The sequence below is a fragment of the Triturus cristatus genome, chromosome 4_2 (assembly GCF_964204655.1).
Source record: "Triturus cristatus chromosome 4_2, aTriCri1.1, whole genome shotgun sequence".
Classification (NCBI taxonomy): Eukaryota; Metazoa; Chordata; class Amphibia; order Caudata; family Salamandridae; genus Triturus; species Triturus cristatus.
In genome coordinates, this window is record NC_140586.1 from 51,154,535 (window position 1) to 51,298,713 (window position 144,179).

The following is a 144,179-nucleotide window of genomic DNA, read 5'->3' on the forward strand; positions in this document are numbered from 1 at the left end:
AGCTGCCCTTAAACATGGGCTTATAACAGACAATTAAAACGCCGGCTCAGCTGGATTTCATGTATCTAGGTATCTCAGTAGGCAACACGATTTTTGGCAATCAACTAATTCAAGCACAGAAGACACACAACAGCCTCAACAGGATTTAATATGGACCACAATTTAGAATCAAAATACAGTATTGACAACAGGATATACAACCCACGACGTACACATACATGAATATGGACAAACAGAGAAAAATACTGCACAGTGTCCCAATGTGAGGAGCCAAGCATATATTAACATAGGTCTGACACGTCAGCCAAGCATATATTAACATAGGTCTACTTTGCAGGTAATGCCGAACTTTTGCGATAATAACCATAACAATATCTACTGTGTTTAAAGAGCTTCAGAAATGATGTTAATGTTCGTAGACTGGAACTGACGAAAGCCACTCGACCCTCAGTCCCACTCTTGAGTTGGACTCTGAAAGACATCTTGTTGTTGCGATGCTGACGCTGACCTCAGGAAACCTGTGGTCCTTCTGTGCGGCCTCCCCGAGCTGCCTTTCACCCCTTCCATCCAAATCTCACCGGCATCAGTGGACAACAATTCACCCCAGTATTATTTGAATGCCTCTAGTTCCATTTGAAGTTTAAATCCTATACACAAGAACGGAAACAGAAGAAACAAGGAGCCAATGTAAGCACTCAAAAAAGCAAGACAGAACTATGTCGGAACAGAGGCGCAACTAGAGCCAAATTTGGGGGGGGGCTAAGAAAAAATTTCGGGGGGGGCTGAATCTTCTAAGCCATAGACAGAGTGGAACTGCAGGGGCTCTTAGAAGGGGTGAAACAACAGCGAGACCTCATTAACATGCAAATGGTCTTTTAAAGACCGGTGAAGTGCTCGGGTGCGGCTGTGTTCGTGCCCTGAAGCTGTCTCAGCCCGAGCTGCCACACACGACGGGGGGAGGGGGGGGGGGGCTGAAGCCCTTTGAGTCCAATTTGAAAATCGTGGGCGCGAGTGGGGGTGCTAATCCCAAGTTGGTAGTGTCGCGCATCAGGACTGGTCTTATTAGGATCACTGTGCAAATGCACGATGCCTATGCCACATACCATCCGCGAAATGCAGACGAGTCCACCTTGTCTGGGCCTGCCGGTTTCCCCGCCTCTCCAGTAGTATGTGCTCCGCACTGCAAATCTCATTTCCCGTCTGCCAGCTCTCACCTTGACTCGGTTTGTCTCTGGGGTTCGAGTCCTGTCTCTGCGCATTCACACCGATGCTCAGCCTGCGGGAGACAGAGATCAGCCTCCAGCAGTCCCAATTCAGCCTAGGAGGGGACAGTATGGTGTGGTGCGGTGGGAACTTATGCCGGGCCAAATAAAGCAGCTGCTCACCTGGGGGGGGTACACCCCATGCCCCTCTCCCAAGGACAATGTCATGCGGCAGAGCAACCACGTGAAGAGGACAGATAACGAGTGCATTATTAGCCGCGCCCCTCCCCTGATCCATTCCTGGCTCGCACTTCAAAGCCAGGACGGCAGCCAGGTGTACTTACGCTGTATTCCAGCAGATGGCACAAGTTCGCAAATATGAAATCGGTGCGGCCGCAGTCAGACAGACGGCAGACCACAACAGCTCCTCTCCCCCGCCAGCTATGAAAATCAGTGACACTCGGTTTAAACCGAGCACGCTGATTTTCATTCGGTAGGGTAGTGTCGGTTAGATTCGGTTTAAACCGAATTCCAGACAGCCTACCTATAGGGAAGGAAAAGTAATTTACAAAATATACATTAACGCCCTTTCGCCTACAGATCCTTAATCCTAAAACATCAAGGCACTCCTCCCACTTCGGTCAATGGACCAAATTAGTCGGATTGGTTGATGGTGATTTAGAACCAGCTAAAACACATTTTAAGACCTCAGAATCTATCTCTTAAATGAAACTTATAACTCATGAATTCTCGTTAACCAATAATTGTTTATCTAAAATTTCATAATGATTTTAATTCGCATTTGTCTCGTCAAAGTTTTTGAAAGTTTTATATCAAATTTTTGGTAAATCGCAGAACATCATATTTACCTAATCTGGCTATTTGGAGTCCTCTAATTCATTGGCTCTGCGTAATCTTTGTCATAAATCGTCCGAAAGCAAGCCAAAGCTCAAAGTTCTTTGCTCAGCACGTTACAGTCCCAAAGGTCGGCAAAGGACCAGAGACGTGTCAGCATCTATCATTGCCCGTAGATTTAGGAAAAGTTTGCAGTCATCAGATGATCGGGCAGCATCTGGACCTTCAAGGATTCATGAAAACGTAGCGTAAAATAGGAAGCAAAAGGCGATGCGACAACGTGTTTTTTTCTCTATTCTACTACCCCCTTTTATAATACAAAGAAGTAAAGATGATATAATTTAATAATTTAGGACAGTCGTGATTGGCTGGTTGAGATCGTCCAATGTCAGTTTTTAAGTTTTTAGTTCAGTTCGAGGGGTGAGGTCATGAGTTAGTCTAAAGTCGGCTTGTTCCGGATTATTGTAAGGTTGATTGTTCTCTGGTTTTGGCTGACATGTCCCGTGTTACATCCTTGACCGGGGACATTCGGTACAGAGGTCGCTACGAGGTTTAGGAGATTTCTTTGTGCCTGCGCAGCTCACTCCGCGCGTCGTGGAACAGTGGCCACTTTGTCGTGTGGTGTCAGCGGCCATCTTGGAATAGGCCCAAATGCTAACTTAAGCGAAACAAACACAAAAGAGTAATTAATACATAGAAACAATAAATTTAATGTTAACCCCTTACTAATCCCTTTATGTGCTTGTATTTATCTAGCATATAGCAACATTTAAAGCCATTATATTCACCTTTTCGGTCCTCTTCTTGGGCAACATACAAAAGCAACATATATCATGCAGTATTCTAATTACCACAAGTACTGCTGTTAATATGCGTACAGATTTTAGTCATAAAGGTTATTTTAGCCATGCAAATGCAAATCCCACGTATAATTTTGATATTAATAATGTTGGTTAATAAACATGCAAACTCGTTTAATAATATTATAGTTAATAGATTATTTAATTAGTATTTTCATGCAGAATAGAGGAGGTATACAAAATTTTGCACTACCCACACCATCAATCCCCCCTTTGGTGGTTTTTATCACCACACTATTAAAATTCTTTATCAATTTGTCATAAAAGCTAAATGAATTCTTTAGTTTTGTTCACATTTCTGTTTCCCCAATTTCTTCTCTTCTTGCTGTTTTATACATATTATCTTTCCTTTCTTCTAATTCTACTTCTTCAAATTCCCTCTCTTGTCACTTATTCGGTCTTCTTTTCAAATTTTCTCTTTTTAACTTTTTCTGTATTTTCTTTCTTTTATAACATAAACATCCTAGTCTTAGAATTAATACTAGAAAAATCACACATGTTAATGGAAATAAGATCCTACCTATAAATGTACCACCTAAGTTTAATAAGACATCTTTAATGGAAGAAAGTTTCTTTCCAATCTTTTCCCAAACACTTTCGACCTCCAGTGGTGCAATTTCCTCATGCAATTCAGGTATATTTTTAATGTAGACCTTCAAATCTTTACTTTCGTCCGGAATGTAAGTACAACAATGTTGAACTTTCAGCATTCCACAGACTCCACCCTCTTTTGCCAATATTATAGCAAGGGCAAGTCGATTTTGCATTACCATGGCACGCATGGCAACCATTTCAGTATTTACCAATAAGAATCCTTCAGCGGTGCTTGTTGACAAGCGATCCACTACTGTTGATAGCTTTCTAATTTTGTGTGCATTCAGAGATATTCCCACTGCTGGTATCAATGCTCCAAAAATGTCTCCTACAATTTCTGACCAAGATTCTCTTTTTCTACGTGTTAGTAGACTTCCTAACTTATGTACACCATCTTCTCCTCTTCCCATGTGGAATATCTTTGGGAAAACCAGACCTACATAACATGTGCCATACCAATGATCTGGCAACCGATAATATGCCTTGTTCCCGCAGATAAAATATAACCCAGGAAAAACTGGATCATTTCCTCCTTTAAATCCCCATCCAGCCATGATTCGATATGTATCATGGCATTCACTGTTACCTACAAAGTAATTATCATATGCAGTTAGATTCCTTCTAATACACAACTTTCCTTTCTGAGGACAATCTAAAGCCATAGTTGGACTAGCTTCTCCCTTCAAATGTGATTCCATTTCAACATCCCACACTGTCTTTTCCTCTCTTCCCTCAGGTGCTTTCTTTTGCATTTTCAATTTCCTTTCTTCAACCATATCTAAGAAAGTCTTTTCCTCTTTCTTTAAACTGCAAGTCAAATTATTTCTAAATATATATTCTAATGGTAATTCTTTAGTTTCCAAGAAAAATTCACCTAACACCTTTGCAGGCTTTACTTTGTTCAATGTGTTAACTGCAGGTACTTGTGAAAATATGTTCTCTACATCTGAAAAATAATATTCTAATTTCCCTATTTTGTAAAACAGACTAGCTATCACACTACATGTTATTCCATAGGTTACTGGAAGGTGATGGTAAGTCACTCCCTCCGATACAGATGCAGGTAACTGCATACAGACGTAACAATCCCTCACATCCATTGTCTTTACATATTCATACAGTAGTTTTGAAAGTACATTGTTAGAGAAATCATTTATAGACTTGTCTTTATGAAGATAATTTCTATCTATTTTAGTCGGATATACTTTTTTGAATCTTTTCTATATTAGTTTTATTCTCACTATGTCCTTCTATTGTTTCTAGCGTAACTTTAAATGAGATCATCAACGCTAATACACTCCACAGAAGCATTAGTAATCCTGTACAACAACAACACATTTTAAACCACCTTCTAAGAAACGTACATCTAGCTTTTCTACTTTCTGTGTTTGCCATTTTCGTAAAATGATCAGTGTCTTTTGACTTAGCCTCTTCTACTTCACAACTAGTTTTGTCTAACCCAAGGCTCTAAGCACCTACTTGGTTCTATCAGTTATGTATTTTTCCGTATTTTATAGTCTTTCCATTAGCCGCATTTTTGTCTTACTCAGTTTTGCATTTGATTGTCTTTCACTTTTTTCTCGTAATCTTGATACAGAACTTCCTGAACATCCGTTTCTTCTCCAATATCGGACAAGATAACTCTCAGGATTTCCGATTCTTCGTCTTCCTCAACCACTTCTCGTACAGTCACCTCTGGGTTTTCTTGGCTATCCGCCTCTTCTTTAATTTCAGGCAGGGCCACATACGACCATTCCGGCGACTTATACTTCTGGTTAGGTTTTCTCGTTCTTTTGTTTTACTCTGCTGTAGTTATTTTCTAATTTTTTGAATTTTCTTGACTAGATACTTCATTCACTTGTTCTGCTCTTGGTGAATTCACTCGTGTCAGTCGGTATCTCAATCTCTATATTTTGTTTGGCCAAATTTAATCTTTTGCTGATCTTTTCAATTTATTTCCTTTATCATTCTTTTCAGCTCACCATGCCCTCTTTCTCAGGACTCGACCTTCTGGTACTTCTTCATCACTATCCTCTGATTCTGTTACAACTTGCTTTTTGCTGTCAACTGTTCCTCTTTCCACCACTTCTTTAATTTCCCCTACTTCTGTCCCTCCTCGTGGTTCTTGCACACAATCTTCCTGCTGACTAACTATCCCTTCTTCTAACTGGGTGTTCGAATTCCCTACAACTCCTCGGGGGTCTTCCGCAAGAATCTTTCCCTCATTTTCTGTATCTGGCACCTGTCCATCTACTTTTATTATTTCAGGTGGAATTTCTCTCTGTTTTCCATCAAGAACTTCCTTATCAACAATTTATTTGATTGTCTCTTCACTGCTTTTCTCTTTTCTCTTTTCTCCAATGTACCTGTGCTTGTTCAGTCTCTGAGTCTGAGCTGGTATCAGAAATCTGTAATTTCCTTCTCAAGGGAATATTTTCTGGGGCAATAGTCAAATCTGGTTCTGATTCCCCCCTTTCAGGATTTTCTCTTGTTCTTGTTTCCTCAGCATCCGATTCAGAACTAGGTCTGACTCTTCAAAATATTCTCCTTCCTTGTTATCCACTGGATTTGGAATTCTCAATGTGTGACTAGCATGTATCCAGTTCTTTATTCCAGCACACTTTACAGCTGTTGTTGTGGTCAAAATCACTTGTCGTGGTTTTCCCCAACGTGGGACCAGACAGTTCCTTCTTCTGTGTACTTTAATTCTCACCCAGTCTCCTGGGCTCAGATCATGAGCTTGCTTCTTTTCAATGGTGGTGGCATCCGATCCAACCTGATGAAACACAGAATGAACTGCGTCAGCCAGCCTCTTACAGTAATCCAACACCAAGTCATCAGTTATAGGCAACAGCTTGTTGACTGGTATGAAAACATGTCGCATTGCTCTTCCCATGACAATTTCATGGGGACTCAGACCTGTGTTCCTATCTGGAATATATTTAATAGTCATGAGTACTAGAGGCAAAACATCAGGCCATTTGAAACCTGTGGCTAAATACATTTTTCCCAATCGGTTTTTAATGGTGCCATTCATTTGTTCCACCACACCAGAAGCCTCTGGGCAATAAGCACAATGTAGTTTGTGTTGTACATTCAATGCTTCACAAATCTATTTCATGATCTCATTATGGAAATGTTTTCCTCTATCTGATTCAGTTGTGACTGGGAACCCGAATCTAGGGATGAATTCCCTCAAAAGCAATTTTGCTACTGTGCTTCCATCACTTCTTCTTGTGGGATATGCTTCTACCCATCTAGAAAACAAAGACTATCATTAGAACATACCTCAACCTGTTACAAGGAGGCATTTCAATGAAATCAATCTGCATTCTGGTGAAAGGCACTCCTTCTCGACCTATCGTTCCTAGACTTACCACTGTTTTCCTTCCAGGATTGAACGGCTGACATATAAGGCATCTTTGACAAAGGCTCTCAGCTACAAGTCTGAATTTTGCATTAGACCATGTTTGCTTAAATGACCTAATCATCGCGTCTCTCCCTATGTGTGCTTGTCCATGATACATCCGTGCCATGGCGGACACCATGCTATCAGGCATGACTGGTCTTCCATCTCGATAGACCCACACATGATCTGTTTCACATCCTGCTTTTACCCATTGTCTCATTTCCTCATCTCCTGCTTCTTCCTGCAATTGCCTCACTTCTTCCCAGGTACTCACAAGGTTAGTAAACAGTAGGGGACAAGAATTCATTTCCCTTTCTTTCGCCCTGTTGATCGAATTTTGATTACGAGCACAATATTGAGCCATATCATTGGCGTACTTATTACCAACTGCGACATAGTCTCCCGTCTGAACGTGAGCAGCACACTTCACAACGGCCAATTGCTTAGGCAGCTGTATCGCCTCAAGCAACTTCCCAACCACTTCATCATTCTTTATAGGAGTTCCACTTGAAGTCAGAAATCCTTTCTGCAGCCATTTCTGACCGAAATCATGCACAACACCGAAGCCATTCTGACTATCAGTTATCAGTCACTCTCACAACTTGTATGCTCTAGTTAAGGCTACAAGTTCAGCAACCTGGGCTGATTTTACTCCCTTCAGGTAAGATGCTTCCATTACTGCTGCAACTGTGCATACTGCATATGCTGCACTTAGAATTCCTTCGTCTGTTCTCAAGCATGACCCGTCCACAAACATCACAAAGTCACTTTCTGACAATGGTACATCTTTTATATCAGGACGTGATTTGGTACAGAAATCAAGTACATCCAAACAATCATGATCCACTTCGTCTCTGACTTCTACATTCTCAGCATCAGGCAGTAACGTTGAAGGATTTACATTCAAGCTCTCACAATGCTCACATTCGTTGCACCTAATATGACCTTCTCATATTTAGTCAGCTGACTATGTGTCATGAACTGAGTGTGGCTCCTTGTTAAAAGGATTGCCACATCATGAGGTACAAACACTCGCACAGGATATCCCATCACAATTCCTTCTCTCTGTTCCAGACTCTTACAAATAGCAGCTACTGCTTTCAAACAACCTGGCAACGCTACAGCTACAGGGCCTAGCATACCTGAAAAATATGCAATTGGTCTTCTCAATTTTCCATGTTTCTGTATTGGTACAGAGAGTGCACATCCATTCCTTTCACTGCAGTACAACTCAAATTCTTTATCATAATCAGGCATTCCCAATGCTGATGCTTCACACAAACTGTCTCTCAATTGTTTAAAAGCTGCTAGTTCTTCCCTATTTAAATCAATGGGGTCTTTTACATCACTTCTCGTCAAGCGTACCAAAGGTTTTGCAATCAGGGAAAAGTTACTTATCCACTGACGACAATATCCAACCATTCCAAGAAACATTCTCACTTCTCTTTGCGTCATTGGGGCTCTCATTCCTTTTATTATCTTGATTCAGTCTGTAGTTATTTTCCACAATCCTTTTTCAATTTTGTGGCCTAAATATTGTACTTCTTTCTGATAAAATTGTAAAGTCCTCCATCTGCTAAATGGTTTAGCAATAATATGGTGTCCATTACACAAGCTTCTCGAGTCTTTGACGCCACAAGTAGGTCATCAATATATTGAACTAGCACTGAATTCTCTGGCATTTCTAGGTCTTCTAAGGACTTTTTCAATATCTGATTAAATATCGAGGGGCTTTCTGTATACCCCTGTGGGATTCGGCACCATGCCAAAATACGTTCACAAAAACGGAACGCAAAAATTTGCTGACTATCATGATGTAATGGGATGGAAAAGAAAGCGTGACATAGATCAATCACTGTATACCATTCTGCATCATGTGGAATCTGATACAAAATCACAGATGGATTTGGTACAATAGGACAACATGACACACGATTTTGTTTATCAATCTCAAATCTTGCACTATTCTGAACTTTTCGTTAGGCTTTTTCAGTCCCATAATTGGTGAATTACATGGACTACTCATTATTTCTCTCAAAATACCTTGTTTAACCATTTTCTCAATTATAGGAGTAACTCCTTCAATTATCTCAGGTGTCAATTTATATTGAGGAACATTTGGGTAGCTTATTCCTTCCTTCACTGTTATTTTTACAGGATCCACATTTTTCATTAATCCTACATCTTCTCCTGTGAAATCCCAGACTTCTGCTTTTACTGTCTTTTTCAATTCTTTTGGTAGTTCGTCAGGGTTGAATACAGCAAAGGCTTCAGTAATCTCCGTTTCCATATTAGCCATAGTCATTTTATACAGTACGTCTTCATCAGGGGTCTCAAATGCTATACCATCAGGGGTACAAAATATGGTGCAATTCATCTTACACAGTAAGTCTCTCCCTAACAAATTTACAGGACTTGAATCACACAACAAAGCGGTGCATTTCGGAAAATTTCCCTATATTGACTTTTACTGGTTCTGTGAGATACGTTTTAATCTGTCTGTTGGATACTCCAACCACTTGGATTGTTTCGTCCGAGAGAGAGAAGATTCTTAACATCAGCTGACCTAACAGTTGATCGAGTAACACCAGTATCTACTAGGAAAGTAATATTTTCATCATTTACCTTTCCGTCCACAAAAGGGCCTGTCTGGTCTACTTCTAGAGTTGTGCCAAGTACGCACTCTTCTTCCTCCCTTCAGCACCGTCAATAACCTTCTTCTTACTCACTCTCATCGCGTTGTAGCCAATACTGCGAAACAGCGCTAGCGCGCGGCAGCTTAGTTACCTGTTCTTTGTTGTAGAATCCTGTCTCATTACTGTATTTCTGTGAATTTACGCTCTGTGGAAAAGGCGGTTTTGGCGCCTGATTCTATTGGGCAACAACCTGCTGCTGTTGCTGCGGTTGACAACTCACCTCTTTCTGCACCTGCGGATTCAATGATGCATTATCATTATTAGTATTCAGGGGAAATTTACACTCGGATTTCCAGTGCCCTATTCTTCCGCAATTATGACATGGCCATTTCTTCTTGGCTTCTTCTATATTGAATTGTCCCTTTCCTTTTCCAGCATTAAATTTAGGTTTTGGTCCTGCACTATTTGCTTGTTCAATCAACTGAGCTTCCGGTCTTTCTGCCACTTTTACCTGGGCCCACAGAGCCTTCTCTTTTAACTTTCGTTGCTTGGCTTCAATTTAATCACTAAAATATTGTGCATGTCTTAGCACTTCATCTATTTTCTTATTTTGCCAATCCACTGTATGCTGTTTAATCATTTCACTGATTTCCTGGACGTAGACCATATACAAATCTGTATACAAAATTACTTAAATCCTTCTCACTTAAATTTTCATCACCACTAAACTGCTTAAAGGCAAGGATCAACCTCTCATAGTATGCGTGTAATGACTCCTTAGTTTCCTGATGAGTTCGGTCAATTTTTACCCAATCAGTCTCTTTGGGAGGTACCTTGTTTTTCAGGAAAACAATTACTTGTTCATATTTTTTCATGACTTCCGGGTCAGGGGCTCGAGTCTACATCTCCCCATTTTCTCAACAATATGATTATGTCTTTAATCCGAGTTATTCTTCCTGTGGTGTTCAGATTTTCAATATCCTTTTCAGAAAAATCTACTCTGTAGGGTTTTTGTAAGGCTTTTACTCTTTCCATGTCTATACCCATTTCATTTGCCACTTCTTCTAGTCTTTCATGTAGACTCTTTGCTCTCCACGTTATGCTTTTGCATAGAAATAGTAATTCTTCATACTGATAATTTTTTTGCTTTTCTGTGGGGATAGTCCCTACTATTAATTCTTCCAAAACCATCTTTAGCTTGGCCACATCTATAGATTGGAATTCTCTGTGTTTTCTCTGTAAACTCCTCAACCATTCACTTAATTCTTCTGAAGTAGGACTTACTGGTTTCTCCTCATTACCTTGTTCTGGGTCTCCTGGAGATTCTGATACAGATTCTGTAGTCATTATCAGTCTTTCCACTAAACCTGGATTTGCTGTCAAATTTGTAGGCGTACTCTGTTCTGATGTACTTACTGTTTGTCTCCATGAGTTCTCGTCTGAACCTTTTCTTGGCCTCTCAATCTGTCTATTATTGTTATAAGGGAACGTTAGATAATGCTCATTATCTTTCTGTTTATCAAAAACAGGCATTACAGGGCCTATAGTTACGGGAACAGTCACAGCTTCTAAGTTTTTAGTCAATTCCCTAATCTTTTCAGTTAACTCTAAAGTGGTTTTCGCTAATTCTGCCGAATTTTCATTACTCATTTTACCATCCCATTTTCTCTCTATCTCTCTGAAAGAATTATTTCTCCCTATCTCTTGGGGTACTGATTCAACTTTTATGTTTCGCAAAGTCTCTCTCATTGGGGCACTCGGTGTCAACATGTCAGAATCTGGTTGATACGGGGGTGGATTTTTATAAAACATGTTGTCAAGAACATCATCCTCAGATTCATGCACTCCATACCCTCCCAATTCAATATTATGTCTCTGTTCTGTACATTTTCTTCCGCTAACTTCTTCAGCATGTCTCACAGGAAACAAACCATCAGTCATATTTGCACTTCGCCATCTCCTCATTCTGTCATCATGATTCTCCTGTCCATGTAATCTACCAAACATGTATCTATACCTTCTGCCACTCCTCTGTCCTCATCTGTCATGCATCTCATCTTCCCATTCAGTCAATGCTTTGAACTGTGTTGGTCTAGGTCTCGGTTCTAGATTCATCATTCTTTCTCTCAAATTCCTCAAAACTGCTAAATTAAATGAACCATGTTCTGGAAATGCCAAAACTCCATCATCTTTTGTATACTTTGCCCAATTGTCCAACCAAATACAAGTATGATATCCATATTTCGCAACCATAAAAGATGCGGGCGATTTCGGTGGAGGAAGCGACTGTCCCTCTCTAGTCTTAATCGGTTTGTCCTTTTTAAATAAACTTTTGATTTTTCCAAACCAGGACTTTTTCTCTTTTACTGGTGGATTGCAATACATCATTTTGTCTTCCGTGTATCGCTAGATTTTCCTTACGACTATTCTGTTGTCTTAGCCAATCGTAGCGCGACTCACACTAACGCACCAATCAGGAGCGTCTATGTCACTTCTGTAATTCTCTAATCCCAGCGCGACTTACACTAACGCACCAATCAGAAGCGTCTATGTCACCCTGTAATTCTCTACTCCTAGCGCGGCGTACACTAACGCACCAATCAGGAGCGTCTACGTTTCTTACTGACTAGCCAATCCCAGTGCAGTCTTTCTGACGTCAGCTTTTCTCGCTACTCCTGCTTCTGCTGACCCCTCCTTTACAAAATCTATCGGCAAACTTTCTTACGTTCTTCTGACTTACAGATCTGTTAGTAACGACATATAAAACGCCACCATTATCTGTTTCGCTAACAAAGAATAGTTATTGACCTTTCTTACAAGAATTCCGTCTTTCCCGAGAGCAACGCTTACCTCTGCCCTACTACGGAATCATTACTTCAGTTGATAAAGTAGTACATCCCTCTACCTTACCCTTCTAACAAGCATTAGCTAACCGTTTCTCTAGAATTAAGACACCTAGTTGGAGACGCTCTGCTCCTGAGAAATAAAACCAGAGTTTTACAATTATCCTGAATGCTATTTCATTTACACACATTCATACGGAAAATGTAGTTCATTCACACAGAATCCTGTCTTTCCCGAGAGCAGCGAACAGTCTGCCCTACTACAGAATTATGACACTCGTTATTAAAGTAGCACTTCCCTCTACTTTATCCTTCTAGCAAGCTTAGGGAACACCTATTACCTTTCCAGTGTAAGCGTACTCAGAGTGCCTTTTGGACTCCTGGTACCTAAGACCAAAATTTCACAAGTGACCTTCGCTACCATACATTTCTCTCATACAGAAAATGTCCCTAATGGCAACACACGACGATGTTACCGAATCGAACCCAGACAATGCGTCGTGCAACTCCAATCGTCACACGTTTTCCCCGTGTACCTACAGGGCAACAACAATTCCGTCTTTCCCGAGAGCAGCGAACAGTCTGCCCTACTACGGAACCGTTACAAACTTCCGACTTCCTACATCCCAGAAGCCGTCAAACAACATAGAACTCGACGCAACTCACCATAGAGTGTTAATACATAAACCAATTCTTATCCACAATCAATAAGCAATTTACAAGCAGTAATCACCAAACCAATACAATAATAACCATCATACTGCTACCAGAAAAACTGATCCAACGCAAAAACCCTAACAACAGGGAAACAACCTGTACCGATATCCTCCCTGCGTCACAGACCCGACGTCACACTAACTCATTCACACATGCAGTCATTGGTGGGGCCCATAACACCAACACTCACACATTACTTCCACACTGGTCTGTACACACAGGAGGGATGAGTGATTCAAGCGCCGGACATGTGGGGGGAAACACCTTATAACCTATAGGGAAGGAAAGGTCATTTACAAAATATACATTAACGCCCTTTCGCCTACAGATCCTTAATCCTAAAACATCAAGGCACTCCTCCCACTTCGGTCAATGGACCAAATTAGTTGGATTGGTTGATTGTGATTTAGAACCAGCTAAAACACATTTTAAGACCTCAGAATCTATCTCTTAAATGAAACTCACAACTCATGAATTCTCGTTAACCAATAATTGTTTATCTAAAATTTCATAATGATTTTAATTCCCATTTGTCTCGTCAAAGTTTTTGAAAGTTTTATATAAAATTTTTGGTAAATCGCAGAACATCATATTTACCTAATCTGGCTATTTGTAGTCCTCTAATTGATTGGCTCTGCGTAATCTTTGTCATAAATCGTCCGAAAGCAAGCCAAAGCTCAAAGTTCTTTGCTCGGCACGTTACAGTCCCAAAGATCGGCAAAGGACCAGAGACGTGTAAGCATCTATCATTGCCCGTAGATTTAGGAAAAGTTTGCAGCCATCAGATGATCGGGCAGCATCCGGACCTTCAAGGATTCATGAAAACGTAGCGTAAAATAGGAAGCAAAAGGTGATGCAACAACGTGGTTTTTTCTCTATTTTACTACCCCCTTTTATAATACAAAGAAGTAAAGATGATACAATTTAATAATTTAGGACAGTCGTGATTGGCTGGTTGAGATCGCCCGATGTCAGTTTTTAAGTTTTTAGTTCAGTTCGAGGGGTGAGGTCATGAGTTAGTCCAAAGTCGGCTTGTTCTGGTTTATTGTAAGGTTGATTGTTCTCTGGTTTTGGCTGACATGTCCCGTGTTACATCCTTGACCGGGGACATTCGGTACAGAGGTCGCTACGAGGTTTAGAAGATTTCTTTGCGCCTGCGCAGCTCACTCCGTGCCTCGTGGAACAGTGGCCACTTCGTCGTGTGGTGTCAGCGGCCATCTTGGATTTAGGCCCAAATGCTAACTTAAGCGAAACAAACACAAAAGAGTAATTAATACATAGAAACAATAAATCTAATGTTAACCCCTTACTAATCCCTTTATGTGCTTGTATTTATTTAGCATATAGCAACATTTAAAGCCATTAGATTCACCTTTTCGGTCCTCTTCTTGGGCAACATACAAAAGTAACATATATCATGCAGTATTCTAATTACCACATGTACTACTGTTAATATGCGTACAGATTTTAGTCATAAAGGTTATTTTAGCCATGCAAATGCAAATCCCACGTATTCTTTTGATATTAATAATGTTGGTTAATAAACATGCAAACTTGTTTAATAATATTATAGTTAATAGATTATTTAATTAGTATTTTCATGCAGAATAGAGGAGGTATACAAAATTTTGCAATACCCGCTCCATCATAACACAACGCCGCCAGCCTGCTTCCAGGTCCGACCTGTCTTCAGACTTGCATAGACACAGTCCGAGCCCTCCCTGCTGTTTCCGGTAGCCTGGAGTGAGTCACTTTTCAATTTTATTTCGTCAGGAAGTCAGCTTTGTCATTGAACGTGACGGAGTGAAATTCATTTCTGCCCTTTCGCTGTGCACGTGACAGGGAGGGAGGGAAAGTGAAAGCGCGCCATGCGCGCGTTGTGCTGAACGCGCTGTGAGCGTGCACATCTGCTGTCCGGGCGCAAGCTGAGATCGCCAGAGAAGACACGGCGTGAGCGTGCACATCGGCTGTCTGGGCAAGTGCACATCTCCTGTCCCCCTTCGGCAACCAAGTCGACGACAATAGATTTCGCCAAGGCGAGTAGTGTATGTGCTGCGTCGCTAGGCGAGACCTAAAAAAGATTGCCAAATGACTCCATTTCATCAAGGGGAACATTACACTGTAAACTGTAATCAGGGCCACTGGAATTATGCAACAGAGGAGGACCTTTTTTATGCGGCAAGAAAAGGGAAATTATGGGTAACAATACGGCCTGTTTTGTGTAAGCATTACCTCATTATATTGACATTATTACACGTTACGCTAAGATTCATGACAGGTATGCCTCGTGGCCAGGTGACACGAACAAGGGCGTGGCTGGATGCTCCGTCAATCGCCCTCTTTATCCTCACCCAACATGGCTATCAGATAACGTTCTAGACGCGCAGGCTTAGTATAGTCAGGCAGCCTTCTTGGAATGTTTAAAGTACGTGTCATCATATAACTGTCCATCGTGTAACACGTAGCTACTACATGTTGACACAGCACTAGAGGAACACTAACAGAAGCTTTCCGTTTTGTGATTGGCCGTTAGCGGAGGCCGTAAAAAAGAAAGAAACGTATAGAGTAACAGCGGCTGTCTCTAGGACAGACCAATTGGACATTATCCCAGTCAGTCAGGTTAAGGCCTCGCTCTCTGATTGGGAGAACTGTTTCCGGTAGGAGGGATTTCCTATGGGTTGTTGTGGTGACGCGAACCGAGAATGGATGCGCGAAGTGGCCGGTGGCTGCTGCTTGGCCCCGTCGGACTCCTCTTGCTGCTCTTTGGAGGTTGTACGGGGCGAATACACCTGCTGCAGCTTACGGTTAGTCTTGGAATTGCTCTTCATATCACAACCGGACCCATGCCACGAATGGTCCGTTTTAACTCTCACTTCCTGGTTTGAGGCGCTGTCTTCCGGACACTGTGGCTGTACTTCCGTTTGCGAAGTCTTACTTCCGGAATCCCAGGATTTAATTTTTTCACTATCTAGACCTGGTCCCACTCTCTAGGTGTTTGAAGTTATTTGCGTGTTTATCTCTCAAGGCATTATGTGATGTCACCTACCTCTGTATTCTGGCTAGCTGTCAGTGCATTTTCTTGACAGATGACTTCTGTGTGGTTTGGCCAAATGACTCCTGCTTCACCAGGCCATGTGTTTTCAGGGAACTTTAATCAGACTTGTAACATGCTTCTTTTTAATTGAATGAATTATGCTAACCCAACGTGATAGTTTAAAACCCTTGAGGGGAAGCATGATTTATTAGGGTTGTCGGATTGTTCAGTTATTTTGAGTTTTTAACACCATGTTGGCAGGACACCATGATTCGATTTGTATGAAGTGCTATATAAATGCAACTACTAAGTAATACTCAAAGATATTGTCTAAAGGGTTGGCAGTCCACGTTGTTCATTTTTAGCAAACTAGGATTAGAATTCTCAGAATGCACTTTTTTGGTAAATCAAACACCCAGAACTGGAAACAGTGTTTTGATATGGAAAGCCTAGCAACTGTGGTGCGCTGGGAATATCTTGAGCCTTTGAGTTTCCTACGCTTGGAAAGTGAGCAATTACATTTGCAAGTGCCTGTAATTGTACCTAGCAGTTAAGAATGCCATGACGCCTAACTAGTGGCTGTTGCACATCATACAAGTATCAGATAATATAAATTAGCACATGCACAGTCTGTACAAGTACCAGATAACATAAAGTAGCACATGCACAGTCTGAGCAGGTTTGGGGGATGGTTTAAATGTCAAGCTTCACCATGGTAACTCTCAATGCCATAAACATATGTTACGGTAAGTCACCAATGAGACTGTGCGCTCTTCCTTTAGTTTATTTTTAATAGCCTAATGCATTCTGGGCGATTTGTTCCCGTGCCACTTCAGTTGATCAAATTGAATTGACACCCTATAAAACAATAATTTGTATAAGAAAAAAACAAGGACTGTAAAGTTGTGTCGTTGGCGACATGGAGCCATCTGATAACAAATGTACTCTGTAGGTTGCACTTTTTAGAAGGCTTGCAAGCATCCATCGAATGAAGAAATTTGCCACTTTTTATGCAATTGGAGGCATTTCAGTTGACTCTAATTTAGTGATACCTTACTTGAAGTGCAAATTTTGCATCATTTATGTTTTCCATTGCACTGTGTGTATACATATTTCCTTGCTTCCACTTTGCAGGACCTAAATTACTACTTGTGTAACACTTGATAAGTCTTGGGTTAGCATGGAAACAATGTGGGTCAACGTCTCACATTGGGATAGCCAATTCTGGTTTTCTAGTTTCCTGTGTGTCGTTTTTAGGTCTCGCCATTGCAGCGCATGCGGTGCATAGGAGGACCTTTTAGCCGTCATTCTGCTCTTTACGAAAGCACACACTCGTGCTTGTGGCGGCATCCACAAGCACGAGTGTGTGCTTCCAAAAAGAGCAGACTGATCGCGCGCGCATCACTCGCGGGTGCACTCCTCCGCCTTTCTTTCCTGTTTGTGTCAGCGCCCGTTGAAATTCAGGTAATCTCCGTGTGGTGCAGTACCACCACCACCTTCCGACTGTCGTTCTATTAGGTATTTATATGTATGCGCTGTGATTGCCATTTTTAGCTATCGCGTGATTGCCATTTTTAGGTATCTCGCCTGCGTTACAGTGCGAGGCACTGCTCGCGTAGCGAGAGATCTCTTGTAGGGGGTTTCAAAACGGAGCCAGGAATCGCACACGCCCGTGCGTGTGCTTTTCCTTTTGTGCCCCGCTATTGGCCTTTGCGTGCGTGTTTTTTACCAAGAGAGCACTCAATAGGCCAAAGGCGGGCGCACTGCTCCTCCCCATGGCCTATTGGTGTCTATTACGCGCACCAAAGGCTATGTGGTTTCAATTATCGTGCCCAGGCACATGCGCGATAATTGAAACCACATGTTTCGCTGTGGCGCACGTGCACACCACTCGCGGGCGTGTTTTTTTTTTTTTTTTGCGATCGCTTTCACTGCCGCTTGTTGATAGATAAAGGAAACTGCATACAATGTTAGTATTATTGTTAACCTATATTCACACCATCTGATATGGTTTTGAATTAGGCTTGTACATCAAATACTGTGCTGGACAATACGAATTACTCCTTGTTGACATAGTGTGTAACAATAAAAATTATGCTGTTGGTTAGTTAAACGTTTATCCTTATTAACAATTGTGTTAAAATATGGATGGCCTGGCTGTTTTTATTTTTTAGAGTTGTATAAAATGTTTGTTTTACGTGATTTTATGTGCTTTTATAATGGCTTTTTATGACAGATTCAAGACTCATAGGATGATGATTCTTAGGTGGCCCTGAACACTTCTGGTCAAGTAGTGGACCCATACCTGGGGTTTGTCGACAGAGCCCCCTGTAATCATCACTTTTAGCTGCATTTTGTAATTGCGTTCTGTATTATGAAATACTTGCACACATAAGCACTGTATATGTAACTAATTTTATTCTGTGTTATTTTTATATTTTGCTTTTATGGCCAATTTTGGCCGAATATAGAATAATTGATTAGTTGGCACCTTTTCATTCAGGCATAGTCTGAACTCTAGAATTTGAGATTCTTTGAACATTTTTGCTCAGTTATGTTTCTGGCCCCATTGTTGATTATTTTGCACAGGTTCAGTTGGGGGTGATAGCTGAGCCTACATGACTTTGAGCCAGTGCTTCCTCTGGAAGGGATTCAGCAACTTTCTCAGCATCATGAGCTATTAGTGCACTTTGTGTCTTTTTGTTAGAAGGAGAGGTCCTGGTTTCTGTGCTGGCGATGGTTTTACTTATGTTGGTTCTCCTGTGAAACCGAAAGGCTCTGTATGATGCAGTAGAGGAAATGTGGATTTGATCATATCTGCTTCTGGGTTGGGCGACCTTTCTTTTGTTGCTGCTGATGGTGTTTCAGTGGGTTGAAGGGCTTTAGACATTGTTCTTGTAGGGCCAATTCAATTTTGAGTGTGAAATTGCAGAGTTCTTAAGTTTTTAAATTTCATATACAAGGAGCTGATCCGTATACTTTTTTTGTTGTAATTGTAGCTCTAAAATCAACACTTATGGCAACTTTCTGGGAAAAAAACATGGTCTTTGTCTTTGACGGGAATTTAGATGTGGCATGAAGTCAGCTTTTCCTACTTTGGAAAAGAGACATTCCTGCTATTCCAGATCCAACAATGGTGTAAGATGGTCGTCATCATTAGGGGTACACATACATAAATAGTTTGATTGCTGAGAACTGTAGAATTCAACGTCCAATTACATATTTTTGGGGTTAATAATAACAAGCCAACATGTCTGTTTCATACACTGTACATGTAGGCGGTAACCCTCTGCAGCTCATATTGATTCTTGCATAGTTAACTATGGATAGTTCAAAGTGAAATCATCTGCTACACCAAGCTTACTTGACACCTGCTATTAGTCATAAGATTTACCCCCACAGCCTCTTCCGAATGCCTGAGATGTTCCACCCTACGGGCTGATATCAAATGCATGTTCTGGGGTTGCCAGCCAGCACAGCATTTCTATACTGTATGTGCCACCCTGTGGGCCGCCACTAGTCAAGACACATTACACACTTTAGAAGACTGTATTCTGGGACTCTACAAGTGCCCAAAAGTTGGCAGCGTAGTGAACAAATTCATACACATGTCCCTCCTTGCAAAATGGTCCCTCACTCTGTGGTGGAAAGGCAAGTCTTTGCCTGGACTGACCCAATGCATACTACTGTGATCCACTGGGCTGAATTGAAGGCGATAGCACTCAGACGAGAAGAGGTGAGGGGTCTCCTCAGACACCTAATCGCGATGCACTCGGACGCGATATTGCTGTCCTTTAAAGATTGTCGGGGACAATGCCAGACCACCTTAGGCATATCCATACACATCTACACAGAAACTAATATAGACTGATCTCCACTGAGTGGACCTTTTTTTTTTTTTTTTTTTAAACACATTTTTATTAGTTGTTTACTTATATCAGTGTACAGGCAATATTATGGATATATTCATGACATGACCAAAATTTCAGTACATTCCAATCGGCGTACCTCGCATCTCTTCCTCATTTCCTATTTAACAATTTCTCACGTTGTCCTTATTCAGTTGTGATACAGTCAATATCTGCACATATACTTCCCTACTTTATCAGCTACTGGAATATAACGGCTGGGGTGTAATAAACTACTTTTGCCTGTTTTATGCCTAATGGCAACCTTTCACCTCCATCCAGAACCTTCCTATCTCTGGACCGCTCCAGAACATGTGAATAAACTCTGCCCCCTCCTCTCCACAGCGGGGGCAAGCCGCTGTTCTTGTGTTAAAATGCCTATTGATATGTCCTGGGGTGAGGTATACTCTGTTTTTCTAGTGACCTTACTGACGCGTTCTGCCAATTCCCCCCCATGCTTTCTCATCTACTGGTTCCCCCAGATCTTTTTTCCATCGCTGCTGTAGCACATTCAGGGCAGGGAGTGTTGCACGACTGAGCATGTTGTATAAGCAAGTGACTGCCTTGAATGTCCCCACTGCCGACACCACATACTGGCACCGCTCAGATAGTGGCAGTTCAGATAACCCACTCCCCCATTGTTTGCGTATTGCCACTGTTAAGGTAGTATGCAATAGAAAGTCCACCCTCGGTATCTCATATCTCTCCCTAAATGTATCAAAAGGCAGCAGGGCTCCTGCCTCGTAAAGCATTCCCACTGTGGTTACCCCTGCTGTCATCCAAGTCTCTAGTCCTCGCCAATCTGCTCTATGTGGTAGTGCCCTGCATAGCGCTAAAGGAATATCTGGAGCATACGGGCACTTAGTTTTGGACCTCTGTAAATTTCTAATCCAGCATTTGCGGGCTACTCTTACTTCTGTAGTCATTTCCTTTTCCTTAACGGGCCACCATAATATTACTCTTGAGAGGAGGTCCAGACTCGGGCTTCCATCCCCCTGTTATGCAGTCCCCCTGATCTGACTCGCAACCCATTTCATGAGCAACTGCAACTGGGCGGCTAGATAATAGTACTCAAAATCTGGTGCTGCTAGCCCCTCTTTGCTTTTGGTGTCATTAATGTCTTCAGGGCTACCCTGCGCCTCCCACCGCCCCAAAGACACTCCGTCACCATTGTCCAAAGATGTCAAAACCTTTCCTTTGGGATCCATACCGGCAGTACCCCGAAGAAATATAGGAGTCTCGGAAGTATCGCCATTTTTAGGAGCTATATCCTACCAGTCAGCGATAAGGAAGGGTTCCCCAAAAATCAAAGCTGGCCTTCGTCCCTCTGATAGCTTTTCCCACATTACCCTCTAGGAGATCTACTCGATCATGATAGATTTGGACCCCCAGGTACAGGAGGTATCTACCTTCCCATTCTACGCCAGCTACCGCCTGCGGCTTGTCTCGCCCCTGGAAATAGAGATGGCTACCCCCAATTGACTTTGAGGCCTGCTACTCTCTCTAGTGCCAGCAGCAATTCCCTGGCGCGTCCAGATCTTCTTCAGTATTTCTAAGGAATAGCAGTAAGTCATCTGCATATAATGCTATATGATGGGTGCAGCCCTCTACCTCTAGCCCCTGATATAACTTTCCTGACCTGGCTTTAGCAGCCAGGGGCTCCATAGCCAGAGCGAACAGAAGGGGTGACAAAGAACATCCCTACAGCGTTCCCCTCTCCACCCCATAGCTATCCGATATGAGCCTTCCTGTCCTGACTCGGGCCTTAGAATCTGTGTATAACAGGGCTGTCCATGCCACAAACTCGGATCCCAGTCCGAATGCTCGCATCACTCTGTACAAATACAGCCATTAAAGGCTATCAGATGCCTTCTCTATATCCACTGCAAAGATGGCAGCCTCCTCTCTGCAGTAGGTATCTGCTTCCAGTATTCGCAACAATCTCCGAACATTCATTGCCATGTTCCGAGCTAGTATGAATCCCGCTTGGTCCTTATGTATAAGCTCCGTCATATGTGGCAATAGACAAGTGGCTAGTATCTTTCTTAGGATTTTATAATCAAGATTAGGCATAGAGAGGGGCCTGTATGCTGTCTTGTTGGATGCTTGCGTCCCTGGTTTCAACAGCGGGATTATTAGAGCCTTCCTACTGGTCCCTGGTAGTTTCCCCATTTGTTTTGCTTGATTGTACATCTCCACCATTTGGGGTCCCAAAAGGTCAGTGTATGTGGCATAAAATTCGACGGGAAACCCATTTGTCCCTGGCATTTTATTCCTAGCCATGGCCTTAATGGCACTTTTCTCCTCCGACAGCTCTATCTCCCTCGCGTAAACGTCTAGTTCCTCAGCTGTGGGGGATACTCTACTTCTATACAACCCGGTGTAGTATTCACAGTATATTCTATTTATGTCTTTCTGACGATACCGGGCCTCCCCCTGTTCGTCCTTAATTTCTAGGATAACACCCTCTCTTGGCCAGATTGGCCAACAATGCCAGAAGGGCCCCTGGTTTATCTCGTTCTGCATGCGCTCATGTCTTGTAATTCTTGTAATCAAAACAGCGCAGCCTCTCCACCTGGTCCGCTGCCATTTCTTTGGCTGCCAGCAACACATCGAGCTTATCTACATTCTCTGGTCTTTCTCCCTCAATATCTCGTAAACGCTGCTCTTCTATTAAAGTGTCCCCCAGGAGAGTCCTCCTCACTTCCACCATTTCGGAGATGCACCTGCCCCTAAATATCGCCTTGAAGGTCTCCCACTCTGCTATAGGGCTTGAAGCAGTTCCCGCATTTTCATCAAAGTATTGCTCTATGGCTGTTTGGATCGTTGCTTGATATCCCTGATCTTCTAATGCTTCTGGTCTGAGGCACCACGTGGGGATGCATGACCTAACCCTGGAACAGCCAAGCCCAATCAGCAGTGGATTGTGGTCTGAGACCGTTCGTGTCAGGTATTCGCTAGTCTGCACACACATGAACACCTGGAGGGCATATTATGGTGTCCAGCCTAACATGTAGCTCATGTAAATGCGAAAAGAATGAATAGTCCCTATCTCCCGGGTGTTGTGCCCTCCAGGTGTCTTATCAGTCCCCATTGCAGTTGCCAGTTTCGTCTTGTTCTGCGAATTGGTCTAGAGTCACATCCTCAACACAATTATAGTCCCCGCCTAAGAGCACTGATCCAGTCAATGCCTGAGCTAGTGGTCTAGAGAGGGCTGCCAAAAAGGAGGCCTGATCCGCTTTTGGACCATAGATACTCCCCATTGTCGCGTTGCGTCTCGTCCATCAAGCCTACTCCATTAAGACCACATAATGTCCTTCCAAGTCTGTGAACTGTTTAGTACACTGTCAGTCAAAGTTACTTTATTCGGTTCATAGCAAAAACCATAAAAGTACGACGAACATAAAACAATACAGCCATTTAAAAACATTTGCCATAAAATTACAAACGTATTAAAACAAATAGTTTTTTAGTCAAAATTCAAGAATGATATACACTATAACCATGTGATCTTTTTCCTCAATCTCATTGATATTACTAAAAAAGTGGCTATGTTAAATATCTCCCAAGGAGAACCCAACATCTGAAGATACATGAGTGCTGGTTTTACCTGTCTGAAACCTTTATTTTTTAATAGCGGAATAATGTATTTTTTACGGATTAAAGACAGGTGGCCACAGAAGAAGATAAAGTGCGTAGTGTCTTTTATGGAGAATCTGTCGCACGAACAGATCCCCAAATCCTTCTCCTTAGTCCAACCAGGAGAGTCAGTAAGTAAAAGATGGAATTTGTTCATTCTGAACCTGGTTAATAAAAAACGATGGTTCATCTTGTTAACAATACCCAAGTAAGGCTCTAAACTGTTAGATGTAGTAATCAACTGGTGTGCCTTTACAGTGGGTTTGAGTAATTCCCTTTCTTCCCTTATTAACATAGCCCTCTGTTTATAGGTGACTTTAGCCCATTTTAAATCCCCCTTTACTATGATGCTTGGATTTTCAAATAACTCAGGTCGGCCCAGGTACCTGGCTAGATATTTAATATGGTTCAACCACGGTATAGTTTTACCATACTCTAAAGATAGGCAGTCTTTTAAAATTGCATGATTCAGTTCTAGTTCAGGATTTAGCCAAATTGAGATCCATTTCAAAAGTGGGGCAATAGCTATGCGATCAGTTAAGTAGTCAATCCCACACTCTTGGTGGACAATATAGCCCGATGTTGAACAGGGAAGGGATAATAATGATTTTAAGAATCTATTTTCTACAACCTGTAGATCAGAGATATTTTTAAATCCCCACAAGTCAGCACCATATAGTGCAATGGAGGTGCATTTGGCTACGTAAATGTTCAACATGGCTTGCATGGGCTTCACCCCCAATTTGCGTCCAAACTCCAAAACAGCAAGTGTGGCCCTAGCAAAAGCATTGCGTTTGGCAGCCAATTGTGAGGCCCAAGTGGACTTGTCATCAAAAATGACACCTAAATAAGGGAATCTTGTGACCCGTGATAAAACATGACCTTCACAAAACATAGTTTTAACTCTCTTTGAATTGGAACCCACAAACATCACATGGGATTTTAGTACACTGGAACGTGACTCCTGCTCTTACCCAAATTAGCACCCCTCTGGCAAATGCTTAACAGTTGTGCGGTATACCTGACCCCGCCAGCGACGCTGTAGCGCAGCCCCTTCTTTCGCATTTATATGTGTCGCCTGCAGCATTGCAATTTGCACCCCTCTGCGCACTAAGAATGCATGTACCTTATGGCGTTTGTCATGGAGTGCAACCCTCGTACGTTCCAGGAAATACACCTGAAGTCTATGGTGAATCCCATTGGGTTTCCGCAGAGTTCTCCATATCTAATTTCTGACCCCAGACACGCCTGGCCCCTATAGAAAACCCCCAAAACAAACAACTTCCCAACTCCCCTTCGCCAGGACATGTAGAAGTAGTCCCCCCTCCCATCCAAACACTTAAGCTGTTCTTCTGGCTATGCAGTTGTGGCTATCGCCAAGACCCAAGAGCCCCTCCACCCAATATCCCCTCATTGTTCCTCTGGTAGTCTTTGCCCCAGCCTCCCTCCTCCTTCCCCTCCGTCTATCAACTCCTCCTGAAGCCCCCCTCCCCTCTCATTTCGGTGACATCTTCAAAAAGGATATAGTCCAGCTGAGTCTGCTGTTCTTCTGACTTGTAATTTTCCGGTTAGCCACGTTCATCAGCTGTGATAGGCGTTACTTTTGGTAGTTCTGTCTCCGACTCCTCTGCTGCACTAGATGTTGAAGACTCCGACGACCGACCAACTTCTCTGTCGCTCCGAGTTGACCTAGGGCTGGACCCCGACTGGCTAAGCTCCACCACCGCTCTGAGGACCTTGCATCATTCCGCCTGGACTTCTATCGAGGTGCTCTTGCTTTGCCGTACCCTGCTTCTCTCCTCACCGCTGCTGATCCCGGTAAGCTTGCCCTCGGTCCACGCCCCGGTCCAGAGTCCAACCATTTCCAGGCTTCCTGCGTCATCTGAAAGAACTGTACTCCTGTTGAGCCAACCACCCGCAGCCACGCTGGGACAACATTGCAAATGGGAGCTGCAGTTGCCGCAGCTTCCTCTTAACCGCCAGAAACTTGGTTCTTTGCCTCTGAACCTCTCTGGTAAAATTGGGGAACACTAGAACTTTGCTATTTCCAATCTATAAGTAATTTTTCTGGCTGGCCTGCTTAAGAATGTGGTCTCTATCTCTGAAATGGAGCAGGCGTGCCACTATTGGCCTTGGTGGGGCCCCTGGCTTGGGCACTCTGGATGGGACTGTATGCGCCCTCTCTCTAGGGCATAGAATGGGGATAACTCCTCTGGAGCCACTTCCCTTTTGATCCAGTCCTCCAAAAATTGCACCATGTTGTTTCCTTCCTCCTTCTCCGGTACTCCAACTATGCACAAGTTATTTCTGCGCGATCTTCCTTCGCTGTCCTCTGCCCGCACCTCTAGTATCCGTAGTTTAGCTTCAGCGACTGCGTGGGATTTCCGCAGATCCGATACCTCCGTTGGAAGGTTCGCGAGCGTCCTCTCAGTGCTGGTTATTGTCTCCGCTAGGCGGCGGTGATTGTCTTTTAGGAGACTGAGTTCAGTGCCAATGGCATAAATTTCCGTTTCAAGTGCTTCCCGGGATGCTGTGAAAGCCTCCATGATGTCCGTCAGCTTGGGGCTTGTAACAGAGGCATCCCTCCCTGTTACTGGGTTGTCATCTTCTTCGTTCGTCTGGGTGTTCTCGCCGCCCGTAGCAAGGATACCGTGTCCTTTCTTCTTCGATACTTTCCCCATGCTTGTCCACAATCTCACCACTCTGGTAGTTGGGCGTCAAATAGCAGTCCCTTGCTAATTCCTATCAACAATCTACACCGGCCCTCCTTGAGGCGTTTGGCTCTAGGCGCCTGAGCTGATCTGGTCAAACCACCCCTCTTGGCGGTTCATGGACTGGTGCCCCTGGTTCCATTTGGACCTGCAGTGGCCCTGACGTCGGGCGTCTCCCAAATGGCCTAGGGCCTCAGTTCAGGGACAGGGATTGTTTTCCCGGTCAACTGTCTCCCTGCTCCATAGACCGTGCTCTTTTTGGCTCAGGCAGGCCTACTTCCCTCTGGTGCCTGGGGTTCAGTTGCCTCACTCAGCGGTATATTCAATATGTCTTCCCTGCTCTCAGCAGGGGCTGCCCTGCCCTGTCTGTTGCCCACAGCTGCTCTGATGGATGCAGATCCCCTAGTCACCATGCTGGCTGCTCGAGGACTCACTCGCTTTCCTCCACGTTCTTGGTCTTTTATATTGCTATGTAACTGCCATTATGGGTCTCAGAGCATTCTTTGGTGGGCCCTCTCCCAGATTAGTCCACACTCTCAATGCGGGTTTCCTCTCTGCTCGTGGGCCTGCCCCCGCGAAGTCGCCTCTTTCTTTGCATGCAGGCCGATCCTGTGTGTCTTTCCGCCATTCGCCGCTCTCCCATAATGCCTAGGCCTGGTGTCCAGGCCTCAAGTTTCTCAAGCCCGACTGGGGCCTCCAGCCAGACATGTGCTTCTTCCCCTGGTTCCTTCACTCCTCTGCCTTCTGCCACTCTCTGCTATTACCGGTCCTCCCCGTTGGGGCCTGCTGGGTACGGCTGCACAGCGCGTCACTCGCAACCTGCTGCTTCTTCCTTCTCGTCCCTGACTCCGATCCTCAGTGTGGCAGCCTTAACACTGTTGCGGTAAGCACTCACCGCACTCTGTTGACATCGGCGCTTGTCCACCCGATCAGCGGGTGCTCAATTCGGGCCGCCCGTATCTCCGTTGCTCCTTAGGGCCGATCCCACCTGAGCTTCCGTCCCCGACTTCAGCTCCTGTTTCACGCTGCGGCTCCCATTTTGCTTGCTGTTTCCTGGGGTCTTCCTGCCCATGGCTTCGTTCCCACGCTATTTGCCTCTCGATCTTGCATCTACTTGCTCCGGGGCACTTCAGCTCTCATTTCCCCTGCCTTAAAGGGGGGCTGGGGTTCAGGATTCTATCGGATAGGGGAACACTAGGCCGGAACTCCGAGGTCCACTCCCATTTACATCAGCGTCCGGCCATGCCCCCTCCACTCAGTGGACCTTGATGACAACTACTGCACAGCGCGGACTGTGCATGCCTGCCCTAGACCTGCCTCCCATACACACTCCTGATACATATAGATCAGGCCTGTCACAATTAGTTACCTTTTATGTTTGTTATTACAATTATTTTGTATTTCTTTACAGCCATTTCTCCTTTACACTGCAGATTTAATATATTCTAACATACTTGTAGAAATTACTACACCGCTGCTCTAAGATATGTCACTCAGATTGTTTTCTTTTTTCGCATTAGTGTGTGAAATTTGTTTCATTAATGTCCCGAACATCGGCTGTACCATGTAATTGCATAGTTTTGTATTTAAAAAAAAAAAAAATCAATAACAATAGTTAAAAAAAAATCCTTAAAAAAAACCAAAATCTAACATATTTTGTAAAGGACCACAAGGGCTTCCAGGAGCCATGTGGGACTGGGTAGGTGAGAGGGTAGATGGGGAAGCAACCCCAGCGGGGTCGGGGGGAGCGGGGGCTGGCATTATGACAGAGCATATTATTTGAATTTTGATATAACACAGACATAATTTAGCACCTCACTGCATGGCACCAAATGTGATAATGGATTTCTTTTTGTTCATAACCAATAGATTTCCTAAGCTTCTTATCTCCTGGATAACTAGATATTTTATAGAATTTCACATCCCTACATCTGGAGGATGGGATAGGCCTTGCCTGAAAATGTCACTCGTATTTCGCTGTCTTAATTTTCTCCATTGCCCTCTTTGGGTCACATGACAAACTCTGCATTGTTATGTCATGTAATGTTGTACATTGTCTTCTATGGATAAAGAACACCTTTACTATAAAATCGCAATCTCCACAGTTGTCTAACCCTATGACCTCATATGTCTCTTCATGGTCCCCTTTGTGTGACCTGACTGTTGAATGCTGCTCTACAGAACCATTAACCCTCACATGTCCCCCTAGCCCTGCACTTTGTTGTGAGTGTCCCTCATTTTGCCTGTGTGCCACATCACCCTTGACTAGTGCTCTATGTTGTCGTAATCATCCTGCATTTTCTGCTGTGGGTAAAATAACCCCTAAATCCTGCTCTATGATGTCTTACGAACCTTAGTCAAGTGGCTGTTCAATCATGAATCGCGTCATTATCTGCCTGGATTATCTACTGGGACATACAATGACAGATCCTGCTCTTTAATGTCATAAACCCCTTGAAGTTTCTCAAATGGGTCACTTTAGGATGTCATCATCCACTTGTGCACTCTGCCATGCGTCACACTATTTCAAATCCTGCTGTGTCATGTCCTAATTCACCTGCATTGTCTCCCCTGGTTCCAATGACTTACAAATCCTTTTGCACATGGTCACAAACCACCTGCATTGTGTCCCCTGGCTCATGTGACGAACCAAGCATGGTCTCCTTTGGATCACTTGAGTTTGGATTCCTGCTACATGATTTTGTAGTGTATCTGCATTATCTCCTATTTGTCATTGTACCATTTGAATTCTTCTCTGTTATGTCATGGTCCGCCTATACTGACTCTCTTGGGTCACATGGGCACCCAAATGTACTCTGACTTTATAACCCACCTGCACTATCTCCCATGATCCATTTTGTCATAATCCCCCTGCATGGTCTCCCGTAGTGTACACAACCTCTGACTTCTGATTTGTGATGTCATACTCCACCTGTATTGTTTCCTAGGAGTACACAACTTGAAATTTAATGATACCCAGCATGGTAAGGCCTGTTGATGCACTCATGTCTACTTTCATCTCTGCCATGTACTCGGCTCACTTGTTACCTCGTTTGCTCTGGCTCTCTGCTTCTTGTTTTCCCACCTAACAATGCTCTCTGTTACAGGATGAGAAACGCTCCAACATTCAGGTCAACAGCTTTGGCTTTTTTGCAAATGGAACCCTGGAAGTAATCATGAAACTCAGGCTTGTGCGGCCTCCCGACAACCAAAGCCGGGTAAGTAAGGAGGAGTAGGGATTTTGGGCCATCATTGACTGTCCTGCTTAGAATGTAATCAAGCCATAGTACTCTCATATGTAGCCTAATACCGGACACCCATGTAGGAGGTTTTTGCAGGCCCCACATGCCAAGAGAAGCCATTTTAAAGTTAGAAAACAAATTTCCTCAAGGAAAGAGAAAACAGCTGCTAGAGCATCTGGCACCATCTGGTAGTTTTATATCTTAGCTACTTCATCATTAATAAGAAGGCTTGCTTCAAAATCAGTAAATAGATTTTGTAGCACAAGTACACGTGCTGAAAAAGAATGGAGCCTGGGGAATAATGCCCCCTCTGTTCCTCCCCCAGAGAGAGCCATTGATACCAGAGGCTAAAGTATCAGCCAGTATTGAGAAGTCTACACTCCCAGTAGGATTTCTGTCCTCTTGCCATCTTCTTGCAGGATGCAATTTATTCCTGTTCGCCATTCAAAGACAGCTTGTGGCTCTGTGTGCTGTTAGCATCCACAGACATGTTAAGGTCCCCACTTCTCTACTATGGGGATCAAACCTATCCCAATCCTTGGGGTGCTATTCCTCGTCTCTCACTATCCCTAGACAGGTTTTCGTTCATCCATTCTCACTCGTCACAGATAAGGTGGGTTTCAGCCTCTTTCTCTGTTACAGACAGAATGAGCTTCATCCCCTCTTACTTTCCTCAAACAGGATCTTGTTTGCCTATCCTCCCTCAGGAAGGGGTCTGTCCCATTTCTCTATTCATAGGTAGGATGTGGGACATCCCCCTCTCTCTATTCACAGTCAGGAGAGGCTCTGCTTATTCCCACAGTTGGCAAACAGGAGTTTTAATGGACTAATTATTATATAGTTGTTTTTAAATCAACATACCGTTGAACCTCTGTGCACTGCATAGTTACTGTTGTTTGGTTGTGGTTTTCTCAAACAGGGGTCACTTTGCACTTATGCCTTTGAAATACCCCCTTGGGTATGTGTGCTTTGAATAAACCAATTCTTATAATTGGAACCTGCAGAATGCCTTTGTAGTAATTCATATGAAGTAAGTTTGCTGTTTTGTTTACGTTCTATTTAGAATGAATTCGGTGTGAATCACTGTCAGTTTACTTGTGTTTCTCACCCAGGTTTACACAGACATGTGGGTTGCTATTGTGACTGAAGAATATGATCCCTATCAGGGCAAGTGTATGATCACTGTGAATAATGTGAACTTTCACTGTGTCTAAGACAGTGTAGACATGCCTTTACTGAGTAGTGAATTAAACAATTCTTATATGCGAGGCTGCCCTGCTGCAAGTTCATAGCATGCAGTGACTAGATATGGTTTCTTAGGAATTCAATCATGTCAATAATTATGTTGACTGCCTCCTAGGCCAGCCTCAGCCTACCTGAGTCCTAATTATCTTTGGGTTTCTTCTGCAGATCGGTTTCAGCCTGTCCCACGCCAAGAGCGGCCAGTTCCTCTCCTCTCCGGTGAGCTCAGTGCGCCAAAACCAACCATGGGCTTAAGTGAAGGGTATGGAATGATTTGGCAGGAGTTTGTGACTCAATGTCATTCCATAAATAATGTGTGGGCACATAGTTTGTTTTACTGACATGACAGTAGTACTGTGAGTGTAAGTATTTTTTCTTGGGTATATGTAGGTATTTTTGTTCTGGTCATATGTATATATTCCAATTTTCAATTGTATGTGTAAGTATGGTTTTTAGGTGTGTGCATGCATATCTGTTCTTTATCTTCGTTGTGTATATCATTTATTTGCCTTCGTAAAGACATGTAGTACCTTGTCTTTATTTTATGTAGTAGTATTATATTTTGGTGCTGCTTGCCAGTGCTTAGTGTTGGTCACCAATCTGTGTTTATTTTCCATGTGAGTTTGCCTTAATGGGGTTTGTGTGTTTAAGTGCTTTTCTTGGTCAAGTGTCTAACCCCTTCGCTGTCAGACTCTTCTGGTTGCGAGGATATATAGGGCTTGTAGGTTCACCAAGAACCGGAGGTGCCCAGAGCCAATAACTGAGCTGCACCTTGCAATGGGTTTTCATTGTGTACCAGGTATACAGCAATTCATTTGGTAAAATATAAAGAGTGTAAAATAGGTATCAAGGAAACCAATGTATTTCTGAAATGGGAGCAAGATATGGAGTTTAGAAGCAGTGGTTATTTGTACATCTCTGAATTTATGGGTACCCATACTAGCATGTTATGTTATGTTATATGTTATGTTATAAAGGATTTTATAGTGCGCTCAATTACTCAAGAGTGTCCTGGCGCGAGCAGTTATTGGAGAACCTGAAAGACGGGAAGTTTGAATCGGCTAATTAAAAAGAAATGTTTTGAGTTGTTTCTTGAGCATGTGAATTAGAAGGCATTTTTCAAAATGACTAATTTGGTACACACTGCCTTACATTTGAAAGGCAGAAATGCATCGAATGACACATTGCAATAACACTTGTTCTACTATTCTATGTTCCCCTAAGTCCACACAAGTGAGGTAGAATTTTTATCAAGAGACCTGGGGGAATGCTGGGTGGTAGAAAATTTGTGCTCGCCCGGTAAGCCTACAATTTTCCCACACAGAAATGTGAGGAAAACATGATTTATTGAGTCACATTTGAGGTGTGCAGGGGATTCTGGGAAAGAAAAAGTTGGGTATCCATGCAAGCCACACCTCCCTTGACTCTCAGGTGTCTAGTTTTCAGACATGTCTGGGTTTGGTAGGTTTCCCTAAATGGCTGCCGAGCCCGGGACCATAAATGCAGGTGACCCACTTGCAAAACCAGCTTGTTTCGTGGTTGATAATTTTGATGCCTCAACAATTTGTTTTTGGCCCTTCCCTGTCGCAGGCACTTGGCCCACCCACACAAGTGAGGTAGCATTTTTTATCGGGAGACTAGGGGAACACTGGGTGGTAGGAAATTTGCACCAGCCTGGTAATCCCACAACTTTCTGAAACAGAAGTGTGAGGAAAACGTGTTTTTTTTTTTTAGCTAAATTTGAGGTTTGCAAGGGATTCTGGGTAAGAAAACATTGGGGAATCCACACAAGCCTCACCTCCCTGGACTCCTCCGTGTGACTTGTTTTCAGAGATGTCTGGGTTCAGTAGATTTCCCTAGATGGCTGCAGATTGCGGGACCAAAAGCGCAGGTGACCTCCTTGCAAACACCAGGTCATTTTGTGATCGATAATACAATTTACCAGGGCCTCTGGGTAAGTAAACCTTGTGCGATCCACACAAAACATACCACATATTACTCTTTTGGTGACCAGTTTCCAAAAATATGTGAGGGCAGAAGGTGGTCCCTCCAGAGAAAGTATGCACTGACGGTAAAAAGCAAAAAAAAAACACACCAAAACAGTACTGCACAAATATCCACTAGTCAATCACAGGCATTCTGGTTGGATTTGGCACAAGTATAAGTAAATGGTTCATAAAAAAACTTTATTCATCATTGACTTTACGAAATACAATCCGCAAAAGTAAAATAATTTCAACATTACATCAAAGAACCACTGACTTACAGCTTGTGAGCTGTAAAGCCACGTCAAGGCACCATCCCTTTTACAGTCCATTCACATGCCATTCATGCGCCAGACACAAAACAATTCACACTGCCAACTGCAGGATCAACACAATACAACACTTATATTTACAAACAGAACCATTCAAGGGACCATCACTCTCATACGCCAATAGGACTAACGCACCAATCTCTCCACCAAGCACCCAAACATCAGACAATTGACAACCACACCTCAAGCAAGTCCATACACATACTGGCTACTAGCCTCCAACACACAACCTGTCCACACGCACCCCCAGCCAAGCGCCAGTCTACATACACCGACTGCCGAGCAAGCACCAGTCCACATGCACCGCCAGGCAGGCGCCAGTCCACACGCATCGCCAGGCAGACACCAGTCCACACACACCGCCAGGCAGATGCCAGTCCGCACACACCGCCAGGCAGATGCCAGTCCGCACACACCGCCAGGCAGACGCCAGTCCACACGCACCGCCAGGCAAATGCCAGTCCACACGCACCGCCAGCCAAGCGCCAGTCCGCATGCACTGCCAGCCAAGTGCTAGTCCACCCACACCACTAGCAATGCGCCAGTGAACACACACCGCCAGCTCAACGCCAGTACACGCAAACTGTCTGCTGATCTCCACTTCACTAACACATAAACTTTCCCTGGTGTCTAGTGGTTTTCTGACCCCCCCTCACCCTTGGGTGCAGATGGATCTAAAAATATGGCTGATGTGGCCCAAGTGGGGGCGGCAGAAAACGGCACCAATATTGCCCCTATAATAGGGAGCAACCATGCCCAAGGGGGCCGCTTCCCGACATATAAAAAAAGAAAAACCCTGGTGTCTAATGGCTTTCTGCCCCCCCCCCCCCCCCCTGTGGCAGATAGGCCTAAAAATAAGGCCGATCTCCTATGCACGTCCCTGACCTGCTATGAGGACTATAACTTGTAGCCTAAAGTTACTTAATGGTACAACGAGAAAATGTCCCAATGGAGAACAATTAAAACAGATAAATCGATGCAAGAATTAATCAGTTGTATCTAAACAAAGTTAAGCACCACCATACAGTCTTTCTAAAAATGGATGTGGCTTTATTTCATCACCACATTGAAGTTAATCAATTTATAAAGTACAAAAAAAAATCCTAAATGAATATTTTTAGAAAAACAGCTGCACAGTGGGGTGAGGTGATGATATTGCATGGGGAAAAACCGTTTTGGGACCCCCCCCTTTTTCTCGACCCGTGCTTCACAAATCACCTCAAATTTTTCAGACAGCAGCTCAACTAACTTGCGTACTAGGCTTCAAAATTTCATTAGGATTCGTCAAACGGCGCCAGAGTTAGCAAAACAAAAAACCCTTCGCCTATGGGGAAAGTTGGTCCTAACTATAACTACATACTGGCTATGGCCAGTAGGAGATGTATATGTGTGTGTGCTAACATGCATTTTGATTGTCATTAAAATCAAAAATAATTTAATTGAAAGGGATTAGATTTAAATGAATAAATAATAAGTAATTCTTTTAGAAAATGGAATATTTAAATATGGGTTTATGATTTGTAATTTTTATGTATATGTAGGTATAGTAATTAGAGTTTTAAGGGTTCAGAAATGGCTATGGTATGGTGGTAGACGGAGTTTTTAAGGCTCAATGATCGGGAATATGTAGGAGCACTAAGAAGATTCTAGGGCTCAGGGATGAGTAGTGTATAGGGGTAATAAATGGTGTTTAGGTTTAAGTGAATAGCATTTTAAAATATTACATTAAAATTAATATATATTAGAACCAATCAAACTAATAAAAGATACAACTGCATCGATAATAAGTGTGTGTGCGTGTACACACCCATACACCCCCACCAAACATAAAGCCACTCCCAATGTAACATTTGATGGAAAGGTATTAGTAATGTAATGACCTTAGATGTGATGATCTGCAAAGTAACAACAGACATTCGATTTCAACCCTTCTGGTCCTGTGCTTTGTTTTCTCTATTATTGGCCATCAAATGCTTTGTCTACTTTTTAGCACAAAATTTATTGCAGTGGGGTTTGTGAGTTTTTTTTTCTTCATCAGCAAGTGTGTTGATTTGATTGGCATGTGAGTAGGTTCTTTTTGACTTTGCTATCATGGATTTATTACTATGTGATTTTCGGTATTGGTTAGGATTTATCTTTCTTCTAATCTTGAGCTTTCCTCTCACCTAAGGAGCAAGTCTCTCTTCGTTGCGTTTTGGATACAGAGCCTGTGGACAAAATGTTCCTCATCCTCAATTTCACACGCAGTTGGTAAGTGCCTGCAGCGGAGCAACTTAAGGAGAGCTGCTACTTGTGGTAGGATTTTTGGGGCACCCCTGGTGCACTTCAAAATGCATCTGTGTGGTTGGGAAACAAATCATTAGTGCTTATGTTGAATTCAGCAAGATTTGTACCTGTGTCAGTGACACATCTACGAGCCCAGGGAGATTTGTTCTGGTTTCAGTGAGCAACTCCTCAGTGCTGGTGTTACTGAGATAGCTGTACTCTTGGTAAATTCCTTGATTAGTATTTCTGAGTCCAGCGGTTAAGGTTAGCTTCTTTTCTTTGTTTTTCCCAATGGAATGATGTTATTGAGAGCACTGAAATCATCACACTTAAGTGAGCTGGTATTGAACTACATATACAATTTCTGTTAGCAAATGAACATCGACTTTGTTGCCTTTATACCATTGTGCTTCAAACATATTGTGAGGTTTGGATGGCCTTTGTAACAAAAGCTGACAGGTTTCATATTCCGAAACCACTCGTTCATCTCCAGGCGAAATCAGATATCTTTGCTACAAGCAAACTTTCCTTTCTAGTGCTCTCCGGTCTTAATATCTAGACTGTCAGTTCAAATATGGCAGACGTATTCACCTCCGGCCTGATGTTTGGACTCTGATCTCACCTTCAGGCCAAGGAGGGACGATTATAAAGGGGGAACCTGTGGCAGAACAGAAGGGGATTGCTTCATTGCTAATTTCTCTTCCTTTTGCTGTCACAGTGTCAATGTTAAGATGTCGGGAAACTTAAAAGACGTGAATGTTTCAGATGCCCTGGGCGATGAAGAAAAGGTGGAATCCCTGAAAACTACAACAGGACATACCAGTCCATCCCTCAGCACAAGTCCATCTAAAACAGGTATGGAATCCAAAAGCTGCTATGTGTGAGGGATCCAAAAACTGGGGGAGATGCTGAATGTGTACCTTGCGCAAGATGCTGAAAGGTATCTGTGTAAGAGAAAAACGTTAAGTGTTCAAAAAATGCTCTGTTTCTCACGGGAAAACTGGACTTAGTGAGATGTAAAGAGAACTGTGAAAGAAATCCCAAACTGTTGAGTTTCATGTAGGTACAGCCACATCTCTACTGGACACAAGCATTACTCTGTGTCTGAGTATCTGTTCTGGGAGACAGAGAAACTAAACAACTGTTCTGGGTGGGCCAGATACAGACAATAATTAGTATGTGTAAGATAAACACCTAGAAACCTTTCTGTATGAAGGATGCCATAAATTGTTCCCAGTACCACATAAGTTGGGTAACAATAAGCATCTTTTTATTGTGCCATGATAACCCTTGAAAGGAACAAGTACACATATTTCCTTATGGGGATGAGGGTATGTATGACAGAGACCAAGAAACAGGTCAGTGCATGAGGACCAATTTGACTCTATATGTGTAACATAGAAAGTGCTGTGTGAGAGAATTAGAAACATGTTGAGGGATAGAGAGACCCAAAATGGGTGTGCAGTGGTTGTTGTGCAAGTGAAAGAGACCTAGACACTGATCTCCTCATAAGATATAGAAAGCATTCCCAGTGAGAGACCCAATTCATCTCTGCAAGTGAGGCTCAGACACGGTTCTTTTTGTGAAACCTAGAGATATTGTGTATGTATGTATGTGCGTGTGTCTGTCTGTTTCCCAAAAAGATTGTGTGCGTGCATGTGCTCAGGTGTGCGTGTACTTGACATTAAGAGGCTGCTCTGTGTGTGAGACCCAGAAACGTCTGTGTGAGACTCTAGGAGCTGCTTTTGTGAGAAACATGCATTCTTTGCCATTGGTGAATGATCTAAAAAATCCTCTCTATGAATGACACCTGTAACACTGCTCTATGTACAAGAGCCAGATTCTGATCTGTGTCTGAGACCCATAAAGCTGATGTGCTTGAGAGAGACCAGATACTGCTTTCCCTGAAGGAAATCCATAACCAGCATCTGCAATGCAATAGGTCTCGCAATTGCGAGATTTTGAGCTGTTAGCATTGTAAATGACAATGCCTTTTATTTATGTGTTTAAAAAACAATACATAAATAAAAGGCATTGTTATTTACAATACCAATAGGTCAAAGTTTAAAAAATGCGAGACGTATTGTATTGCAGATGCTTGTTGTTTACAAGCGCCCCACGCTGCGCTTTCACGTTAAGAGGTCATACCCCTTTCTTTAGACGAGCCGTGTCTAAAGAAAGGTACGCGGCGCTATTAAAACGAAAGCGTGGTATGGGGTGCTTTTACCCAAAAAATCATTTGTTCGTCAAGTTGACAAACAAATGCTTTTTCTTTTTGTAAAAGCGCCCTGTGAAAGCATGCATGGCGTGCTGAATGTTGCAGGAAAGCATGTAGTGCCTGCAGTAGGAGAAACGCATTATAGAAAATAGTGCTTACAGACTAAATAGGATGCACCGTGTAACAACCGAAGTGAAAGTGCCAGTCCTCATGGGAGGTTACAAATGAAGACAAGCCGGTACTAAGGAGGGACTAACAAGCCTATTAACAAATCAGAAGCCTGCATATATGAAGGACAATGACACAAGCCAATGACCCATATGAGCGGAGAGTGGACGGGGCTTCAATTCCATACTCCAATACACCATGCCTCGGAGAGCAGCGCATGCTCTGCCCAGGCCGAACCTAAAAACTGCTGGTCTAACAGAGGCATAGAAGCTGCTTTGTATAAGACTCACAATACTCTGTTTTGGAAACCCAGAAATAAGTTTTGGTCTAAATACCTAATGTGTGTTCTGGCCATTGAGTGTAATGTGTTTTTGAGCTAGGGATGTTATGTGATTGTGAACGTACTGAGTCCCACTCATCCTTGCTCATGGGTCTCCCATCTGATTACGCTAGGCTCTTCTGTGGTAGGAGGCTTGGCAATTTCTTTTCTTGTTCATTGATGTGTTCACTGCTGGCGATTAGCTGTCTGACCTTCCTCCTTTCATCTGTTCATGCCTATTAACTGTTCCTCCTCAGCTAACATGCTTACAGCTGGTTTTGAGCCATTTTCACTCCCTGGTCTCTATATATGGGTACCGTTATTTGTGACCTGTTCCCTTTTCCTTGGTTTGTTCATGTATGCTTGTGGGCGGCTTCTCCTTCCTTGATATGTTTGCAGGTGGCTGTGAACTAGTCTCAGTGTGTTTATGGCTTACTGTGAGTCGTTTTTCAGACTTTTGCATGTTTAAAGTTGTCTGCAAGCTGTTTCTTCTTATCGTGTTTACTGCTACTTGCTGTTTGCCTTTTTCCTTTCTGTAAGTGTTACATTTTGGTAGAGTCGCGTTTCATCATTTGTTAGAAGTTGATTCGCCTTTCTTGAAATGTTAATACCTGCGAGCAGTTTCCCCTTCTTCATGTATTAACAACAGGCCTACTGTGAATATAAGTGCTGTTTCTTTTCTTGTGTTCAATGGTGACTGACATGTTTTTGTCTGTCCCTACACTTTTTTCTCTGGCACATCATAGAATCAGACAAGAAAAAGAAAGCACTATTGCAGAAGAGGGACACAGACATTGGACAGCCAGCACCTGGGGAGAAGACAAAGCAGGTGAGAGATTTATCATAAGCCATTAGGTTGTCATAAGTAGGAGAAATAACCTCTTGTGGTCTTAATTAATCTGAGCTAATGGCCCTTGTAGCCAACTAAGGTTCCCCTTAGTGGGGGTGGTGGGGCTGCCTTGTAGCCTAGACCCCCAGGAACAGCTTTTGGTGCATTTGGTTCTTCTTTTAAGGGTCTGACTGGTGGAGGCAGTGCCTGGGGGAGGCACTGGGGCCCACTGTGGTTGAGGGGCCATGCTCCAGATCATGGCTATTAATTTCTTTTAGTGGCTGCCACTTGTGGCCATGTGGACCTGCGTTGTAAAGCTCCGACACTGCTTGCGGTGTAAGCAGGGCAAGGGCAGGTGGGCAGTTATGCTGTCAATATGGTAAATTGTGATTCATGCTCTAAGGAACAGCTGGCTGTTCTAATGACTGGTTATTCTTACCTTTGCTGAGTTATATTAAAAGCAGTGATCTTGGGTGGTTGCAGGATTTTGACAGTGGGCAGCGAGGGTCTCTGTTTAAACTTTAGTCTCTGTAAAAGGTTCTTGACAAGTTTCTTGCTTTGTAGGTCTCAGCATCGTCCATAGCAGTTAAATCAGATGGGCCTACAAAGGATCTTTGCCTGCCCCTAGAGTCATCACCCCCAGAGTATCGCCTTGGTGTAAGTTCAGGGCTCTGCAACAGGAGGTTTTGTCCTTTTTTTCAACAGTATTGCTGTCTTCCCATTCGGACCTTTCTCTTTCTATTCTTCATTGTCTCTAGCTTAGGCTATTATGTTCTTCTAAAGTTTTCTGTTTTCTGCTTGCGTTCTTTTTGCCCTTTCTCCCTCTTTTCGGATGCTTTCATTTTTCTGCAACTGCTTTTATTTTCCTGGTTGTTTTCTCGTCCCTTCTGTTTTCCAAGGGATTTCCCTTCTCTGCTTTTCCTGTTTTTCAAATTATATTTGTCTTTTCTTTCCTTTTATTCTACAGTGTTAGTTTTCTGCTCTCACTTACTATGAACGCCTTCTTTCATCTGCTTTCTTTTTTTGATTATGATGGCATTGCGCCTCTCTTTCATAGTATTCTACAGAGACAAAGCAAACCACAAGGAGATGATGGATGGAGCACGGAAACATTTTAGACAGTCACCCCCAGACACAGATCTGGGTTGGATCCATCATCATTCTTTAGCTCACTTCACCACCTCAGTTCAGACCCAGCTGTATGCAAATCAGTCTTGACCCTGTGCCTCATGGGAATAGTCCAGCCCGAACTGCCAAGCCAGGTCTTCCTTGAACTGGACACAAGCATCCTGGGGACCGTTTTCTGGGTAACACCCTTCATCAGCCAGGCTAGCATGCATCCAGTGGCAAAGTGAGCAAGGGACCCACGTCTGGGTATACCCTGCCAACTTAGGGCGAACAAAGCAAACCACAAGGAGATGATGGACGGACCGCTGAAACTTTTCAGACACTCACCCCCAGTCACAGATCTGGGTTGAATCCATCATCATTCTTTAGCTCACTTCGCCACCTCAGTTCAGACCCAGCTGTATGCAAATCAGTCTTGACCCTGTGCCTCATGGGAACAGTCCAGCACGAACTGCCAAGCCAGGTCTTCCTTGAACCGGAAACAAGCATCCTGGGACCAGTTTCTGGGTAACACCCTTCATCAGCCAGGCCAGCTTGCATCCAGAGGCAAAGTGAGCAAGGGACCCACGTCTGGGCATACTCTGCCAACTTAGGGTGAACAAGGCAAACCACAAGGAGATGATGGACGGAGTGCTGAAACTTTTCAGACACTCACCCCCAGTCAAAGATCTGGGTTGAATCCATCGTCATTCTTTATCTCCCTTCACCACGTCAGTTCAGACCCAGCTATATACAAATCAGTCTTGACCCTGTGCCTCAAAGGAACAGTCCAGCCCGAACTGCCAAGCCAGGTCGTCCTTCAACCGGAAACAACCATGGGGAGTTGGCCTAATGGCTAGGGTGGGCAACCTCTAATCTGGGAAACTGGGTCCGAGTCTCGGCAATGACGCTGAACATCCTGTGATTCTGGGAAAATCACTTAATCTCCCTGTGCCTAACAAAAATGAATGTGTCCTCATGATATGCAACTGGTGCTATGTAAAGCGCTCTGATACCCGATTCGGGTCAAGTTCGCGCCATATAAAACTGTATAAAAAAAAAAGCATCCTGGGGACCAGTTTCTGGGTAACACCCTTCATCAGCCAGGCTAGCTTGCATCCAGTGGCAACGTGAGAAAGGGACCCACGTCTGGGCATACCCTGCCAACTTCGGGCGAACAAAGCAAATCACAAGTAGATGATGGACTGAGCGCTGAAACTTTTTAGACACTCACCCCCAGTCACAGATCTGGGTTGAATCCATCATCATTCTTTAGCTCACTTCGACCCCTCAGTTCAGACGCAGCTATATGCAAATCAGTCTTGACCCTGTGCCTCATGGGAACAGTCCACCATTAGGGAAGAGGTGTGGCGCAGCGGCCAGGGTGACTGACGCCAGACGCTGGGGATCACGGTTTGATCTCTGGCACCGGTGGCAGGTCAGGCCAGCACCATGTGACTCTGGGCAATAGCTCGCTTAATCTTCCCGACGGCCCCCAGCGCCGGGATGCCTACGGGTAGCTGTGCGCTTTACAAATACTTGATTTACATTTTTTATTTACATTCATTCTTAAGCTCACTTCGCCACCTCAGTTCAGACCCAGCTATATGCATATCAGTCTTGACCCTGTGCCTCATGGGAACAGTCCAGCCCGAACTGCCAAGCCAGTTCTTCCTTGAACCGTAAACAAGCATCCTGGGACCGGTTTCTGGGTAACACCCTTCATCAGCCAGGCTAGCTTGCATCCAGTGGCAAAGTGAGCAAGGGACCCACGTTTGGGCATACCCTGCCATCTTAGGGCAAGCAAAGCAAACCACAAGGAGATGATGTACGAAGTGCTGAAACTTTTCAGACACTCACCCCCAGTCACAGATCTGGGTTGAATTCATCATCATTCTTTAGCTCACTTCGCCACCTCAGTTCAGACTCAGCTATATGCAAATCAATCTTGACCCTGTGCCTCATAAGAACAGTCCAGCCCGAACTGCCAAGCCAGGTCTTCCTGGGACCGGTTTTTGGGTAACACCCTTCATCAGCCAGGCTAGCTTGCATTCACAGAGACATCCTGTCAGATACTGTGGTTAAACATCCGGGAAAAGTCAATTTGGCAATCTTCCCAGATTTGACAAAATCTGGGTTGATATTGAGTCTAGAACATAACCAGTAGGCATTTATGTAGGAGCCGATTACACATGAATTCTGCTCATTCATTCGTTTTGCAGAAATCTATTTACAAATATATATTGTTTACTGAAGTATGTTATAAATACCATTGGGTGAAAAGGAATGGTACCTGTTATGTGCAGCAGTTCCTGAATCGATATCTAAGAGGTATTGTCATGCAAATGTTATCATAATAGTTTGAGTTACTCATAATCGCATTTCCTCTTTAGTATCTGCATTCTGGTAACCAGTGATTAAAGAGCATAATGAATGTACTCCTCAATCAAAATAGAGTATTGCATACTATTTAGTGAGTGAGTGATGTCTATTTGGTGGTTAGTCACATAGAGAGGCAAATTAAGTTTGTGAACAAAGGTTCAGCACACTGGTTGAGGACAGCAATAAATCAATAATTGCCAGTGTCTGTCTGCACTTGGTTAAACTGTGCCGGCATTCTGCTGGCCTATGTGATCATAAGCAGATGATGACACGTTTGTTTCAGCCTATCTCAGGTGGGATCTGCCCTGTTGCCTATTATCAGGGCATGGAAAGGTGTGGTTCAAGCATTGTTTAGCAATTTGATCATGGAACCTTTAAACATTATGGAGTTTTATTTAGAGACGGCAAGCAAGTTGTTGCATCTTATCTTCCTTGCCACTTGTTTCATCCTCCCGCTCACATTTTGTCTTGTGTCTGTCTATTCCCTGGTCTTGTGCCTTACATTTTGCTCCTCCTTTCTCGTGTTTCTTTACTCTACAATGTTGATCTTTGTATCTTTGAATTATAGAGATTGACCTGTGAAGAGAGCTTTCCCGGAGATGTCATGCAGAAGTGCTCTCTTTCAATAAAGTGGCTTATCTCACATCATTGAACCTTTCCAATTGTCTTGGTTACCCAAATTGTCACTCAGAAAATAGGGTCTTCTTGTGTGTGCAAGAATGGAGACCCAGAAGCATGTGAGTATCCTGGCATACTCCTTATAGTAGGACTCCATCGCTTTTATTACCACCTTACTCTACGATGGTTCCGAAATTAGAGAGGGGTATGCCCTACATCTGTATACAGCAAAGGGACTTATAACATGTAAATCCTACACCACACATGCATACAGCTTCTTTGCATGTCTAACATGTGAGGAATGCAAGGGATGCCAGTTATGGGAATTTGACTGAACTTCATCCAGGGAGACTGAGTAGGCATTCCTCTCACAAGGTTCAAGTAAAAAGACCAGTGCCTGTGATTTAGTACTTGCGCTTCCGCCACCAGAGACCTCCAGCTTGGTCAGAGGGGGTAGTAGCGACATTCGCTCAGAACAGATGTACACTTTGGTAAGTGTGCCCCAGTCATTAGAGCTAAGCTTTGATGGCGGTCAGGAAAGTAAAAGTATAAGACCCTCAAGTAGACTCACAAGACTGTTTCGTTTACTGTAGGAATAACAGAGGACTTGTCTGCAAAACGGAACAGGCCAGGGTGGCACAGATTTTTCAAATCATGGAGAGACTTTCATTCCAACACCTTTTTCAGATGAATGAAGTTATTAATGAATTAAATATGTTTTCTGCAGTCGTTAAACATTTGAAATGTGGCAGAACAATAACGCACTCCATGTGATTGCTTTCAGTAATTGTTTTCCTCTCTCCCTCAGTTCCAAGTAGTGTTTGGCTCAAAGGGACAAGGTCTGTACAACTTATACTTCCACAACTGCAACAATCTGCAAATGTCGCCCACCGGGTACAATATCACTGTGAGTATGAACCAGAGTAGAGCATTGTCAGTGTGAGTCAATTTCGGAGATCTTAGATTAGGGTCCCTCTATTCTAAGGTCCTGAACCCTTTGTGGTGGGATGCAGTGGTTGTGGCTACATCTGCAGGACCACTTTCAGTGGTTAGTGAGTGGTATTTTATTGGCGCTCTGTATTTGATTTGAGTCCTGTTGGGGTATTGTCATCTGTTTTGCATATGATGTTTCTCATATGTGCATATAGTGAAGAGTTAATGCTGGGTTCGTGGAAGAAAGGGATTACACTGAATGCTTTGAAGGGTCTATGTTTCAAATAGGCACGGACATGAGCAGGTTGACTGGATCTTTCATTCCTTACCTGTCCTACATTTTGGCTGGGCATTCACCTCAACTAGGTGTGCAGATGATACCTTGGTGTGTACTACCCAGTCGGTGGCTCTATGTGCTTACCTAATTGACATTCTGACCTTCTTTTGGATGTATAGATAGATATCAAGGAAAAGAATCCCAGCGGCTATCTGTCTGCAGCAGAGATCCCCCTATTCAAGCTCTATCTCATCATGGCTGGGTGCTTCTTCACTGCTTCTGTCATCTGGGTCTATATGCTCCACAAGCACAGGTAAGTGAGTCACAAATAGCTTTTTGATATTTCGGTCCTTAGCAGTTGTAAACCAGTCTTCTCCAGTGCAGCCTCCCTTTAACCCAAACAGTGAAGGACCTCATAGATTCAACCAAAATGTGTCTACAGGTCCTGCTAAACTCAGCCATAATCCAACATAAATATGTTGCTTATTTTTAGAGTGCAAACCTAGTAATAAAGCACTGAACATGAATCCGAGAGGAGAGGAACAGTTTAGAAGATTACTGGGGTCAGTTGTGTTTTGGGCTGTGGAACATGTAAATGGCCATGGCTTTGTAATTCATAGTCTTGCATAGATGCATTCCATTTTTTAAATTCGGGCTCACTTAAGACTGCACACGCAGTGTCACTTGTGAGCTCTTTTGTTTTCTATACAGTCGGCTTAATGCCTCACCCTCCCTCTGTCTGTGCTGCATATTTGCCCATTCCCTCTTTCCCTCCTGCTGTCAGTATTGCCTTATCTCCACCCATCCTCATTCCCCCTTGTCCACGTCGATACGGACATGACTGTGCTTTTAGAAAGGTACCATTTGGTCTTCCCCAGACAATTTGATACCTATTATGTCTTTTTTGTTTTTTACCTTAAAAGGAACATCGTAAATATTGTAGCATTGTTATGCGTTGTTGCCTGAAGAATTATGCAGGTATTTCATGCCTTCCATGTAAATAATATTAACAGAAATGCTTTTAAATGTAGTGAAAAACAACCCTCGTAGTGTTTGTGCTGTACCAAACAGTAATAAAGTTAAAATGCAAATCAATAAAAAAAATCCCACAAAAATAAAGCACAATTTAATTAGCAAAATGACACCAACATAACAACAATCCGATAAGGGGAACCAGCTATATGAATTTTTGAAGTGTGAAGTAGGAATAGCACCAAGCACAATGTGCCAGGTGCCAGTGATAGTCAATGGTCACGGTAGACCAGGAGTTAAAGTGTGATTTGACACTTAACTTAATGAAGCGCAAGTCCAATACACAACCAGGTTTGCCTTGGTCAAAGATTTAACCTTCTAACTTTAGACCTTTAAGTCCCAATCCACCACTGGGGTACACTTCTAAAGCCCCTCAGTACCCCATGGGAGGCATTTAGAGATTCACAGGGTAGCAGACAGAGGCCAACACCAGGGTCCAGTTGGCACCAATCAGCTTGCCAGTTGCAGGTAAGTCCTCTTGTAGTTTGTTGTATACCTATAGCTTTAACAGAAAGTCAGCCTTATGACCATTGGATTCCACTTATTTTTTCTGAGTACAAGAGAGAGAGTAGGTTCAGTACTTTAGGGCTCTTCTCAGGTCGCAGACATCAGGCTCAGTCCTCGTCTGATCTTCATCTGGTCCAGTTGTGTTCTGAATTCGGTGCCTGGAAATGCCAAATTTATGCCTGGCACAAGCTAGTAGATGGGAATGACTCTTGGACATACCCTAACCAATGGGCTAAATGTTCCCGGGCCAACCCTACCCACTTTGGGGTTTTTTAAGTGGGCTAAAGTCCTCAAACACACTAAACATGGGCTCTGAAGGCTGGGTGTGTGTGCGCACGTGCAGTGTACTTTGGTAATCCTAGTGTCCTCCCACATCGAATGGTAAGATCAAGTTTGGGGCAGCTACTGTACCCCCATTAAACTCAAGTTTGCCCCCATTGTTATATGTAATCCCAGCAGACCTGTCTAGCAGGATGTGGTATTATTATGTAATCTGGACGCTCACAGGCCCCTCCCTGCATATTCTTTGAGGTTCAGAAGAGTCATCTCTGCTTATTCAGGTCAGCCTATTCCTTGCTCCTGGCAGTCATTTCACACCTATTCAAATGCTAATTACTGGCTGGCAGAAGTGGAAGAGCGAATGCAAATTTAGCCTCCAAGAACTTTAGGGAAGGAAAAAGATAACTTTCTTCAAGTTACTTTTCCTTAATATTTATAAAAATACAACTTCGCCATTTAATAGGATTTTTAATAACTATTAAATAGTTGTTTAATTATTTTTCTAGCTAGTCCTGTTCCTAAAATACAGTTTTAGGATTGTTTTACACTGATTTTCTAAATAAAACAGTTAGGCCTGCCACAGTGAAAAATAGCTTTTGGTTGCTAGTCACTGTAAGGGCAAGTTAACATTACGTTTCTACATGTCCTACTTTTAAATACCATACACCCTGCCTCATGGACGACCAGGCCTACATAGGGGTGCTTATTAATATTTGAATGAGAGGTTTTGACAGGATGAATTGCTGTTTTTACACTGCAAGGCCTGAAGCCAATGTTACTGTAGTGGATGGCACTATAGGTGCAGCAGTCCAATAATCACATTTAACTTACAGTAACATGCAAGTCTCTAGTTTATGATGCAGTAAGTTAAGTATACCAATTAGAAGGATACCAATGTCATCATGTTGAAAGAAGGAGCACAGGCACTATACCAGTGGTTAGCAGGGAAAAAGTGAACAAAGTTCTACAGACAGCAACAAAGTAGGGTTAAGCAAAAGGAAAAAAATAACGGATGACCAAGCAGAAAAGGCAGATTTCCTGCTGCCAGTGTGATAGTTTACAGGTCCGCACCTGACCAAAGAAATTAACACTTTTGGTGCAAAAGACCTAACAAGACATTACAAAAAGTGCATTTGCATACTTCACCATCCTAGCCTGTCTATGAAGGTATGTTTTTATAGAGATTTAAGTCCCTGGCACATAGAAAGAATGAAAATTACAATAGTGAATATTTGTGTATCTCTGACTATCACAGCTCATCTTGTAAACAACATAAAACAATGTTTGTCTTGTCAGTTAATCATTGCCACATGTGCTCCCAATGTCGAAGTTGCCTTTAGCCCTCCCTCCTACTGTAAGTGTTGCCCACTACTCCCCTCCACCCCAGCTGTCCACAGTGCCTTTTCTCCTTCCTTTCCTCCCACTGTCCGTGTTGCCTTGCCGCATCCTATCCTCCCTCCCACATGTCTCCATTGCACGCCACCCACCATTAAAAAAAATCTATGACATGGACACAGCTGGTTGCATCATGGTGCTTTTATAGAGGCTACAAAGTGAAAAGTTAATAAAGTTATACATGACGAGACAACTGTTGTTAAATTCAAACTAAGTAAAAGAATCCTATTGAGGCACACAAAGCTAAACCTTTCATGAGGTAACAGAATACTAGTAAACCACAGTTTAGTTGAATTGAACACTAGCATATAAAAGTGTTGTTGAATCCCAGCTGGGTTGGGACAAAGAGCACTGGCACAGCAAAACGGAGGTTGAGCTGTGGCTGCTCCATCAAGTATGAGAAGGTCACTGAAGATTGGGGGGGGGGGGGGGGGGGCGGCAACGTTTATGGTGTAGGGGCATTTCTATGAATACAAAAAAAACGACTGAACAATAGATCTGTTTAAGGATAATATAGACCTCTGGGCACCAATTGTTATTAATGTTTTGAGGGCGGCCGCCAATACTCATCTGCCCAGGTCATGGAAAGAGTGTGTAATAGTGCCAATTTTTTAAAATAGGTGATAAAACGGGCCTAACCAGTTCCAAGTGGCCCTTGGGTTGACCGACTTGTGGAGACGACATCACCGAGCACACGTGCCTATTCCTATTTCTCAGGGCTCACAGGGTGTTTTCGAGACAGGACTACTTCTTTGCTCCAGCGGGGGAGATCGAACATGTAGAGAAGTTGGAATACTTAGCTAGGGGCATCTCAGATCACTCACCGCTTCTACTAAAGGTTGAGGGGGGGGGGGGGAGTGGCAATCAGGGAGCAAATTGGAGACTGAGTGCATGGGCCTTGAAGGATAAAAGGGACGCTAAAGAACTCAGGGAGGACTCCGAGCTCGATTTTAAGGAAAACGATGGCTCAGTACAGTCGACAGTCACTTTATGGAAAGCATTCAAGGCGCTGATATGGGATAGAACACAAAATATAATTGCCCATAAAAATGGCGGGAAACCCAAGAGATGGAGGCCTTAGAACGCAAGCTGTTGAGTCTTGAAGGAAGTGAACCATCCGCATTGAGTGATCATACCCTTCGCCAAATTGAAATAACTAAAAGGGAGTACCAGGCGCTGGTCACTCAAGAGGCAAAGGCTCACCAACTGGCAGTCCAGCACCGGCTGTACGAGACAGGTTAGGGCGGGTAAAAAACTTGCATGGCTAGGCAGGAAGGAAATGGAGTCGAGATAGGTAATGTCCATTTAAGAACGCAGCCATACTCACACCACACCCCAAGATATAGCGGGGGCTTTTGCCCGGTACTATACAGAACTCTTTGCAGCTAGGCCACAGGTGAGCGAGGCACAAATAACTCACTACCTAGACACATTTGAGCTTCCTGTACTCTCCCAGGAGGAGAGGGACAGGCTTCAAGAAGACATAACGCTCGAAGAAGTAACAGAGGCCATCGGCTGCCAAAAGTCGGGGAAAACCCCGGGTCCAAATGGACTCCTGGCAGAATGTTTTAAACTAAATAGCAGTCTGCTGGCCTCGCATGTACTTAATATGTTTAGGACATGTTATCGGGCACAGCTCTCCTCACATCTCCGCTGATTGTCTTCTTCCTCCCCTGCCTCTCTTTGGAATCTCTGATGACCTGCGTTCGACGGAACCTATCTTAGCGTTGCTGATGCCTCGTTGATTTCTCCGGATGGCTGTCGAGGAGCTGGGCTGAGGTTCCCCCTCCTGACCGTCCCCCTGCCTCCGGGTTCGACTGCTGCTGCTTTCCCTACTGCCAGCCCTCCAGCTTCTCCTCCCATATGATGACTGGGAAACGTAATGTCTTGTTTATTTCTGATATTTGGGGGTGTAGCAGCTATGAGAATTAGGGCACTGCGATTCTTTGAGCTTTGTCATCTACTGTCCAAGCATGGGAGGTGCGCCCTCCGGGTCCACGCTGCTGCCTCCCTTTCACTGGATTGCTTCCCTGGTGCCCGAACAGTCTTCCCTTGTCCTGCGGCAAACGGATCGGTCACTGCTGCCCCCACTGCCCAGAACTTGTGTACGCGGACAGCCCTTTTGTGTTTAGGCATCTACCAGCCCTCCTCCCTCCTTTGATACTCTGGCTACCTCCCCTTCTAATCGGCTCTTTTGGTTTTTGGACTCTGCTCACTTGGTTTTTGGACTTGGTTTCATCTGTACCCGGCCATTTTGGGATTATCTTTTATCGTCACACACGACCTGGATCCGCCATCTTAGCGACCTTTGTCCGTTTCTCCTCCCCGCTGGTCTCCATCTGGGCGACCTCTGAAAGTCTCTCTTTTCCTCTTTTCCGCTGGACTGCTCTCATTTTCGCCCGATTGACCTTCACCTCTAACCCCCCCCCCCCCCTAAGTCTCTTACACCCCTCTCAACTACTATTGTCTCCAATCCCTATTATTGTTGCTGAAATTGCAGATCCCAACCCCGGTTTGTTTATCTCTCACTTTCCTGTCCTGATCTACTTTCCTAACCCTTTTTTACTTCTCCCCCTTACCTTCTTTGAACTTTAGGATGTCCTGTCTCTATTCGTCTTGTGCTAATAATGTCATACTATTGTGTAACGTTATTTAATTATGTGTCTTCATTTGCCTTTCTTTAGTAACTTGTGTTTGTATTGTGTAACACTGTGTGACTTATCCTAATTCCTTGTAACTTGCAACTCGCTGATCCTCTTGTAAAGTGCTCTGATACCTCTGGGTCTAGCCAGCGCTATAAAAAACTCATCAAATAAAGGACGTCAAAAGAGCACGGGACTCTCTCAAAAGACCTCCGAACGGCAGCGGTGGTGGTAATTTACAAAACAGGGAAACCCCGGGACGATTGTGGGTCCTATTGACCCATATCACTGCTAAATATAGAAACAAAGATTCTGGCCACTATCCACACGACGTGCCTCTTGACGGTTATCGCCCCCTACTACACAGAGACCAATCAGGATTTATGCCAAAGCGAGCCACACGCTTTAACCTACGACGACTGGCTACCTGGATGGACACTGTTCGGAACCGAGACAGTCCCCATCTGCTCCTTTCGTTGGATGCTGAGAAGGCGATCTGAAAGAGACACGTTAGTGATAGATTCCTTACCTTAGAATATTCCCCAGGCATCAGTCTGGATCCGGAAAGTTTTCTGCTTAGCAGTACCCCTACGTACCAGTAGGTGGCGCCGTGCGGCTCCGCGCCCGTCACTGGCGTCGTGCACGCCGAGATGACGTCACTGAGGCTACTTAGACGCCACCCATGCGTGCTGATGTCCGTTCTTTCTTTTTCCGCGCCGAAAGCGCAGATCCGGATTGAGCACGTACCCCGGTCAATTTTTGACCACTTTTTTTGAGACTTTTGTCTCCTTACCTTGTCTCCTTACCTTGTCTCCTGTTGCACATAGGGATGCCCGGCTTGAAGTCTTGTGGGTCGTGCCGCCGTAATATTTCGGTGGTGGACCCCCATGATGTCTGCCTCTACTGTCTGGAGACCGACCATGACTCCTGGGATTGTCGGGACTGCCGTGCCATGGCCCGAAGGCCTTGCGGGAGCGGCGCCGGAAGTTGCTGGAGGTCCGGCACTCACCGCCGCTCCGGGTCTAGGGGCCGTTCGCGGGACTGCTCGCAGGACCGGAGTCGTCGCTCCTCGGACTCTAAGTCTTCACCTTCAGATTCCGGTAAGCGACGCCATAAGAAGAAGTCGAAGAAGCGTGTTCGCTCTCCGACGTCCCCCCGTCGCTCCCCGGAGGCGGACGAGGGGGATAGGGGCTCTGCCCCTGCGGCTCCTCCGGAGCCTGGGAGTCCCGCGGCCTACCCGCTATTCCCGGGTCCGTTGGCGACTCCTGAACAGATGCAAGAGTTTCTTGCTGCCATGGACCGCCTGTTTAGGCCTCGGGCTCCCGCCGGCGCACCTGCGGGCCCCGTGGTCCTGTGTCCAGATACTGTTGACCTGGCGGCACCGCCTCCGGCGCCGGCCCCAGAGCCACTGGACCCAGCGCCCGCAGCTCTGGCCGCGGCGCCTCAAGGTGCAGCACCGCTGGCTCCGGCCCCGGCGCTGCCCTTGGCTCCAGCCCCAGCGCCGCCCCTGTCTCTGCCACAGGCGCCGCACTGGGTGCTGTTTATCCTGCCCCTGTCCCGGTTCTCGGACCATTTCGTTCCGACCTGGGATCCTGTTGGGATGCGGATCCGGGTCGGCCCCGGCCGGCACCGCTATCCCCCTCTCCGGCTCCGGCTCCGGTCCTGCCGCCGCGGCCGGCTCCTTCTACTCCAGAGCCGGATGAGGACTGGGACGGCTCCGAGGACCCCTTTGCGCGGCAGTGTGACTCCGAGCAGGATTGGTTGGATGACCTTCAAGATGTGGGTGAACTTGATGTGTCTTCTGACCCGGGGTTTGCCTCCCCTCAGCCTACTGTGGAGGAGGGCGCTTCCTACCCTATGGTGCTGCGTCGAGCTGCAGAGGCTCTCCATCTCGACCTCCCTATGGTGGCCCTTAAGACCAACCTCCTTCCGGAGGTGCTCCAGACAGCGTCTACATCGTTGGAGCCACTGCTCCCTTTCAATGAGGCCCTTACCGAATTCCTCTTGGGCACTTGGTTGCGGCCGGCCTCGGGGGCACCGGTGGATAAGAACGTCGCTAGGCGTCATCGCCCGGCACCTGGTGACCCTGCCTTCTTGACCACTCACCCCACGCCTGAGAGCCTGGTCATTCAGACCTCTACGTCGCAGAGTGCCTTTCCCACGGCTCCGCCGGATACGGACTCTAAGAAGCTGGACCAATATGGCAAGACGTTGTTCTCCTCGGCCAGCTTGGGGTTGCGGTCGGTTAATACCGCCTGCTTGTTGGGCCGTTACTCCCACTCTGAAGAGGTCCAGGCCATCCTTTCCCAAGCGATTGTGGAGGGCAAGGATGTGGCGAAGTTTGCTATCAGGTGTGGTCTGGACACGGCTGATTCCTTGGGCAGGGCGATTTCCACGACTGTGGCGTTGCGGCGTCATGCCTGGTTGTGGTCTACCGGGTTCTCGCTTGATGTCCAGAGCTCGCTCATGGACATGCCCTTTGATGGCTCTCGCCTATTTGGTGACAAGGCGGACAGTGCCCTGGAGCGCTTTAAGGACTCACGGGCCACGGCTAAGTCTTTGGGTCTTTCCGCTAAGAGCCCTGCCACGCCTGGGTTCCGTTCCTTTCGTGGCCAGGGTAAAGGCGCCCAGTTGCGCTCCTCCGCAAAGCCTGTGCAGAACCTGCCTCAGCGTGGCCGCGGACATGGCTTCCGCAAGGGCGTGTCTGGTAACCAGCGGGCGGGGCAGTCCACCTCAGCACCCGCTGCTTCCACCTCCAAGCCTTCCTAATCCGAGCTTCAGGGGGCACCCCACGCCGGGTGGAGGCAGGATCCGTCACCACCTCCACCACTGGCGCGGTATCACTTCGGACAAGTGGGTGCTGCAGCTAATCTGCCAAGGTTATTCGCTCCCTTTTCTGTCCTCCCCTCCAGCCATGCCACCTCGGTTCCACCGCATGTCGGGGGATCATTTGGCTCTTCTCCGTCAGGAAGTCACGGCCCTCCTGGCCAAGGGGGCCATCGAGTACGTTCCCGATCAGGAAGTAGGGAGTGGTTGTTGCTATTTCCACTTCTTTCTGGTCCCCAAGAAGGATAAGGGGGGCCTGTGCCCCATCTTGGACCTCCGGGACATCAATCGCTTCCTCCGGAAGGGGAAGTTCAAAATGGTGACTCCGGCTCAGGTCCTGTCTGCCCTGGACCCTGGAGACTGGATGGCAGCGTTGGACTTGCAGGACGCTTATTTTCACATTCCCGTACTGCCGGCCCACCGGCATTACCTGCGGTTCACGGTAGGCCAGGAGCATTTTCAGTTTGCCGTGCTCCTCTTCGGCCTTCCCAGCGCCCCTCGGGTGTTCACGAAAGTGATGGCGGTGGTCGCAGGTCATCTGCGCAGGTCAGGGGTGTCAGTCTTCCCCTACTTCGACGACTGGCTGTTGAAGGCGGGTTCGCCCCAGGCAGTTGTCTCCCACCTCCAGACTACGGCCAACCTCCTGGATCTGCTGGGGTTCTCCATCAATGTACCGAAGTCGCACCTGAGTCCCTCTCAGAAGCTCCCTTTCATCAGAGCGGTTCTGGATTCGACGCTGTTCCGGGTTTATCCTCCCGAACAGCGAGTCCGGGATAGTCAGGCTATGGTTCCGCTCTTTCAGCCTCTATCCTGGGTTTCAGTCAGGATGACCCTCCGGCTTCTGGGCCTGATGGCCTCCTGCATCCTGCTGGTGCTGCATGCCAGATGGCATATGCGGGCTCTGCAGTGAGACCTGAAGTTCCAGTGGGTGCAGCATCAGGGCAACCTGTCCGATTCTGTCCAGATCTCGGAGGGCACTGCACAGCAATTGCAGTGGTGGCTCACGAATCGCGATTGGGTCAATGGCAGATCCCTCTCCCTTCCCCAACCGGAGCACCCAGTAGTGACGGATGCGTCCTTCCTGGGTTGGGGAGTCCACATGGGAGAGGCGGAGATCAGAGGCCTCTGGTCTGATCTCCGGCGGAGTCCCGGCTCCATATCAACCTTCTGGAGCTGTGGGCGATCCGGCTTGCACTGAAGGCATTCCTTCCCTCTGTCCGGGGAAGTGTGGTGCAGGTGTTCACGGACAACACCACCACCATGTGGTATTGCAACAAACAGGGCGGGGTGGGGTCATGGACCCTATGTCAGGAGGCTCTGCGCCTCTGGACATGGCTGGAACATCAAGGCATTACCTTGGTGGTTCAACACCTGGCAGGTTCTCTGAACGCCAGGGCGGACGAACTCAGCCGCCGGTGCATGGTGGATCACGAGTGGCGTCTGAACTTGGACGTGGCGCAAGGTCTCTTTCTGCGATGGGGAGAGCCTTGGTTAGATCTATTTGCCACCGAAGAGAACGCGCAATGTCATCAGTTCTGCGCGTTGGAATTTCCAAGGCGGCACTCGCTCGGAGACGCTTTTCGTCCCGAGTGGAGCTGCGGTCTGTTGTACGTCTTTCCGCCTATACCACTTCTGCCCAGAGTGCTGAAGATCAGGCACAACCGGGCCCGAGTTACTCTTGTGGCTCCGGACTGTGCTCGAAGAGTCTGGTACCCCGAGCTACTCAGTATGAGCTTCGATCCCCCGATCCGTCTGCCTCTTCGGGTGGATATTCTGTCGCAGCAGCAGGGGACGGTCCTCTACCAGAACCTGTCCAGCCTCCACCTCCATGCGTGGAGATTAAGCGGCGACAGTTGACACTTTTCGATCTTCCTCCCGAAGTCTGTGATGTCATCCTGGTAGCCAGGCGTCCCTCCACTAAAACGGTGTACGACTGTAGGTGGAACAGATTTGTGGCATGGTGCACAGCTAAGACTGTGGATCCCATTTCTGCCCCTCTTTCTGAGGTTCTTCTGTTCCTTCTCTCTTTGGCCCAGCAGGGCTCTGCTCTGGGCACTGTTAAAGATTATCTTTCGGCCATCTCTGCCTTTCTACGGCTTCCAGATCAGCCTTCTCTTTTTAATTCCCCAGTTGTAACCCGTTTTCTTAAGGGCATTACGCATACGTTCCCACCTGTGCCCCTCATAATGCCTCAGTGGGACTTGAATCTTGTCTTGACTTTTCTGATGTGCGCTCCCTTTGAGCCCCTTCATAACTGTCCCTTACGTCTCCTTACTCTCAAGACGGCTTTCCTGGTAGCTATCACCTCTGCCAGGAAAGTGAGTGAGCTCCAGGCTCTTTCTTCCAAACCTCCTTTCCTTTCTGTTCATCCGGACAAGGTGGTTCTGAGGACACATCCTTCTTTCTTGCCAAAGGTTGTCACGCCCTTCCACATCGGGCAAACCATCACTTTGCCCACCTTTTTTCCGCCTCCGCATCCTTCAAGGGAAGAGGAGCGGCTCCACCGTCTGGACCCAAAACGTGCGCTCGCATTCTATCTGCAGCGTACCCAGCAGTTCCGGTTGGATGATCAGCTCTTTGTTGGCTACGTGGGCCAAAAGAGGTCTGGCGGTGCACAAACGGACCATCTCCCGGTGGGTCGTTCTGTGCATCAAAGCCTGTTACTCCTTGGCCAAAAAGGAGCCTCCTGTGGGACTGCGTGCCCATTCGACCAGGGCAACTGCAGCCACTACTGCCTTGGGACGCGGTGTCCCCTTGCAGGATATTTGTCAGGCAGCTACGTGGGCCTCGCTGCACACGTTTTCCAAGCACTACTGCCTTGACAGTCAGGTCCGGAGAGACGGCTTCTTTGGACGTTCTGTGCTCCGTGACTTTCTGGTGTAGTTTTGTTCGCAGACCCACCGCTGGGGTTGGTATTGCTGGGGTATCTATTCTAAGGTAAGGAATCTATCACTAACGTGTCTCTTTCAGATGCACAAGTTACTACTTGTGTAACGATATATCTGTGAGAGACATTAATTAGTGATAGATTCCTTACCGCCCCACCCATCCTCCCCGTTCTGCGAACCGATTACTAGGGTTAAGGTCATCCTCTTTTAGGACCCTAGTTTTATGCACCAAGGGTCAGTTTTTCGCATGGCTCTGCGTTTCGGCGCGGACAGTTGTGTACAGAACTGACGTGAGCTTGCATGGGTGGCGCCTAAGTAGCCTCCGTGACGGCATCTCGGCGCGCACGACGCCAGTGACGGGCGTGGAGCCGCACGGCGCCACCTACTGGCGCGCAGGGTTACTGCTAAGCAGAAAACTTTCCGGATCCAGACTACCGCCTGGGGAATATTCTAAGGTAAGGAATCAATCACTAACTAATGTCTCTTACAGATATATCGATACACAAGTAGTAACTTGTGCTTCGATACCATCCACTGGCCCTTTATGGTATGTACATTAGAGAAATTTGGATTTGGCCAAGTATTTCAAGACTGGTTGGCGCTTCAGTACAATGAGCCCGAGGCTAAAGTCCGGGTTAACGGGGCTACCTCAATGACCTGGCCGATTCAAAGGGGAACTAGGCAGGGCTGCCCCCTGTCTCCCTTACTGTTTGTCCTCATATTGGAGCCCTTGGCTTGTGTTGTTAGAACCTTCCTGGACTGGGGGGTTTCGTAGACAAGTCCTGACTTTTGGAGGAAAAACGCATATCTCTATATGTGGATGACATCTTACTGTACATTACGGACACAGCCGTGACACTCCCACAAAATTTTGCTAATCTTTGAAGAATATGGCCGTCATGCGGGGTATACGATCAACTGGAGTAAATCCACCTTATACCCGGTGGGAGGGGAGGTGGAGCCCCCGATGTACCTGAGCTGCTTACGATTGTCAACAGAGGGGTTTACTTACCTTGAACTCTATATCACCACAGAGGTAGCACCTAGCTTAGACCATAACAGGCAGGTCCTTTTAAACTTTCAAGAAAATGTCTAGATGTGGAGGAAACTCCCCCTGACGCTCATAGGAAGGGCTGCCATGTACAAAATGATCACACTCCCCCAGCTGCTCTATGTGTTGCAAAACACCTACTGCAAAATACCAGAGACCCTGTTCACAGACCTTAACAGCGAGCTACGCCTGCTCCTATGGGACGGGGCCCATCCACGCATAGCACTGCAAATGCTACAGAGGAACCCGTATAATGGGGGTTCGGCCTTACCAGACATCAGGGCACACTATAGAGCGGCCCATCTCATTGTTATTAACTAATGGAACCACGCTCCGAGAGACCATCCCACGTATATGTTGGAAAGACTGCAATTTAGAGAACATGCACAATTACACTATATCTATGGAGGTAAGGGTGGTAACCGGCTATTACAAGCCACCCAAAGGGTGCTAGAGGCGTGGAAAAGTGCTGAGAAGCAAATGAAATGGAACATGAAACCTACCAGGGAGATCCGTTTATGGGAGGGAACACGACTAGCTGAGATCGGATAACTGAGAGGCTTCAGGCAGTGGGATTTAATAGGGATCTCTAAAATAGGGGGTGTAAAGAGAAAGGTGCATTGGCTCCATTCAGTACGCTTCAAGCCACATATCAGCTCCACGACACTCAATCCTATGCCTATCTCTGACTGAATCATGCTTGGTTGGCTGAGGGTTAGATGCAGAGATGCTGCCGGAATATGCCCCGCTAGAAGGCAGACTCTTGCAAGAGGAGATTCCTGCCAAGGCCATCTCGTTTACATATAAAACACTAATCAACAACATGCCTGACAAACTGGGTCCACTTCGAGCTAAATGGAAACTTACCACTGGCCCACTGGAAGACATTGACTGGGAGGCCGCTCTTATGCACCCACGTGAGATGGCAATTAAACTGAGATTACGCCTTATCCAATATAAAATCCTACATAGGACTTACTTTGATAGAGCATGGCTTTATAATATGTGGAAGAGCAGACACCCCGGACTGCCTCGGATGCCTCACGGAGTGCGGTACATTTATACACACCCTCTGGGAGTGCAGCCAGATTCAAACATACTGGAATAAGATTGTGCGAGAGCTTAACAATATACTGGATGCCCAACTTGAGTTGGAAGCTAAGTTCCTCCTATTGGAAATCCCTTCCGATGTGGATCTGCCACGAGATAAACCTATGTTGGCTAACTTGGGGCTGGTGGTAACCAAGAGGGACATAGCTAGATACTGGGGTGCCCACCAACTCCCTACACTTAAAGAGTAGAGAACATGTCTCAATCTATACATGGTTGCGGAATAAGTGACATGCAAGGGGTTGTCCTTGAAAATTTCGGAAGATATGGGCTCCTTGGATAAAATATTATGGTTTGGAAATGGAGGGGGGAGGGAGTGAATTTGACACCGGGAAGATCGGGGGTAGAGCCTTGAAAATTGCGATGCCTGACCCACTGTCGATAAATGTGGATAATAAAGATGTGACCCTCTGCACTTCTACATATGTGGCGTTTGAGCCTAAATGCATGCTCTCTTTCGGAGGACATTATGCTAGATTATTAACCCTACAACAAAGGCTACGGCCTGACTTCCAATTTGTATCATGTATTCATGACATGTTTGATTGTATGTTTAAATCACAAAACATAAATAAAAATATTTAAAAAATAAAATAGAAAAACTGACCTAATCTATTATAGACCTATTTTGTCTCCTGGATTTGCTTGTTAAGGAGGTGAGGAGGATCATTTTAGCCAGGCTTGAATCTTGGGGCCCAAGATAATCATATCCTGTCTGAGGTACAATACAGCTTTTACAACAGCTTGGAAACCACAGGCTAATTTCTAGGTGACCTGTGGCAAAAGCTAGGACACAGCTTTTGCCACACAGCTAAGTTAGCTTTTATGAATTTGTCCTGTGCTTTCTATAGGGTAAACTGAAGAAACGTTTGGCATAAGATGTTGGATTTGGGTGCGGATCCTTCAATCGTCCATTCATTGGCCCAATTCCATTCGGACACTACAGCTTGTGTACAGTATAGCCCTTCTGCTGAACGTTCTTACGGATTTGGGATCAAAAGTGGTGTCAGGCAGGGTTGTGGTCTGGCCCTTTTTAGGTCTCGTGCCTAGCGTTGCAGTACGTAGCACTGCTCGCTCAGCGCTAAACCTCATGTAGGGTGTTCAGAAAGCTGACCACACGCTTGTGCGTGTGGTCAGCTTTCGCTGGCTGCAATTGGCTTTTGCGTGCTTTTTTAAAAAAAAAAAAAAGCCAGCACGCAATTGGGCAAAGGCGGGCGCATGTCCCGCCTTTGCTCTGCCCATTCCCACCGGTGTCTGTTACGTGCATCAGCACGGCACAGACAACAGGCTCCCTCGCCCCTGCTCCTCTGTGGTACACGCGCACTACTAGTTTCGATTTCCGCCCTCGTTTGCTTTCTTCGTGTTTAATGCGCAGTTTCAGCAATACACGTTCTAGGACCATTCACTTGCAAATGCACTTCCTTTCATCTCTGCGTTCTCGCCTGGATTTCAGGTTCTCAATCAGACTCGCACGGAAATACATTGTGTATTGTATTATATTTTATGTAGCGCTTCTCATACCCCGGGCAAGCCTTAAAGCACTGTATTTTATTAAGGCCTGGTTCCCTATGCAAGACTAATTTATCTCGTGAGTTGCTACATAATGGACGCGGATCTAAGCGTAGGAGTAAACTGGAAGAAGCAGTGGGTGAACGCAGATTGGAGTAAGTACCAGGGACATTTGACTTCTGAATGCAATAAACATTGAAGGCTCTGCATTTATTTTTGAGATGCAGCTTTAACTATAGCTTCTCCATCAGGCCTGTCATTCTCAGGGGCATCTAACATGTTTTTTTTCCTCCGGGAGTTTTATATAGCGCAAACTCGACCCCAAGAAGGTATCAGTGTGCTTTACATGAGCACCAGTTGCGTTACAGACTGCCATCATTTTGTTAGGCAAGGGAGAGTAAGTGATTTTCCAAGAATCACAAGATGCTGAGTGCCCCTGCCGGAACTCAAAGTCGGTTCCCCACCTTCGAGGTGGACCGCTCTAGCTATTAGGCTACACAGGATGACATATTTACATGGGCCAGCCCACAGGCATAGGACTCGCTAATCTCCATGAGACAGCTCACCTTGTGGTGTAACAACACAATGCGCAGTCCCAGCCTGTATTAGGAGCTAGTGAAAGGTGGCCTCAGAAGAGACAGTGGCCGGGTCTGGTAAGTGCCCAGCACGAGTTATTCTCCTGTTGATCTTCATGTTCCGCCTGGCGGTAGTGCGGCCCCCGGCCTGGTGAAGTTCTTTGTCCCAGGGTACAGTGCTGCCTCTCAACACTCCTGTTTGCACCCGGCAGCAGTTCCCGACCATGGTGCATACCTCCAAGGACTCGGAACTTTCCTTACCTCCAACTTCAGTGACAAGCACAGCAGCTGAAGTCCCCGGTCAAGCTCCGCCCTTTACTGGCAAGTAGACCACACCCTCTCAATGAGTGTAAACAAAAGCAATTTCCTACATTGGTGACAGGCAGTGACGACAGACTACGAACAAGCATTTGCAATGCAATAGTTCTTGCATTATTAAAGTTTGAGCTATTGGCATTGCTAAATAATGCAACACCAATAGCTCAAACTTTAATAATGCGAGACCTGTTGCATTGCAAATGCTTGTTTAATTTGCTCTTTATATCGATGATCTTGATTCACATCTTAGTTCATTAGGTCTGGATATGCTTTGGATTGACAACTGCTTGGTTCCAGTGCTTCTCTATGCTGACAACGCCATCCTTATAGCACGCTCCACAAACCGGCTTAAAAATTACTAGGCAACTTTGTTAGATTTATGAAGGAATTGGACAAAGACAAAGTCCTTTTTGTTTATTGATTTAGTACCAATTGATAAGGTTAACTCTTTTCAATATCTGGGATTCCCAATGAATTCCGGCGTTACTTGGCAACACCTTATCACCGTAACAATGCAGCAGTTTAAGAGGTGCACTGAAGCTATTTTTAGATTTACTGCGAAACTGGGTTAAAAACCTATAAAAGAAATCCTTGAGATTTCTGAGAGTAAATGCATCTTTGTTGCGTTATATGGGGCTGAACTTTGGGCATGCACTGACCATAAGAGGGTACAAATGATAGAGAATGCCTTTACCAATCAATCTATAAATCATTTATATAGCGCTGCAAATCACCCATGAAGGTCTTTATGTGAAGACTATTAGCCGTACCATCTAATAGTTCTGTTGTGGCCTCCACTCTGAGCTGGAAGTCATGTATATTACGGACTTCATTAAATTACGTCCCTTGGTCCTACGGCTCAATATTTGGGGTAAAACTGAGAAACTATTTAACCATACCATTATCTTAAATTGTCTCTCCTTCGCGAATGGCCTCCGAATCCCTTGGATTTTGTATGTTAGAGACGCATTTTCATTAATAGGTAAACCTGAAATACCCCCCTCTCCCATACCCCACTCCCGAAATATATGGTCTTGGAGATCAAGTGAAACCTCATTTTACAGATAAATGTCTGGAGAATCGATTTTTGGTTGAATCGTCTGTGTAGACCACTTACTCATTTCATCTGTTAATAGTATTGAACCATACCTTTTTGTTTACTTCTAATCTATAGCACAGATTTCTTTTAACTCTGTTTAGGTTTAATTTAGTTAACTTGTTTTTTTACTTTTCCCGAAAAGTTTGTGGTATAATTTACCTCCTTGCCCAAGCGATAATCACTCTTTGCATTCTTCCATTAATTTTACTTTTTCTGCTGCTTTTGTTTTACCGAACTTAGAAGGCGTTTCCTGGTTCTGATTTTGCCCCAGTTCAATATAAGGTCTTATAAGATGACATATACTTCTCTACAACAATTCAATTTGGCATATGTGCGTTTCTCCCTTTGTAAATCTATTACTCACTGAATGAAAATTAGGAGCTCTCTTCATTGATATGTGTTCTACTTCTGTGTTTTTAAGTTTTAAGCATTTTAGTCATGTGTGTTGTGATGAATGTTTTAAGCTTGCTGAGAGTAGTTTTTATTGAGTACTAGTATCGATTAACGCTTTGCGTGATTGTGCTCACGGCCACAATGAAATGTTTCTCTGTAATAATTTATTTATTAAACATAAAACATTAGTCATAAATTGCGCCAAATAAAGCTGATTGATTGATTGGCTGAAGAATACAATGCTGAGAACTCAGCAATGAGGACAGGGTAATGGTGTTTTCCACTAAAGCCTTTCAAGCCAACTGTCGACATGCCAATCTTTTCAGACGTTCTGAAATAATATAAGCATTCTTCAGGAATACCGGAATGCCATCCATTCTACACTTCCACAGTGCACCTGCACTACTGTAGATACTGTGTCCATATTAACTTTTATTCTCCTTCTTTCAGGTTCAGCGTGTTCAAGATCCACTGGCTAATGGCAGCTTTAGTTTTCACCAAAGGCATTGCACTTCTTTTTCACAGTGTAAGTAAAAACATTAAACATGTCGTCATCTTCCATTCTCCTTGAGCTTGTGGCAAAAAGCAATATTGCATTCCGCCATCCCTCACAGACACAGAAATCAATTTCTCTGATCATGAACCTTCATTAAGAAATAGCAATAATGGCTCCAGTGCCGTGCCCATGGGAAGGAGTTTAAGATTGAAATTATAGTTAAATATGGGGCAGAACTGGCTGCTACCTGAAATTAAGGCAGTGGAAGGAGGGAGGCAGTGATTATGTTTACACAAAACCGTAGTGACCTCTGTGTGAAGTAATCAGCACTAGATTCTCTGACTGACGATCAAGAGCCTCTAGGAGGGCAGAGGTTGGCCAATGCAGCTGGTCACGAAAACCCCAATAGATGCTGCAATTGGACCCCATGCCTCCCTTCCTGGTGTACAACCCGTCCTCTGTTATACTCACGCTAAGCATCTTCCTCCTCAGATCAACTACTACTTCATTAACAAAGAGGGACGTCCACTCGAAGGCCTGGCAGTTATGTATTACATCACCCACGTGTAAGTACCGACTACTATCGATAGTTACGGATAGTGCAGAAACGTTGGTTATTGGTGGATGTTGTTTTATGGGTTCATGAGGAATGGCTTTGTAACACTGGCTGTGGGGTGTGGTGCTGGATGTTATGATATGGAGGACTGCGCCAGAGACCTGCTCCAATGCTGTGTGTGGATGGCGCAAGGCTGAAGGTGCAATTAACGTTACAGGATTCGGTGATCATTTAATAACCTGAGAGCATTATTTTGCTGCATGAGATTGGTAACTCTCTAGAGGTCGGGATAGACACCTTGACCTCCTTGCTCTTGACCTCATGCCATCTGTACCTTCCTGTATCCTTCTCTCTAGGCTGAAAGGCGTGCTGCTCTTCATTACTATAGTCCTGATTGGTACCGGATGGGCGTTCGTGAAGTACATCCTGTCGGACAAAGATAAGAAGATTTTCATGATTGTTCTCCCTCTGCAGGTACTCAAGAATGATTATGATTGTAGCCCTGCTCATTCTAAAGCTTTAATGTAATTTCTTTTTCAATGATTACAAGCTGCCCTTTGTGGTGTCATTTTTCTCCCCTTAATTGCATGTTGCAACTCATGACTCCTTAAATGCATAACTAAAGCTGGTGATGTCATTTTCTGTTTCATATCACCTTTGGAATTTAAAGTTCGTGATTACACTTTTGCCTATCAGTTTTATTCCAACTCTTGTAATGTCATTGAATTTTTAAAAGCTGTGATGACATTCTTTGCGTAGTTTGTTTGATGCATTCTGCAGCTGTTTCATTTCTTGTTTGAGTGTTGCAACTTTCACATTGTGCTGCAGTTTCCTGTGTTCTATATTCTGCACTAGTTATATAATTTCCTGCTTGAAGATTGTCATCTGTTGCTTGCCTGGATCTACTTGTTGAATAATCTAGTCTTTCGTTTGAGTTTATAAATATTGTATTCTATATCTTTAGTATTCATTTTCAGTTTTTTTAACTGCTACGTGCTGAAGACTCTGGTGTCATTTTCTGTCTCTTGTGCAGGTGTTGGCAAATGTTGCTTATATCATCATGGAATCCTCTGAGACGGGAACAAGTGATTATGCCCTCTGGACACAGATCGTCTTCCTCGTGGACCTGATCTGTTGTGGAGCCATCCTCTTTCCAGTGATATGGTGATGAAAGGCCCTCTGTATCCTAGCTTTCTGTAAACCTGCTGGTGTCTTAACACACTTGAATGGGCAGTTTTCTGTTTTATGTGTTCTTGAGTGGGAAGTGGTCTATGATGATGTGTTGTGAGAGTCTCAGGGATATTGTAGTGTGGTTCCCTGTGGTGGTGATTTGGGTGGCCATTGGTGGCTTGCTGTAGCTTGTGATTCTTTGTTGTAGTCATAGGATATTCATATATGTTATGTGACTTGAGGTTTGATGTAGTCAGGGTGGTCTCCAATGATTCACTGTTTTTGTTAAGGGGCTGTGCTGTTGCATTGGTCTTTTGTTTGGGCTGATGCCTAGTGATTCGTGGTGATCATAGAGCTGTGCTTCTCTGTAGCATGGAACATTCTCTCTTGGATTGCGTCTGTTCACTGTTTGGTCTGCAGCACTTAGTGGTTGATATAGAATTGATCTCCTGCTATTCACTGTTTGCAATGGAGTGGTCTCTTGTGGTTTACTGTGCGTTAAGATTTGACCTCCTGTGCTCTCCTTCGGTTATTGCTCTTAAATAGTTTTAAGTGATCATTGTATTGTTAGGATCTGTATGTTATCTTCTGAGGGCACACCACTTTCTACACTGGTCCCGTCTCATTTTGTTCATTGTGGTTATCTGAGTCATCACTAGAGGCTGGCTGTGAGTGTTTGTGAGTGGATGCCTGAATTCTACAGAGAGTTGGTCGGCAGAGCCCTAAATAAATGAAAAATGTTGAATTTTGTAGCAAATCACCAGACATCTTGAACATAGATCTCAATGTATTTCCTTAGGTCTATTCGACATCTCCAGGAGGCATCCAGCACTGACGGGAAAGGTAAAAGTGCAGACCACATCTGCACAGACCAACATTGGCACCTCCTCCTGTCCTGACCATACACAGCACTCTTTCCTTTTCTCCTCTTTAGAAAATGCAGCCTTTAGACCTAATATCTTGGCATCTATGTTATCCCTTCTGTTGTTTATAACTCTTTTTTTAACTTCCCTTTCTCTCCTGTTTTTTTTCCCATTGTGCTGTTTAGTCTGACAGTGTCTAGGAGCCTTTACCTTTGCAACTTGCCAAATGGTCAAGCTTGCAGCCAAATTGACTTCTCTGTCTTTCTTTACAGCTGCCATGAATTTGGCAAAGCTAAAGCTCTTCCGGCATTATTACATTATGGTACGTTTGGAATTTCCCCATTGCTTAAGTTCTTTCTGTGTCTTTGTAGTTTTAAATTCACCACAATATTTGTCAAATTTATATCATCCACACAAAGTCAACCCGGTTTGGGGCCACTGTATATTTCCTCACTCCACATACATATGCCATCTGCCATGCTGATTTTAAGAAGTCTTTTTTTACTGAGTATATCAGTTTATCTGCTCAAGGCAGATCTTATGGCGTCCCTTATTAGCATGTTGTATGTCCCCAAGCTCGTTATTCCATGTTCCTTCTAGTGGCGATACAACTGCGACACCTCCCATAGGTCTCACCATGTTCCTACTTTGCAGGCCTTGTGTCTCCCCCAGAAAGGTCTCATTGCATCTTCCCGTGGTGTCCTCTCTTGAAAGTTCTCATATTACCTCCTCGGGGTAATGTGGCTTTTCCTTTGTAGTAGGTTTTGTTTCTTTTGACACTTTGCATTGGGTTTCTATGCAGCTATCTTCATTGATCTCTTGTTGTTAACAGATTGTTTGCTACATCTACTTCACCAGAATTATTGCCATCCTGCTAAAGGTCACAGTCTCCTTCCAGCTACAGTGGCTTCATGAGGTAAGGGAGGATATCAGTCAGTGGTGGGTGATCGTGGGAACAAGAGGGGCCAGTTACAGTGAATTCAATTGGTATGTGGTGGTGGATGATTCATTTGGGCAGTTTACCACAGATACAAGTGGAGGTGGTAGGTGGAAGCTGTGCCAATTGAGGGTGGTGTGTGGTTTCATTGGGAACAAAGGGATGATTATGGTTTTGTCAGTAGGATCTGGTTGGTGTTTGCCATCGATGTAAGTAGAGTGCGTGAGTAATTGTAATTGTAAGGCTTCCCGGTGCTAAAAGAGGTTCTGCTAATGATGTGCAGAGTGTTCACATATTTAGCGGGGAAACAGCCAGGTCTTTAATTTTTTCCTGAAAGAGGTTTTGTTAGATACGGTTCAGATTTTAAGAGGGAGGTCTTCCACAACTTGGGTACCAGATAGGCCAATGATCTGCTGCCCCATCTAGCCCTTTTAACTCTGGTTGTCCTGAGGAGCTGTTGTTGGGAGGATCTGAGGTGTCTAGTCGGGGTGTACCTAGATATTAATTTCCTCAGCTTTATAGGCCCTTTATTATTGATGGCTCTGTGCGCTATGCAGAGGGTTTTAAACTTAAGTCTGGCATCGACAGGCAACCAATGCAACTGTTTTAAGAGGTTTTATGGCAGAGACGCGGTTAGTGATTTTCAGCAGTAGTCCAGCCGCCGCGCTCTGTACCACTTGGAGTCTCCTTATTACATACTTGGGCAATCTCAGATACAGCGAATTGCCATGGTCCAGTAGTGAGATTAGGAGGGATTGAACCACAGTTTTCTTCAGGTGCTCTGCAATCACTTCAATGATTTTCCTTAACATTTTAAGAAGCGAGAAGCACATTCCTGATTGCTTCCTGGATTGGCAGTCTAACATAAGTATATCCTCCAGCCAGACTCCCAGGTTTTTTATTGCTGGTTTGGGGATGGGTGGATCTCCCATACAATTGGGCCACTGTGTAAGGGGTGCATGGATGGCCAGATTTCCTAGCAGCATAAGCTGTGATTTCCCACCTTTCAGCTTCAAACATCTGTTTGACATCCAGTTTACCACTTTCTATAAACAGAGGGACAGCTAATAATTTCTTGGGTTGGAGCCGTTTGTAAAGAACACTACCAGCTGGGTGTCATCAGCATATGACACCACTGATATGCCAAATTCCTTTACTACCTCGGCAAGATGGCATACGTAGATTTTAAATAAAATGGGGCTAAGGGATGAGCCCTGCGGAACACCACATGTGATTGGGAGGTGTTCTGAGACACAGTCCCTTTCCATCACCTGGAAGGTTCTGTTCTCCAGGAAGGAGGCAAGCCAATCCACAGCTTTGTCCTGAATTCCAATTTCCCCTAATCTCCTTTTTTGGATATTATGATCTATGGTGTCAAATGCAGCGCTGAGGTCCAGCAGGAGCATGGCGGCTGATCCTCCCTCCTCTAGTATCGCCTTTAGCTCCTCTGTGGCCGTCAGTAGTGTTGGCTCAGTACTATGTGCGGCTCGAAAGCCCATTTGGGTGGGATGAAGGATATCATTGGTCTCTAAGAAATTGGTCAGGGAATAAGGAACATGCTTCTCCAAAAGTTTACCAAGATGTGGTAGGAGGGAGATGGGGCGCAGATCATTATATATGGTGGGGTTGAGATTGGCTTTTTTTTGTAGTGGCTTAATGATTGCGTGCTTCTACGGTTTGGGAACTAGAGCCGAATCTAGAGATAGGTTGAGTGGTTTAGCTACCGATGGTAAAATTATCTCTAGTGCCTCCCCTAGGGTACTCGGAGGTGCCGGGTCAATTGGAGAGCCAGATTTGGTAGTTGCAACGGACATTTTCTTCTCCAATCTAGGAAATTGAGCTAATGGTGAAGATGCAATTGTCTTACTTATTTTAACTGCAACAGGTTCTCTATTTTTCGGGAACTGATCATATATTTCTGTCACCTTATTAGAGAAAAAGGCTGCTAAATCGTTGCATCTCTTGACCGATGTAGGGGGCATTGGCATTTTCATGAGGGTCGGTCAAAGTTTTGACCACTTTAAATAGCTCTTTAGGGGAATTTGCTGACCGCGAGATTTTTCCTTCATAGTATTTAGCTTGGGCTCTTGTCATTTCATTGTGATAAGTTCTGATCAGCAGCTTGTAATCAGACATTAAGTTCCGGGGCACAGTTTTTCCTCTAGAGTCTCTCTAATTTCTTGCATTGTTTTTTCAATGCGTAGAGCTGTTCATTGTACCATGGAGTAGGTTTGGGCTGAGATTTCCTGTTTAAAGTTCTCTTAGGAGCACAAATGTCAGCTGATTGGATGATCCAGTTTTCCCATTGCTGGTATTTCTCTTCTAATTTGCCAGAAAAAATGGGAATATTATCCTTCAAGACTGACTGCCACGTTTTAGGATCCAGTTTGGTCCAGCTTCTAGTAGTGACAGTTTGGACTGTGGCTTTTTTCTGTTGCAAGGGTTTTGGTAGGCTGAAAGTGATTAGAAAGTGGTCTGACCAAGGTACTCGGATAGGTTTAGAGACTATGATCTGCGGATCGTTAGAGAAAATAAGGCCCAGTATATGCCCTTTATCATGCATAGGTGATGTTACGAGTTTGGTTAATTGCAAGTCTTCCACGTCACCTTGCAACCGTTTGATATAGGGGGTTTCTTGTGCGTCAAAGTGCAAGTTAAAGTCGCCAAGAATTGTCAATTGGGCCTTTTCCATCGTAAGACTGGATATGGAGTCGGGTAGTGCCTCTAAAAATCTGCTACTTGTGCCTGGGGGCCTGTAGATGAGTACTCCTGAGAATGTGAGGGTAGGGGATAGCGCAATACGACACTGTGCACTTTCACATTCAGGGATAGGGAATTGAGTTATGGTACATTTTAATTCATCTTTTAAGATAATAGCTATGCCACCCCTGATTCTGTCTGGCTGGTCTAGACTATGTATCTGGTAGCCCAGGAGGAGGGCGAGATGAATATCTGGGCCTGAGCTATCATTAAGCCATGTTCTGTCACAAACAATATGTCTAGGGGCTCTCCCTCTAGCAAGGTTCTAATATCTAAAGTGTGTCTTGGGATTGAGCGGGCGTTAATCAGTCCCAGCTTTCGAGTATCTTCTTTAGAGGTATTTGACCTAGTCTGTTTAATCAAGTTTGTGTGTGGCTCATAACCACATTGATGACAGGTTATCCTGGAGATGGATATGTCATCAACTCCTGGTTGTAATGACAGACAGGGTGTGTCGGTGGTCTAATGGCTAGTAACTGCTTTCTGGACTAACTATGTTTACCTGGGTTGCAGCGACCAGGGGTGCGGGCTCCGGGACACGTTTGGGCGTGATCGGGCGCAGACGGGCTTGCCTTAGGCGCTCCAGTGGCGCGCCCGGCCCGTAGCGGTCATTTAAAGTAGAGGTGGAGTCAGCAACTAGACTGCTGACCTCCCGCCTCTGCTAGAGCTCTCTGGTGCTTTTGGCTAGACCGCTCTCTATGGTCCCTACGTGTCACTCTACACAGGACACAATAGGGAAGTACTGATTGCCCCCGTTTTTGGCTGCTCAAAACGTGGAAATTCATACAATTCAATACGTTTCCCCGTTTATCAGGATCAATGCAGTGATAAAAACAGATTAAAACAGATTTAAAACAAATACAAGATTAAAGCATGTAGCGTGTATGCGAGGCAGATCTTCACTAGCAATGCTCTGGGTGGTTGATAGCACAAAGGTGGGGCTGGTGGGTGTTATTTTCTGTCTTAAATTGGGTTTGTGAAATGTGTCTGATAGTATGTAAGTGTTTTTGATGTTGGTATTTATTGCTGTTGCATCTGTACCGGATGGAGATTATTGGTGCTTTTCCTATATTCACTTGATTTTGCAGCATATATACCTGGTGGTTGGTTTGTATCAATTGTACACTTCTGTGTGAACAAAAAGGTGGGTGGGTATTGTTGGTCTGTTTTCCTGGTGCCCTTAGAAGTGTATTTGATAGTAGATGACCGTGTTCGCTGCTGCATGTTTGCATGCGCACCTGATATACTAATTGGATACAGTTGGTGTCGTTATATTTGCTTTTACATTTGCATAATTAATATCATTATTAGTATGATACTGAATGTTATATCTGTAAGATTGGTGTGTGTGTGTGTGTCTCTGTCTGTCTGTCTGTCTCTCTCTCTCTCTCTCTCTCTCTCTCTCTGATGGTAGATGGCTATCATTGGTGCTCTTGCATGTGCCCTTGATGATAGATAGTTATAGTTGTGTATTGTTCTTGCCTGTGATTAAAAATAAAATACTCCTACTTTCCAAGCTTTTCGATGTCATGATTGATGGGTATTGTTTTTGCCAACATTAGGTTTATATTGGTGCAAATTATGGGTGGCCTTGGGGAGGTCTGACTCTTTCACCGCTCCAATTCTTTGCTGTCCTAAAGTAAATGCTCATCAAATCTTTCTTTTTGTCTTGCAGATGCTATTGTGTATGTGTTGTTGCATGTGTATGTTTGGTGACATTCTAACTGGGAGTGGTCCCCCAATAACATTTCTGAAGAGCTTAGGGTGAGAGATTTGCTAGTTTCCTAAAAATTAGATCTAAATCAACCACATTCTTTGCACTTGCGTTTTTATTAGGCACTGTGCCGTCAGCACTATAAGCATATTTAAATACCTAGATATAGGGTTATTTGGTGTTTATAACTACACAAGTCTTTTACAGAACATCTATGAACCTGAAGTGGTTCTAAGATGCCTACATCGTTATATAATACTTTCATTCATCTCCACAGATGAAATATAAATTAATACTTGTGATATTATGAATACTCTGGATCAATTCTTCTTTTATTTACACTAATTTAGTTGAAGGATTTATTGAATTAATCCTTGGTAACCAGTATTTCCTTTTCATGTTGTGTTTGTATTGTTGGTGGCTGCTTTGTTTGTGGCTTTTGCACTCTCTACTGTTATCAGCTTTTATTTCATACCAATCCAAGGTACCACCCTATTAAATTCTTCCTTCTGCCTTACAGATTCTGTTGTGTATGCTGTTGATGATTCTTTTTATATTGTGTATGCCTGTTATACGTGTGGCTTTAAAAAGAAATTCTTTCTTCATCTCCGGCTTCATTCTTTCCTGAGGGGACTTCTAATGGAATCCTATATTCTGTCTTGCTAATACAATTGTTTCTTAGTCATCACTGCTGTTGTGTGTCCTGCTACAGGTGTATTGTTTAGTCTTTATTATGAGTCTGTTTTTTAAGGCTTTCTCTGCTCCGATTTCCTATTATCCTGTGGGGAGACTCCTAGAATCCTCATTCTTTCTTGCAGATGCTTGTGGAAGTTTCCACTCTTGTGTTCTTCGTTCTGACTGGATACAAGTTTCGACCGGCCTCCAATAACCCATACCTACAGCTCCCACAGGATGACGAAGACATACAGATGGATGAAGTGTAAGCTTCTCTCCTGTTTTAACATGTTATTTCTTCCTTCTCTCTGCACATCATGGTACTTTATTTTTTTAGCTGTGCAGCTATGCAGCTTATTTTAGACTTGTCTCTGCAAGGAATATGGTTTAAAGAATTCCCTGTACCTATGAGAAGCACTAGAAAGGTCCTTACAGGGATTTCTGACGTTCACTACTGGGAGTCTGTCTTGCCATTCCTTTGAGTTGGCCGTCCCTTTCTGTTAATTCTTCAATCCCAGAGAACATTTTCTCTTTCTGCAGGAATTTTAAAATCACGTAAGCACTAACACACTAATTAAGATCACTCACTCATCGACTCATGCATCACTCACGTGGCCTTATACGTTTTAGGTTCTGGCATTCAGTCCCACTTCCCTCTGTTTGCGTTTTAGAACATGCAGTGCTCCACAGACTTTTTAATTAGTGCACTGACTTATTCAAATCACCCATCCTGCTTGACATGTTAGATCACAGCAGGCTTTCTATCCAGACTTGGCTGCTCTAAGAATTCATCGGTCAACCCCTCAAATAATCTGATCTGAAGCCACAAAGACGATTTGGAACTTGGTCTCCAAATAACTGTTTTCGGTCTTTAATTTGACTTCGAAGTCCACAGAGCAAATGGCTGAGAGCTTATTTATTTATTTGAAGAGTTTCATAAAGTGCGGACATGACCTCATCCGGGTATCAGGGCGCTGAACAAATAGCAGACGAGTTATACATATAACGTAAGAAGCCATCAGTTATAAGTAAGAACAGAAAAAACTGCAGACCAGCCATCAGGAAGGTAGATTCATGATCCAATATTATCAACATGAGTCATTCAGAAGCATTCTTCGGGTTGTTAATGGGGATATTTGTTCATCAGAAACCTTTTAATTTCTTTTTTTTAAAGCGGTCATCGAGGGGTTGGCTCTGATTATGGGTGGCAGTGAGTTCCATATTCTAGGGGCTAAGCCAGAGAATGAATGGTTGTATGTTTTCTTTTTGTTGAGCTTCTGCGGTTTCAGCAATAAGGAATTGCCACATCTTAAGGAACAACTGCCCCTGACCATTCTAGTTTATTGGCCAGGTAAATGGGAGTGTTGTTGGTGAAGGGCCTTATGAGCCATGCAAGCTATTTTCAGCTGGATCCTTGCTTCAAACGGGAGCCAATTTAATAGTTTTAGGTCTGGACTGATATGATCACATTTTCTGCATCCCGTGACTAGTCTAGCTGCTGAGTTAAGCTTAGCTCTTAATGGTGCTAGCCTTGTTTTTGGAAGGCCTGCAAAAGTAGCAATCCCGTAGTCTAATCTGGAAATGACAAGGGATTGTACTGCCAGATGAAGGTCATCCGGAGGCAAGAAAGGTTTGATTTTCTTCAGAATGCTCAGTTGTTAATTGGCTCCCATGGTTGTTGTGCTGATATGATCTTGCATATTCAGATATTTGTCCAAAGTTATACCAAGTGATCTCGTGGAGTCAATTATGTTAGGGGCACAATTGAGAGCTGTAAGTTGTTTGAGCCATTCCTATATTGGGGCTGAGCAATTGTGGGGGGTGATCAAGAGGAACTCAGTTTTGAGGGCGTTGAGGTGATTGCGGGTTAGCCATTGCTGGGTTTTCAGCAGGTTGTGGTTTAGAGTCTTAACGTCCTCGGGTTGAGATTTTCAAGTATAATTGTGTGTCGTCACCATATATGTTATAATTAATATTTTAGTACCTTAGAATTTCAGTGAGGGGTTCCATGAACAGATGGAAATGCGTAGGAGAGAGTGTGGATCCTTGAGGTACTTCAATAGAGACCAGAGTAGAGTCGGAGAGGGTATGATTAACTTTTATTCTTTGTGATCTGTTATCTAGGAATGACGCAAACCATTTTGCAACAGATTAGTAACTGTCTCTCTGCACCTACGGTTCATTCGTAATGTCATGATTTTGGTGTCTAAATGTGAAACTACAACTTCAATCAAAGCTTTGACATCCATAGACCCAAGGGAGTAGATATTTCTGCCACCCATTATTTATTAGAAAGACCTTTGAACTGTAGGGGAAAACAACAGGCGGCAGTGCTTCCTCTCTCTTTGGTTGATGTCCTCGTTGCGTGCATGAATGGCCTTAAATGTGATTTAGGCTTCTTGAGAGGTGTACACCTGTGTTTGCCTATGTCAAGGTTATTGAGCATACTGGGTTGCTGGAGTTTGTTTTAGTAAGCGATTGTCTGCAGTTATTGGATTGGACCTTTCAGTTGACCTGATATGTCTGCTGTTGAGAATCTTGAATGAGGCCAAGTTGCTACTAGTGCCAATTGTCTCTGCTATTTTAGGTGGTGCATCAGGCTGTAGTGTGTTTTGCAATTGACGAAGAATTAAAAATAACGAATAATAACTAAGTCATAATAACCATAAATAATCCATATGTAGTATAACACGTAACATATACTAAACAAACCTATCTCGTATTAGCACTACAGGAAAGCATGACTGTAAAAGAGGCAATGCACCTGTTAACAATATAATAGATACACTGAAAGCATATAATTCCCAGGCAACTATGACAGTCTATTGAGAATACGCCAACCAAAGCATATTGCAGTTTATCAATGTCCATTATCTGTTGTGTTTTGCTGATATGCCCTAAGAATTCTATAAAACAGTTTCCAGGTGTCTTTAGGCTTAATTGTTGTAGCATCATTGTGGCATATGCTTCGGCATTAGCTTTTCACCAAAGAGCACCAAAACCTTCACCCTCTGTGACAGTCCTAACCACCAGCTCAGTGCCACCAATCGCTTTGCAAAAAGGGTAGTAAGCGTGCTTAGCTTACAGTCCTGGGGACATCTGTCGCATAACTAAGCAACTCTACCAAAGGTATAACAGATATTACAGGTGCCATCATTTCGTGAAGTTCGTCTCCAACGGCATGCTAGAAAACAGAATTTCGGGGCATAGCCATGTCAAATGCATAAAACCAGTGCGTGGCGTCTCAAACCTTTTAGATGCATGATCTTTACTGGGGTCTATGCAATCACATGAGAGTCATATATATTCTATAATGAAACATGAAATGTATTAGTCTATGTCTATAGTTAGCTGATGCGAACACGGTGTGTGCTCAGCATAATGACATCAACTACTATTACATCTGTTGTGTTTCCAGCAAACCCACTGTATAATCTGGTGACCCATCCTCTCATGCCCTCCAGCGTTATCCCTGTAGTGAGTGGGTCCAGGTCCTTAGGTTCCTTGAGAAAGGACAGGTATTTTGCTTTCGCAGCATTTTTCAACTAGTAGTATATAAAGGCTGTTTTATATTTAACAAGGTTTCTCTGGAGACTTTAAGATGGCAACTTCTCATTTAAAGTAGTTGTTATATGTTTAGTTTTGGGTGGGGCAAACATAAGGCTCGAATCCTTCTGGGTGTGGGAGAATGGCCCTGCCACCCCCTTGGATTTGTTAGCTGTTTGGCTCATCTTGGTTTCTCAGCATGTTTTAGAATTGAGTTGATCTAGGGGCATCTTCCTTTGGTGGCATGCCCTTTGTCAACTGTACAGTAGTGTCCGATTTGGGTGGTAGTAAGAGTGTGCTTGATATCTTTCTCCTGATTATGTTTGTGAATTTTAAGTCCATTAACTAGGTTGTCGAACTTGGCCAACTTCCCTTCACTGTATCAAAATGATTTTTTATAGCTTTTAATAGTGACAAGACTTGCAGGTTTTTTCTATTTGTAGAACATAATTGTTTTTAAAGTATATGTTTTTAAAGTATATCTTGCATTACAGCCTGTGACAGGAATTTAATATTGCAACTGATTGATTGAGAAGCAATTATCTAACCCACACCTTGGCCAATGAAGTGGAGAAACAGTGATCCTTTACCCTCCCCTGAGGCTCCAACTGATAGATTTACCCAGTGGATAATGTGTTACATACATGAATAAGCCTCCCAAATTTCGCGAGGAGGGTGGGTTGCATGTAAATCTATGAAAGAAACCAACATTGAAGAACTATAGTTGCAGGTACGTAACTGTTTTAGGTCGAGCCTGGGCAGCACATGAGCTGCTCTGCAAGACATGCTGTATTCAGGTAGGGACTTGAAGCACCGCTCACTCTCCTCCCATATTTTTCATTGGCTTGTCATTGTCCACTGTAAACTACAGCTGTTAATTGGTCAATAGGCTTAGAAGTCCCTCCTTAGTACTGCCTTGTCTTTTTTTTGTAACCTCCCATGGCGACACCCCCTCTTACGTGTGTTGTTACACGGTAGGCTTTAATTACAGCCTCCGAGCACTATTTTTTCAAATAGCTTTGTCCTGCCTGCTGTTGCAGGTAGGACATGCTCTCTCCTAATGCTTTTTTAAAACAATTATAGCACGAACGCATTTGCAATGCAATAGGTCTCGCATTTGCGAGAGTTTAAGCTATTGACGTTGTAAATGACAATACCTTTTACTTATCTGTTTTAAAAACAACACATAAATGAAAGGCATTGTCAATTACAATGCCAATAGCTCAAACCCTCGTAAATGCGAGACCTATTGCATCGCAAATGCTTGTCTTGTCCAGCATTGGATCTTTCATTAAGTCACAAGCTTAATGCAGATTATCAAAGGAGTTCAATACTTTAGTGGTAGGTGAGAGTGATGCTTACCGTAAGCAAAAAAGGTTTCTCAGCATTGCTTGCTCTATCACTGTCTCAGCTTTTGAGTGTGAATCCAAGCAGTAGTGTTTAGAGAAAAAACAGTAAGTGTTATTCCAAGTTACGACCTGCAAATGCCTTTAACATCTACTCCTGCAAACGGGGCTGCGTGGCCGCTATTACTATGGTGGACTAAACTCCAACGCAGCCTTGTAATTTCTTTCCTCCTTAAGCATAAGCAGTTTAAATGAAAGACACAGCCCATTTGGAAGTCCCTTGTTTTGAGACCTTTCTTTTGTGAAATAACCGAAACCTACAAAAGTTGATCTGAGTGACACAATTTTTTTGTTCTGTCTATTTTGAACTTAAAACATTGTTTGAAACCTAGGAAATGCAATGTTATTTCTGCTTTCGTTTATGAATATGGAAAATAAGTAGGTACGTTGTTGCTCATTTAAAAGAAGAGGACCGTGTTTTAGTCCCAAATCTTAGTTTATTTTTTAGGACAACTTTACCCTTAATGAACAATAGGTAGGGTTCGCTTATAAACACATTAAAAAAACCTTGAATTTTAGTTACTCTCCTGGCTGATGTTATTGCCAACAAAAGGGCAGTCTTCCATAACAAATGTAGATTTGTAGATCTGTGGACAAGTTTGAACAAATACTTCGTCAAGCAGCCAAAACTGTATTTAATTTTGCAGATTGGTACTGGTTTATTCATGGGCGGGATTGTACTAAATAAACCTCTCAAACTCGTTAATGATTCTGGTTTAGAATAAACATGAAGTTCTGGGCTTGCTCAACTACCTTGATATCGCTGATAAATGTACTCTGATGGACGATTATTTAAGGCCTGATTTAGCAAGGAGCAGTAAATACAGAGGAAATTGGTAAGATGCCACAGACAATAGATTTAGGTTGTTGGCTTTTGCCCAATTATAAAATTGAATCCATTTGCAAGCATACATTTAGAGTGTACATGCCACTTGGGCTGCTTTCAAGATTCTTCTTTAATCATATCACCAAACCTGAGGTCCTTAGCCTCTAAGTTTTCAGATGTAGTGAACTTGGATCCAGATGAAGGACTTGTCCTCGATTTCTGGACAGCAATGACTCATCCATCCTGAATTGATTAGTACTGTCCACTGATCTGTTCCATAGATCTGACATCCAGTGTTGCCTGGGCCCTGCTGGAGGCATTTGTATCATAAGACCGTTTTTTCTTCATTACGCAAGGTTGCCTGGATGTTACTGGAATCGGCAGAAAGGCCTTGAGGAATTTTACAATTCAGCTTGTCCAAAAAGCTTGTCCTTGAGTGCTTGGACCCAGCCACCTGCTTAATAACAATGGCCATTTCCCATTCATTCACAATAGCCACTCCACCCCAACCATACAAAAATCGACGGGGATAAGAGAGGGGCAGCATGCTCTCTCTCATTAGGTTCTTTTGTTCTGAGCCTTTGAGTGGCCCTTCTTCTCATTTGCGCTGATGTGCCTTGCCCTTGTTGTTATCTTGACGATTGATAGACATTCTGTAGTGTGTAACTCTTGAGTAACTTGTCTGTGTGTACAAAAAATGTAACCCCTTTATTGGGTTTGTCACTTATAGTTAAATGAACTTTGCCTTCTCTGGCATGATACAAAAAATCTAGCAGTCTTTGCCCATTTTTGTTGCCTTCAGTATACGACTTGTTTACCAAGAAGTTGTCGCCATCAAACAGAATATTTAGGATTCTCACTTCAGGCCTGAATGATACGCTCTTCAGCCAACCATATATAGGCATCACAGCTGCTTTGCCCATGTGTTGGAAACTTACGGTAGCAGAGTCTATAGCAGAATCAATGCGTGAGGACTTCTTTACTTCTTTCAGTATCACCATACCTTATGTGCTATCTTCATCCATTAGCTTTTGTAAACATGGAGCTATATCATTCCATAGCTGCCTTTCATACCTCACAGTTATTGCATAAGCATTAGTTACTTTGACAGTAGCTGCGAAAACATAGATTCTTTTTTTCCATAGTGTCCCATTTGTGACCCTCTTTGTCCAGAGGTGCTGTGCAGTGAGCTGAAGGACTTCCCTGGACGATGGAATCTGTCTTAGTCTGATTCAATAGACATGCTATTTTGTATGTCTTTTCCAACTACAAAATGTTCACTGAGGAAAATGGAGGATTGGTTATAATTTGATACCCCCCTTCTCATATTTGATCTAACATGGTGTGGCTCGGCCTACCTGCCCTGACTTTTCGTTAAAGTCATACAAGAAACAAGACTTCTCAACTGCAGATGTTGGAGGAAAACTTTTCTGACTCTCACTAGATGGATGCATCATTCTGGGCAATAGGCGTGATGGATCTCTCTTCATGGCCATCATCCTTGACGCCATAAACAACGAAGTGATCTATATTGTCATTATAATCATTCATGGAATCATCTTGTTTTTTAAAAGCCTTAAATTCTACTGTGTTCCACTCTTGCTTTCTGGGTACACTAATTGTGCTTCCTGAATTTGTGGAAACCACTGATGGGGCCATTTATTGTATCCTGCAATTTTGCTGGTCTTGATTTTGATAAGAGCATCATTTTGTTTTGCAGCTATTATAATCAAAACCCGCAACTCTCTGGTACTCTTCCATTCTATTACTGACCAATCCTTTCTAAAGTCCTCATCTTCTAGAAAGATCCTTGCTTCGTTCAATGCAATTAATCTACATGGAGCTGCATTTACCCTTAAATATTCTGTCATCGCAGCTCCATAGAGAAGGATCTTCACAATGTCAATATGTGTCAGCCCAATAAATGATCAAGGGCTTTCGGGGGCGGAGCTTGCTTGCAACTAAGATGGCTGCTTAAACCGTTAGCTCTGCGTAGCCATCTCGCTATCCTGAACGAATCCTGCATCTGCGGGGTCAATCTGACCAGATTTGTGCTGCAATCGACTCCGAGGCGACTGTGGAATGTGATGAGCCTTCTCTGAGCCCTTAACCCTCAAAACTGAGCCAGCGGACTGCTGCTGACGAATGCGCTATTACACTAGGCCGTAATCCCTGAGCTGTCGTAGTGGGGGGGCGGCGGCTTGACACTCTGCCACTGCGTGGTCCACAGCCGCTTAGGACACTGAAGCGAGCACAGCATACCTTACCGGAAGTGGTGGCTGTTGCGGCGTGTTCTGTGGCCAGTTCGTTGGTGTCATTGTGAGACTTTATGGCAGCGACAAAGTGAAGATGGCTCCAGTGATCTGAGGAGTGAAGGCGCCGTTGGTGTGGAGCTCGGTGCCATTTCCTAGTGGACGCACCCTCCTACTGTGCGTGGGAGCTAGCCAGGTACGGTGAGGTGCCCCGCCGCGACCTGCGACGGAGTCCCACAGTCGAGAGAGGTACCCAGATTGCGGACTGCGGGGCAGAGGGAGCTGTGGACTTGGTTGGGCTGCAGCCGTTGGGGTCGGCCATTTTGAAACTTGCTGGCGCTGCGGCCTTTCAGATGAGCGGCATGGTGCCTGTGGCGGCCTAGAGGAGTAGACAGAAGCGGCGCTCGAGTGGCAGGGTGCATTGTGTGTACCACGACTCCGGCTGACACAAGAGGCGAGACGCTGGGAGGAAGCATCCAGTGTGATACGGCTGTCGCCACTGCCCTGATGTTCGATTCACAATGACGAAGGCGCTATCTGGCATGCCACGCTAAGTGACTCATATTCCCTATGCAGACTGCGATGGAGGGTTAGATCTGTGTTGAGCAAGCTAGGAGAAGCTAGGTGTTACATTCCAATGATTGCATGCCCTTCGGCGTGAGCCCGCAAAGGACGCTGCGGAAGGAGGGGGAGCCCTGCTCTCAGGGCAAGGAGTGGCGCTGCGGACACCGGTGGAGCACAAGGAGCGCAACTTGCAGTTCGGGTGCAACTAGTGGTACGCCTTGGTTTGCCTGAGTCGTCCTTCAAAGAGTGGCGCTTGGCTGGCGCCTGTGCCGTAGCGCTGAGCGGCGGTTGATTTGCAGTGGGGTGCATCTGAGCGGCTGTTACGCTCCTGGCTTAAATTTGGCAGTGCACTGAACTGTAAAAGCTTGCGGCGAGGAGGTTGTCTCCCCTTAGAAGGAACTGCCTGGTGGTGACTACTCGCCTGGAACGACTGCTGAAAGCGGGTCATAGACGCTTGTTGTGGGCTAGTCGCAATGAGCAGAGTGGACAAGACACAGCCTAAACTAACATTTGACCAAAGGAAAGCTAAAGGGAGGGAAAATGCCTCGGACGACGGGGATAATGCGGGGATAACGCGTAGAAACAGGTCCCAGAAGACGCCGACGGAGACATCCGCACCATGCTTGTCGCAATGGAAAAAGGCCTGCAGAGCAGTCTCTCTACTCTGGGGACTAAACTGGACTCCCTTCCATACCGAATGGATAGAATGATAGAATGTCAGAACGACTGGATAAACATGCAGAACGGCTAGATATGTCGGAATGCCGGATCACGGAGGTGGAGGAAGCACGGACGTCAATTGACACTGAAAACAAGCAAATGGGGAGAGTGATGCAGATCCTGCAGGACAAGACCGAGATCACGCCGGAACAACTTTAGAATCGCGGGCCTTCCGGAGTCGACCTGGACCGGCAACATGGAAAACTTTGTGGAGCAGTTAGTTGCTGGTAACACTACTAGGTAGTAAAACATTTTACCCCATATTCGTAGTAGAGAGAGCGCATCGCTCATTGGGCCCTCGCCCTGTCCCTGGTGCTCCCCCGAGGCCGATAATAGCGAAGCTGCTGAACTATCGTGACAGTGACTTGGCTCTAAAGGTAGCACGAGAAAAACAGTTGTTGCAGTATGAGGGGTCCAGTATATCTTTATAACCGGAAACGATTCGGGTGCAGGAGGCGCGCAAACAGTTCGTGCCACTGAAACGCCAGCTACGGGATCTTAATTTGGACTACTCCATGCTGTACCCAGCAAAACTCAGAGTCAATCGGCAGGGCCAGTCCCGAATTTTTACAGATCCAAAAGCTCTACAGAAAGCCTTGAAGGAGTGCTCTAAAGAGAAGCGTTGCAGCCCGAAGCGGAGTTCCTTGGAGGGCACGACAGGTGGCCATATGGACGATCAGGACTGATCACTGGACTGCCTGTATTGCAGATAAAAGGCCACAAATATTTGGGGGAGGCAGGTTGGGGTGGGGTGCGGGGGGGTAATGGGACTACACAGGAGTGGACTATATTGTCTGAGTGACAGTTAATTGGAAGGGCACCACCGTAGAGGTTGTGCTGTAGAATTACCTGCAGGGTGATCGGCCCTAGAGGGGAGAGGCGCCATGCTACTTTTGGTGTGACAAAATGTGGTGAAGAAGGGGCGGGAGATTTTTGTTGCAGATGCTTCAGACTGGCTGGATGGCAAGCAGGGGTGGAACTAGGTCTGGTTTGGTTATACTACCTAGCCGGACGGGCAACATTCGCCCACGAGTGTATCACACACCCTAGGAGTTGTACAGAGGTGGGTGGGTTTCTTTGTTACGGTTTCACCTTTTTCAGCTTGTTGGATGTCCCGATGACCCACTGGGAAGTTTTCTGGTTACTCGTCAAGGCACAGATGGGGTATGCCCGACGTGGGTGGGGGGAGGGAGGGGTTTGAGACTGAGGAAATATGGCACTTATCATGCAGTCAGTATGTTTCTGTTTGGTGTACACATATACTATGTATCTAAGTGGTAGGTTGAGCGTTGCAGACACTACATACCCCCATGACAGCCCTTACTGAGTCCAGTACTAACACAACTGCGAGTATAGTCCGGGCATTTACTTGGAATGTTCGCGGCCTTAACGACCACAGGAAACTCAGAAAGGTCCTAGCCTACTTGGTGATACATAAGATCGATGTTGCGCTATTGCAGGAGACACACCTACCCCTTGACAGTCCTATGCTGCGTAGTAAGGGGCTGCAGGGCAGCATACACGCTTCAGGTTTCACCACACATGCGCACGGAGTGCTCACATGGGTTCATCCTAGGGCTACTTTAAAACTAAAGCCATTGAACACAGACCGAGACGGGCGGTTTGTGATCTCCAGATGTAAGGGAAAGGGAATGGAAATACTCCTAGTTAATGTATATGGACCGAATTTTGACAATCCCGACTTTTACACCACACTGGCGAAGACTGTGCGTTTGTGCGGGGAGGGGGCCCAGCTCTGGGGTGGAGGTTTCAATTTAGTTATGAACCCGCAGAGGGATAGGTCGGGGTGCCGGATAGACGCGTCAGGTTGGCAGCGCGCACACTAGCAGATATACTTGGTACAGTTTGACTTGGGAGACGTGTGGCGTCAGATACCCGGAGAAGGGAGGATATACCCATTACTCCGCGTTCCATGATCTGCATACCTCAATTGACTACTGGCTGCCAGCCAGACAGCTACAAGAGCGAGTCTGGGCCTGCGAGGTGTTTCCCCGTACGCTCTCAGACCATTCCCCGATACTGCTTGTAATTAAGGCTCCCTGTTTTCTGTTTTTACTGATTTTTACAGATAAATACAGACAGAAAACATTTATTTTCTTGTATGTATTTATTTTAAATTTAGGATAAAAACGGAAATTGGGTTGCTTTTTGAGTAATTCTAAATACTGTTTGCCATGACTACCAGGCCAATAGATGGGTGGATTGATAGATAAGGGGGCTAAAAAGGAAAAGTAAAGAGGCTTTAACAGCAGTAGATATGCACTAGGCTGATACTGAAATTTGCATATTTCCTTATAAGTACGTTGTTTTATCTTCTACCGGTGTTTACAGCATTGAAACTTAGTAGGCATTCAAGCATAAGTGCATATTTACAGGTCAAATAAATGTGGAAATAAACTAATTTCAGCTTCATTTTTCCACAAAACCCAAAATAAATATGGATAAATACAGATAAAATGTGCAAAAAATAAATATGAATAAATACAGACGGAATTGTCAAAAAAATAAATACCATAAAACCGGGAGCCCTACTTGTAATAGACACCCCGCAAAAAAGTATCCCACCCTTCACATGGCGGTTTCCACCTTACTCTCTGTTGGACGCTGTTTTTAAGGAGGAACTGTCGGAAGCGATAGAAACGTTTTTTGATACTAACGTAGGGTCGGTGGAGAGTTTCCAAGTGGTCTGGGAAACGTTTAAAGCGTATATCCGCGGTGTCACAATGTCCAAACACTCTGGAGTCCTCAGAGCGATATGTAAAAGACTTGCCGACTTGGAGGGTTCATTGGCGACTCCTGGTCACGCCTATCTGAAAGAGACACGTTAGTGATAGATTCCATTCCTTAGAATATCCCCAGGCGTCAGACTGGATCTGGAAAGTTTTCGTCAGCAGTACCCCTGCGCCTCGGTAGGCGTCGTTGTGCGGCTCCACGTACGTCGCTGGCGTCATAGCCGGCGAGATGACATAGTCCGAGCTACTTAGCGCGCCCACGCGCGCTGACGTCAGTTCTTTCTTTTTCCGCGCCAGCAAGCACAGATCCGAGAGAGAGCGGTACTCCTAGTTATTACTTTACCTTGGTTTTTGAGGACTTGTTTCTCTTTTTTTGTCGATTACTCAACTCCTGGTGCAGTAGGGATGCCCGGCTTTAATTCCTGTAGGGCCTGCTGTCGGAACATGTCGGTGGCGGACCCACACGACGTGTGTCTCTTCTGCTGGAGCACGCCCATGACCCCGAGGCGTGCCCCGATTGTCAGGCCATGGTGCCGAAAGCTTTGCGGGAGCGTTCCCGAAAGTTGTTGGAGATCCGGCAATCGGTTCCTTGCCGATTGAGGTCCCACTCCTGTGGGAGGTTGAGGGACCGGTTGCGGAGCCGACACCATCGCTCGTCGGACTCGGGGACAGGTAAGTCAAGGTGCCATAAAAAGTCGACGAAGCGATGCCGCTCTTCGTCTACCCCTCACCGGTCGCGGGACCCGGTGGAGGGGGCGGGTGGTCACACCCTGCGGCTCTGGTGGAGCCTCCGTCGTTGCCTGTGGCCTACCCACCTTTTCTGGGTCCGCATGCGATGCAGGAAGAAATACAGGTATTCCTGTCGGCCATGCGCCGTTTGTTTCCCACGTTGGATCTCTCCGGAGTGCCTTCGGGCCTTGTGGACCCGTGGGGTGGTTCTGCCCCATGCCACCGCCTTTGACCTGGATTGGTCTATTACCCCCCTCCCCCCCCCCCCCCCGATTCCCATTCCAGGTGGGGAGTTTATCCCATTTCCCCGGGCACCTCGTCCTTACCGGCCTCTTCAACAGCCGGTGGACGAAGGGGAGTACTGGGAGGGGTCTGAGGACCCTCTCGCAGCTCAATGCGAGGATGAGCCGGAGTGGGAGGGTGATATGGAAGGTCCAGGCAATCTGGATTTCTCTCCACACCCTGGTACACTGTCCCCTTCTTCTGTGGCTATGGAGGAGGTTGCGACTTTTTCAGTGGTGTTGCGTAGGGCAGCTGAGGCTCTTAACCTCGAGCTCCCTTCTGTGCCTATCAGGTCCAATCTCCTGACCGAGGTGCTGCAGCCAGTGTCCTCCTCCGTGGAGCCGCTGCTGCCCTTCAACAACGCACTTACTGGCATCCTGTTGAGCACCTGGAACAAACCTAACACAGGGGTTCCTGTAGATACGGGTATGGCACGCCGCCATCGCCCGGCGACTCCAGCTTTCTCACACAACACCCGACGCCTCAGAGTCCGGTTGTCCAGGCTTCTGCCTCGCCTAGCGCATTCCCTTCTGCTCCTCCGGCCAAGGAATCTAAGAAACTGGAGCAGTTTGGGAAAAAGATTTTCCCTTCTGCCAGTTCCGGGTTGCGGGCGGTGAATACTGCATGCCCGTTGGGCCGCTTTTCACGTTCTTGTGTGGGACACCGTGGCGCAGGTGCTGCCTCAGTGCCCTGTGGAAGTTCGGGCGGTGCTCTCCCAGGCCATTACCGAAGGGAGAGATGCTGCTAAATTCACTATCCATTGTGAACTTGACACAGCTGATTCCCTCGGCAGGGCACTTTCCACAACGGTGGCACTCCGCCGTTACGCTTGGCTCAGAACTGCTGGCTTCTCCGGGGATGTCCTGAACACTTTGTTGGACATGCCCTTTGATGGCACACGCCTCTTTGGTGACCAGGCGGACACCACCCTGGGACACTTTAAGGACTCTCGGGCTAGGGCCCAGTCCTTAGGTCTCGCCACCACGCGCACCCCCTCGGGATCTGCTTTTCGCTCCTTTCGAGATCAGGGTCGAGGCGCCCCAGCGCGTTCCTTTCAGAACCGCCGGCCAGCGCAGTCTCAGCGCAGCCGCGGTCGTGGCGCCCGCCGTGGTGGGTCCTGAGGCCAGCGGGCGGGTCAATCCACCACCGCCCCTGCCACCACCGCCTCAAAACCTTCCTAGTCCGGTGTTTCAGACCCACCAGATGCCAGTGGGCGGCAGGATTCGCCATCACCTCCCCCACTGGCGCACCATCACTTCGGACAGGTGGGTTCTGCAGATAGTCCGAAGGGGCTACTCTCTCCCCTTCGAGTCTACCCCTCCAGCCATGCCACCTCAGTACCACTGCATGTCAGGGGATCACTTGGCACTTCTCCAGCAGGAAGTTGCGGCCCTCTTGGCCAAGGGGGCCATCGAGCCAGAAGTAGGTCGTGGTTGTTACTCCCACTACTTCTTGGTTCCGAAAAAGGACAAAGGTCTACGCCCTATCTTAGACCTCCGGAACGTCAATCGCTTCCTCCGGAAAGAGAAGTTCAAGATGCTCACACTTGCTCAGGTCTTGTCTGCCCTAGACCCGCAAGACTGGCTGGTAGCGCTGGACTTGCAGGATGCTCATTTTCATATCCCCATCCTGCCAGCCCACCGACGTTACCTACGCTTCACGGTGGGCCACGAGCACTTTCAGTTCACCATGCTCCCTTTTGGCCTTACCAGCGCCCCTCAAGTGTTCACCAAAGTGATGGCAGTGGTCGCAGCTCATCTGCGCAAATCAGGGTTTTCCGTCTTCCCCTATCTTGACGACTGGCTGTTGAAGGCGGGCTCACCCCAGGCAGTCGTCTCCCACCTCCATACTACGGCTGACCTCCTGCATTTGCTGGGGTTTTCCATAAACGTGCCGAAGTCGCACCTGATTCCCTCTCAGAATCTCCTCTTCATCGTAGCTGTTCTGGATACGGCGCAGTTTCGGGTTTATCCTCCCGAACAGCGAGTCCGGGACATTCGGGCTATGATTCCGATCTTTCGGCCCAGGTCCTGGGTTTCGGCCAGGAAGACCCTGAGCATGATGGGCCTCATGGCCTCCTGCATCCTGCTGATCTATCATGCCAGATGGCATATGCGGGCTCTGCAGTGGGACCTGAAGTTCCAGTGGACGCAGCATCGGGGAAACCTGTCCGACTTTGTCCAGATCCCGGAGGGCACTGCACAGGACTTGCAGTGGTTGCTCACGGACCAGCATTGGGTCAGCGGCAGATCCCTCTCCCTTCCCCAACCAGAACACACAGTGGTGATGGATGCGTCCCTCCTGGGATGGGGCGGCCACATGGGAGAGGCGGAGATCAGAGGCCTCTGGTCTCCGGCGGAGTCCAATCTCCATATCAACTTTTTGGAGCTCAGGGCGATCCTACTTGCACTGAAAGCATTCCTTCCCTCTATCAAGGGGAGAGTAGTGCAGGTGTTCACAGACAACACCACCGCCATGTGGTACTGCAAGAAGCAGGGCGGGGTGGGGTCGTGGACCCTATGTCAGGAGGCTCTACGTCTCTGGACGTGGCTGGAACGTCGAGGCATTTCCTTGGTGGTTCAACACCTGGCAGGTACCCTGAACGCCAGGGCGGACAAACTCAACCACAGGTGCATGTTGGATCACGAATGGCGTCTTCACTCCGAGGTGGCACAAGGTCTCTTTCAGCAGTGGGGAGAACCTTAATTAGATCTATTTGCCACTGAAGAGAACGCGCAATGTCAGCAGTTCTGCGCGTTGGAGTTTCCAAGGCGGCACTCGCTCGGAGACGCGTTTCGTCGTGAGTGGAGTTGTGGTCTATTGTACGCCTTTCCGCCTATACCACTTCTGCCCAGAGTGCTGAAGAAGATCCGACGCGACCGGGCCCAAGTCATTCTTGTGGCAACAGACTGGGCTCGAAGAGTTTGATATCCCGAGCTACTCAGTATGAGCATGGTTCCCCGATCCGACTGCCTCTTCGGGAGGATCTCCTGTCACACGAACAGGGGATGGTCCTCCACCCTAACCTGTCCAGCCTCCACCTCCTTGCGTGGAGATTGAGCGGCGACAGCTGATTCCCTTTGACTTGCCTCCTGAAGTCTTTAATGTGATTCTGGCAGCCAGGCATTCCTCCAGTAAAACGGTATACGCCTGTCGGTGGAAAGAATTTGTGGCATGGTGCACAGCGAAAGGTGTAGATCCTCTTGCTGCCCCTCTCTCTGAGGTTCTATTGTTCCTTCTCTCTTTGGCCCAGCAGGGCTCTGCTCTGGGCACTATCAAGGGCTACCTTTCTGCTCGTTCAGCCTTTCTTAGGCTGCCTGATCAGCCCTCTCTTTTCAAGTCCCCAGTTGTCAATAGATTTCTCAAAGGCATTACTCACCTTTTCCCTCCTATTCCTTTTGTGATGCCTCAATGGGACTTGAACCTGGTTCTCACATACTTGATGTGCGCTCCCTTTGAGCCTCTTCATAACTGTCCTTTGCGGTTATTAACTTTGAAAACTATCTTCCTGGTGGCTATCACCTCTGCTCGGCGGGTGAGTGAGCTCCAAGCTCTTTCCTGTAAACCTCCTTTCCTGTCGATTCATCCGGACAAGGTTGTGCTTCGACTGCGTCCCTCCTTTCTACCAGAAGTAGTCTCTGCCTTTCATCTCGGGCAAACTGTCACTCTGCCCACTTTCTTTCCGCACCCTTCAAGAGAAGAGGAGAGGCTCCACCGTCTGGACCCAAAACGTGCGCTTTCGTTCTATCTCAACCGCACACAACAGTTCCGGGTGGATGACCAGCTCTTTGTTGGCTACGTGGGCGCCAAGAAAGGCCGGGCTGTGCACAAGCGCACTATATAACACTGGGTTGTCTTGTGCATTAAAGCCTGTTACTCTCTGGCTAAAAGGATCCTCCGGTTGGGCTGCGCGCCCATTCTACTAGGGTGACAGCAGCTAGTACAGCAATGGGACGCGGTGTCCCCCTGCAAGACATCTGTCAGGCAGCCACTTGGGCCTAGTTGTATACACTAAGCACTATTGCCTTGACAGTCAGGTCCAGAGAGACTGCTTCTTTGGCCGTTCGGTTCTCCGTGACTTTCTGGTGTAATCTCACTTTGCAGACCCACCAACGGGGTTGGTATTGCTTGGGTATGTATTCTAAGGTAAGGAATCTATCACTAACGTGTCTCTTTCAGATGCACAAGTTACTTACTTGTGTAACGATATATCTGTAAGAGACATTAGTTAGTGATAGATTCCTTACCGCCGCCCATCCTCCCCGTTCTGCGAACTGTTCTCTAGGGTTCAGGTCATCCCTTTTAGGGCCCTAGTTCTATTGCACCAGTAGTCGGTCTCTGGCATGGCTCTGCGCTCCTGGCGCGGAAAAGTTGTGTACAGAACTGACGTCAGCACGCGTGGGTGCGTCTGAGTAGCTCCGACAATGTCATCTCGGCGGCTACGACGCCAGCGACGTACGCGGAGCCGCACGACGACGCCTACCAACGTGTAAGGGGTACTGCTGACAAAAACTTTCCAGATCCAGTCTGACGCCTGTGGATATTCTAAGGTAAGGAATCTATCACTAATGTCTCTTTCCGATATATCGTTACACAAGTAAGTAACTTGTGCAATGAGGTTGTCATGCAGGAGTTCAAAACGCAATTAGGAGAATATCATGACGCTGCTGAATTAAAACACCTAGGTAAATATGCCACGGCTCGCTTGTACGGTGAGGGTGAACGGCTCAGCTTCTCAAAAGGAGGCGAGAGAAAACTATATTTGCGGAGGTCAAGGCGGCGGAGGGGGACATCCTAACGGAAGAGGCTGCCATAGCGGACAGGTTTAGACAATACTATTCAGAGCTTTATTCCTCACGTAGTAGCGGCACGGAGGCGGAAATATTGGATTATCTAACGCATATAAAACCTCCATGGTTGACACACACACATCGTGAATTCCTTATGCCTCCTCTGGAGAGAAACAAAATTGTACTGGCCTTATTGGGTATGAAGTCGGGGAGTGCGCCAGGGGTAGATGGCCTGACAGTAGCTTTCCACAAAGCGTTTGCGGACTTACTGATCCCGCACTTAACTACACTCTTTGACGATATGTGTGTGACAGGAGATATGCCAGCTTCGATGAGGGTGCCAATTATTGTCGCTATTTTGAAGCCGGGCAAACCACCGGATGAGTGCGCTTCCTATCTTCCGCCTTCATTGATTAACGTAGATACAAGATTTTTGGCGAAAATCTTAGCTAACCGGCTGGTTCCACTAATCCCCCTATTAGTCGCGCCGCAACAAGCGGGTTTTGTGCCAAGCCGGAACCTAACTTACAATTTGCGAACGGTGTTCGGAGAGATACAACACACTAAGCCGGAGATACAGGCGGTAGGTGTATTTCTCGACATGGAGAAAGCTTTCGACTCTGTTGAATAGCCCTTCATGAGGCAGGTCCTGACGAGGATGGGGTTGGGGGCTGTGTTTTTACAGCTGATAGGGGTATTATAGAGCGCGCCCATCGCTAGAATCAAAATTGGCAACCTAGTGATGGACGCTATACACGTAACTAGGGGCACGCGACAATGCTGCCCACTGTCTCCGATTTTATATGCATTAGTAGCTGAGCCCTTGGCCTGTGCGCTCAGAGAATACCACAGGTTTAAGGGTATAAGATTCCCAGGTTATGAGTTGATAGTTTCCATCAATACGGACGACATGCTATTATATGTTTGAGAACCCGGACGTCACCTCTCCTCTGTACTATGTGAAGTGGTACAATTCGGAGCGGTGTCTGGACTCCGTGTTAATTGGCCGAAATCTATAATATTTCCCCTTACGCAGGCCACAACCCCATTCGAACCCGGCTACCCATTGCAGTGGTCAACGGATTCGGTGAGATATCTTGGGATCAAGATACACACTGACTCGGAGACAGTGTTCAGGGAAAACTATGGGGTGGCAATAAGTAAATTGGAAGACGATGTAGAAGGATGGATCCGATTGCCACTGTCCTGGTTGGGCAGAGTTTCCATTATGAAAATGGTGATACTTCCCCGATTTTTGTTCCTTTTCACTAATATCCCTTTGGTTCTCCCTTGCTCTTTTTTTCGGCGGCTTACAACTTTAATGATCAGGCTGGCCTGGGCCGGCAAGCAGGCGTGGGTTCAGTGGGACATACTTACATTACCTTACCATATGGGAGAGCTGGGTGCCCAGACCTGGATATATATTATAGGGAAAAGCACAGAGTGCACATGCCGGACACCCCTCACTTACGTATAGAGAAAGTGGTGGCCTCCCCTCTCCCAATGCAAGTTCTGATGTTTGCCCCTGCCAATCGTAGGACCGGCATCCTAGACTCAGTGAATGCTACAACACATGCTTGGCACCACCTCCTGAAGCTGCAGGTAGGTGCCCTTCTGTACTCCCCGCATACAGCGCTGAATTGGTGTCACTGGCTGCCACCGTGCAGGGAAAAGGGGGTCACAAGAGCGCTTAATTCTATAGGGGTGCGGACGATCAGAAACTTGTTCGTGGGAGGTACGGTGAAATGCTGGGAGGAGCTGGAGACCAGAGATTCAGTAGCAACCCCCTAATCAAATTTCAGTTCCACAGAACACGGCAAGCACTGTTGCATATCTTGGGTAGCGATTTGTCGGAACCACCGTAAAGGTTCTCCTTATCCTATGTTATTGTGGCGGGGTGATAGGGACGGAGTCGACAACCAGGTTAGGGCGGTGTAAAGATGGCTTTATTTTAGACAAAGTTCTCTTTTGGCGCAATGTCCTTCTGCTAGCTATAGACAACGGAGAGTCTGATGGTCTTTGCCCCGACGCCTCCAGGCTTCTGGTAGGGGAACGCTTCTCCTGTTTTCCCTTGTCTTGATCCGCACCCCCTGGATGGATCCGGTGATCTCGCAGCAGTGATATCGGCAACCGAAAACAAACAACAAGGAAAACCACGGATTAGGACAACGTCCTGCTCAGCTTGTATTAAGGGCCGGGAGTGAGGGACACCGAGTGCTCTAGTGCTCTTTTTATCCGCCGGCAAGTGAAATGGACAGGGTGTCGAGTGAAGGGAGGGGGTTGTGACTGAACTATACGGGCACATTAGAGTAACGGTGGCGGCTTCCGTCCCACCCAGCCCGCTACTTTCCCCCGTACCTGCTCAAGCCACGCTCCTCCCGTGGGAACGTGGCGGGGCGACTCGAGGGGTCGGTGGCCTCCTGGCTTGCAGCGGTCTTCTCTGCTCGGCTCCGTGCTCCGGTCGTCACGTCCTTCGCTTCCTCGATCTCTCTCCTGTCTCCTCGTACTCCTTGGCTCGGTCTCTCCTTCTTCCTCCTGGGAAACGCCGTCCGTCGTCTTCCGGGTATCCGCAGCCTTTATCCGCCCCTCTACGACGACGTCCTCGGTGGGCGGGGTTTCGTCCAATTGGAAGGCCGCATTAAAGGAGCCCTGTCCCTGTTCCAGAGTCCAGTCTTGTGTAGGAAAGGAATACCACTCTGAAGCGCTGGGGTCCGCTGGTGGCTGTAGGGGAAGAGAATGGGATGAGTCCCACGGGTACCCGACTGTTGGGGCGTAACTCTCTTCCCCGTCACACACCTCCCCCCCTGGATTCTCCCGTTCGGGGAGAGGAAAGACCCTGGACAGATAGTCCGCATTCCCATTGTCCTTCCCCTTCCGGTGCATCACTGAAAAGGCATAAGGCTGGAGGGAGAGGAACCATCGGAGAATTCTAGGGTTCTGGCTCCGGTTCTGATACATCCATCTAAGAAGGGCGTGATCTGTGAAAAGAATGAACGGTTTGCCCTCCAGATAGTAATGCAATTTCTCGATGGCCCATTTGATGGCTAGGCATTCCCTCTCTATCGTGGGGTACTTGGATTCCCTAGGAAACAACTTACGACTTATGAACAACACCGGGTGTTCTAGCCCCCCCTGGTCGACTTGTGACAATACTGCCCCTATACCTATGTCTGAGGCATCCGTGGCCAGGACAAATGGTTTATTGAAATCTGGGGACACCAGTACCGGATGGGTGGTTATGACTGTTTTAAGGTCTTTGAATGCTCTCAGTGCCTCCGGATTGGGTGTCTGTAGCTCTCGGGGTCTGGTCCCTTTCCGTAGAAGGTCAGTGAGGGGAGCCGCTAAATCGGCGAATCTGGGGATAAACCTGCGGTAGTACCCTATAAGACCGAGAAACGCCCTTAAGTCTCTTTTGGAAGTAGGAAAGGGGGTACCCTCAATAGCCCTCACTTTGTTGATTTGTGGAGTGATGGTCCCGTCCCCCAATACGAAACCCAAGTAATTCACTCGGTGATATGCGGCTCGGGACTTCTTTGCGTTAATATGTAAACCTGCCCGTTGTAACGCTGAGAGGATGGTACGCAGATGAGTCAAGTGATCGGACCAAGTTTTGCTATAGATGACTATGTCATCCAGGTAGGCTGAACTAAACTGGTGGTAGGGTTGTAGTATGGTGTTCATCAGGCGTTGAAACGTTGCTGGAGCCCCATGGAGTCCGAAAGGCAGCACAGTAAATTCGAACAGGCCTTCATCCGTTATGAAGGCCGTGTTCTTCCTGTCCTCCTCTCGGAGGGGTACCTGCCAGTACCCCTTTGTTAGGTCCAATGTGGTTATGTACACAGCTTCCCCCAGTTTCTCGATCAGCTCGTCCACCCTTGGAATAGGATAGGCGTCGAAAGATGAGATAGCGTTCAGGGCCCGAAAGTCCATACAGAACCGTCTTGACCCATCCGGCTTGGGGACCATTACAATGGGCGATGCCCAATCGCTTTTGGAAGGCCGGATGACTCCTAGCCGCAGCATGTCGTCTACTTCCTTTTTGATGGCTTCTCTACGGGCTGCTGGTATTCGGTAAGGTTTTTGTTTTACCCGTTTTCCTGGGTGGGTCTCGATGCTGTGTTCCACCAGCGTTGTTTTTCCGGGTAGATCCGAAAATATATCATCGTAGGGTACTAGCGTTTTCTCTAGCTCCTCTTTCTGTTGTAGCGTGAGCTCTTCGTTGATAACCAACTTCTTCAATGTTGACGTCTCTTTGTTTGAGGTGGGAATGAGTAAGTTCACTCTCTTTGGTGGGGGCCCAATCCATTTTTTTAATAAGTTGATGTGGTACGACTGTACTTTGGTGGATGTCATCTTCAAGCGGTAAGTCGTGTCTCCTATGACATCCACCACCTCATACGGTCCCTTCCATTCAGTTTTTCCTTTACAGGCAATGGGCGGGAGCAGTAGAAGGGCCCAGTCTCCTATTTTCAATCTACGGAGTCTTGTCCCTCTATCGTAGTATTTCTTTTGCTTTTCTCTTGTTTGTTCCAGATTGGAACACGCCAGATTTTGCAATTTTCCCAGTTTGGACTGGAGCTGCTGGGTGTAGTCTAGCATGGACAGCTGTTCTTGCTCTTCTTCTTTCTCCCACGCCTCTTTCGTGATTTCCAGTAATGACCTTGGGTGTCTCCCGTATAACAGCTCGAACGCCGAACATCCTAAACTGCTCTGTTTCTGGGACCGTAGGACGTAGAGAGCTAGGGGCAACAGCCGATCCCAATCACCTCCTTCAGTCGAGAGCATCTTTTTCAGAGTGGTTTTCAACGTCTGATTGTACCTCTCCACCAAACCATCGGTTTGGGGGTGGTACACTGATGTACGCAGGTGATGGATGTTCAGTGTTTTGCAGACCTCCCTCATCAATTTAGACGTGAAGGGTGTCCCCTGGTCGGTTAGAACCTCTTTTGGAAAACCAACTCTGGAACAGAGCTCGACAAATTTTTCTGCGATATGTGCCGTTGTCGGTGTTCTTAGTGGAAAAGCCTCTACAAACCGTGTTGCGTAGTCCACGATGACAAGAGCGTAGAGGTGGCCTCTCGATGACTTGGGTAATGGTCCAATCAGATCCATACCGACCCTCTCAAAAGGCCGTCCGATGGTTGGTAAAGGTTGCAGTGGCGCCGCAGGGGGCCGGTGTACGTTCTGTCTTTGACATATGTCACATTTTCTGCAGTACTCTTGAACGTCTCTGTAGATGCCTGGCCAGTAGAAATGCCGTAGAATACTATCGGTGGTTTTTTCCTTCCCACTATGTCCTGCTGTGAGGTGTGTATGTGCAAAGAAGAGCACTTGCTCCCGGAATGATACTGGCACTAACAACTGAGAGTCTCCCCCCTCCACTCCTTCCCTATATAGGAGATTGTTGTAGATCCGAAACCTAGGGTATCTCAGGGTTTCCTGATCCTGGGTGACATGGGCACTTTCCCAAGCGTTACCCAGTGTAGGATCACTAGATTGTGCAAAGCGGAAACTGCGGTCTAATACCCACGGTTCCGCAGAGGTGAGCGCTGCTACAGGCTCGGACTTGCATGAAGGGGGAAGGGACAACGACCGTTTAAACAGAGCTAGGAACTCCGGATTATCCACCCCTAGTATCACATCCTCTGGCAGGGAATCCACCACCCCCAGTCTTACGGTGCAGGGTTCTTTACCAAGGGGGGGTCAGGGTCACTTGGGCGAGGGGGTAGGGCTTTATATCCCCGTGTACACATCTTATGTGGACCTTTGCCCCTACTACGTACTGTTTTGGCAGTACAAGTCTCCTACGTATCACTGATTGTCTGCACCCTGAATCTAATAGGGCCTGTACCGTCAAACCGTTCATCCTTAAACTCACATAATAAGACGCTCCCATTTCTGCTGAGTAGAGTACAGTCCTGGGTAGATACCCGACCTCCATGGGCTCGTCTGCTGGTCTTTTCCGGGGACAGAGTCTTGCAATATGGCCCCATTCACCACAGTCGAAGCACTGGGGCCCACGTATTGGTGGTCCCTCCATCCTCGTAGGTCTGAGTCGGGTAGGTTCGGGAGTAGGCTTCCCTCTTCGTTCTGGTTTTACAGACGGTTGGCCCTTCGTGTTTTTCTCTGTGTCCCACCCTAGGGTTTTCGGTTGGGCTCGGGCATAATTGGCCGCCATTTCGATGGCTTGTTCTGGGGTAAGGCCGGGATGCTGTTTCAGCCATCGCTGTGTAGCATATGGTAGCGCTTCCATGAACTGTTCCAAATATATTCTGTTCATGACTTCCTCCTTTGTACTGGAGGCCGGTCGTAGCCATTTATCTGCTGCCATCTTCAAGCGAAAGAAGAGGGTCTTGGGATTTTCACCTGGTATGCCCCGTTCCCTCCTGAACCTTAGCCGATATGCCTCCCCATCTAGACCCAGGTGATCCAAAATAACCTCCTTGATCGCCGGGTACGGTGTGATTCCCATGGGGTTGGCCACCTGGTAGGCGAATTGCGCCTCGCCTGATAACAGTGGGGCCAGAAAGAAAGGCCATTTTTCCTCGGGCCAGCCCAAAGCCCTAGCAGCCCTCTCAAAGTTCATGAGGAAGACGTCAGGATCCTTCCCCGCTGCATATTTCTGCAAAGCGATCCCTGATGGGTTTTGAACGTTCAGTGGTCTGTTCTCCAAAGGAGTAGGGGTCGCCGTGAGGGTGCCGGATTTCTGCAGGCTCTCGATTTGTGCCGTAATGGTGTTTTGGAATGGATTCCCGATCTGCTTGGGCCGACGTCATCTGCCTCTGCACCGCCCATTCTAACTTCTCTTGTCCCTTGATGAGATGTTGAATAAGTGCGTCCATCTCAGTACTACAGACGGACTTTGTTGGAGATCCCACTTCTGACACCAGTTGTGGCGGGGTGATAGGGACGGAGTCGACAACCAGGTTAGGGCGGTGTAAAGATGGCTTTATTTTAGACAAAGTTCTCTTTTGGCGCAATGTCCTTCTGCTAGCTATAGACAACGGAGAGTCTGATGGTCTTTGCCGCGACGCCTCCAGGCTTCTGGTAGGGGAACGCTTCTCCTGTTTTCCCTTGTCTTGATCCGCACCCCCTGGATGGATCCGGTGACCTCGCAGCAGTGATATCGGCAACCGAAAACAAACAACAAGGAAAACCACGGATTAGGACAACGTCCTGCTCAGCTTGCATTAAGGGCCGGGAGTGAGGGACACCGAGTGCTCTAGTGCTCTTTTTATCCGCCGGCAAGTGAAATGGACAGGGTGTCGAGTGAAGGGAGGGGGTTGTGACTGAACTATACGGGCACTTTAGAGTAACGGTGGCGGCTTCCGTCCCACCCAGCCCGCTACTTTCCCCCGTACCTGCTCAAGCCACGCTCCTCCCGTGGGAACGTGGCGGGGCGACTCGAGGGGTCGGTGGCCTCCTGGCTTGCAGCGGTCTTCTCTGCTCGGCTCCGTGCTCCGGTCGTCACGTCCTTCGCTTCCTCGATCTCTCTCCTGTCTCCTCGTACTCCTTGGCTCGGTCTTTCCTTCTTCCTCCTGGGAAACGCCGTCCGTCGTCTTCCGGGTATCCGCAGCCTTTATCCGCCCCTCTATGACGACGTCCTCGGTGGGCGGGGTTTCGTCCAATTGGAAGGCCGCATTAAAGGAGCCCTGTCCCTGTTCCAGAGTCCAGTCCTGTGTAGGAAAGGAATACCACTCTGAAGCGCTGGGGTCCGCTGGTGGCTGTAGGGGAAGAGAAGGGGATGAGTCCCACGGGTACCCGACTGTTGGGGCGTAACTCTCTTCCCCGTCACAGTTATCAAAACTAAATTGCCGACCCGAATAGTGTCTAAGATCTACCGATTGTCCATGGCCTATAGGGAAAACCACTACACTAAAGCTCATCTGGCTTGGCAGAGGGATTTGGGAAGGGACATAGACGATGCTATGTGGAAATATTGCTGTGAAAGTACGAACCGCATTTCTTTAAACGGTAGACACAGATTGGTCCACTTTAAATATCTAAATAGAGTTTACTACAACCCGAAGAGATTGAGTAGGTATGGCTTAAGGGATAGGGCTAATTTCAAACGCTGCAGCGAACAGAAGGCTGATTTTTTCCACTTAGCCTGGCTTTGTCCTGGGAGTGCCAAATTTTGGAACTTCGCTTTTAAGGAACTGGGACAGGTGACGGATCTGGTGCTCCCTCCGGAGCCTGCACTGGCACTTTAGGGCTATTCTAAATTAATACCAAAAGGGGCCCGTAGGCTAGTCGATATGGGGTTGCTGCTAGCTAAGCGTAGGGTTGCGATGTGTTGGTTGTGAGGCCCGACCCCTACGACAGCGCAGTGGTCGAGCGATATGTTGTATTGTAGCTTACAAACGAAGACATTCAGTGACCTTCTCCCGCCACGCGGTAGGCCTAAGAATCTTTGGGTGTTGTACCATACGTATAGACGCTGAAAACCTGGGAGCTGACTGTGAGCAATCTTGCTGAATAGCGGTGTGAGGTTGTACATGTTTTACACAAAATGTCAGGAGTGCTCCATGACGACGCTGTGCGGGGACTGTTTGTTGGCCGGCCCCATGAGGTAACAGCAAGTGAGTGCAGAGCTGGGAGGTTTGCAAAGGGGCAGTGGGAGGTGTGGTTTGATAATGGAATGCCATCTGATATGACCTGCCTGATTATTTTCAGAATTGTACCAAACGTTATTTGATTGATATGTGTCACTATAATTGCCATAACAATTGAACAAGTCTCATGTCTGTTTTGAACAAAAACCAATAAAGAGTTTAATAAAAAAAAAAAAAGAAAAAATAATCAAGGGCTTTCATCAGGACCAAAGGGAAACCTGCTAATCGTGCTTTTGAAAACATACATGCGTACCTCTTATCTCCACAATACAGTATAGTAAATCTAGGCTATACAAGTGCAATGCTTATCAATGCATATTATGTACAAAATATTGAACATGCACAGGGCACTAACTTGTCATAAACTAGTAGTAATAGTGGCACACTTGTGACACAGCACCCCAAGCAAAAAGACGACATGTGTGCCTGGTGAAATATGGTGTGAAGACATTCACACATTGCTTTCACTTACCCTAGCTAAGGGTTGCTATATCCCCCTTGTCTAGGTGTAGACTCTCTATAGTCACGCACTTAAAAAAAAAAAGAATGAATAAATGGAGGAAAGGTGAAAAGAATAGCAGAGAGATCAGCATATATAAATGAATATATTAAAAATTAGTATAACTAGTTTCCAATCATTGCCTGTAAATGTCATGGGAATGGAAGGCTATTAAATATATAACCAACCCAATCTGGGAGCTCATACATGAGCCAAAATGTATAAAGGGTAGTCAGTCATTGGTGGCAGTGGGGTGGATGCACCCGGGTTCATACGAGTGAGCACATACCACACCCCCCACACGATACAGTACAAGTGGGAAGGCGACTTATGGGGTGCAGCCAAGTAGCAAAAAGAGAGTGGGACAGGACCTTCTGAGTAGTGTCTCTGACTGAATAAATGAGGGGCAAGGGCAGTGGACCTAATTTGAGTTTACTCTGGACTTTCGACTACTTAAAATGGGGAGACTATTCCTCTAGTGTGTGCTTAACTGTTGCATAAAACTCAAAATTCTTCTGCAGACTATTATATATAAACAGTCGTCTTTTTTACTTTGCCCTTAAAGAAATGATGGATCTTTGACAAATCACTTTTCTTTAATTACATCTTTGGTTTTGTGTGAACACCATGAATGAGTTTGATTATTGAAGTAACTGAGTTCTTTATGAACTGTGGTGTTAAAAAGCCTTGAAAAAGTCCAGGGGGTTCGAACACATGTTGACTGACAAGAAATAAAGGATGCTTCTGCTTATTGACCAAAATAAAAAGCCTTTTCCGGCTTTATATAAGTCAAAGTGAAAACAATGGGTTTGACTGTCTGCTTTGGGACATAGCTCAGTGGGGTGTGCAGCTCGTCAGTTTAAAATCAATCAGGTCACATGATTGTTCTTTAATTTTACACCCTTTTATTCAGTCAGTCAATTATTCTTTATTCGGTTAAAAAATAACCATGAAAGATATACATACGTGAAAAGTTTTAAAATGCATAAAACAGTACATGAATTTACTATGGAGTAAATACAAATGTACAATTCATAAATTGTCAGTTTTAAAGAAGACCCACTGTGCAAAAAAAGAGAAAGTACAATCGCAGGGTAAAACATATCAACATAATAAATATGTGTACAAACAAAAGCACAAAAATACAAACATTCCCTTCAAGAAGTGCTCATATATTTAACCGTGCTGAGTATAATTAACACCAAACAGATGTAAATAAAATGTGGATCTAGTATATCCAACACTGGAGGTCTGCACTGTCTAAGATTAACCTATCTTAAAACAGGAAATATTTTCTGAAAGGAATATAAAATTTACAAAGAAAAGCATAAAGTGTATCATAGACTGGACCGAGCAAGAATCAAACGGGTACAAACAGAGCTTAGAAAAATTAGGTCCAAGCTCGGGAAATTCCACCAGGCAATGAAAGGTCTTTAACCTAAAACATGTAAGGAAATATCAGTTCTTGTAATTAGTAACCCACTTGAGGTATGGTTCCATACCTGGCAAGTAAATGGGTAAATAGTCCACCCCGTAAATTTTAAAAATTCATTACACTCTCTGCGGCTGTGACACATGGAATTAAATTTGGCCTTAATAGTATCCTTACTAGAAATAGAAATAGTATCAGATTGGCTATATGTTTCTGGCAAATCTACACAAGAAAACATTTTCTTTAGATAGGCTAACCACAGGACCTTTGCTACCATATTTAATTTCACATAATCTGACAAGACTAGCCACTTAAAGCTGGTTTCCTGCTTGGTTCAGATTGAGATCCGCAACTTGAGGGCACGCAATTTAAAATAACGATCAACCATTATTCATAAAAATGTGTATTTTGTAGTTACTTATCTTGGTAGTTTGGGGTGCGGCTCATTTGTTCCACTGTGGCCATTTCGTTTTCTAAGATTGATTATATAAATTTCTCTTATTGATCTTCCTACAGGATTCCTCAGGCTGTTTGTGACAGATTTTATTAGGGGTTCGTTGCATGATTCACCATGGTTCGTTCTTCTACTTTGCTTGCTTCACTTCTTCATTGGGTTCTTCATGACTGCTTTGCACTCCATGCCCTTATCGGAAATTAAGGATGCTTCTCTCCTTTACTTCTAGCAGCCTGCTCTCTATCAGCTGTGAGCCTCAATTGAGGCTTTCACGGGCCATTCTTCCACCTTGCCACCCAACCTCAAATATGTTGCCTTTCTACATCGCTTGCCTCTGTTCCAGTGTGCCACCTGTATGGTTGACTGGTCTCTGGGGATTCATTTGTCTGTTTGCCGGCATCATGGCTGCCATGTTTGGTACTTGGCCATACCCTTCACAATTGAAAATGTAAATTCTGTTAACAAAACAGATTATTTATGAGTCATGAACCATTTGTGCCTCTGACAGGCGTGACCGGGAGGTATGCCACCAGATTGGTTCCTTGTTCTGTAGAATAGTAGGCTGATTTTATTTGAACCCAATTGGGAAAAAAGGAGGGATTCTGCTAAAACTTTGTTTTCTACTAAAATGATGACCTTCATATTATGTTTCTAATTCATTAAAAATGAAAAGGGCTCGTGTTGTAAATTTAAAAGCAATCAGGTCCTGTTCTCCACATTGTACAGGCAGTATATTCTGTCATGTGGCATGTCAGGCGGGTTGCCTTGCAGTGTGCTTCTCTTTTGGTTCTAGCACTAAGACCAAAGTACATAGGGCAAACTTGGTGTTGGGCTGGATCTCACTTACCCTAGCACTAGGGGCGTAGTAAATCACTCCCTCCTTCTACCCCTACGCCCACTGCCTCCCCCAGCTAAGCAGCAGGGACAAAAAAAAGCATTAGAGAAATGTAAGAAAGAAAAAGCAAGTTGAAATTCTAAAGATGGTTAGATAGAAAGAACGACCGGGAAGAGAAAGGAAGTTTGGAAGGAAAGAAATATGAAAGGAAATCAGCAACAGATGTTGAAAGGAAGGGTAGAAGTGTGAAAGGAAGGGTGAAATAATGAACAGATGGGAGGGTGAAAGGATAGATAAATGCAAGGAGTGAAAGGATTGACAAGTCAAAGTGCATGGAAGGATGAAGAATAGACGATTGGGCAGAGTGGATGGATGAATGAATACAAAATGGATACAAATAGGATACAAATATATATCGATGGGTGAAAGGTTGATGTATATATGAAAGGGCGAAAGATTAATGACTGGATGGACATATGAATAGCTAGAAGCATAATGGGATTGATGGAAGGAGGATGAATGGGTCTCTCATGAGGAGGACCGGCTTTCCTTGCTTGGGGTGATAGGAGGTATGATTGACGAGGTAGGTATTTTAATTTTCTGGCTGCTCTCTTGCCAAGTATTCCCTACTTGTGTAATCTGGAGCCTTCTGCGCTGTGTGCTTAGAGATTAGGAGATCCAGATGCAAGTTGCAGTGATGTTGCCAGCCTCTGTAATAGATGCTTGGGTTTCGAAAGGGCAAGTGTAGGTTGCCCTTGGACAGGTTTGCTCTTACCTGGGTGTGACTGGAAATTTTCACTGTTAGCGTGGCCTCGTCTCTGTTTTACTGCTCACTGTATAATGCAAAGATGACTCACTTTCCACCTCAGACAAAGTAGAGATTACAGTTCGCTGTGGATACAGCAGGAATACAAGGAGGAAAGCAGGCGATGATACAGGGGCAATGCCCCACTAATCCGAGTGATATGTTCTCTAGATTTTTCTAGAAACACAAAGGTCGGTTTTGTAGACCATCTGTCATGTGACTACCTGAATCTGCAAACCAGTTGTACTGCAACCATTCCACAACCCACTGAGCAACATGTGAGCGAGATGTGTTTCAGATAACGATCAATCCCTCAAGACAGTTAGTGGAAACCCAAACCCTCTTTCAAAATTGCACACTTCAGAACACTAGAACAAGAGGAATGCATTTTAAATATGTATTCTAAATCCGAATCCTAGTCTTTTACACACAGTATAAAATGTAACCACAATGACGAGAAATAAAATGGCAGTAGCAAGGTTTACTAACAGTTTAAATAAAAGGAACCAGTCCAACATGATTGATGTTATAAATGTATATCAAACCTACCTTCATTTTATTACTTCTAAGCTCTAATCCAGAGGTCTTCAAACTGTGGGGCGTGCCCCCCTGGGGGGCGTGGATGGGTTCCCAGGGGGGCGCAAATGCCTCTGCAATTGCATGTTAATGAAGATGGCCTGAAAGTGCAGCGATGTTTATTTGCTGCATTTCCAGGCTGTCTTCATTTACTTCGAGCCCTTGTGTGGGGGCGGGGGTCAGGAAGTGTGCTGGCAGGGTCAAAAAGGTTGCTAAGTAAACACAATCATTTGCAATACAATAGGTCTGGCATTTGTGAGAGAGCAATTGCATTGTAAATGATGTTTCTTGACAAAGTGCTGAAAACAAAAGACATTTATGTATTTTTATTTTTGCCCCATTTCAATTCCTGACCTATGTGAGGATGGCTCTAGAATGTATTTAACTAACAACCTGCTAACAGCAAGAGTACCAAAATAAGTGCTTCAAAACCCATTGAATATCATTGAGTTAACAACTGGCTGTATTTATTGGGATGCATAAACATCATTAGTTAGGTCTTTGTTACAGAAATTTCCATAGTCCCGAATCTTGTGGAAGCTGTTTTTTTCTGCTTGAATCATGATTATAACAGATGTGGTAATTACAGAACCACACAGTTGGTTTTATGTACCTGAGCTCAAGCGGCCTTATGACAACAGCAACAAGGTGTCAGTGGTGATCCTATCCCAAAGTAGGTTTGGGATACTAAATGGCTGCTGAATCCACGCTCAACATATTTTAAAAACATGGCAGAAGACCACAAATTAATTGTGCGGCAAAATAAACCACAACATACAGAGAACTAGGTTCACTTAAAAACATAAGTGTGCCACAAGAACGCATTTGTCTTCCTGTACTGCACAATAAAGCAGAATTATCGAAAATACATATATCTGTCCTCCAGAATAGAATGTTTGTAAGTACTAGTTTACAGCACTGAAGAATTTGATATGCATTACTATGCAGCAGATGATGGATTATGTAGCAAATGCGGTAATATAAGTGGCCTTTTTCCCCCCTTTTTTTAGTTTAAAAAAGGCCACTCAGTGACGCAGTTACTGCTGCCAGGTGTGTAAGTGGCCAATTCTGGTTATCAATAATTAAGCAGATGCAGCAGGACTGGGGCCCATCGGTTTGAGGGGCCCACTGCATCACAGTTATCGCTGTCTACCTATAAAAAAGGGGCATGCAAGCTTATTTTCCTTTTTAGCATTAGTACCGAGGGCACCTTTGCAGAAAAACGGGAGACAACATGTGGGAGCTTTATTTTTTTCTGAAAGGGACAGAGAACCTGATTCAAAATCAAAATGATGGTCAAGCATGGTGGGGAAGAGGTGAAAGATGCAGAGGAGATAGCCTGCTACTCAGGACTGCTGTTATCAATAATACAGCAGGTGTGGTTGCTTTGGGGTCCAAGAGTGTGAGACGCTCACAACACCCTAATTATGGGGAGCAGTATTTTTGAGACCATACATGTTTCTGTTTGATGCATTTGCTGTTTTATAATTAGCTTACTTAGTGTGGTTTATGAGCTATAGAGAAAGTACTCCTGAAATCATCACATAAGCCCCGTCCCTTGCACACAGCCATGTCCCTCCCGCTCCCCCAATCATTGCCTTAAAGTTTTGTAGGGGGGCCTGACCTCAAAACATTTTGCTTAGGGGGGGCTCAGAGCAAAAATGTTTGAAGACCTCTGCTCTAATCTGATACTAGCACATCAGAAAATAAAACCTGTTTCGAGTTTCGGAGATGATACACACCCAATTTGAACAATAGAGCTTATGTTCAGTGCAATCTCCAGGTCTGCTATTCTCATCTCTTGAGGCCAGCTGCTTTGATCAGTGAGCAAGCGAAAGCTAAATGCCCCCTGTCTTAGTATCCGTCACTCGGAACAGGGGATATGATTCTGTACATCCTGTCCCAGTGTCACCTGGTGTAAGTATTCCCTGCTACGCATCACTCTCAGTGCTCAGTTTTTGAACCTTATTTAATTGTTAAAAAATTTCAACGTAAACTATTAACAGAAAGTGGCCTGTTGCCTTTTAATTTATTTCCATTCCGTACGACTGTTCTTTTGAATAACATTAAAGATGACACAGTTGTCAACCTTCTAGAAACTCTTAGAAATCATGCATTCAGCATTTTATATTTAATATTGCGAAATATATTCACGTAAAGTTTAATTATCATATTGCAGAATATAATAATATAAACTCAGTGTGTGTCATATTAATCACACATTTTTATTTGTTATTTATTGACTGGCACATACACCTCAAGCAGAGGCATACCCATAGTAGAGAAAATATACTATTCATAAGAAGAGGGTGAATACTTGTTGGGTGAGGTGGGTTTCTCTGTGTCTATATTCTCTTTATTTTATTGTGTCTGTCATCAGGACTGTACCTTACTCCCCAAGTGGATTTCTCTGGGATGACCCTTTTACACAAGGGGTGATATGAAAGAGCATAATTGAACAGTACACATTTGTCTTGCTAAAATGTACCTTTTCAAGGAGCTTTCTAAGAGTTTTTTTTCTAAAAAGTACACATTTTCTCCCTCTTTCAGGCTCACAGAATCAGGGGTTCTTGGGGGCGTGACCAGGGTGAATAAAACCTTCAGTGAACCGGAGACGCTGTGAGAGTCTACATTGCTGGAGCTGTCCCTCTTCGGCTCGTGGACACCGGTGCCATGGACCTTCCATCTATGCAGCCTTGTCCTGACCAAAGATTTCTTGGGAAACCCAACGGCCTTTGAGAAGCAACGGCTAGATTCTGGGGAATCCGAAGAACTGTGGAAAGCAACATCACACTTTTTGGTGATCTGCGGACCTGTGAGAAGGGACTGGTAGATTTTTGTGGAACCAGAGTACACTTGGGTATCTGACAGAGTGCTCCTAAGAGAGCAGGAGAAAAGGAACATATTGAAATTCAGGGAAATGTGTGCAATTTTTGCTGCTTCTTTGCCTAGAGCCCTTCTTTTCTCTCCAGTGTACAACTGCTGGGACCTGCCTGGATATCCTACATGACCGTCTATTGAATCCATTTCAGTTTTTTCCTGGTTACAACCCCGTTTTCTCATGTGGACACCCGGTGCATCACTACATGTTGTCTTCCTTGTTAAAACGTGGCAGACATGAGAAGTCGTCAAACCCTTGCAACACCATTACTTCTTTGACATGCTCAACTCAGGTTGCACTTGGACTAGCTTCCAAGAAGAACAGACACAGCGTGCAGCCTGGTTTACCTTCCCTTGTGGCACATGTTACAAAATGTTCCTTTCAGTGTGACAAGCAAGTTCCAAAGTGTTACAACCCCCTTTGCACAGGAGCCCCAACATGTTACAAACTTCATGTTGAATTAGCCACAAATTGCAAACTTAAGGTGACGTGGGCCTCAACTGGTTACTATCGCAGGGGCTCAGTAGTCCCAATGTGTTACAGTCTCCATGGCACAAAGATCCTAATATGTTACTTTCACTATGAAATATGGGGTCTAACAGGCTACGTTTTCTATGACAATTAGACCCATCATGTTACTTTCACGACCGGTTATCAATATATTGCAATCTCCGTCTTTCATTGGCGTGCCCTCCAAGATACAGACTTCAATAATATATTGCATTTGACACACAGCATTCCACACTTTCAGTGCACAGATCCTATTGTACATTCCTTCTTAGCACACCATCCTGTGTGAAGATTAATTGGTACATTCCTCATGGTCCAGTGGTACAATCGTAATTGAACATTTTATTTAATAGTGCATTCCTGTGGTGCATGCAGTATTCACTCTCTGGGAGTGTGGCCTTCTTACTGCCCCCTGATGTCGGCAGTCCCTTCAAGCCTTTATACTGGGAGTAGCTCAGGTGTGGGGTAGGGTTTTGGCGTGTGCATCTTTCAGGAGCAGAGCATTCTGGGACCCTCGTACTATGATGCTTCTTCGGCCCTGCTCACTGGGTCAGCACATTTCATTTCATTTCTTGATTTAATTTATTTGGACTTGGTTGCTTAACTCTTGTGTTCTGCACACAGTACCGATCTGTGTGGGGCTGCACTGGTAGCAGTGTTCCCATATCCTATTCTGGACACTGGTTTGACTCTGCGTACTGATTGAGAAACATGTACTTACAAAAATTGAATGCAATAGAATCACCTTTGCTAGAGACCAGTCTCTTGTGCATTATTTAGCAAAGAGTTCCTGTGAGTGCTTGTCAGTTACTGTCCACCAACTCGTGAATCACACCCCTTCCCCGAGTAGGCTTCCGAAACAGCAGCATGTTAGACCCACTATGACCAGCTTTTGTACAGCATATGTTACTCATGTGCTTTGCATACTCTAGCCATTTGAGGGTTGCCTCTGGAATAGGTTAAAACTTTCATTAAACAACTTCAGAGGCATAGACTCCACTTTTATAATCCCTCTTTTGGACAAAATCTTCAGATTTCTTTATTCTGTCACTACGTTTAAGATAGAAGAAAACTGCTCTCAAGGGTAATGTTTGACCAAACTGCATAGTTCCATGTCCAGTGCATTCTCAATCCAAAATACAGACAATCCGTATCACCATTAAAGCGTATGCCTGTACATGAACTAGTTGTGTGGCTAGGTTTGGTGGTATGGTCATACCTATTTAGTGACTGCTTCACTTTGTTAGTTATTCACTTAGGTAGGCTCTAGGAAAACATGTTTGGTTTTGTGTGGACTGTTGGTATAACATGCAGTTGGTGATGCCACACTTTTGTTTTGCTGACCATCTATCTATGCTGAGTAATATTGGATAGGTTGTGTGTAAAAATGGTATATTGAGATACTACGTTCAAGTAAATTGCAGTGCTGACTTTCAGGACTAAGAAGCAATGTCTGCAAAGAAAAGGAATGCCAGCAGTTGTAAAGGGTGTGTCAAGGATTTGTGAAAAGGGAGACAAAGGGAAGAGAATATTAGTGACCAAGCTGATCAATATCATGCAGAGAGTCAGAGGGATGCCACGAGTTAGCCCTGCACAAGATGTCAAAGAAAGTAAAGCTCAAAAAAGGCAAGTCACTAGGAGGCAGTTCAGCATTCAGGAAAACTAACATCCTGGGCAAGAGTTCTAGGGCACTTTAGGCAGAATGGTTTGGCAGCAAATTGCTCATTAGAAGTGGGTTGCAGAGGAACCTGCCCCATGAATGTTAACTAGGCAGGTCGCAATTTGTGGCTCCCTGTAATTGGCTGCAAATGCAGGGGTGCATGTTCGCAAGGCACAGCAGACCCCCGTCCCAACATTTCCATTTCCATAATGGCAACCTTTTTTTATTATTATTTTTAAAGCATATCATGTCAAATAAACAAACAGGCACAGCTTTGAAAACATGTTTCTCATTCAAGAAAATAACTGGGGAAGGAGGCAGTGGTCCTCTAGACTGTTCCTCCTGAGACTGCCACAATGTTTTCCAAATGGGAACCTGTCGCACGGGGAGACCTTTCACTTTGCGAATCAGTCACTATACCAAATCATGGGATATTAACTGATCAATGGTTTGCCGCCGCAACTGAAGTTGACATTGATACATCCCTTTCCAAACCCCCCGCCTATTTGTAATTCAGAAAGGGTTGCAAAAGCCCTTTACCAGTTGTAAAGAATTTTCCAACCCATAAAAGGGCATTTGGGTATTGTAAAAAGCCGTTTTGCTCGTGGCAACCCTGTGACTTTGTGAATCGCAGGGTTTGCAACCGTATATTTTTACTTCTGGCCCCAAGTTTAAAATGGGTCTTTTATTCTCACCAAGCACCTCCCATATAGGTGAAACCACCCAACCATGCACTTCTAAAGGACGGCCTGGAACTCTATGCAAATTGAAAAGCCTCACTATTTTGTCATGGTCGGAAGTACTACATGAATATTACAATACAAGACAAAGCTATAAATTAGGCGTTCTAGTTTGTCAGTTCAGGGATTACCATCAACTGTAGATTCTAAGTGTTTTCAGTTTGCTACGTAACATTTTCACTTGAACTCTACACAAAACCCAGTTCCCAACAGAAGTAACACTTGGTAAATCATCTGTTCTTTACATTAGACTCTCTTACAAGTCATCCATGTGCTTGGACTTAGTCAAGAAGATCATGCTCCCAAGACCTGTTCCTGTGGAATTTTCAAAACCACAGGTTTTTAACATTGCCACAGGCCTAATCGAGACCCATTCACCATTTCAACATCCTGAGGAGTCCTCTGATTTGCTAAAGCTTGAGGACTGCTATATTCCAGACCAGATATGGACACAGTTCACTGTCAGCTTGATCACTGTATTCACTTATCTCCTCCCTCAGGGCTACAAGTCCCTGTGAAAGATAACCCCTAAAGAGTACACAAGGTTTACAGCTACAAGGCTGTATGCAAAGCCAGACTTGTGCAACATAAATAGCCTATCACACAGCGTAGTAAAATATTAAGAGTTGGTATGCGTTGAGCTAGTGAGCGAGTTGCTTGTTGATCGCTTTCTCCATGACCTTGCCTGGGTAGGGAAGAAGGACGATTGGGCAGTAGTTTAGTAGTTGAGTGGGATTTGCTGTGCGTTTTTTTAGCAGTGCGTTGACGATCGTGTGGTTCCAGTCATCTAGAAACATCTCAGTGGTGATGGAGTTGTTCAGGATTCGGGTGAGGACTTTGCTGTTAGGGGTGGCATCTGTATTGAAGATGTGATTGGGCAGGGGTCCATTGGTGCCCAAACTGTATGGCCCTCATGATGTTGGCTGTTTCTTCCCCAGTGAGTGTTTTCCAGGAAGTTGGGGTATTTCTGTGGTTGTTTGTGAGTAGGCTAGGGGTGAGGATGCCCGAGTATGGTTGAAGGTTAAAGTCATATATTGTTTCGATTTTGTTCCTGAAGAATTCTGAGAGGTTGTCACAAAGCTCCTGCCAGGGGGTGATGCTGTTCGTAGTTGAGGCTGGTGAACTGAAGTCTTAAATGGTTGTGAAGATTTCTTTGCTGCTATTGGAGCCGTTGTCTATGCACTCTGCAAGAGCCGCCTTCTTAGTTCCTTTGATTTACTGGTGGTATTGTCTCAGGGCTGCTTGATATGTCTCTTTGTCGTTTTCAAGGTGATTCGTTCTCCATCTTCATACTGATTGTTTGCAGTGCCAGTTTGCTGTGCCGAGTTCCTTGGTGTACCAGCTGGCCTGCTTATGTGTTCTCCTCTGTGTGATGTGGGGTGCCAGCGAGTCAGCTCATGTTGTGATACACTTATGTTTGATGTTACTGTTGAGGTCATTGGTGGGGTTTGGATGATTCTGGAGCAGGGTGTGGATCTAGTTGGATTCCAAGATGCTGCTCCAACTCTGTCTGGCCAGGCATGTGGTGGCGGGTTTTGTGTGGCATGCGATGCTGATTTTGAATTGGATAATGGCGTGGTTGGTCCAGGTCAGAGGCGTGGTTGAAGTGATTTCAATGCCGTAAAAAGTGGTGAAGACTGGGTTAAGGGTATGTCCAGTGGCGTGAGTAAGTCCTATGACGTGTTGTGTCAGTCCCTGGTTCCCTAGGCTCTCTAGGAGTGCAGTGGTGTTGCCGTTGTTCCACTCTTCCTGCTGGAAATGGAAGTCTCCTAGTCGGATGTAGTTGTTGAAGTCGATGGTGTGGGGGGTGACGAATTCAGCAGTGTTGGAGAAAGTGACTCGTTGTCCCGGAGGTCGGTAGACGAGGGCTCCTCTCAGGATGGAAGATGCTGAGATTTGTAGTTGAAGTGTAGGTGCTCAATGTAGGTGGTTGTATTCTCTATTGTGTTGTGGTTGAAAGAGCCTTTGAATATTATTGCAATTCCTCATCCTGGTCTGTGTTGGCGGTCTTGATGTGTAAGCTTGCATCCTACCAGGATAGCTGTAGCAATTCCGGGTGCCGATTTGGAGGTCAGCAAGTTTTCCGTAAGGAGGAGGAAGTCCGGGACATCGTTGTCCAGTATGTCCCAGATTTCTGTGGCTTGTTTGCTGAGTCATTGAGTGCATGTTTGTTGTCGGGTGCAGGAGGTGTTCTGAGTGGAGTAGGCGTGGTGAGTGTGGTGTTACACATGAAGCAGCAGTGGGCACAGGTGAAGGCTTCCTCTGCCTAAAGTGCTGCGGTTCGGCAGCAGCTTGTGGAAGGGCTCCCCGGGTGCAGTGACTAGAGGAACGCCTCAGCGTACCCCAGAAGGGGTGTGGGGCTGGAATGACCAGGGTTCATGATGCTGGGCATAGACGGTCTTGCCTATGGTGTGCCAGGGGGAGGAGCACAGGGAGCGATAGGTGGGGCTCAGTGGAAGCACTGGAAAAGAGTGGCAGCACAGGAAAGCAGGGAAGGAGCATGGGACGTGGGAGGCGGGAAAACAGATACCACAAGATGGTGGAGCAGGAGGGCAAAAGGCACAAGGCAGAAGAAGCTAAAGAAGGGGAAAAGGAAATTAAAGTAGAGCAAGGGAAAAAGAGTAAAAGTACAGAAACTAACGCAGAGTATAAAACTAACAAAGAGTGAGCGAAAGATCGCAGAGAGTGAAAAACATGGCAAAAAGATCAGAAACCTGCATTGTGTGAGCGAGAGAGCACAGAGTGAGAAAACATTAAAAAGTGCAAAACAAGCAAAGAGTGAAAGAGATCACAGAGAGCGAAGCAGGTCAGTAGGAGCAGAAACATGCAAAGTGTGAAAGAGAGAGGTCAGGGTAAGCGAGAAAGTGAGTGAAAAGTTGAAAAACCGAGCAACCGTGAAAGATCAGATAGCAAGAACTGGGCAGATAGCAGAATAACATAATAAGCAAAGTGTGAAAGAAGACAGCACAAACCGAGGGAGAAAACCAGGTAAAAGAGTACCCAGAAGAGCTGAAAAGGGAGAGTCCAGCTGGAGAGGCTGAAGCACAGGAGGGAGCCTCAGGCACAAGAGCCGGGTCTGCAAGGGCCCCGACCGGTACAAGGACTGGTCCAGGTAAATCGAAGGAGGGCAGGGCCTGAGCACCTGCTTAATGCACCTGGAACCTACTACAACAAACACTTTTACGCAGAAGGACACCTGAGGAGGACTTGCACCAGCCACGCAAGCGGAAGCAACAAGCCCAGGTGAACCTAAAGCAGTAGCCTAAATATGAAAAGAGGCAGGGCAACTGCTGGGAGGTACACCAGAGAGGGCTTGAAAGCTGATTGTATGACAGCCACAGATGAGACACCTATGCCCGGAACATCTTTTCCAACTGTTCTAAATTTGGATAGAAGCTGGTCATCCAGTCTTCCTATTTCCATTTTATAATCTGGATCATTCAACCACTATACCATGGCCCCTGACTTGACAAATAGTCTCATGATGAGAGACACCTAGGATAATATGACCCTAGTGTTTTTAAAATGAAACCATCTTGGTTCTCAAATTTTCTGCTCCCTATTTTGGTTTATAAAGTTCTACTTCTAGAGACAATTTTAGAGGTAACAACAGACCAGGATGCATGTTGATATTCTTTGCCGGAATTCAGAAAAGCTTAGCTTCAGTCATTTGGACTCATTAATTCAGTTCAGGAACATAAAGATCTAAGAGTATCCAGAAAGACCACCTAAGTGCTCATTGCAATGCAAACAGATTTTATACTATAACGTTAAGCATCTTATTTACTTCAATTATGATCTAATTTCACAGTTTCCTTTTTTTCCAGTGGGGAGGATAACTGTAGTACAAGATGCTGCTGTATCTGCAGATCTGTGTTTTCACCTGAAAACTGCACCCCTTCCTTTGGAGACAAACACCGGGGGGAAACTGAGGCATCTAAAGCATATGGTAATTGGGTATCACCTAGTGTTGTTTTACTGCCTACAGAAAGTGACAGAGAAAACTTATTTTTTATTCAGACTGCACATACCTTTCTAGAAGATAGAAGGAGAACATTTCTTCTAAGGTGATAACCAGCTCCATCTTGGAAGCTACTTGTGTTGGTGTCAAAGCTTATGAGTACCTTCTGGGGAGCTCCTATTATCCTGGTGAAGCATTATCCAAGGGCATTATTTGAAAATATCTACTAGAGAGGGAGAAGGAATGGATCAGATGTGACTTACATAGACCCAACAAAATAAAAGAATCAATGCAGACAGGAATAATAATATTATGGTAATGGTTTCTTCTACTAGCTATAGCGCTTACTAGCCTTATGTGGGGTGCTTAAATGCTTGTCTGCACGGGTAGTAACTACACTGTGTAGGTTGTGTGGCAGGAAATGAGTTGTCTTTGTTTTGATCCTAAGTGGAAAGTGTTCCTAGGTCAAACGGGATGACCACCAAGGTCTGGTTATTGTGTTGAGAGGCAGTGCTTAGCGGCATGATGGAAGTGTGAGATCAGAAATGTACTTTATGGTTAGCAGTATGCTGACCGCTTTGATCAGCCCTGCAGTTTCTTTGTGGTATTCTTAGTGTTCACAGCACACTATGCTGGTAACCATACATGGTCATCAATTCTGAGATTTCATGGTCCTGAGCAGGCATAGCTGGGAGGAAGAGATGTTGGAGATCTGCCAGGATTGACTGTTACAGTCATCTTTTATATGATTATTGTTACAAGATGTCAAAATCTGCCATAGTATATATTTGGTTGAGACCTGCAGTGGTGTACTATGTTATGTTCCTACAGTGGCGAGTAGCTGATCTCTTAAGTCATTCTATGCCTGTCTGACTGGTAATAAGCGGTTAATTGCCATGGGTTGGTAAGGTTAATGGATGACAGACATGACCTGTGTTTGTTTTATGTAAGCATAGGAAGGTCAAGCAGTGGAAGGGAAATATTATGTAGCCTTGAATTAACTCAGTGTTAGGACCGCTGAGTGCTAGAGTGTTAGTTGGGATCAGAAGTGATAGATATCCAGGAGCAACTAAACTCGTCTCTGAATGGGAGGCAGACATACTTTGTTATTGCTCTGTAGGTAGATACTTGGGTTTAGAGCCTTCATCCTACCAGTCGCAACATCTGTTTCAAGTGGTGAGCCCAGTAAGTGGGATATACCCAGTGGTGATGGTTACATAGGGCCCAGTAGGTGGGCTGCACCTAGGAACGGTGATCCCATAGGGGCCCAGTAAGTGGACTGTACCCACGAGTAGTAATACCTTTAGCACAGTAACCGCTGCCCCCTGGGGTGCTGATTGGCTCCTTACATGGTGGCCTGGAGGTTGAGTGGCAGAATTTCAAGCCCTAAGCACCTTCAAGCCCCAACAGGCAATGTACTTTACCTGGATGCCAGGGATGATCACACATAGGGCCATGTTTGAGTAGAACTGGAAGCCCTAGTGGCCAGGAGACTAACCATCAATTGACCTAGGTCCAACAGGAGCCCTAGGTCTAATAATCAAGTTACCCAGGTCCAGTGGAAGCCGTAAGAGTTAGATGACCCAAGTCCATTGGGATCGCTATATGTCACAGAGTGGACAGGCTGATGCAAGGTCACATCTAAGTTCTAATTCACAAGCTTTTGCCATGGAAAACCTACTTGATTTGGGAGGGGTAACAGCCAAGAGGGTAATTTGATCAGGTTTGACTGGGCTGGACATCCTGAGGAATTGCTTTTAGTAGTTAAAGGGAGGGGAGAGAAACCCTGGTGAAAGAACCTATTTCAAAGGGCCTCGGAACAAACCCCGTGCTCTTGGGCAGGAGGAAAAGAGGGGCAGCCCAGTCCACTTGAGACAGAAATAACCTTAAGTGCCAGAGCTCAGCCACACATCAGTCCAGGAAGGTAATACAACGGTATATCTGAATACATAGAAACAACTAGGAAGGTGCTGAACAATATGCCAGGGTTCTTCTTCTATGCAGGTGTAAGGGCTTTGCCTCCTTGTCCTGCACCTTTGAAATGTAGGAAGTTCTCACTGATGCAGACCTGATTCTCTGACCCTGCTCATCAGATAGGAAGAGTTATGATTGACAAGACTGCAGTCAATGGAAGCACACATTTGCTGTTTGTGGCATTATCCTCTCAAAATAGAAATTACCTTACATCAATGTCAAGAATATGTGCTCAAGTATTCTGGTATATTGTGTATATTTTTTTAGGTTGAAACCAACCAGACAGTGCAGCTGTACGGTTTGCTTATGACTTATTGGGGACATTCTGAAAGTTTTCCTGGGAATGCATTTCACCCATTACTTACCATTGGATTTGTGTTTTGTAACTCACATTCCCTTGCTTTCATTAATTTATTTTAGGCTGTCCAGCTTGAGTTTGTCCCTCCTGTGGCGCATAGTCTGTTAACTGTATTCTTCCACAAGTACTCGCCCCCTGCAAACAGGCCTTTAAATCTTGCTCTTATGTTGTCATATTTTCTGTGCATTCAAAGAAGAGGTCAAATGTAAGGCTCTGCCATCCGAGGGAGCTTGGTGTTTACTTTTTTTTCTTTCTCAGACTTCAAAGTGAGAGGATTTATGTGACAATCTTGCTATGAAAGGTAAGGCATTTTTCTAGCACACAACGAAATTTAAATTTCTGATATTGAACTGCACAGATATATCAGAATATACCACAATTAGGAAAGCACAAATGAAACAAAACATTTTTGCAATTCTGAAGTATGGAGGAAACATATTTTAATATAATTAAAACAAATCAGTACATTAGGTGATGACATTTCCACACATTATCATGTATACTCTATACTTAAATCTGTATATGCAAATGTAATAGTCATTTCAATTGAGACGGTGTTGTCTGTAATGCCAATGCGCTACTACACCATGCACACTCCACACTTCTCCTTTCCACTCAATGCCCCTCTCCACTCTATGCCCCTCCACACCACTGTACGACACTCCATTCTACAACACTCCACTCCTCTCTACAACATGCCACTCCATTCTGACACTCTATGCCACTCCAGTACAATCTGCGACACACCACTCCACGACATGCCACTCCACGCTATGCAACTCCGCTCTATGCCACTGTGCGACATGCCACTCAACTCCCTTTTTCTCTACGCCCCTTCACTCTGACATGACACTGTACGCCACTCCGTGACACAACACTTAGACACGACACTCCATGAAACTCCAAACTACACCACTCCGACACTTTACTCCACTATACACTATGTCACGTCACTCCACTCTGCAACACTTTACTTCCCTCAACAACACTTTACTTCCCTCAACAACACTTTACTCCACTCGACGGCACTCCACTCAATGCCTCTTCACTCTACGACACTCTACGCAATTCCCTCCACGCCACTGTACTCTACACTACTCTGATGCACTACTCCACTCAACTATGCCACTCCACAGCACTTTACGCCACTCCCCTCTACTCTATGACACTTCACTCTGTGACACTCTACTCCACTCTGCTCTACGACATTCCAGGCCACTTCCCTTAATTGAAATTGTTATTTGTAAAGTGCATTATCACCGTATGGTCTCTAAGCGCTCCACTCCACTGTACGACAAGCTACTCCACTCTACACCCTCCACTCTACGCCCTTCCATTCCACTCTACTCCACTCTATGCGACTTCGCTACACTATACTCCGCTCCCACTCCACCTTACTGTACTCTACGCAACTCCAAGACACTATATGCCACTTCCATTCTATGACACTGTGCTCCACTGTACGCAACTCCCTCTACGTCACTCCTCGTCACTGTACTTCACTCTCTACGCCACTCCACGACATTCTATGCCAATCCACTCTACTGTACAACACTTCTCCACTCTACGCCCCTCCACTAAATGCCCTCACACTTTACTCCACTCCATGATACTCTACGCAACTACACTCCACATCAATCCATGATACTCTGTGCCACTTTACGACACTCCAGTCTACGCTGCTCCACTCCATGCCACTCTCCTCTACACCAGTAACTTTTAGCCATGCTCAACAGCAGCCACTCTTGCGTACAACATAACTATAACACATTGGCAAAGCTAAAAGCTCTTGCATAGGTGTGACCTATTTGACTTTGCTAATGCTTGTTCCCATGTGTAATCCATCAGCTGTTTGCGGTCTTTCCACACTCTCTCCTGCCCTGTTGTTGCAAGAAAAGTTCTAGAAGGGCTTTGCAACTAGTGAAACTTACCTCACCATTACACTAATAAACCATTTAGAATCTTAACACTGTAAAATCTCTACCAATAACACACAATCAAACACCAACATAGCAGACACTATCAAATTAGTGAAGTCCCTTAGCAAGGCCAAGGGGACAGGTTAGACTAAAGCACCAAACTGTGTGTAGCATTTTGATTGGTCGTATGCTAATAGTTTTTGGTAGGATCCACACGATCAGTGCTCATGGATCCTGTCACGTGACATTTTTCAGAAATCTGGCTGCACAACAGGCACCGAGGAACAGGGTAAGCATTAATACTTGTTATTGAATTCAAAAGAGGACATGAGGGAAAAGTAGAACAAGACCTCATATATTGAACTCATTTAATTGCAAATTTCTACTGTGTTAAATGAACTTTAAAAAAACCTCAAAAGTAAAAACAGCACTTTGAAATCTGTATATATGTTATGTATATAATAACCTTTCCTAAAAAAATCATTTTGTGAGCTAAGTTTCTGATTAAATTGTACTTACAAAGTTCGTGCGGGTCCATGGTGCCTTCTTGCAAGCACACTTGCCTTTGCAGCCAGCTGCAGCTTTGCAGCCACACTTGACAAGTACACCACATGCCTTAGATGCCACTGGTAGTGCTGTCAACAATAGGGTCTAGTACTGACTCTGTCCATTTTCCACCCCCATCCCTCCAGACTAGGTAGCTCCTGCGGAGGTACGTCACATGTGGATCAGATCCCTGCTTGGTAAACAGCGCGCTTTGTATGTTCAAGAAGAGCAGACTGTGTTGGTGGGATGGTTCCCATTGTCTTGTTTTGTTGACAAATCATTTCTCTGCGGGCTTCATTCACTGACCACAGTTGACTTATTCTCTAATACATGATTATGGTAAAGCGTTCAAGAATTCAGAAACTGTCACTCTGAATGCCCACTGCTATGAATGGGTTCCTGGCAATGTTGACAAAGGCTGCTGTAAATTCCGGATAAGATTATCAGGCTGTCCATCCTGATTTATTTCAGTTTCCAAGGAATGCTAAGACAGTGTCACAGCCAATGAAGCTGTAAGGTAAGGTAATCTTTATTGTATTTAGTTATTTGAAACCATTACAACAATACATAATCACTATCATAAAATTCTTTAAAACTTTTCAAAAACTTGATTTGATTTATATACACAATTTATTTTTCTTAATTATCATTCACAGACACAATTATAATATAGGATAACACTAAAAACAACACGTTTAAATATCTTTACTAATTCATTTCTCCCGGAAATTATTATAGAGCAGATTATAACCAATATTCTTAGTCCAGTAGCCCCATATTTGAAATTTTCTGAAATAAAGGGATTATAAACTTTACTCCCCTACAAGCAAGAACGGCTGAACATTCACTTACCCAGGTGATGACTGCTTGCCGGCATGTACGTTTTCCAAATTTATAAATAATGATTTCAAAAGACTTTTCCTTTGCGCCGAGGAAACAGGACAAACACATAATAGATTAATGTTTTGCTCTTATACCCACATAGTCTACAAAAAAGAAGCTGAGGCTGTTTTTTTCCAGAATAGAACAAAGTCTTTAGTTTCAATAATACCAAACGAGAATATTGTAAATTGATGTTTTACTCTTAATGTAAACATTTCTGCCAGGTAGCCTTGGGAGCCTATGTTGGAGTACAAATGTTTTACTGTCCAGGCATGTCTCCTTGGTACAAAAGCATTTTTATCTGTTAGATTTGATGATATTTGAGTTGCAGATCTCAACACTTGCTTGAAAGATTCCTTTCCCAGTGTTGCTCCCCAAGCTTCTTGTATACCTAAATCCTTGATAGATAAGGTTAAATAACTTGCCCAGGATCCTTTTGTGGTACTTTTCAGTTGTTCTTCTATTGCCTTCCAACATTAATTGCTAATAGACCCTTCTTCTGCTACTCCTAGCCTCCAACACAGTTTTCACACTAATGTTTCTGATTTTTTAATCCAAACTCTAAACGTATTTGAGTGGGTGAAGATGGTTTTGGAATATTAAATACGGATCTATAGACTTTTATTTGACTTCTATTCAATGTGTCTATTTCGGACACCCGCATAATTTCTGTACCATATGATAATGAAGGTAGTAGCCGGACCTCCATAACCTTAAGTAAGTATGTGAGTTAACGATTGACAATTCAATTTTTGTTTTAGTATTTTGAATCCATATGTTAATGATTGTGCCTTAGTCTGAACAGTGTAGTTGTGAAACAGCAGCAAGGCTGTGTAATTCTCCTTTCCCAAGGTCTGAGCAATGACTCAAATGTGGATGTAGGAAAAGTTCCACCCTGCACCGAATGCAACCCAGATATTGACCTTGGGACACAAGTCTTGTAGCTGGTGAAACTTTCCTGTCAGAATCACTACAACATCAGTGTCCACTGTGTGGGCCACACAAGGCACATTGCTTTGTTGCAAGACATGTGGTACCTGTAAGACCAGTCTTGTATCTGCCGCTTCATGGTTACAAGCTGGCACAGATAGGCTACTGCCTCTGACCAGAATGGTGTCTTAATAATTTGTCACTACTTCCTTGCTAGGGAGGAATTTACTGCTCTCGTTCTTCTCAGCCAGAAACGTAAGCAACTCCGGTTTGTTGTCTGCATCACACAAGAAGTTTTGCCACTGTCCTGGAATCTTATTTTTACTTGCAACCTTTCTCCGCTTCCCTTTTCCTCTTTTCTCTCTGACAGAGTATTTGATGCTGCCGTTGACATACCTGTCCCAGACAATGTACACCCTTCTCGAGCTATCAAGCTGCTGTACTATGTAAAGTATGAAAACATCAATGACATAGGCTTCAAAAGTCCTGACACTTGCAGTTGGCAAGAGGAGGAGCACCACGATCTAACACCTTCACATCAAATAAAGTTAGCACATCTGTCTCAGCTGTTTCTTCCAAAGACACCAGCACAGGCGCAAGATTCCAAACGTTCACCTCTGTTGATAGCTCTTCTTCATCCAATTCTTCCAAGTTGGCCAACAATACAGTTGCATAATCATTGTCATAGAATTCAAGTAGGTTTGGCACTTTTTTTTCGGATGTCTTTACCAAATGTCATTAGATCAGACTTGTTCCCAAAAGGAAGCTTTTCTTTATCAGACAGGGACTGGGAAATAGGTGTTTTTAATTGCTGAAGAGGGTATTCATAGCACACTCCCGGTGTTGTGCGATGTTGTACAGTCTTGAAAAAAGGTTGACATCTGTCTTCAGACTTGCAATCTTGTATGCTTGTTTGCAGCTGATTGTCGGAGCAGGAGACTTGAGCAGTCAGAGGAGTTAGTCTCAGTTGGTTTGTGAATAGACCTTTCACAGTCAATGATGACTGACTTGCAGTAGTCCTTGCACTATAGTTCGCCAACCTCTTCGATCATATTCACTGCTGTCTGGTTGAAGACATCATGAGCATCCAAAGTCAGCAGTTCTCCAATTACATTTAGAAAGGGATTGCCTATTTCCCTTATAGTCTCTATAAGGCTCAGCACCTGTTGCTTGAAGCTTTCTTGTGTTGCAAGGCCTTCTTCATGGTGGCAATGCTTTGCATTTCCCAGACTGCAACAGTTTTCAAACTCTGTGAGCAGACGTGCTTGTTCAGGACCTGCTAGCACCCACTTTATGAACGCAGACAGATGTTCAGTGAGTCCAACTGCCCCACCAGAAACCTTGACGAGCTCATTGTCTGTTCATGAACTGGATCAATAGGCATGGCTGAGAACTTGTTAGTTATCTTACGAACAACCCAGTGGCCAAATTTCACAAATTCTTCCAAGATGGATGGTGGCAGGTCCTCCTTATTGCGTGTCTATGGATAGGGATCCAGTGGGCATACTTCTGATGGTCCAAGGCAAAGAACCATGGGACCAAGGCTTTCAGTGACTCTACATACAAAACAAAGTCAGCTTCTCAATGAGCTCTGACAAGGAGGAGACCAAGGAGATCAAGCCTGAAGATTGTATCCCAGTACTGTAATGTTGGGCTCTTTCTGACCATTTCCTGTCTTCATGCTCCTTCTGATTCCTCAGTGTTTGGGGACTGTGATGTAAGAATTGCATCCCTCTGAAGTTTCTTCAGAACAGCAGCACTTAACTGGTGTGCATGTCTCGTCCTGTCGATATGTGAGCAACTGAGAAAAGAATCTGCTGTTCCTGACGAAGCAAGTCCTGCTTTTGTCGAAGCGTTTGTCCACTCGGAGCCTTCCAAGTAGTCATCCATGGTTTTCCATACAGCTAACTCTATGTTGAGGCCACCAAACATCACCACAAACCTGTCTTCTTCGTGCATCTTAGGCCATTTCCTCTGTATGTATGTATGTACTTTGGCAAGGCGAACAGTGGAACATCCATTGCAACTACTGGGATCTGCATCAGATTTAGTAACTCTGTTGACTGATCAACAACACCCATGCCATGATTGATTTGGCTGCTGAAGCTGCCTTCTCATAGAAGTTAGACATAAGCTATGACAGAGCAGGCCCTTTATTCAAAGATGGCTCTGTTCGGTGGGAATCATGGTAGGCTGACCATGCCAGACTGTCTCCATTTTCTAGCTTTTTCTTCTCAATCGGTTGGAGAGATGATTCAATCCACAGGTCCTCATGCTTCATTGCTTCCACCATATCTTCCACAGCTACCTTTGTCATGTTGCTTTTTTCCACTTCAACTATAGAAAAGAACCCTTGGCAGTGGTGCTTGAAAGGTTGTGATCAAGATTGTCTATTGCACCAACTGTGAATAGCCCAGTTCAAAGCTTAGATGAGCACACAACTCCTTCTCTCTGGGGTTTCCGGGAAACAGCAGTTGCTAGCTGATTCTCCACCTGAAGAACGCGGTGGTAACTGGAGCTTATTCCGAAATGGTGCAAGTAAGTTATCAATTTTCTTGACAATGTCAGGGTGTGCACATTCAGCCCTATGTACAACAGAAGTGGTGGTTCAAATGACAAAGAATGGCGAGATTGTCCCAAAGATTTTGATGCCTTCTTGCAGTTGAACAGGATTGTTTGGGAGATAGTAAGAGTTTCCTTAGTTTCGTGCGTCTGTTGATATCAGAACTATTCAACAACATTGATACAAGCATTTTTCTATGTCGTTGGTACGGATTTATTTTGACAGTTTGGTGGGAAGGTGGCATTGAAATTAAATCCATCAGATACTAAGATGTCTTCTCGGATGATGTTGGCAGCCTTTGCCAATATGGCTGCATCTCCTTCATAATCTGTAAAAGCATTTTCCAGGATTTGCTTCATGCCTTGGCCGAAAATAAGCACAACATGCTTTCCATCATTCTGCACTTGGCACTGTGGAAAGTAGTCAAAAACCTTTTCCTTAAAGCTAACTTAGTTGACCTCCTTCTGAAATCCAAGTGCCACAAGACGGTCTGCATACTTGTGACCCAACACAGACAGCTTGAAGCAGAACACATCTTCTTCTACTGAGTTTTCTATGAAGTTGCTAAGTTCTAATACAGTCGGCGCCTCTGTCTTATTTTCTTCCATCTCATCTCCATCAGCGTTTTTTCTTTTTGTCATGAGTGATCGATGACGATTCCGGAATTCAGTGAGTCAATTCAGATGGCACATGCCACCTATTGCTACAACATCTCCAGCAGCTATTCTCGCAACAATAGCAGTATCCTGTAGGTCAGTGGCCATGTGTCTGATATTTTTATCAGCATCAAGAAACATGAACTCATGAAGGCCACCCTCACTTGCTGTGCCGAAGACGCAGATCTTCTCTGTCTGTGACAGGCAATCCCTTTGTCGCTTTCCTTCTGCCTCTTCGTTGGATGGTCCTGCTTCTTCCAAGTCTCTTTTTTCTGAGCTCTTACCAACTTGCACTTGTTGAATTTTCCGTGACAGGATATATGCCAACTGGCTTGATGCTTGATTAAATCGTCAACAGTTGTAGCTTCTTGGAAGTAGAGTAACAGGGAGTGACTCTTTAGAAAGTTCTTATTTGACTTAGATTTATCTCCAGGTCCTAATGCATTCAAGGGACACTTCAGCTCTTCAGTAGTTCTTTGCTGGCAAATAACGCAGGCTTGCCAGTCCATGTCTTCATCTGTAGCAGGCCAAACCTGAAACATACAGAATGTAAAGGCAATGTTAGTTTTTCCGAAAACTGAAATTAAATGAGAAGCAGAAGCAACAGTGACACATATATATGTACCCAATTGACCCCCCTATTATGCACTTTAATTAAATAACATAAGAGTAGCCTGTGGTGAGGCAGGTATTGTTATTTGTAATATGGCACTTTCCTACAGCTGTACCCTCTGTTGGCCGACACGTGCACATGGGATATAATTCATAACCAGTGATCCATTGTCTTGATCACGTGGATCCTACAAAAAATCTAAAGTGTTAGCAATACATTCCACATGAAAAAATATGGTACTTTTACCCAACCTGTCCCCTTCCTATTAAATTACCAGTCTAACAGACTGTACTAAATGATTGCCTGGTCTTATTGAGGGCCTTTCCAGATCCACAGGATAAGGTGCCAGATAGAAAATGTGCTATAATGTCATAAAAATGGGGGTTTTGCACTATACATATGAATTGAATTGAATTTAAAACTTATATAGCGCATGCTGTCACCCCACGGGTATCCTGGCGCTTAGACTTGAAAATAGCCACTACAACAGTAGAACCGGTTTATCAGTGGGAAGGTCTAGTGTTATCCCTTGGGAACAACCAGGTTTTCAGACTCTTCCTAAAGCAGGTCAGAGAACCGGCCTGTCTAAGGCTCTGAGGCAGCTCATTCCATAGACGTGCAGCAGCCACACCAAAAGCTCTTCCCGCCATCCTGGATCTCTTAAATCTGTTGATCGTTATCAGATTTACACTCGAGGAGTGAAGCTGCCTCTTGGGGTTGTGCCAGGTGAACCTCTCCTGCAGGGGAACTGGACCCAGGTCATGTACTGCTTTGTACACTATACAAAGAGATTTAAAGCAGATTCCTTAATAGGCAGCCAATGCAGGTCTCTCAGGGCCAGTGTCGTAGAAGACCTGCGCTGTCTATTTAACACCAGCTTTGCTGCCATGGACTGGACTCTCTGCAACCCCTGCATAATGTATTGTGGTGCCCCCAAATACAGGGAGTTGCAGTAGTCCAGCCTACTCAAAATTATACTCCTTACTACAAGGGATCGAGTTTAATTTGGCAGTAACGGAAGAACCTTCTGTAGCATGCATAGCAGGGAGAGACAGACGCTAGCAGTTTTATTGGCCTGTGATTCCATTTGGAGATTATCCACCAGGACCCCTAAATTACGCACCATTTTAGCTGGCGTCAGGGGTTCATCCTCAGGGGTGAGCTTGAACTCCACCGGTCGATGTCGGGACATTCTAGCAGTGGGGCAGTACACCACCTCTGTCTTCCCCCCCATTGAATTGTAAGGAATTTTTCCTGAGCCAACCAGCAGTCTGACACATACACTCCTGGAACGTATCCATAGACAGCGCTTGTTTCCCTTCCAGGGAAAACAGCAGTTGAGTGTTATCTGCATAGTTGACCAGGTCGATTCCATAAGATTTAATAATGGGAAACAGAGGGCGCAAATATATGTTAAAAAGAATGGGGCTGATCGCAGAGCCCTGCAGCACCCCGTGGTGTACTAGAGACTTGCCAGAAGTGAACGGCATCATGGACACAGCCTGACAAGTAGGATTGTAGCTACTGCAAGGCCCGTCCTTTGACCCCCATGTTTTTCAATCTTTCCACCAGCACTGTATGGCTCACCGTATCAAATGCGGCTGACATGTCCAATAACACTAGAACAGAGGCATCCCCATTGTCAGCACGCATTCGTAAATTATCCATTATGGTTGCCAAGGCAGTCTCAGTACCATGGCCTGGACGGAAACCAAATTGGTCCCTGCCCAGCAAAAGATTTTCCCTGGATAGCATGACAGGGTTTTGCTAACTGCCTTTTCTAAAATTTTGATTGGGTATGGCAGGAGGGAGATTGGTCTAAAATTAGCAGGAATTGTAGGGTCCAGGGTTGGTTTTTTTAAGCAAGGGGGTCACCACTGCCTGCTTCCATGCCCCTGGCACCTCTCCTTCCTCTAAGGACTGACAGCAAATTTGCCGCAGCCAGTGGAGGATTTCTTGCCCAAATGTTTTCCATATTTTATATGGAAGAGGATCTAATGGGGATCCCGAAGAAACACTTTGGGCAAGATGCTTAAAGGACTGCTCTGTAGGAGATTGAAAGTATTCCAGTGAGATATCTACCTGGAGTCCTTCATCTGGCTTCCAGGATAAATCATCCTGGCCACTGATGTTATTAGGATGAAGATCTCCAATGATTTTAATTATTTTTTCTTAAAAAAATACAGCAATCTCATCGCAGAGTTTCTGTGATGCGACCACCTTATTGCTCGTACAGGTTGGTCTGGAGAGATCCCTAAAGATGTTAAAAAGTGCCTTTGTGCTATTTGGTGCTTGCAGAATAGATTTGGCATAGAAGTGCCTAATTTGAGCTAGTGGTTGATGGTGATGGCCACTGACACATATTGTTCCGCTTCAAACATTTACAGAAAGCAAGAGATAGAAAACACACAAAGCAGAAAGACGGAGGAAGAGAAAAAAGAAAACAATTACTTTAAGGGATAAAGCAGGATCCTGCAAGAGTGAAATAATGGGACAGGAGTGTCTGGTAGTTAAATAAAGAGGCATAAGGTGGGTTTAAGACGATGCAGCCTTGGTATTTGGGGTGCCAACATCTCTGAGCAGAACTTTGGCCACCGGCACTCATTCATTTACAAATTAAGCGCTGTACATATGTGAATAACATACACGCCACTATTCTAGCTAAATTGTTTCGACACCCTCAGCTGTAGGAGCAGTGTGATATAAAACATACAAATAATAATGGTAAATTAAAGAACTGGTTAAAAAGTGTTGCAACGACCTTGTTACCAGTTTAACCATTAGTCAGTAGGTAGAGTGTGACTCTATAGTGTTGATTTGCAAAACTCTTGTGGCCAGTAAGAAACTCTCCCTCAATCCCACATATGCTGTCAGATGATGTCCACACTCACGAAGCGTGCGGCTGTATACTGTTTGTCTCAATGCTAAGAGGTGTAGGGGGATCATTCGGACAGACATGTACAGATGGCAGCAGAAAATAGAAGGGCTTGGAGGTAAATGTGGCATAGAAGTCTGCCTATGATCCAGATGTGCCCCCATCTCTCATGATTTCTGAGTCACTCTGACACTGGTTTATGATTGGATGCACCAAACTCTAGTTTAAGATTTTTTAACGACATGATCTGCTCGATTTCAGCTCAGGATATCCTCTTGTTGCCTCGTATCTCTTTATTTAAGAATTATAGGGACACCTGCTTAAGCTCTTGTGGCACCTTTTATCTCATGATTTCTTAGCCACATGGGTGTCAGCTCATAATCCCTTGATGTGTTACCTCTTCTCAAGTTTTGTAACTCATGTGAACACATGCGCATGCTCCCTTCATGTGCCTCTTCCTAGCTCATGATTTGTGAGCTCAAAAGACACATGCTCGTGACCTTTTTGTGTTGTAGATGATCTCATGCTTTGTAAGCTCCCACTCATGATTTTAATGTGGCCTCTCGTACAATGATTTTTCACTAACATAGAAAACTTCTTAGGATATCCTGATGTCTTTGCTCATGGTCCCATGAACGCATGTTTGTGATTGCTTGAGCGACTATGAACTCTTTAGTTAACACTGACAGGTGGATAAAGTAATCAGGAACAAGTTTAACTATTTACAGGGATCCAGTTTCAGGTATTGGTGCATTGCTTTAACTGTGCGAGGGCTGGGCCCAGGGAAAACAAAAAAAGGACACTGGCCCAGGGATCTAGATTTCAATACTTCACCGGCTCTGGGAAAAAAGAACAATACCTGCCTGATTATCATACAATGGAGCTTCAACACAGTGTCATCAGAGGTCCTCTTTGTGACACTGGGATAAAGCACCACTGTGGAAACTGGTGTTTACCAATGGTGTTGCAGGGCCTAAGATGCTATTTAATGTTGAACAAGTTCACCATGTTGGTTGTGAGAAGGCTCAAGTTCTTGTGGGTCACATTGTCTGTTCATCTGCTTGCCTCTTTTGAGACTCTTCCACTGTTGCAAAGTGATGAGTGCAGCTACAGCAACAAGTCTTGGGTCAGCAGCAGTAATAATGAATGATGGTGTCTTTGTCCCGCACCACTTGGCATTTCTGCCAAACTACATAAAGACAATGTTCTTCTATAATGGATGGTTTCATAGAAGAGTCAGTCACCAGTAGATGGGAAAAGTTAGCCAAGATCTATAGCTTTGAATTCGAAGTGCTCGATCCTGGGTGGTGTCCTCCCTGTGGGATTGCCAAGTATAATGGCAAGGCCTGGTGATGAGTAACAACTGTGTAACATTTCCGATAAAGGAGCGTGTCAAAATGTCTGCAGGCCCGCACTATTGCCACAGAGAGGTTTGGTAATACTGAGAGTGTCATGGGCAATGTAAGGAAATGCCTGTTTTTACATGATCACCCCCAAAGTTTTAGACTGATGCATTTATTTATTTTTTTACTCTGTAAGTGCACTGAGGCCTGCTAACTAGACCTCACTGACAGTGCTCTGATCCCTAAAAAGTATATGTCTGATTGGTGCACCCACAACTGGCATAAGTTATCTTACATATATGTCCCTAGTGTATGGTACTAGGGCCTGTAAGTTAAAGTGTCTATAATGGACTTCAGCACTTTTTGTATCACCAAAAGTGTGACAAAGCAAGGCTCCCACCCTGCCACTGCTGGCTTGCAGAGTAGTTTACAAACTACTGACTCATCTTTGCCATGTAAACTAAAGACAGTTTCCACACATTCCTTTTTAATTTATTTTTCACCCCTAAGGTAGGCCTATTGAGCCCTATGGCAGTTTACTGTATATCAAAAGGCAGGACATGTTCTTTTACCTGCCCTAACAGTATGTTATGTTATCAGTGTTTTTATAGTGCACTAATCACATGTGAGGGTATCCAGGCGCTCTGTAGTAGGTGTGTGAGGCCAGCTCTGGGGGCTTACTTGAAAAGCCAGGCAAAAAAAAAGCCAAATTTTCATTTTTGCTGTAGAAAAGCTTCTAACCCTGTTGGCGAGTACAGGGTTACACTACGACAACTCAGCTGTGCTAACTTCTGAATGGGACTACTGAAGCTGGTATTTCTAGGAATCAAAAGACATGTTACATTAAAAACCAACCTGATGACCAAGTCAAATTTAATGTAACTTTTACAGTAAATGGGCACTCTGTTGCCCACGTTTTCCAGTGACCGTTTACGCTTGCTGGCCATGAGACAGCTTTCTACCTTCCTGGCGGGAGGTGTGAACGATTCTCAGGAAGGAGCACAAAGGGCCTGCAATTAGAAGAGGTTTTAGCTCTCCCTGGCAGGAAGGCCAAACAGGGTGTGAGCCCAAAAGGTGAGCTTCACTCACCAAGAAAGGGGTTCTGCCATCTTGGGAGTGGCAAAATATTGCATTCCGGGATAGCTAGATGCCACCCTTTGCAGGAAGTCATGATCAGATGAGAGGGGACCTGGTTGCCCATTGGCTAGTAGTTACTGAATTCCTGAGGGTAAGTTGTGGGTATAAAAGTAGCATCCCTGGCACCGAGAACTCAGATCACATCTGCACTGGAGAGAGTGCTGCAGAAGTACCTGCTGTTTCCTGCACGTGGCAAAGAGAGACTGCACCAAAGACTGGACTCCACCTGCTCATCCTTGGGCTAGCAAAGAGAGGTCTGTGCCTATGAAGTCCTGAAAAGCAGTATTTATGTTTTTTGCTTAGTAATTTATATCTCAGGAACCCTCTTGTTGATTTCGGTGTCTAAAAATTCATAAAAACGTGAGCTATTTCTTTATAAACTGGAGTTGAATTTTCTTTGTGTTGTGTTTCTTTCTTATTCGACAGTTTTGATACTTCTAAATGCTTTGCACTTGTTCCTTTAACAAAACCAGACTGCTCAAAGCCACAGCTACCCACGGTTGAGCTCAGGCTTTGCTAACGAAACTGACTGGACGCAAGACGGGTTTGTGAGTTTCTTACAGAGTGAGGCCGCACAATCCCACTGTATATTAAACCTCTTTCCTCACTGGCAATGACCTTCACGGGTGCTGCTGGGTCTCTGTCACATGGAGCCAAAATGGTGCAAAGTCAACAATGACTATGATGTGCAGAGACGGGTGAAAGTATCTTGTGTGCTGGCCGCTGCAGTTGATTATGTTATAGCATTAAAGCTATTTTGACATTTTCAGATGAGCAACATTCATATCCCCTTTTCACCAGGTGCCTAAGTGGAGCACTGATGGTGGCAAAAGCTCACATACATCTGCTCAGAACCGAGACATGCTCCAAAACACGCTCCAAAACACGCAAAGACACATAGGATGGAGTCGATGTAAAGCTTTATTTGTTTGGATTGGGTCTCATGCCCCATAGAAATTATGTACCCATGTAATTTCAGCAATGTCTGACAAAAACAGCATTTTGAAGGATGGAGTGGCAGGGTGGCAGAAGTTAGAGCCTTGTAAATGTTCACAAAGGCCTTGCATGTTTCGTTCTGAGATATTTCTGCAGCAGATGACTCACCAATATTCTGAGTGAGTTTCTTAGCAACCTCATCAACACAAAAATTTCCAGTGATAACCCTGAGCATAATAATAATAACCTTGAATTTGTAAAGCGCACAGCTACCTTCGAAGTGGTTTCCCGACGCTGGGGGCCCTCGGGAAGATTAAGCGAGCTATTGCATAGAGTCACATGGTGCTGGGCTGACCTGCCACCGGGGGATCGAACTGTGAACCCCGTGGTCAGGAGTCAGGCACCCTGGCCGCTGTGCCACACCTCTTCCAGCATGCAGCTACTGGTGATCGTTTTGTTTTTATAATGTCTCAGTGAACCCTGATTGTATAACAACTGGTAATGCTATTGCCCCTTTAATGTTTCAGACAACCCTGAGTGCACAGCAACCAGTAAAACCCTTGCTTTTGTGGAATTGTTTTTTCACTTCATGGTGTATAAAACATGAGAATTCGAGCTTCTAATACATTTGGCCTAACTTTGCTCTTTCGTCCATCTTGGATGTGACACTGTAGTATACTATGTGGTTGTTGCTACTACTTTACTGTAATAAAGGATTTTAGGCTTTGCTGTGAAGAGACCAAACATTTTCCCAGCTGAACCGAATGAAATGTTATTTCCCAAGGCCGACCTAACTGTCTCATACTGGACAATATACTATGTAGCAAGTCCTGTCACATGCACAGCCTCTGAGATCTCTCAAGTCTAATGTAGAATGGTGAGAGGATTATAAAATATATTCTAGAAGTAAATGCTTCTTTCGGTTTTCTTCTCATTGGTTAAGAGCCTTTGAACCATGTATTCATGTAGTGAATTTATGAAATCCTTTGTCTGAAGACCTATAAAAGGATGTGATTACTCCAGGCTGAGGAAAATCCTTTTCCCTATTCTTAAAAGGCAAATATATTCTGGATTTTATTAGACCTTTACTGAGTTTCATTTGCACTCCTTAGGATTTGTATGTTTATTGAACTAATTAATTGATGGCCCAACTTATGTGTTTCTATAGCTGGCATTTTTTAAGTAAATCTTTAAACTTTAGTCCTTGTCTGTCATTTTTAAGCAGAAATGCTTCCATTATCTCTTGTGTAAGATTTAACAGAGAGACAGATTCAGCGAGAAGCACCAAAGTCCAAAAGGGACTAAACCACTCTCCGGTCTGGCCATTGGCGCGTACAGGAGGGTAAATAAGACACAGGATTGCGCGCCGACAGATCTGGTAGCAGAGCTGATTACTCTGACTGGACTCATCGGGCATCAGAGCTGATGGCTCCGACTGGACTCATTGGGCATTAATAGAACCTACCTGAATCGGGTTTATTGACCATGGAACCGACTATTGTACGTTCATTCGGTTTGCCCTGAGACTCAAATTGACCTAGCATGAGCCTGATTCCTGAAGACCGTGGAGAGACAAGGTGGCTGACTCTGTAACTCCAAGGAGAATGATGTGAGTATCAATATGGCCCATTGTGTGTGTGTGGAAATTTGGGTAAAGAGCGAGGCGAGCAGTGCATGTTGGGATTTGTAGTCCGGAATGGTGTGGTGAGATGCAGTGGACGGAATTTGAATTCAACTACTATGTGGCACTAATTCTTGGACTTGTAGGGACGACAATTATTGTGACTTGATGTTTTTCGACTTTTGAGAGGCGCCATGTATCATTTGTTCTGGTTCAAAGACGCTTGTGGTATAAAGTTGCAGAGCGGTACCTCCAGTCAGTTGTAGTTTGAGATTTACTGACTTGTCCAAGCTGTCTGCTAAAGGTGAGGTGTACTGTGAAGCGCTATCAGTAACACCAAGGGGCATATACTATCAAGAAAGGACGTTAAAATTATCGCCGCTTTAGCGGCAGAAAACTGCCGCTAAAGCGGCGATAATGGGCTTGATAATATGCCCTTGAGAATTCCCATAGAAGCCCATGTTCTGGTGTCAACATGGGCTTCTATTGGAATTCTCAGTTTTCTGCCGCTAAAGCGGCGATATTCTTAACTCCGTGCTTGATAATATGCCCCCAAGATAGGAACAAGGGTGTAACACAGGCCCCCGCAGTGTGGGGGGCTCCGAGCTGCAGGGGGCCCCCTCAGCACTGTACTCACACCGGAGAGCTCCGGATTAAATCCGGAGCGGGGGGCCCTCTGTGTACCTTGCAGGGGTTCATGTTCACCTGAAAAGGTCACATATATGATCCGGAGTCGCATGAAAGTCATTTTCTTATAGATGTGTAGAGTAATTGAGATGCTTGATGACTTTATTCCAGACAGTGGGAAGCTAAATGTGTCCTCATATGTTTGTTCATGTATTGTAGATTTGTGTTAATGAATTAGTGTTTTAAACTTTTTGGACATTTTTCACATAACCCATACCACAAAAGTATTGTTTCCAGTAAATTAAATTTACTCTATCACACTCAGTGAAATCATGTATGCGCAATTGTTTTGACCGCTCTTTGGATGTTGAATGACTGGCCTGTTATGGTTCATGTATGACAGGCATTTTTTTGTTGTTGCATATGGTTGACCATATTTTGAAAACTAAAAACCAGAACAGGCCTACAGAATAAGACTTAAAGTTAGCAGTAAACATACAGGACTCAACAGAAAGGCCTGTGCCATTGACACAGATGGCAGTCGCTATCTGTGAAATGTACAGCTAAGTAGACAGAAATACTATTTATTTAAAAAAAATACAGCTTATCAATTTCTTCAAATTATAGGCCTGGGATATATGCGAGTTACTACAAGATATATGTATTTGCTTAGTGTGAACCTAGTCAAAAGGAAGCAGAGCACTATATTTGGTCAAAGGCAAAAATATAAGCAATCGTTTGGAGAGCTGGGTCCTGAGCATAAGTCCTCTGTAACTGCATGATGATGTAATGTTCTTTAAAGAGGCGTACCTTCAGTTTTTTTGGAAATTGGGGCAGTGTCAGAGCAGCTCTGATCAATATATAAAGTTGTCATTCTAGGTCCTCGGTGCATAGATGGAAAGGACTGTTTTTTTAGCTTCTTTATCGCCAGTCTGATGGGTCCTGGCTGGAGGTGTGCCGAGAGCTATCAAAGATGATGAGCTTGTCAGCCAAATAGGCTAGGTACAGATCGTGATGACTTTGTAGAGGATACAGCTGGTTTTAAAGATGGAATAGGCTGCAAAGGTGAGCAGTTGGAGTTCCATCAGAGTGGAAGCTTGCAGCGCGGTATAGGATTCCCTTGATGAGTCTTACAGTGGTGTACAGGATACTCTTAAAGAGTGCAAAAGGAACAAATTATGGACGGAATGCTGAACAATGCAAACATTTACCCCCAGTCACAAAGATCTGGGTTTAATCCATTGTTCTTTTGCTCACCATGCCACCCCGGTTTGGACCCAGTCATATGCAAATCAGTCTTGACCCAGTTCCTCAAGGGAACAGTCCAGCCCGAACTGCCAAGCCAGGTCCCCCTCTTAAAGAGGGGCTAGTGTGGAGTCTAGGATGCTGTGAAGCAGGGTGTTTGTGCTACCCAGATACAAATGTGGAAGGACCTGAACAGCAGTTCTGAAGTCGCTTTCTGGAAGGAACTGGTTCACATTATTAGGCAGAGGTGGTGACAGGCTGCCTTGTTTTTCTTGGGAATCTGTTTCTTGAGACTGAAGTCCGCCTCCTGGGTGATTGAGGCAACTTTGATTTAGTTGAAAGTTGGAATTCAAATCTGTTAAGGGTCTTGTTGTTGAGCTAAATTCGGATATGTTGTTGCTCGTTCTAGGTAAATGGGAGGAAATCTGTTTTGGTGGGGTTGAGCTTCTGGTATGTGTTAGAGATCCAGGCCTGGACGATGAGCACACAGTGCTTGAGGCATTGGATGGCTGGACAGAGGAGTCTTTCAAATAGCGTTGTGTCTCATCAGCATATTGGTGAATGTTGATGGTCTTATTGGTGAGTATTGTCCCAATAGGCTCCATGTAAAAGTTGAAGATGATGGGGCACAAGCTGGATATCCACAGGTGATAAGGCTATTCTGGACACGATGGTGCCCTTGTGAACAAACTGGCATTGGTTGGATAGGTTGGGATCACCACTGAAAGACGTTGCTAGTAAAACCCATTGTAGACTTCATGGTGGGATGGTCGACAGTGTTGAAGGCAGCTAAGAGTTCCAGCAATGTCAGAAGGAAGAGGTCAACTTCAACTGTTGTCAAAAGATTTTTTTTTTGTGGTGTGTGCAGTGTAATATTCTATTTATTACCACTGTTGAGTGTGGAGAGTGCCACTGACGAGGCGAGGCCTCAGGTGACCCAGGACGCCCCTCCAGTCCCTCAACAATGGTAATAAATAGCATGTTGTCATGCTGTTTTTCTATGTGGAATAGTTAATAAAAAAAACTTCTTTTATACATAACGATAGCATAATAAATAAGATAAATCTGTGTAGTGTAATAAAATCACAATAAGTAGGCCTTATGAGTTGTTTTTATCTATAAAGCGATTCTACGATGAAATATGTGAAGAACTAAGCAGTGGTTTCTTAAGTCCTTTATGCTGTACTGTGGTAATAACACATTTTCACTGTTGTGATGTGTAGGAAAGTGCCCTTTTTGTATGGCCACCCCCACTTTTTGCTCCAAATGCTGATGGTTATGACTGATAGTGCACCGGAGTCTGATGCCCAGACCCCAGTGCCTGTGCTGTCTCCTAAAACTGTTATGTTCGACTTGATAATCCCAAATTGGCAAAAGCTTTACCCCTTATAAGTCCCTAGTATATGGGACATGGATGTCCAGGGCATTGGTGGTAAAGGGGTCCCAAGGGCTGCAGCACGGTTTTGTGCCACCCTGGATGGCCCATGGAAACTACTGACCGCAGGCCTGCCATTGCAGACTGCAGGAGCAGTTCAAACTCAACTATGCCCTCACCATGTGTGGCACAGTCACCTACACAGCTTTTAATGTTTGTAAGGCACCCGTAAAGTTGGCCTCCTCAGCCCAAGTGCAAGTTTATTTGTGTCAGCCTGACATAGACAGGCCACAGAATATACATAGCAGATGTACATACTTTTACATTTTAAATATCATAATTCAAAGGTTAAAAACATAACAATAAACCATGCTGGTGCTTGACAAATAGCCAGCTCTGTAATACAAATACATAAAAATTTTATTCAGTAAAACTGATCGGAGAGCAAAAATTAAGGTGCCACATAAGTGACTGAAAAGGTCGCCAGATTAAAAGGAGACCGTGTTAAAGTGCTTGTCGTGATGGCCTTACTACTAAGAAAGTGCTAGTGCCTGTGCAATTAAGCAGTCCTTGAAGCGTTATTTCTTGTGCGACCAAATTATCGCGGCCGGCCAGAAGGAAATCTGTTACTGGATCACATTAAAAATGTGATGCCTATTAGGATTCCCTCATAAGGAGCATTTCACAGCACCCATGATACAATAACTTTATTGCAGCTAGCTACACAATATTTAGGTAAAACGTCACAAAAATATGTATAGAAATTGATACAAGGTAAATATGGTTGACAAGGTGGCCCTACTACTTAAACAAAAAAGTGCTAGTGCCGGAGCTTTAATCAGTCCTTTAATCAGTAGATCTTTTAAAAACATGTTGTTGCACCAGGCCGGAGGAAGTATAGTAAGAATAAATATTTTTTCCGGGCCACGTTGATAATCTTTTGTACCAATCAAAGTGACCATAATACTACAACATTGTTACAACTGACCAAAGCAATATCTAGTTAATAGGTCATAAAAACCTCAGTCAAAGTGCTTATCACGATGACCCTGCAAAAAAAAAGTGCTAATGTCTAGACCTTGGTAAGTCTTAAAGCATTAAATCATGAGACAACAGGTTATTGCAGCCGGCTGGAAGTGCAGTAATTGCTGGTCCACATTTCTTTTACCAGCCGGGACTCGTTAATAAAAGCATTTCAAAATAATCCTAGGCCTAGAAGGCAGGCTGCATTATATTGAAGGTGTGGATATATAAGTACAAGTCTAGATGTCCTAAAGAAGCATTACCCACTGAATACTACGATATGTGTTAGCGGTCCATAGGATAACACAAGCTAATGTGCCTTCTCAACCTTGACAAGATTCTCGTGCCCTGGGTGATGTGGCATGTACCCGGAGGCCATCTTAGATGTGACCCCCCTGGTTGCCTCCCAACTGTACTATGCTCTGGCTGACCATCCCACATTTTCAGGCGCCTGTTGCTGCCAGGACAGGATTCTGCCCTCCTGCCAGGTGACCATTTCCAGGAATCAGAACCAAAGGCTAGGCAGGAAGGAGGTCACACCTCCCTCTTCCCTAGATGGGTAGTGAATTGGAACATCAGAGTGGTGAGCTTCAAAAGCTACACCACCTCGGATATGCATCTGGGGTGTCCCCCATGAAGAGGACCCAGCAATCCCATTGCCCCAGGCACGCTTGCACCCGGGCAAGGTGTGAAATTAGCTATGCAGGAGGTGTACACCCCCAGGAAGTCTGGCCACAACCCTAGGGTGGGCAGCACGGTCTGTACCCCTAAAATTGAATTCTGCCATCTTTAGGAAGGCATAAATGGTGGGTTCTGGGTAGGAAAGGTGACCAACACCCCCAGACGTGGTTACATCTGGGGCATACTAGCTGCCCATTCACGACTAGTTCCCACTCCTTAATCTAGGATTTAAGGGACACCCCTGACACCAGAACCTCAGATCTGAACAACTTACTTCAAGGAAGGACCAAGGGGAGACATGTGTCGCCGACCACAGGAATTAGCCCACCAGCACAAAGTAAAAGAGGGATACTTTGCCTCTAAGGCAACAGTCTTGAAACAGAGTGAACGACCTTCGACTTGGCCAAAACTCGATACTCCCGAACAGAGGGAACCTTGTGGAAGCCCGAAGCACCCTCGGTCTCCCCTGGACTGGTGGCACTAGTCCCCTGCAAACTGCAGGTACAAATGCTCACTGAAATCTGAAGAATCGCTGCCTCCGGACCCTCCGAGAGATTTCCCAAATCCAGGGCATTGTGGGAGTTGCAGTATTGCTGCCCCATAGTTTCAGGCAGCTACATTACTCCCCAGGACCCAGTGAAGTTCCCAAAGCTTTTCGTTGTGCTTACCGCTGCCAAGGCTTGTTGGTCACCAGTCCGGTAACCGACCCCTACACTAGACGCTGCAGCTACAGAGAACACCTTGGAACCATCATCTGACATTAGCATCTCAATACCTGTTGTGTTTTTACATTTTGTTTCTTGCAGCACCGTGTAAGCGAACCAAACAGCACCGCCTGCAGCGCCTATTCAGCACAAAGGGCAGTCAGAACAACCCTGCACCTGGACTCCACAGCTAGGTAAAATTGATCTGACTGTTGTGGCCTGGTCCTGTGACCCACATGGCCTTATCCCTATAAGGGTTCCAAGTAACTCTACATGCATGCGACTGTTTGTCACTACTGGATTTTGCCATTGGCCAAAACTTTACTTTGTGTTTGTATTTTACTGCACTGATTTAATATTGCTTCAAAAATCGATAACTTTAGTTATATGTATGATACTCCTTTGTTTTGGTGTCTGAATTAAGATAAAATGTACACTCTATTTTTACAAATTGGTGTCAGATTTCTCTTGAGTCGTGTCAATTACTTATTGTCCATATTGGTACTCTGAAATGCTCAACACGTTTCTCTAGTAAAGCCTGACTGCTCTTGGGGGAAGAGAGAGAGAGAAGAAAAAAGGGGGGGGGGGGGAAGCGAGAGATAGCTAGAGAGAGAGCGTGTGTGTGTGTATATATATATATATATATACACACTTTTTTTATTATTCTCGTTAGGAACTACCATTATCTTATTGTACCAGCAAAACAGCAGTATGTTTCCATTGCCATTGTAAAGCATCACGAATGATTTGGGGTGTGATGTTCCCTTTAAAACGTTTACACAGACGCAGCGTGGTCATGTGATCAAGGCCACAGGATGTGAGCACGAAAATAAAACTGAATACTAGCAGCAGCTATATATTGGAGTCTGTTGCATCTGTTTTAGTGCACGCTTGCACTTGTATGTTTGTCTGGAGAGATATATATATGTGTGTGTGTGTATATATATAGGTGTGTGTGTATATATATATATAAATAATCATAGCATGTGTGGCTGCATATGCCAATACTTCTGCCATCTAGTATTGGCCCCAGACGTTGCAGCCAAAGGCTTATGTAAATCCACTGTTCCTCCCTATTGTCTGTTAATAATATATTCATGAACTTGTAACAAAACTAAACATTTTAACCATCATCATTTTCTACTGTTAATTGCACTTTGAAGAAATCAACTTTTTCAACCTAACTAGATTAAAAAAAATACGTAATGGGCAATTTGTAATATGGTCCCTAATGCCATCTCAGCGTTCTGGTGAAAATGTAAGCTCAGAAGACATCTAAAAGTCAGAGTTGTAGACTACAAACAAGATAGATAAATATTTCCAGGACCGTATATTTCAGTACAACACACCATCCTCTGCAGGGCCAGCCATATCAAACAGCCTTCCTAGTACAACCTAAGTAGAGTTCTTTAAACACCTCCCATGCAGTCCAGCAGGTGTCTGGCAACAGCGGTTGTTACAACTCCTTCGCTTTACTTTGCACCTGCCTTTCTGTCCCGGTTTTGTTGTTTTTCTCCCTCCTTGGATTTCTTAGTTCCTTTCCCTTTGGACTTTTGAAGTTTAGATGCATAGTTGCTGTTGGGTTTACCTGCTTGTAGGCTTTTCACTATGAGTGCTACAGGGTCCTTCCATTCGAATTCATTTCTTGGATAAGATTCCGGTTATGCGTGAGGGCTAGTCACAGTCTGTCTGCATCGGGTATATCTAATATGGCTATCTTGAATATTCAATACAGGTTTCAAAACCAATAAAAAGAACATTTGCCTGAAGCTATGATGAATACTTTGTCCCATCCAGTGGAACTGTGGAACCGTGGAATATTTTGAATCCTCCAAGAACCTTTTTTTCTGAAATTCATTATTTATTCATATGATACTGGTCTAAATACAATGAACTGTTTCTAGACCTACTGTACTTGAGATAAGGGTGTGCGTTACTAACTGTTTCATTTTTGATAATTGTATGGACTAGTTGTTTTTTCAACTTGCCAACGACACTTTTAGGTAGTAAGTGTCTACAATTACATCAGCACCCCGATATATGTACATATTTGATTACGCCACTAACGGGTTTCTGTGTAAGAGCAAATCTACATTTGATGTGCGGTGCTTAACCCATTTTGGGAACACTACTACCTTGTCTTTAATTCAACTGTATCTGAATAAGATCTTCCCTACTTATGGTTTGCCTACCTGTTTGGCAGGGAAGTTGCAGTCCTTTATTTACTTAGCGTTGGTCCTGCTAATTAAGTCCAGGTCTTTCAACCACCTAACTGTCGGAATAAGTGTTTTTCCGCTTGCACAAGGGTTCCCTTCACTAACATGAAGCCTTGTACAGAAAGTGTGCGGACTCACATGAGGATAAGGAGTGACCAACCTTGATATCCTGCACTTCATAGTATATGAGTCATGACAACAAATGACCCTGCCTTCGGCCTTGTGGGTTACAATGTTACCTGAACTACTTGATGGCAATATTATACCATATTACAGTTACCTGTTCTGTATAAATATATATATATATATTTATTCAATAAAAAACACAAAGGTTAAAGCCTAGTTATAGTATGAAAACCAAGCTGGAACTACACAAACTTTAAAAATTTGGAACTTATACCTTTCATTTACAATGTATGCACCACCTTCAAATTATTATATGTAGCACACCTCGTAACACACTCTTTTCAGCTCGCTAATCAGACAACACTAACAACTCTTTAATGGAATGGAGTCAAGAAGAGTGGCGTAACTTGGAGTAAAATACAATAGAGTGTATTGGTGTGTCAGAGTGGCATAGTATAGGTAGTAAACGGTTATAAATAGGAGGAATGTCTCATACCGTAGAGTGGAGTACTGCGTCATACAGAAAAGTGTCAAATAGTGGAGTAGAGTTTTGTACAATAAAGTGTACGGGCATCGAGTGGAGAATAGAGTTGGACAGTGGAGTGCACGGGGTTAGTGTGGAGTAGAAAGTACTAGAGTGCTATAAAGTGTGGTAGACGTTTATAGAGTGGAGTTATATAGAGTGGAGGAGAGTGTCATACAGTGTCACACAGTGGAACGGAGTGGCGTGGTGTACACTGTAGTGGTGAAGAATGGATTACCGTAAAGTGGAGTAGTATACAGTGGAATAGCATATAGTGGAGTACTGTATAGTGCAACGGAGTAGAGTGGAGTACGGTACAGTGGATTAGCATGGAGCGGGTGGTGTACATTACATAGTATCGAGGAAACTGTTATAAATTGGAGTGGCCTCTCATGCAGTACAGCGTAGTGCTACGTTGTGTTGTACAGTATTGGAAACTGTTGTAGAGTGGAGTATAGACTTGTACAACAGAGTGTATGGGTGTAGAGTTGAGTACAAACTTGGATAGTGGAGTGTGCAGGGATGGAGTAGAGTCTAGTAGAGTGGCGTATAGTACAGTTTTGTAGAGCGGAGTTGTATAGAGTGGAGGAGAGTACACTGGAGAAGCGTAGAATAGCATACAGTGGAGGGACAAAGTGGAGTGGCATAGAGTGAAGTGGCACACAGCGGACTGATGTAGACTGGAGTGGTGTATTGTGGGTTATAGTGTAATAGCATACAGTGGAATACCATACACTAGAGTGGCAAAGACTGAAATTGCCTATAGTGTAAAATTGTAGAGTGTGTGCAGTGGAATAGCAGAGTGGAGTACAGTGGAGAGGCGTAGAATAGTATAGTGTGGAATAGCATACAGTGAAGTGGTGCAGACTAGAGTGGTATGAGTGGAGTGGGATAGAGTGGACTAGCATAGTGAAGTGGCGTCCAATGGACTAGCCTAGAATGGAGTGGAGTGGCATAGAGTTGTATAGTGGAGTAGCGTACAGTGAACTGGTGTAGAGTGGAGAACACTGGAGTGGGGTAGAGTGTAATAGCATCCAATGGAGTGGCATCCAATGGAACAGTGTAGAGTGGAATACACTGGAGTAGCATACAATGTAGTGGCATACAGTGAAACAGCATACAGGGAGTGGCATACAGTGGAATGGCGTAGCGTGGAATAGCATATACTGGAGAAGCGTATAGCAGAGTGGCATACAGTAAAGTGGATCACATTGAAGTGGCTTAGAGTGGAGCTGCACACAGTGTATTAGTGTAGAACGGACTGCCATAAAGAAGAGTTGGTTAGAGTGTGGCGTGGCGTCCAATGAAATAACATAGAATGAAGGGGAGTGCAATACACTTAAGTTGAGTGGAGTGGCAAACAGTGGAATATCGTAGGGTGGAGTGTTGTAGAGTGGAATAGTGTATGATGGAATAACAGTGGAGGAGGCATAGGATGGAATAGCATATACTGGAGTAGCATATAGTGGTGTGGCGTGGAGTTACGTATAGTGTAATAGCGTAGTGTGGTGTTGTATACAGGGTAATAGGGTGGAGCGGTGTATAGTGCAATGGGGTAGAGTAGAATAGCATATAGTGGAGTAGCATCCAGTGGAGTGGTGTACAGTCAAGTGACATAACCTGGAGCGGCGTAGAGTAGAGATGCGTACAATGTAAGACCGTAGAGGCGTACAGTGAAGTTGCATCAGTGTAATAGAGTGGAGTGACGTAGAGTGGAGTCTCATACAGTGGAGGGGAGAAGAGTGGAATACTGTATAATGAGGTGGCGTGGCGTATGGATGAATGTGAAATTTAGCAGCAATGTAGACTATGGTATGCAGAGTAACACAAAACCGTGAATTGCACTGATTTGGGTTTACCCCATTGGATAGAGAGTGGCCAAGAGTTGCCCCCACCCACAGTCTGGCACTGGTCATAAATGTGGCATCCCCAGTACTATCCTCTGAACACTGTTGGAGTGGAAGAAGTTTCAGAAGAGGACTGCCCTGCTGTATGAAGACCTGAGAAGACAACCAGCTTTTCTTTTACCCAGGACTCCAGAAGTGACTCTCTAAGGGTCATAAGGTTTACAACCTGTTTGAGCTACTAGGACACAACAACCATCAAGAGGACTTTTTCCCCGCAGACCATTTTCGACTGGAGCTGACCTGGTCCCTTGTGCTAGGCTCTGCTGAAGTGAGTCCTGACTGCCCCCGTGCTGTCCCCAAGATTATTGACCCTTGGCTGTGAGACAATGTACTCCTCCCTGCCAAACTCTTAAAGCTGGGACTTAGAAACTATTTTCCCTGAGAACCAACTTGGGACTGGGACCAACATTCCAAGGCGATCCGATTAGGGTGCATAGCCACTGGACTTGAGTTTGCCGCAGTCTGCCGCTACAGCAGCAAATCCATTTTAGCTGGACAGCTATTGACCCCTCTTCTGTTACAGCCTGCAACCTCGCCATGCTATGGCAATCCGATTTCCAGAAAAGTTTCTAAGTACAAACCTAGAAAGCTTCACCAGCGCCGCCATCAAAGGAGATCTGATAGAAGTCTACACTTTGCCCGCCTTCGTTAACCGCTTCACCAAGACCTCGTCCTTTGGCCTCCTGTTGTTCACAAACCCATCCTTGGCCACAAGCTGCTGCCTTGAGACTGCTGAAGGCCTTCTGCTCTGCAAAGTTTTCCAAGTCCTAAGGTAATGTTATGACTGGAATAAACCACGTGCCTGTATCCGACCCGCGCTCCATTGCAGTCAGCCATAACTTTTTGCTTAGTACCGATAGAGCGCAACCAGATAACCACTGGTTTTTTTAATGGGAATTTTTAAAATTCATATCTCAGGTTCTCTTTCTTGGATTCTTTTTGTTTTGGTGTCATTTCATTTATTAAAACATTCTATATTTTTCTAAATTGGTTTAGTTTTTTCTAGTGTTCCGTTTTGACTTTATTACGGTTTGAGAACAGCATAAATACTTTACACATTTCCTCTAAAGTTGAGCTTGCGCAGGGTGCAGAAAATAGCTTTGTTGCAGTTATTTAAGAACTTAAAACCCCTGGAAGTTTATCCAGGTTAAAGGTTACCTGGAGAAAAGCTAGTCTGTACCTGATGAAACCCAGAGCTGTCCCAGCTTAGAACGATCACTAGGATATCCTCCTCACATTAGTGAACCCCACATTTAAGGATCTAGGGATACGAGTCTATTATACTGGGGCAGATATTATAGACGTAATATTGGGTGTACGGTGAGGTTGCTTCAGCCACAACTGGTCAGATAGTCCGATCTAAGATAATAATGTTGCCTTGCCTACTTTATTACACAAATTGACCATTCATTATCCCTAGGCTACATTTCAAAGAATTGGATGGCGTATTCCTGGACTTGAAATGATATGGGGGGTCACAGTGGGTAGCCTTGAACACTGAAAAGACGGATGGGTCAAGCAGGACCGGGGGGTCCCTAACTCTAAACTGTACTACTCAGCAGCCCAAATCTAATAATGAATGCGCTGGCTTTCAGAATGTCACATGACTGAGCTTAAGGATGACATAAAGGGGACCATAATAACAAAGCTAACTCAATGCACAACATGACTTGTACACGATGCAATATTGTCATTGGCGCGCACTGCGACATGTGCAGGGTACTACGGCATATGTGCTTGCCACAACGCTTGACTTGCCATTTGCCCATACATGAACTCGCAACAGTCAGAGTGACAAAGTGGGAGCAAGTTAGGTTCCCTACAGTGGGGCTATCTTTGAAAAGGGAGCCTTAATACCATTCTATCTAATGAGGGACACAAGTGGGCTCCCAAAAGGATTATATTTAAAGCACAGGCCCATAGTAGTAGAAATGCATAAATTATGGAGTATAACCAACTCAGAACCTCAGTTGCAGAACTACAGGCAGGCACTCTTTACCATGGTTACCGGCCGTAGAAGTATTACCTATCTGTACAGATCGCTATGAGGTATTGTGTACCCCAACATTAATCAAGCTGAAGCTTAGCTGGGAGAAAGATTTAGATCACTCCATGAGTGATAAAGACTGAGGAAGAAGCTTCTTGAAAATCCCTTAAAGGTTCCAGAAGATCCAATATTACCAATGGCTTAAAGCGTACATGTCCCTGTATATGTTCAGTAAATTACAAATACATGGGTCAACTAATTGACCTTGCTGCCAAACTGATAATGCAGACTTCTTCCACATGATGTGGTACTGTCCCTTTTGTTGCCTAGTTTTGGCACTAGGTTGGAAACTTAACAGCCAAAGTAGTACGAAGGGAACCTTATAACACTCCCAATGTTTCTCTCCGGGGTCTCACCTCTTGCCCTAAACAAGGCAACGTAGGGATCAAATTCATGGTCTTATTGCTGATCCTAGCAAAGAGAGCCATAACGATGCTATGGAAATCCATCACAAGTCCACATATCCGGCAATGGGAGGCAGCAGTTAAGACATTTTTAATTAGTGAAAACACTGTACTACACAGAAGCTTGGGGCAATTGCAAATGTGACGAGATGTGTCAAACCCTTTCTGCGAGCAGAAAAGACGATACAAGAACCCCATAAGAAGGTGGATAACATCTCCATTATCCGGTCAACAGCTTATTGGAACAGACCGCAAGACATTTGCTCCCATACATATTACACCCTTTAATTGATTAAACTTTCCCATCTCACATGAAACCCCCCTTGCATCTATAGATCCACACCACATTACAGAGCTGCATCCTTGGTTGGCCAAACCCAGAACTCGCTGCAATATACATTCAGGATTCTTTGCCCGTCCTAGCTATCAGGGAATTGCTTAAGTGTTACATTAACGTTTTATGCATGTTTATGGAGTGTTTTCACTTGAAAAAGGCACTCTATCAGTGATACAAATATAATTTCATGACACGTAGCACAGCAGAGGCATGTACATCAATATCCAAGTTAAACATTGAATATGAAAATTGAGAAACGTACCTGATGTAACTTACTATAAACATTGAATTATAGCAAAAAAAAATGTACACTGGGCAGGTTGTCAGTTAAATCACATATGAACTCTGATTTGAAACGTATGTGAATTGCAATTAAATGCTAATAAAAATCATTTTTAAAAAAAGTAAACTCATTCACATGGTCATACATTCATTGAATAGCAGAGGGAGCAAGCCACTAGTTCAAAATCATACGTTTTTCATCCATCTCTTTTCTCTTGAAGTGCTGAGGTATAAAGAACTAGCCTGGCTGATGAGGGGCGATGCCCTGAAACTGGTCCTAGGATGTATGGTTCGGATCCACGGAGGACCTGGCTTGGCAGTTCGAGCTGGACTGTTACCATGAGGCACAGGGTCATGACTGATTTGCATATGA

At 44.9% G+C, this 144,179-nt stretch overlaps 1 protein-coding gene across 3 annotated transcripts; it reads left to right on the forward strand.

The window, feature by feature from the left end:
• Window positions 1-15,762: 15,762 nt before the first annotated feature.
• GPR108 (G protein-coupled receptor 108) lies at window positions 15,763-106,350 on the forward strand. Of its 3 annotated transcripts, none has more exons than XM_085600428.1 (18): window positions 15,763-15,920; window positions 29,516-29,626; window positions 31,061-31,111; window positions 35,380-35,459; window positions 36,193-36,329; window positions 38,926-39,008; window positions 39,573-39,665; window positions 43,924-44,022; window positions 44,505-44,638; window positions 62,400-62,475; window positions 62,938-63,011; window positions 63,358-63,475; window positions 64,035-64,165; window positions 64,971-65,014; window positions 65,307-65,356; window positions 65,867-65,950; window positions 71,264-71,385; window positions 104,755-106,350. In XM_085600428.1, the coding sequence occupies exons 1-18, from the start codon at window positions 15,819-15,821 to the stop codon at window positions 104,825-104,827; spliced, it is 1,662 nt and encodes a 553-aa protein (XP_085456554.1). In that variant the 5' UTR covers window positions 15,763-15,818; the 3' UTR covers window positions 104,828-106,350. The 3 variants fall into 3 exon arrangements, with proteins under 3 accessions (XP_085456554.1, XP_085456556.1, XP_085456555.1); XM_085600430.1 differs by having other exon boundaries at window positions 15,792-15,920; window positions 31,061-31,154; XM_085600429.1 differs by lacking the exon at window positions 15,763-15,920 and adding an exon at window positions 16,759-16,896.
• The last annotated feature ends 37,829 nt before the right edge of the window (window positions 106,351-144,179 follow it).

Bases quoted from the DNA above. Each gene is read 5' to 3' on its own strand.
- GPR108 (XM_085600428.1), top strand. From the start codon at position 15,819: ATGGATGCGCGAAGTGGCCGGTGGCTGCTGCTTGGCCCCGTCGGACTC. The intron at 39,666-43,923 runs GTAAGTTCAGGG...TCTCTCCCTCAG, and splicing joins CCCCAGAGTATCGCCTTGGT to TTCCAAGTAGTGTTTGGCTC. The intron at 71,386-104,754 runs GTAAGCTTCTCT...TCCCTCTTTCAG, and splicing joins GACATACAGATGGATGAAGT to GCTCACAGAATCAGGGGTTC.